We start from the raw sequence: 136,663 nt of genomic DNA on the forward strand, positions 1-136,663 counted from the left end.
AAAGTAGCCTAAAGCCACATTATAGAGGGCATTAAATGACAGACTGAGGTGGGTGAATGTTATCCTAGTGGAAAAACAAAAACCTTGAAGATTTTTGAATAGGAGGGTGATGGTCACCATCAGCTAGGGTGATTGGTGTTGTTGAACTGAGTAATAAAACGGACAAACCAAATGCATTTTAGTCCTGGTCTTGTCATTTTCTAGCTGTGTGACACTGGCTCAGTTCACTTCTCTGAGACTTAGTTTCCTCACCTTTAAAATGGTAGTAATGATACTTATGGAGCAGAAATCATCCCATGTGGTTCAGATGCCTTGACTAGGAGCAAACAATTTTTTTAAATTGAATCCAACAATCAGGATTGAATTCGAAGAAGGCCTGTTCTCCCTTTTGAATGAAAGCCATTAGATGAGAGACTGCCTTAAGCGATCTCCGAATTAGGAAAGATTTTCTGAGTGTTGAGATTTAAGAGGTTAGAGCATACATGGAGCAGAGGGGATTCTGTGTTCTGGCAGAGAAGAGAGATTTTAAGGAGAGTCCCTTGGATCTACAGTCATCATGGAGAGGTGGAAAAGAGGATCCAGGCTGATGGAAGTCCTGAGAAAAGTTTTGCTCTTTCTCCAGCTTTCCTTCCCATTGCTGGTCTATCTCCCTACACTATAATTCAATCTACTGTCTCTTTACCCAAATGCTTCCAGTAATCTGAATTTTGCCTCAACTACAAAGAAGCCATCCTTGACCTAGAGATATTTATAAGCACAAGGTTTAGCAGAGAATTCAACTTCTGGCTAGGTTTTAGGAATTTGTCCTAATTGGGGACCACTGAGGTATTGTGACTGAGCTCCAAACTTTTCATCTAAAAAAACCTCCCTGAAGTCAAAGAGGAGGAATGAATGGATGTTGGGGGCCATTATATAGCCTCCTAGGCTCTAAATGAGCCAATTATCATAACAGGGGTATTAAACTTGTACTACTTGGATAACTGGAAAAGTCAGTGGATCACGTAAGGAGAGATGACTGAGGGACAGCTCAAATCCTGCACTGGTCAATGTTCTGTTGTGTATATGAAAATGAACTGTTTTGGAGGGTGTTTAAATTTTTCGGAATTTTAAAACATTAAAAAAAACACACCTAGAAGAAGGCCTCTCTCAGGTTGCGTAGATCCCCTACAGATTTAAGGGAAGATTTGGACAGGAGCCATACAAGGTGAGAATGTGTAGCTGTGTTTCAAGCCGTATCATTTTGGAGAGAGTTCATTTCTACAAGCATTTATTAAGCACCTACTATGTGCCAGTTTACATTCTATCACGAGAAATAATATGCAGCCATATAAGGAAATCCAAAGCTCAAAGTAATTCGAGGAGGGGGGAGTTGGAGGTACAGCTGAATGGAAGCGAAACTAACAGCTGAAGAAGGGCTCAGGGAAGGCGTCCTCTATAGAGCTGGTGCTTTGCTGAGCTTCAAAGGAAGCTAGGGATTCTAAGAGACATCAGTGAGGAAGGAATATATTCCAGATGTGGGGGACAGCCCCAGAAATGGGAGATGTAATGTCATGAATGAGGAACTATAAGAAAAGCAGCTTGGCTGGACCATTAATTGTGTGGAAGGGGATAATGTACAATAAGCTTGGAAAGGTAGGCTGGAGTCACATTGTAAAGGGCTTTAAATGCCTAACAACAGAGAAGTTTGTATCATTGTATTTTATCCCAGAGACACTAGAGAGCCTTGGAGATTTTTGAGCAAGGGAATGACATGATTACACAGTGTGATTACAAATGTATTTAAGTACTACCTAACAACAAAGGGTGTAAACCTTGAAGGGCCAGGGCTACTGATTGGACCTAGGATTTCATAGGAGCAGAGTTTCTGGATTGGAAATGCAGGCTCCTTATCTGCAACCTATACTGTTGCCCAGGGTCATGTAGTCAGAGTGTGTCAGAGAGAGAACCTTGAATTGATATAGAAATGTGAGTTGGTATTAATAGCCTTGGAGGAAAAAGGGGGGATACTAGAGACAGGTGCATAGCACAGAACCTGAGATAAGAATAAGGCAGAAAAGACGGTATAGTAGAAAGTGCATTGAATTGGAAGTCAAAAGACCTGGCTGTAGCTCTCTATAGCTGTGAAGTGAACATGAGTGAGTTGTTTCCCCTTTCTAAGCCTCAGTTTTCTGATCTGTAAAATAAGGGGGAGTGGACTAGGTGAGGAACCTTCCCCGTCTGATATTCTGTGAATCAAAGAAGGGAGGAAAACAGGGAGTTTGAAGCCAGAAAAACAGTCATTATAATCTCTCAAATATGACATAAAATGTAACAAGTAGAAAGTTACAATATTACCAGTGGAAAGAGGCAAAAAAAAACCCACACAAAAAAAATGCTTTTATGCGGGGCTCTGAGAAAAGATCTACGAAACAGAAGAAAAGGAGAGTTTTAGTTTGTAGTTCACAAAAGATCTAATATCAGCCTTTTCCAATTACAAAATCCATTTCCAGCCATGCTTTTGTCGGAGCCTCACAAAAGTAAACAAAATATCGCCACAACAAATCTGTGGCTTTGGTAGGCCTATGATGATTAACTCCATTTTACAGATGAGGAAACCAAGTCTCAGAGAGGTAAACTTATTTGCCCTGGGTCACACCGATAATTAGCAAAGCTGGTACTAGAACCTTTTTCTTCTGGCTCCTATTCCAATATAATTTCTACTCCACTAGGCTGCCAGCCAGCAACATTGCTATCCCTGAGGGGAAATGAGATGTGATTGAGTGTGGAAATATTTTAATTGTAAATACATATTTACAATTCTTCCTTAATCTACCAAGCAAGTAAAAAAAATATTAGTTTTCTGCCCTGTGGATATAGTAATACATGAAGAGATTTAGCAAAGGAGACCCCATCCATATTCATTCATTCATTTCAGCAAACATTTATTAAGCACTTTTGTGTAGAACACTGGGTTAGGTGCTGGGGTGGGGGAAGGAGAGGGGAGAGAAAAGCTAGAGTAGATAGGGTCGTGCCTTCATGTAGTTTAGAGTTCTAGTAAGGGGTTAAGATACAAATTCATACACGTAATAACTGTGATCCATAATGCAAATATTAGAGAGGTAGAAACAAAGTACTACATTAGGTCTGAGAAAGGTAGTAATTTATTGACCAGGGGCCTAGGGAAAACTTCCTGGAGGAGGTTGAATTCGAGTTGGTATTTAAAGGATGGACAGGAATTCAACATCAGGAGAAGACCGTCCAGGGATATTGAATAACGTGCAGGAATAGGCAGGAAGGTACCCTATCTATTGAGCATTTCTCTATTCCGGGGTCATCTCAGTAGCCTCACCAACAGTCTGGCCTTCTGAGACCTCACCCTATGTAGTTTCAACTACAGAACTTCTGCCTTGGGGCACTCTTGTCCCTACTGGCAACTACTTTAAGCAGCCAACTGTGATTGGCTAGTAGGTCATGCCTAGTAAGTATGATTGCCCCTTCTTTCTTTCTTCTCCAGTTCTGGAAATTAACTCTACCATTGTTCCTAGAAGGGATATGTCAGTCTACTTCTCTATGGATCTACTCACTATTCCTGTCACTTTCTGGGCCAAAGTTCTCTCTGGCCATTTCTCCCCTATATATGTTGTCTCCCCTTGTTAGAATGTAAGCTCTGTGAGGTTAGGAACTATCTTTGCTTTTGAATTTGTATCCCCAAGAGCTTAGTACATAGTAAATAAATGCTTTTTCATTCCTTAGTTCATTCATTCCATTCTTCAGGGGCCCCATGAGCTCAATATTGTCATGGTCAAGAACTACTATAGTAAGGCTCAGCCTGCTTTCAGATTTGGCTTTTCCATGCTGGGGTTGGATATTTGCCAATTCTTGTTCAAATGTTTTCATTTTGTCCTTTTTTCCAGGTCTATGGAATATTCAGTGAAATAGGAAAACACATAGAAAGAAATCTAATTAAAATAGGCTCTTGCCATTTGTAAACAACAACCCAAAAAACCCATTTATTTTTACAGTAATCAATGGAAAATAATAATGAATCTGGGGACATTTTGAACATTTATGGCCCTACTTTACATTACATTTTTTTAAAAAAATGTTGTTAATGATGTATTTTTTTTTACATTACCATAGTTTCTTCCAGTATCTCTCTTTCTCTCCTTTCCAGAGAGCCTTCCCATATAACAAACAATATTCTTAAATACTATTTAAAGATAGAAAGGCAGCTAGGTGGCATAGTGAATAGAATACCCTGCCTGGAGTCAGAAGATTCATCTTTATGAGTTCAAATCTGGCCTCAGACACTTACTAGCTGTGTGGCCCTGGGCAAGTCACTTAACCCTGTTTGCCTCAGTTCCTCATCTGTAAAATCTTTGCCAAGAAAACCCAAATGGGGTCATGAAGAATTGGACCCCATGGAAATGACTCAGCAAAAAACAAAGGTCTCCTACTCTCCTCATTCCCAGTCCTGGGGCTATTTCTACTGGAGAATGTATCAGAGGGCAATTTTATTGATTTTTATTTTACATTGCTATAACTTTCCAATTACTCCTTTTTTCCCTCCCTCCACACCTTGAATATAACCCTCCCTTGTAACAAGGTGTAGTTAAACAAATCACGTAAGCTGACTACACACATTCATTCATACCTCATTCTGAACCTATAGTCTCTTACTTTTCCACTGAAAAGAGGGGTGTGTGTGTGTGTGTGTGTGTGTGTGTGTTTAAGCAGTTAAGTCCTTACAAAGGTTGGACATCCTATAACTACCACATAGATTGGCCAAGGTCACCAGGCCTCAGGGAAACCACCTGTGGGCATCTCCATTTCCCCTGCCACTCTTCTAGCCAGAGGAGAAACTTAAATCAATTAGCATGAATTCATTGAGCACCTAGGATCATAGGAATTGAAAGCTGGAGAGAGCCTGCCTAAATCGATGTCGTGAAGACATCGTCCTAACACTTGCCGTACTAGGCAGTACAGAGGAGTCAAGACACCTGCACTTCGAGGTCCAGCTTTGGCCAGTGGCTGGCTATGTGACCTTGGACAAGTCCGTTGTTAAGCCTCGATTTTCTCGTCTGTAAAATAACAGATTGGACTAAGTTTTCTTCCAGGTCTATGGGGATGCCCAGGTGGTCAGTGCCGGGATGATAGCATTATAGGATTTAGCGCCTGGAAGGGTGCTTTAGAGGTCCTTAGCCCAACCTTCTCATTTTAAGGCAGAGGATACTTAACTAGGGAAGGTGTCACTGCCCAGCATGATACTGTTTGGACTCGGGTATTGGGTCTGTGTTAAGAGTGAACTGCAAATTTAATACTTAAAATTCAGGCAGGTTCAAAAGCTCACCAACCGGTGCCTACTGTTGCTTGAGGCCGCCCGTCTTTAAAACCCAACCACGCTGTCGGGCGGCCAGCAACTCCGGAGGCCCCAGAGTGGCCGGAGGCGCCTGCGCACTGCGCGGAGCCGGGGGTTGCGGACGCGGTAAGGAGCTCCTTCAATTCCTTGCCCTGTGCTGCCGGCGGGCTCTGGTTCCGAGAACAGGGTTGGGGAGGTGGGGGAGGAGAGCAGGAGAAGAAGTGCCAGGACACTGGGTGAGCAGGGGAAGGAGGAGTTCCTTATGCAAATCAGCTCCGCTCTGGGTGGAGTGGTTGGGGTTGTCTGGACGTGAGGCGTGGCTTGAGATGCAAATCAGAGCCAGCCATTCGAGTAGCGAGAGGCGGGTTCTCTCAGAGCTAAGCCAGTTTCCCTGAAGGCTGCTGGTTTTCTTCTTCTTCCTCCCTCCTACCGTACTCCCCCCACCTTCCTCCTGTTTCGCCCCCCCCGCCGGGTCCTGTTTAAAAGCGGCCGCGCAGGCGCAGTGGGAAGAAATGCGAACTTAGTCTGTTACACAACTCCTCGGAGCTTCATTCCCTCCCCAGTGTCTGCCGCTGCTGCTGCTGCCGCCGACGCCGCCATTCCCGCTGCTGTCGCTGATTCCTCGGCCTCGTTCGCCCGGCGCCGCCGCCGCCTTTGCTCCGGGGCCTGATCTCTTTACCTACGGCCGGGGTCCGAGCGGTCTGTGCCTCCTCTCCCCCGCCCCTTTCCCACTCCGCCGGTGCCGCGGCCACGTCCGACATGAGCGGGGATCAACTGCACAACGACTCCCAGGTAAGCCGGCCCTCGGATCTCCCCGATCCCGGGGCCCGGCTGCCCCCGACGCTCGGAGTCCCCCGGGCCCGGCTGCCCCCGGCTCCTCCGCCCCCGCCCCGGGGCCCGGTTTCCTGGCGCCCCCGGGCCGGGCTCCTCTTAGAGCCGGCTTCCCACTTCCCCCTTCCCCCAGAGCCGGGCCTGCCTCCCCCGGACGCTCCCTTGGCTTGCCCTCCCCTTCCATCTTTGACGTTTGGCAGCCGGGGGAGATGACAGGTTCTCGCTCCTCTCCACCCCGGGACGTGGAGGGTCTGGGCAGTGTGTGTTGGCGGGGAGGGGGTTCTTGCTTTGGGGGATCCGCGCTGGCAGGAGCAGGAGGGGGGGCGCCCTGGAGGCGGCGGGCTGGAAATGCCGGGAAGTTAAAGTTTGAAAGGGCGAGCCCCCTCCCCACCCTGCCCGGCTTCCTGCTCCCCCCCATGATGGGGGGGTCATAGCCCCTTGTGCCCCCCCACCCCCTCCAGAGTCTCCTCTCTCTACTCCCCCCCACCCCCACCCCGACCCCGTGTGTCTTATTTATTGGTGGCTTGATTTCCTCTCCTTTCCCTCCCCACAGATCGATGCGGATTTCCGAGTGAATGGTGAGTGTGCGCCCCGGGTCCGAGCCGGGCCCCCTGCCCCGGGGGGTGGGGAGAGGCCCGCCCGCGCCTCCCGGTTCTCCCCGGCTGCGGATGGGAAAGGACAGACATGGCGTCCCAGAGACTAAGTCCCGGCTCCTCGCTCACCGGCCCCATTGTTCCCATCGAGCCGCCCCGACCGCCCCTTTGCGAGGCTCCTGGGCCCCCGGGGACCCCGGCCCGCCCTAGAGGGGGCCGCCGAGGCCCCCGATCCCCGCCGAGCCGGCGCCTGGGAGCCTTTCAGGGCCCGGATTCCCCCCTGGAAAGTCGCCTTGTCGACAGTCAGGACTTAGTCTCTGCGCCATTTTCTTTTTCTCTCTCCTCTTCTTTCTGTGTCTGTGTCTCTTTCTCTCCCTCCCTCGGCTCCTTCCTAGAGCTGCCCAGGAGGAGCTTTCTGCAGAGAAAAGCCCTATAAATCACCGTCCTTACTAGAAAGGAGAGAGAGAGAGAGGGGGGAGTTTGATTTTTTTTCTTCCTTTCTTTTTTTAAGAAGCTTAGATTATTTTTTCATTCTCCTTCTGCATCTGGTTTGTTTCCATTCCTCTAAAATGAAAGGTCAGTTTTGCAACTGTTGCTTTGTCTTTTCTATAAGATCTGTATTACCTTTTTACCTTGCATAGAGATTGTGATAAAAAATCTAAAACTAAATATATCATCTGTGGAGCATCATTTTTTGAGAGCTCTGAACAAAGAAGGGGAAGAAAACGTGCTCTAATAATATAGTCCCCTTCCAAAAAGTTTGTAAGTTGCTTGCCCTGGGAATTGGGATAAGTAAGCTTAGAAATTGTGTTATTCTAGTAACTACTTATAGACAATTAGCGCGTGTGGGTAGAGCTTGTCTTTGTGGATTAGGGCACCTAGAAAGAGATGCTTTGAAAAGTATTTTAAAGTCCAGCCTCAAAATCATGAGAGGTTCTCCAGGACCTGTCTTTGGAATTGTGTGAGAGAGAGAAAGAGGATTTTGTTTCTCTGTAGTCTGATGTGGCAAATACTTTTGCTTCAGCCCTAAGCATATGTAGGCATATTTATCCATTTCTTTTTCTTTGGGACTAGATACCAACCACAGACTTTCAGGAGCTGAGGGCTATCTTGCTTTCTCTTTATGTTAGTTGCTTTCCTTTTCTGAAAAGTTATTGCATTAGTTTATTAAACCTTCCACCAGTTCCACATAAGAGGGAATTTTTCCTTCCCAATAAAAGAATGGTTCATTCTTGCACACTTTTATAAAGAAGAAAGTCAAATGGAAAAAGATGTGTACTATATAGCATTTTGTCAATTTCCACTGATTAGCCTTGGCCCTATGCATATGTTCAATAAGTACAAAATCCTGCTCAATTTAGCCTGAGTTTAGCCACTTTAGTGGTAAGAGGCTTCTGCTGAGTTTTTGGATCTTGTAATAAGCAGTCCATCATGTTGGCCTGCTTAGTTTGAAACAGTCTTGTGCAGCAGTGAAATGGGGCATTGAGTAGAAGACTGTTCCCTACTGGGAGAGAATTATAAGAGAACTAAGAATTTCTTTACTATCCATTTAAGCCAGACCTGTAAGGGCTAGAGAGAAAAGCAGTCCGAAAAGGGAGACTAGCTTCCCAGAAAACAATAACCAAAAGCAAAATTTTAAGTTGTCTCTTTTTTTTTAAATTGGAGTGGGATAATAGAGAAACCTGGATGGGAACAGGACTTATGGAAATTCTAATCTTTCTCCTCTTTTGGAATCCTTGAGGTTCTTCTAGTGTGGAGAAAAATCCTGGGGCTGAGAAGCTGGGGGTGAGTAAGCATGGGTCTAGTATTTAGAACAATGTTTTCAGAAATAGTTTAAGACTCCTTCCACCGATATTTAAGTAGCTCCAAAGATTATACTAGACTGTACATGGGAAATAGTCTGTTTTTCTGAGGTAAATTGTGGGCTGGGTATACTGATTGTAGTCCTAGCAATTTCTAATTCAAGTCTGCATGCAGTCTTTGCTACCATGATTGCAAAAACCAAGCTCTGTCTCAGTGCAAACAGTTTTTATTAAGGAAAAGGACATACACATTTAGTTTCTGTATCAAGTGATATGAATACTTGAGGAGGTTTAGAAAAGGTTGTAGGGGAAGACTTGGTGACTTGACATTTTTATGTTTTCTGGTGTCTGCTTCTCTAGCAGAGGATTCTTTCTGGTTTTAGTTCCCAAACTCACTCCAAACTCCAAGCTTTCAACTCAGGGTATGTTCTTTTTGCCAGCATAGGCCAAAGGAAGGATGATAGTGTTAGCAACCTACTTTTAGCATTCTCAAGTGCTACCTAGGTAGCTAGGAGTTATCTGACTACCTGAGAGAGTTCTGTACTGTTTTGTTTTTCTGAGGGAAACATCAAAGTCCAATTACATGAATGTAATTGTCTTAATCCTGGTCTTTGAGTTAGACAAGTTTGTTTAAGTTGATCTTTATTAGGAATGGACTTAGCCCTATTTACAAATTAGACAGTGCAAGTTTATACATATAACTTGGATCACTCCCTTTCTTCCCCCTCACCTCTGTCAGGTATAAAAATGGATTCCTCCCTAATCTGCTTGTACATTAGGTTTATTGTTGTGGTTCTTGTTGAGTTGGGAACTCACATATTTTATTCTCTGTCCTGTTTTTCGCTGCTGAAAAGAATCTGTTGTCTCTGAAAAGCATTATTGTTCTTTTAAGAAGTTTACTGAGAAAGGAGACTTCAGGTGCTTAAGGTATTAGAACATCTTTCTCTCACTCTCTCCTACCTGCAAAGACTTCCTAAGTGCTAGGGAAGTATCCACATCTCCGTCATTGTATTATTTTGTCAAAATGATGTGAAGGGCATGTTGAGCTGAATAGTTCCAGGCTACTAATGATCTTATATTGCTTCAGGGGACCTACAGCTGTCACGTGGCTCCACCCCCCCAGCTGATCACTGATATTTAGATTCACTGTCATATAGCAAAGTAAAATATTTTGACATCATATTTATTGTAGGTAATGCTATATGTTCATGATTTGACATCCTGTGGTGTTGATCCCAGGTAGCTTAATGGATTAGATTTGGATGGAAGAATTAAATACAAATTGTACTTGATGCTAATAGTTACTTTTATTTCTGTGCTAGTGGTAGAGACTGGCTGTCGGGTGCAGCCTTCTATTCTGTGAGTTCGTTTTTCCCTTTGTTTCTAAATTCCTTGACCATGTTTTTAAGGTAAGGACCTGGCTTTTGCATCTCCTTAGGTGGTAGTTCCTAATGTGTTCTGGGGACCCTCAGTGATCCCTGAGACCTTTTCAAGGAGTCCATGAGGTCAAAACTATTTTCATAATAATGCTAAGATGTTTTAATTTAAATATGGTAAATATTGATAGATATAGCTCACATAAACAAAAGTTCTTTGCAGAGAGGTCCTCAATTTTTTAAGAATATAAAGAGGTCCTGAGAGTAAAAAGTTTGAAAACCACTATTAGGTATCAGGTAACAGTGCCATTTTCATTTCTACTGCCATAAGAGTTCTGCTGGGCCTTTAGGTATTAGGAAGTTGTTGGGGGTCTCTATGCTCTTCTTTGAAGGTACTTTATCGAATCTCCAGTCTATCAGTCTCACAAATTTAGACCTGTCTTGGATTTAATAATAATATAACAATAAATAACTGCTGACATTTAGATAGCATTGTAAGGTGTGTGTAAAGTACTTTATGTAGGTTGTCTTATTTGACTCATACAATAGTCCCTTTGAGGTAGGTGCTATTATTAATCTCTTTTTCCATATGAGGAAACTCAAAATCAGAGTAATTTAGTGCCTCCACATGGACATATTTTCTGAGTAGATGTCAGTCTAATTCAAACTCTGGGCTGGTCCAGTGCTTTATCTACTATGTCATACTACCTCAAGAAAATCCAGGAGATTTAAAACACTGGGTTTTCTTAAAAGGGGAAAACTAGTATAATTGCTCTTGGGCTAGTGCAGGTACATTTCTGAGTTTAGCCAACTTTTGAGTATCTGGGGTAAAGAGAGACAGCATAGATAATAGAAAATTTCATTCTAACGCACAGACCCAGGCTACATTTGGGTTTGACTTTTCCCTACAGCAGACAGGTTAGCAAACAATTAGCCAATATGAAGGCAGTATTTAGGGGCCTGTTCACTTGGTCCTTTGAATAACTTGGATTTGGCTGTATCTAAAAATCAGATGGCTTTTTAAATTTGTTTTTAGCCAATTCAACTTAAAAACCACTTTCTAGGCCACAGAATTTTACTCGTATTCTATTCCCTGACATAGTGTATGAGCAGTAAAATAAGTGAGACAGGACATTGTATTTTCCTGAAATAATCGTGATTAAACTGGGCAAGTAGGTATTTATATAGTTGCTTTAATAGGATAATTTCCACAGTTGAAGTAGAATTGTGAAGACTTGAGTTAAAAGATTCATTTATTTGCTTCAGGTCATATTGATTTAGTGCCCTTCCAGAGAAGGGTCAAGGACTCTTGACCTGCCCATCCAGAAGCTGGTCATCTAATGCTCAGGTCCTCTCCACTCTTGGGATATTATTCTTAACTTGATAGAATTTTGTTTCGAAAAACCTGGTGTTAGTTGGATGCCCTGACCACCTTACAATCTGTGTAATTATGGTCTTATGGCTTATGTTATGTGATCTTTATGGTGGCATATGTGATTTATTAACAGATGCCAGAGGTGCTTGTTTTCAAGTTTGGGGAGTGATTTCAGAGTATTGTGTGACACTGTTTGCTTTTTGGATTCTTCAGATTATAACGTGGTTGTACGTGTTAAATTCAAGGAGATTAATTGAACTCGTAAGAGGCTTGATATTGTGCATGTGTACATACATATGCATATAGTTTGGGTTCTGTTTAACAATTTGTTTGAGAGGAAAGAGCCTGAGTCAGGAGGCTTATAGATGCATGACCTCAGAAAATAATCTCTCTGAATTCTTTACCTGCCCTGGCCTCCTCACCTTCCTTATAGGGTTGTTGTTAATTAAGTGAGATAATAGATATACGGTGCTTACAGGTGCTATACAGATATAAAGGGATTTATTATCCTAAATGCAAAAGGGAAGTTGTTTTTGTCCCCAGATTTTTTTTGATTTTTATGAAGGACTGCATCTTTCACATGTGGAACTTTAATGACAACAATAAAGTTCTAAGTTTATTTGAAGAGCTTAGTTTCTTTTTGAAAGTAAGTTTTTAGTGATTTTTTTTTGCTTTACATCACTCAGTTTTCGCTCTGCATATATATAACCCTTCTCAAGAGCCTTCCCTTAATTTACTGTTAATTTTACTTCCAATTTAAATAAGCCAATGGAAATGTAAGATTTAGGAGGGGAAATCTGGGTATCTGAGGGGCTTGGTGATGAGTCATTCAAAAGACCAATGACATCCCAGTAAACTCTGTATTTAGGCTCCAAATAATCAGTTGTATTTATCCTTTGGTTCAAGTTCTATGTATTTCTAGCAGTCTCTTAGCTATATAGTCACTCATTGGCACATCCATCACAGGATGGTCTAGGGAAAGGGCAAAGGATAACAATTTTCACAGTATCCATTTCTAGGATTTTTTACTCGGAGTGTGACAAAATTGAGAGGGGAGAAGCCTGAATCAAGTGCATGTTAGGAAACTGTTTGAAATCTTAGCATCCTAGACTTAGAGGTGTGAGGGGTCTCAGGGATGGTGAAGTCCAACATGAAATCAGCATTTTACAGATGTGGAAACTGAGTTCTAGAGAGGTTAGAGGTTAAGTAACTTGCCTAGAGTAGTCACACAGTTAGGAAGTGGCTGAGAAACCTTTGAAGCACAGATTAGTCTTCTACCTCCAAGTCTTGCATATTTTCCTACTGTGCCAACAGTGTATATAAGGTGTCACTGGTAACTTGTGAACAAATACTTCTCCACCTTTTTGGTTCTTTGCAAAACCAGTCATCTTTATTTAATAGGCTATCTTTGACACATTTTCCAACCTGGGTCTCAGATATGAGGGTGACAAGTAACAGTAGAATGAAATTTAAATTTCATTTGTCCTAAATAAGTAGCACAGGTGGCAGCATTGTACCCACCCCCTTTTGGTATTTGAAGGGGAGAGGAGGAAGGAAGGAGAAGCATGTTCTGTGCCGATAGACTGGCAAGTGAAAAATGGAATTAAATGGGACAGGGGGAATTTAATTAAGGGGGAAAAGCTTTTGGCTCTCTTACCATTTAGGTGCTATGTTACTGTAGTTGTGACCCTTTTTTGGGTAGAGATTGCTCATCTTTGCAAATATGTACATTTTTGAATTGCTTTTCATTTGTATATTTGTGAAAGATAGAAAAGAAAACTTTAATCAAGATCTGCTTTATCAGAGTAGTTTTCAAACACTCAGGAACAAAGCTAAAGGAGGAGAAAGTAATAGTATAGCTGAGGTTTATTGAATAAATAGATCAGATGAAGGTTGTCAAGCTGGATTACCCTATCAAAGGGTGAAAGAGATGTCATTATCTGAATGGCTGTGACATTCAAGAATGTCAGTGTTTTGTGTGTATAGTTTTTAAGTGAAGAGGTTTAAGTTTTCCCCTCTAGTTTCTTTATTTAAAGATAAAAGACTGTGTTTCTGGCCTGGGTTTCCGTCTTTTGTTCCTAAAATTTTTTTTTATAGATTCTTATTTTCATGTTGTTGCCATAAAGAGCTTATCACTGATCTGTCCGACACTTTTTTATGTATGTATTAATAGTTGTCACTTGGTTCTTATGTAGAACTATTCAAAATAGTTTGCAACTTTGACAATTCCCTTCCTTTGTTGAAAAGAAGTTTGATTCTGGTACCAAACCCAAATCGGTGTGAGGGTGATTGTACTAGGTTAGTAATTTCTTTCTGAGCTCCTAAAGTTGTTTATGGTATGTCTTCTTTGGGAAAGAAAGAAAATTAATTCATAAACATTCTAGAGGAATACCTAGATACTAAAGAGTGTCTGATTAGAGTTAGTGGAGATGGGAATTCTCATTTTTGGTTCTCTGACATGGAACTACTCTGAAAATACTATGGTACCAGAACTAGTCTAAAAATACTATGGTACCATATTTTCCACACCTCATGAGGAAATCTTTGCCTATGGCTATGTAGACCAATTTTCCTAGATGTGTACTTTTCCATAACATAGACATTCTTATTTCTGTCTTAACCCCCCCAGATGATGGATGACCCCAGTAACTGTGGACCAGCTCCTTGTGAACTAGGGAAGCTATTGAGTACAGAACTAGAATTTTTAAGTGCTTTTTCAATTTTACTGTATTAGAGTCCAAATATATTCCAAACCATACTTTGCCAATAATAGTATAGGGGAAAGGTAAAATCTTAGTGCTGCTATTTATTATAAACATCTTGGCTACAAATGTCATTTGAGCATTTTGTACCCACGTGACAAGACATTAATATTGGGAAGAATAGGCCTTAGACCAAATCAAAACCCCAGTTCACTGCAAAGTAATGTTTTTTTTTGGTTGGAGTACTGCTTTGATTCAGACCAATTATGTCTCCCAAGTTTCGTGGGGAAACAAACAGCTCCAGCTTGTTTTTACTCTGAGCTTCTTGAGCTGTGACACTTCACGAAAGGGAACTAGGAAGAGTTTGCCGAGTAGAGGTGGATGAAGAGGCCTTGCACACCGGTATGTGTTGGAGAGAAAGATTCATGTGTCACAGCAGTTGTGCAATAGAAAGAACTCTAGCTTTGGGGTCAGAAAAACTAGATTTTAGGGCTCTCTTAGCTGCTAACTAGCTCTATGTCCTTGAGTTCATTCCTAGGGTTTCAGTTTCTGCACGATTTAGAGACTGGACTAAATGATCAAAGGTCCATTACAGCTTTTAATATTCCATGGTCTATAATATTTCCTTGAGCAAAACTTCATGGTACTTCTTCCTTCAGGCTCACTTTAGGTCAGAGACTTCTCAGCCAACCTTCAGTTCATTAGGGATTAGTGTTTTCATCATGAATATGCCAGAAGAAATAGTGTCCTTACTCTCTCAGCTCCTGTGTTGACTAATAATTACCTCATCTAGGCATGCCATGCCATTCTTGGCTCATCTGTTGATACACCTGAAGTATTTGGAGTACATAGATCACATCTGGAGAACAATTTCTTGGAGTAAGCTCCTAAACATCTCAAGTGACTTAAGCTCTACACATACCCTTCTCAACCTTGCTTGACCTTTGGAGAATGACAGTGCAAAAGTGAAGTGTTTCAAGATAGTAGTGAAAGAATTTGAAATAACAAAAAACTCAGTTACAGGAACCAGTTTCTCGTCTGGAGGGAATGGCCTCTTTTCTCAGCTGTCTTCTGGCTCAGGAACTATGGGACTATCATTATTAGGCTCGTTTTTTGAAGCTAAAGCTTCATTGACCCTCACCCTTTCATTGATCTTCCATGTACCTGCTACTTCATGCCTCAGATCTTAGTAGAAGTTATTCTAGCTGTCACTTAAATTAGTGACTGACTGTAATACTATTCTTTATTGGTCCTAACATCTAAAGGTTATAGGATCTTAGCTCTTGAGTTAGAAGGGTCCTCAGAGGCCTTCTGGTCCAAGCCTTCATTTTGCAAATGAAGGAACCAAAACCCAGGCCTGTTGAGTGACTTGCCCAAGATCATCCGGGTAGTGTCAGAGGTAGAATTTGAATCCATGTTTTTTGACTCTAGAATCAATGCTGTTCCCATACTTCCTCCTCGAGATGATGCTCTTGTGAAATAGGTAGAAAAGTCCGACAGAGTTAAATGCATCTTAAAATCACTATTGGTATAGTGATTCCTTTTCAAATCTTTATGCTATTGAGAAGCAAACTGAGTGAAGTGTTTTAACTTTACCTGTTTCTGCACAGGGCTAGAATGTGAACCTCATTTCCCTATCTTTCTACATGAATGTGAATTTTTGTTGTAATAAAAGATGCCCAGTGGTGTTATAGGAGCACAGAAGTGCCTTCAGAAGGCTTCATTAAAATCCTGGCACTACTGCTTTATTGGCCTAGTGACCTTGGGGGACCATTCCTTCCTCTGTAAAATGAAAATAATATTTATACTACCCACCCCACCACTTGGTTAGGAGTAAAGCACTTTGTGAACTCCAAAGCACCATACACAAAGGTGAGCTACTCTTGTTCAGTTCAAGTAGAATTGTGTCTTTAGTGCACAGAAAACCAACTCGTGGTACAGTTGGAAATACTGTATTTGGAGTTAGAAAGCCAGGAATCCCAACCAGCTTAGCACCGAGAGGGGTGCCACCCCATCCCTGTTGCCCCCAAACCTGAATGACTTGGGTCACTATATCTCTCTGGGCTTTAGTTTTCTTTTTTATAAAAAGAGAAAAAATTGGATAAGGGGAATCTCCAAGATGCTCTTTCATAGAGGCAGCTTTTGAGGGCTACTGAAGAGTCACTTCATGAGACTACCCAATGGTAGAGAAGTTGCCCTAACCTGTTGCTAAGGAGATAGGTAAAAAATGAGGAAGATGAGGGAACTATATGACAAACTATATGTCTGGTAAAAAGGGGAGTTACTTAAAATAATATTACAGGTGCTGTTGGGTAGAGTCCATTTACAAAATTGTTCACTTAATTCCGTACTGGAGGCAATATGCCATGGAGACAGAGTGCTGGACCTGGAGTAAGGAAGACTGAATTTAGATCAGCCTTTGGCACTAAGCAATTTGGAATTTAGATTTTTATCCAAGGATAAAGATCCTGGAGCAGGAATTTCCCAGGCTAAATCAATTACAGGTTCTTTCCATAATCTTATGAGAGATAAATAAAATCCCACCCAAAACTTGAAGCTATATTTGCATTTAGATTTCAGATCTATTATTTTTTGCTGTGTTCTCATTTTCCATCTGTGTAGTTAATTTCCAGTCAAAGGTTATTGGGTTTTTGTTTGCTTATTTGTTTGTTTTGCTATTGACAATCAGTCATTAGTTACTGCTTTAAAGATCATTTGGTTTTTGGAGTAGACCCTCACAGGTGGCCAGAAAAACCCCGGAAACTTGCTCTTGTCTCCAGAATGACAAAAACCACTACCACCCACTTCTTGGAGAGGCAAGCATAACTGCTGTAGGAGACCTAAAGGTTAAGAAGGCTGGGTGCTTTTGGTAAAGGGGGTGTCAATTACTCTCTCTTGAAGCAAAGTTGTCCATTTGGAACAGAGTTAGGGAAGTCTTTTTTACAGCTAATTTACAGATTTTTTAATAGAACTCTATGGATTTTCTGCTAAGCCACCTAGAGCTTTGGGTTACAGATATCTTAGAAACGAAATGCCAAGTTCTCATTATTTGTGGTGTGAAGGAGACTTGTTTTTACCATGAAACTCTCTAAAGGTTTCTTTTTGACAGCAGAGGCCATATATGGAAAGACCTTATAAAAATTCTTAACTAGCAGGCTGAGAGCTTACTGTGTTGAGCACACCAAAAATTAACTCTTTTATTTATATGTTCAAATCTTAATGCAAATAGTTTTTTGATGGCCCAACTAATAACTTCTTGCGAATTAATTTTTAACACCCAAATGTCAGACCTTTAAAACAGATTTGAAGTGAGAGCTTAGATGGATATAGAAGAAGAGCTCCATATGATTTTCACCATTGAGGGAAATTAGTGTCTTAATTATCTTTATGTTCAGCCAAAGTTTCACTAATGGTTCAAAATTCTAGCTGCCCCTTAATAGCTAATTGACTTGAATTTAAGTTTTTCAGGAAGTTCTGCTTAAAGAGAGCCCAGAATAACCTGGGCTATGTGTCTTCAAAAGCCTCATTACTCCCTAGTTTGAGGGAGATTGGACTGAGCCTATGGTCTCTTACAAAGTAATTGATGAAAAAGGTTATCAATTTGAAACATGGCTAACAGATTTAAAAATTTACACAGAATTAGAGATAACTCTTACTGTGGAAATAGAGCTTACAAAGCAGCACTTAACTTAAAATGGAAAATCTTAAGGACCAGAAACAGCATTAAGAGATACTCTCAAGGGGAAATCTGTGGCAAAATTAGGGTTTGGAGACTGATCTGACATATTTAAGAACCTTCCTCAAATATGTTATGCTTACTGTTCTATGAACCAGAGGTGTCAAACAGCAGTGGTCCGAAACACTCCTGAATGCTGCCTGACAACCTAAATTAAAATGTAGTTGGGAAATAGTTAACAAAATAAAGTTTAACAATACAAGAAACATAGATAATGTCATCATGTGGTTTTCTAAGTCAATATGCGGCCTTCAGGGATCCTTATATATCGTAAAGTGGCCCTGCTTTATATTCTGTTTTGGTGCTGCTATCGTAAACACGAGTCAAGACTGCTATTTGATTGAAAACACCTCAGTTTTGTCTTGACTTATGCCATTTTTCAGTTGCTGAGACATTAAGACTTTGTCCTTTATGACTCTTCCTCAAAAACCCTTTTCAAATAGAATTAAACTGGAGTTGTAAAAGAATTGTTAAATTGTTAGTTTTAAACTGCTTGACACCTTTATAGTGATGCTTGCTTACATATTTGAGGTGACCACTGAGAAAAGTTGAAGTCTGGGCCTGCTACAGCTATCAAGTGTTTTATAGTGTTGGAATTTGTATAACTGACTTCCATAAGCCAAATGTAATTTATTTTTGTTGTCTTTCTGGTAAACAACTGCTTCTTTTCATTTTAGAGTGTAATGGATTAGTGTAGGAGACTTAGCAATCTATTTGGAAACCTTAAATTGATATTTCTATTTAAGTAGAAAAAAACAAGTTGCCTTTTTAGAGTAACTTCCTCCATTAGCAGCTTTTCACGGTTTTAGGATTAACAGAGGCTACAGTGTTTTTGCATTTCGTCAACTGTAGTATACCAATAATAAGCTGGGAGTCGACATTTATTTTAGGGTACTGTGTGTGTGTTTAAATTGGCCTCTCATTCTGGTAGCTCTAGCTGCTGTGCTAATAGAGAGTGGGTTCTTTGGTGGGAGGTACTTTCTAGCAGTTTCAGTTTAGGGCTAACAGTGTTGAAGAGAACATTTTTCAAGAGAAGAAAGGCTTCTCCAGCCTCTGGATTTTTAAGTTTCTTGTTCTTATTACTACAAAAGTTTCTTCTGAAGAACAGTCGGAACTGTATACTGTGTGATCTATTAGAGTTGGAAACAATTCTTTGCTAGGATGCCCAGGTCCCTTCTTATACACTGTTTTCTCGTGAATCTCCCATCCTTACTTCATACAAATTGGTATATTCAGAGGAGAGGGAAGACTAAAAGAAAGAGAGTGAGGGGGAAGTGTGCTACTGCTTAGCATCATCTGAACTTTTCCAAGTTGCAAGTACTAGGTTTTCTGTCATCTTTGCACATAAAAGACAAGCATCCTGGGACTTAGAGGGGCTTTAGTCAGTTCCCCCTTGAGTTTTAGCAGCCTGACCAGAAGTACCTACTGTTTACAGAGAGCTTCGGAACCAGATATCCCTTTATTAGGAAGAATGTGCTAAATTCCCAGACTGAAGTGTCTGAAATCTAGAATGGGTTACAGTAAAAATAGCATTCCACTGTGTTGACAGGTTGAGCCACAGAGACTATAAAAATTAAGATTAGAGTCACCACTTGAAAGTACTGGGAAACAGCTGTGTGGAATCATAAATTAGAAGTTTTAATATTTAAAGGTTAACCCTTCTTGGCCCACAGGGATCTAATGGATTAGTTAGATGGACCTGTGTAGATCAAAGTGCTGAGTGGTATAGAGATTGGGATTTTTGTTGATTTGATTTTCCTAATGCTTCAAGGATTAAGCTAGTCACATCCTATTTCTTCTTAGACAAGGCTTTTTATAGTAGTAGCCACAAAGTATTGGTGACATTTGCTAAGTTCAACTGAGAAACTTTGGCAGGACTTTTTCAGAAGCCTGGTTTGAAAACTTGTTCTGGTCAAACTCTGGAATTGCTACCACATTTAATGGAACTAGCCAGAAGAAGAAAATTGGTTTACCTTTGCAGTCACTAAGCTGTGTAGGTTTGCCTTGGGGCAGCCTGCTATTTACTGAGTTTGAAAAACTCAGTAAAAAAAAAAAGTTTGATTTCTTCTGGCCTGTGTAAAAGTACATATCTTTGTTGAGTGGGTACAAGCCAGGTACAAACAGGAATTGGGCAGGCTAGCCTGTGTGTCTCATATTTGTTTTTAATTTTTTTTTTGCATACTTACCCAAATCCCTTTGGAATGAATAATTTCTTCCATTTCCATAATACTTTCCTTATAACAGACCTATGAGTTGGGTAGTAGTAAAAATGTTATCCCCATTTTACAGAAACAGACACGCCGAGAAATAGACTTGCCCAAGGTCACTACCTTTTGTGTCAGAACCAGGATTCAAACCCAAATCTGACTCAAGTTTAGCCGTCCTTCCCACTATATTATGTTAAAGGGAAAAACATTAGGTCTCTTGCAGTAGAAATTCTCTAAAGACGCAGAGATCTCTTAATCTGGGATACTGGGGGATAGAGGGAACTGGATATTAGAGACACCATTCTTATTCAGAGAGGTCCTGACTCTTAAATTGCTTGAAGTTTTCTCTGGGTAAAGCTGAAGATCTGGTTTAACGATGTTTGTTTGGGTTTGTAACCTAGCATGCTTCAAATATCCCAGGTTGGAAAGTTGTCTTCCTTTGCCCTCCTCCCTCACCCCCCATATCCAGTTCTATTTCTGTAATCTTGCATCTGACTTGCCATACTCTATATTAAACCCTTATCACCTCGTACCTGTAGTATTATAATTAACTAGTTGGTCACCCTGCTTCTAGTATTTCCCATCTCCACCAATCCATCCTTCCCACAGCTGTCAAATTGATCTTGGTAATGCACAGGCTTGATTGTCACTTCCTTGCTAAAAAGCCTTTACTGGTGGTTGTTTCATATAGAATAAATTGTAAATCTTTAAATACCTTTTGCAGTCTGAGTCTAGATTGCATCTGAGTGCCCTTTCTAGCATTATTTCACATCATTCCCCTTCATGCATTCTTTATTCTGGCCAAACTGTACTATTAATTGTTCCATGATCAAACCCTACCTTCTGCTTTTTTAGTCATGTAGAACTGCAACACTTTCCCTTCCTTATCTTTGTCTGCTGAAATTCTTTTCAAGACCCAGCTTGCTGCTGCTCCTATGAAGCCTTCCCTGAATTCCTTCCTTTGCAAATTAGATTGTCTTTCCTTGAACTTTCTTAGAACTTGTCTGTATACCTCCTTTGCTGTTTTCACATTTTACTCAGTATAGTATTGTGGAAAGGCTACTGTAATGGACTTGGGAGGCCTATGTTTAAATTCTAGATCTGACAAGATGTGGCTGTAGGCCAGTCATTTGATCTCATAGACCCTCAGATTCCTTATCTACAAGATGGAAACAATATGTTCTATTTTTCAACTCTACTTCACATGGTTGAGGAAGAACTTTTAAAGTAAACCTTAAAATGCTATGGAAGGTTATATACTGTCATATCCCTCTAGAAGGCAGGGAACATTATTTTCATTGTTGTATCTCTAGTGCATCACATAAATACCTTGACCTCTGATAAGTGCTTAATAAAATGACTTGAATTGACAAGATTTGGGGAGAGATTGAGATGAATTCTAGACAAACATTTCAGGTTTACTTTAACTTTGTCTCTCAATTTGTATCTTTTTCACTACTTCTTTAAAAAAAAACCTGAACTAAAACAAGTTTCTGACTCTGCAGTAATATGTAAAATGAGAGTGATATACTCGATCTAAGATCCTTTCCCATGTTTATTCAAGTTGCCTACCATGTGCAAAGTGTTAATATACAAATGACCTGATGACCCTGATCTCCAGGAGGCAGGAGATGATGTGGAAAATAACTGGTACAAGAAAATGCAAAGTTCAGATAAAAATTATAGGCACTGTTGTGAGAAATTCAGTGAGGGAGAGACTTTCAGCTGGAAGAGTCAGGGAAGGAATTGTGGTAGTGATACCATCCTCTCCCAGAGTTGAGCCCAGGAGGAAGGCACTTAAAACAGGGAGGGGGTGGGGTAGGGTTTGAGACATAGGGTGGAGAGAGTGAGAAAAGAACCCGAAGGGGTTGTTAGGTGAAAAGTAGTATTGTGAAGGGAAAGTAGTATACTTAAGGCTATAAAGGAGAGTTGGAATCAGATTGAAAGGCCTTGAATGCCAGAGTCATTGTATTTGATTTGAGAGGCAATAGAGAGCCATTGACAGATTCAGGGACTGATGTGGAACATCAGTATGAAGGATGGATTAGAGATAGACTGAAGGGAAACAGACTAGTTAGTTTTTTTTAAAAAAACCTCATATTTTAAGCAAGAAGAGCTTGAAGTAGGATGGTTGCAGTGGGTGTGGAAGGGAAAGGACAGATTGGAGAAATGGTGAGGGTAGAATTAACAGGACTTGACATCTTATGAATCAAAGAGAGTGAGTTCTTCATCTCGGTGACTGGAAGGATGGTAATGTCATCAGTTTACAGTTACACAGGAGGATAGGATTTAGGGAGAGAGCAAGATGAATTCAGTTTTGAATATATTTAATTCAAGGTACCAGCTGGACATTTCATTGGTAGTCAGCAGATAGTTGGGAATCTGAGACTAGGACTCCAGGCAGAAATAGAGTGTGGAGACAAGAGATTTGGGAGCCATCTGCATAATGGGTGATAACTAAAGCTATGGAATCACCAAAGAAGAGAATGAAAAGAAAGGCTAGCCAGTGAGATAACCCTGGGAGAATACTCATATTTAAGGTACAGGAAAAAGATGAAGAGCCAGCAAAAATATTAGAATAGTGGTCAAAGAAGAGGAGACCCATAAGGATTTCCTTAGCCGAGAAAGAGGATGATCCATGTCAGAAGGCTAGGAAGAAAGAAATCAGAGAGGAAGCTGAGGACAGAAAGGGGAAAAAGTCCACTAGATTTACCAATCTAGGAAATCATTACTGACCTTGGCATGCTGACATTTTATGATTCTCCTTTCCACCTTATCTCCTCCTGCTACTCAATAGAAACCCTCTGGTTCCAGCTGTGTTGGTGTAATGCACCTGCATATTTGATTGGCTTACTGTTCTTACCTGAAATGTCCTTGGATTTGCCAATCACCATCCTACTCATCATTAAGATATGCTCATGTCCCACCATTGTTCTCATCTCCTCCATCCCTTAGTTGGTCTGTCCTCCAGAACTAATCTTTTCCTTGTTTGGGCCCTTTTAATTCAATGGGCATTTGTTAAGCACTTTCTGCTGTTTACAAGATAACTCAGCCATATTCTTCTTGGACCATCTTTCCCTCCAGGAAAGAAGCTTCTTTTGGGTAGGGCTAGTCTGTTACCTTTAGAAACTGGTGTAATATTTGTCTTGTAGTAATTAATCTAAATGTAGTATTTCTAGATATGTTGCATGGTTTTTTTTCTCCCCTCTGTTCCATTAGCTTGTAGTAGATACTCACAACAAAGTCCTGTGATGTACATGTTGCTGTGCTACTTCTCTCCTTTTGGTTGAGGTATCACATCGAGGGTTGTTTGTTTGTTTGTTTAAATCCAGGTTGCTAAACTCTTATAGGATTTAGGAAGTAGGCCAACAACTTCGTCATATTTGGGATACTCAGAGGAGCCTTTTACAAAGGTTTGTTTTTTTTCTCCTGGCACTTAAGTGGAAGTGTTTTCCAGTTCTCCCCTTCAGAGGCACATTTACCTAAATAATACCCAAGATGTTTATCTGCCTGTGTTGTTGTTTGACCCTGTGCCTCCCTAGAACTGTAATCTTTGTAATAATCACATTTAACTGGCCAATTAATTCTGATGTCACCTGAGGATTAGGCGATTTGGGGTGAGGACTGAACAAGTGTTTTCATGCAGATATCCCTAATAGGAGGCTGCTTGTCTTAGAGTAGTAGATAGAGGTTTTTCCTCTGACACATAATTACTGTGTGACTCTGGACAAGTCACTAACCCTCTCAGTGACCCAGACAACTCTTAAGATCACAAGTTTCAGATCTGCTTAGGTGGAGGGAGTTTTCTCACCAAGACTTCTTTAATCACAGGCCCAGACCAAAAAAAAAAATAAAAATAACCACCACAAGAGCCTAATAATAGAGCCAAGGAAAGACTGGAGAATGAAATATCCATCTATTGAAAAAATAAAGGAAAGGCTTTTTATATTTAGCTAAGGCTTGCCTTGAACCATTATTACAGTTTGAAGTAGGTACATTTGGATAGAAGCAGATGTCCAGATTCAGCTCTCTGTCCCATATTTCATGAGCCAGAAAGGGACCTCTGTCTGTTCTAATCTAATATCCTACCTCCTCACTTTATAGGTGAGGAAACTAAAATCCAAATAAAGGCAGTGACTTAACAAGAGTCACAACTTAAAAATGCTGAATGTATGTCAGCTGTTAAACATAGAGCTGGGATTTGAACCCAGGGCCTTTAACTCTAAACCAGACCAAGAGCTTGCACTTTACCATGTTGCCTGTATTTAGTCCTCACCTTTTAAAGAGTCTTACAACATAATGGAATATTTTGTCCTCCTTCCCCCTGGCCCTACCCCCTTTCACACTGAGGGTTGGCTGGTTTAATTGAGCTAATTTTCATTTAGTCGTTTCTGGACAGGTTTTGTATTTGCATGAGATTATAGCAGCTGTTCCGCCTAATGACTTGAATTGCTTCTTCCAGAAGAATGAGAGTTGTGTTGGGGACACATTTCTATAACACTTGGACTTTTGCTTGTTTTTTTATTGTAATAAGTGTTTCCAAATATGTAGTGTCTGAGTTATTCATTGTTCCATCTCAGGGATGGTAAAGAATTTCAGGAGACAGAATCTATTTTAATCATTAAAAGGGCTTCTGTGTTGTATTCTTATAGACAGGTTGAGTTAGCAGCTCTTGTTACATGTCTAATCCCATACAAGTCAAATAGTGAAGAATGGGATACTATGCTGCTGCTTCGGCCCCCCCCCCCAGCCTCTCAAAACACATACATGTCCCTTTATGTCTGAAGTATTCATCTCCTTTTTGTGATAGGCTTTCAGAGAACTTTTGATGATGAAATTATGGGGGAGAAAATGCCTTAATATGCAGCTTATTGAGGTGGGACCAAGGGTTGATGGCAGAATCCCGTTGTAGTAGTTTGTCATGTTTCGAATTTCTTTTCCTGGCCACGAAAAGATGCTAACCTAAATCTTAGAGACTGTGCTGAGTTAGGGAAATAGGCCTAGATGATAATGAGCTATAGATTCCTATTAAGTCCAAACAGGAAGTTTCCAGCTCTCTATTACTAGCACAAGTCTGTGAAAATATGTGAATGGGCTCACTTTCACAGCTGCAGGAAAGGGCCTGCTCTAATTTTGCTTGCCTAAGAAGGCTCATTTTCAGGTTAGACAAGTCCTCTTTTCTTTTTAAGTTCGACCTCCAGGGAAAGGAGGTTTTGCAGGATGGAGAGGTCCTTGTGAAAGTGTGATTCATTGCAGAAAGGAAATACATGAAATAGAAGTGCCCACCTCATAGAGCTTTGTCCTGGTTAACTACTATCAAATAATGGACTAAAGGAAATCCTCAGGTTTGGTTGAAGGTTTTGAACATTGAACTCATATTTTAAACTTTTTATTTTGGCTTGCTGTAAACTCCAAGGGACTCTTCTATAAATTACGTAGGGTAGTATATCTGCCCTAAATCTGCACTGGTTTACTCTGGGCGAAGAGAAGGAGACAGAAGGGTACTGGAGCCTGACTTCTTTATGGCCCCCCGCAAAATAGGCCAATCTCATGTGGTGTGGAAGAAAGGACCCCACACTTTGGAGTCAGAAGACCTGGCTCTAAGACCTCACTCATGTGACCTTGGGCAAGCAGTGACTTCTCTGAGCCTCAGGTTTCTTCATCTGTAAAGTAGACAGTACCAGTATTATCAATGTCTCTCAGGTTTGGGCAGAAAGTACTTTGTAATCTATGAAGAGCCATATAAACATGAGCTATTCCCAAAGTTGAGGTCGATTGCTATTCTTAAAATAACTTCCTATGTAAGTAATTACCTTTTAAATTTCAGATTTACTGGGCTTTTTGCTTGGCATGGTGGTGCATACCAGTAATCCCTGCTACTGGGGAGGCTGAAGCTGGTGAATCAGTTGAGCTCAGGAGTTCTGGCTGTAGTAGGGCTAAGTTGAAAGGATATTTGCACTATGTCTGAAACCAGTGGTGCACTCCTTGGATCTGGGAGCCACCAGGCTACCTGGGTAAGTTATGAAGACCTAGTCTCCAAAAAACAAACAGAAACCCAAAATGAAACACTTCAGATTTGTCTTCATCTAATAGGCCATTAATAAATGGTTGTGGAATTGAACTTGGGATCTGTTCATGAACTAGAGTAGAATAGAATTCAGGAGAATTAGGTTTTAGTCCTGCTTTGTTACTAAATTGGAACTCCCTTAGGTAAGTTATTCCCTTCCTGTTCCCACCAAGTGAAGGGGTTAAAACATAGGGGACTTTTCAAGGACCTTTCCAGCTCACTATAAGAACAAATTCCCACTTTTCCTCTCTCAAATATGAAAGAATTTGTTTTGCTTTTAAGTTTAGTTCTTGACTCCAGTATTTACTGTTTTGCAGGTGTCTTCAGCAGGGCTTAAACCTAAACCTTGTGTTGGGAAAGATTTCTTTGAAAGCCAAGTTTCCTTCTAAATTGTAACCAAATTTTGTCTGTTCTCTAGTCTACCGCACTAAAAGCCACAGGAAAAGGGTTATGAATGGTACATGAAGTCAAAACCAGTAGCTTTTGTAAAGCCTGCAATGTGACCCAAGAGTTTAAGTCACTGTTGTTAAGAGGGGACTCATGCTGCCGGCATAGGTTGGACTACACAGGTTTCCTTTCAACAGCATGATTTGGTGTTCGTGAAAGCCTTCCAAGTATGGCTTCTGAAATCAGAGCTATCTAATAGAAGAGACTGCCCCAATTCAATAAGCGTTTTAGGGCCTACTAAGAGCTAGGCACGGTGCCAGGGGCTGAGGATATAATGGTAAAAATTAATCAGTCCATGCCTTTAAGGAACTTACATTCTTCTTTACATTCAGATATTGTCAAATATGTTATAAGAGGAGATTCTGCCACCAGGTAGGGAATTAGACTAGATCACCTCTAAAGAACCTTCCAGTGCTTAAGATTCTAATTTGTTCCATGTGATCAGGTATTTTATGGAAACTTAAGGCTTTGTAACCATTCTGTTGGGAATGGCAAACTACAGGCTAAAGGCCATAGCTTATAGACAAGCTTTAGTGTTATTTTGACAATTTAATTCATCTGCTTAGACATGGAGCATTTTTTAGATTTGTTTTCATGGATGTGAGTACTCTCTCAGAAAGAGTGGATCACAACCCATTCATACCTTGTCATCGAGATCTTTGTCGGTGCCCTCCCATGGATCTTTAGCAAGCCGGTCCAATCTAAGAAACTGGAGACCTTCCTGTAAGTTTTAACATTTAGATGATTACCAATGGAACATATAGATTGTGGTCTGCTGTCCCTCATCTGCATTACATGAACGACCAATCTCTTGTTTTATGCTTTATTCTGCTTCTTGTATGTAATTTTTTTTTTTTTGTAACATAAGACAGCCTAGATAGTCTGACTTTCTGCTGCATGCCACCTGGTCTCCAGCCTCAGGTGAGAAGAGGAGCCAAACCTTCAGCCTTTGTGTGTCCCCTGAAGGCAGCGAGGGACCCAGCTGGGCCAACTTGGATCTGTGCCAGCAGAAGGCAACTTCCTTCTCCTCCTGCTGCCAGCCTAATCTCCCAGACATGATGTAGACAATTTCTGGTATGAAGAGGAGAAACCTTCCCTTTGACCTCAGGCCTTCTATCTCCTGCTCTGCCTGTCCCTTGAGGAAAGAGTAACATTTGTAGAGAGTGGGACTTCCATCTCCTGCTAGTGCCATTTCTTGCCCTTGGAGGGAAGAGGAGTAGTGAAATTGGGCCAGCCATCTGACTCTTGTGCCTTCCACCTTGTACAGTTACTTATCTTCAGCTTTCCTTGGGAAAAGAAGTGGTACCTTCTACTCACTGATGAACATTTTCACACCTGATCATACTCTACACATCTGAACCCTTGTAGGTCATAATCTAAACCCCATTCCTCATCTCACCACCTGATTCTTTATTCCCATCCTCCTCAGTCCTTCTACCCCAAACTCCCAACCACATACCCTCACCCTTCCACTGTGCCCTCTGGAATGCCTGTTCCATAGGAAACAAATTTCACTTCATCCTAAATCTTTTCCTTTCCCTCTCCTTCCATCTTCTAGCTATTACTGCAACCTGGCTTTCCTCTAATGACACAGCCTCCCTGACTCCCTAGGTACTGGTTGTACCTTTATTTATTTCCCTCAGCTCACTGGTTGAGGTGGGGGAATTAGAATAGTCATTGTTCTCAGTTGCCACTTCCAGATTCTCTCCCTTACCTCCATTATGTAGTGACTTCTTTCAGGTTCATGCTGTTCATCTCTACCACCCGCTCAAAATCTTGGTAGTTGTCTGTATATTGCCAGGTCACTCCCTTCCTCAAAGAGTTCAGTAACTGCTTTACAATTTTTTTCTCTCCTTCCCAACTCCTGCTTTTAAACTAGGAGACCTCAAAATAAGTATTAATTCTCCCTCAAAACACCCTAATAACTCAAATCCTCAATCTACTCACTTCCCCTGACCTATTCCTCCAACCTGCATGCAAAGATGGTCATACCTCTGATCTTGCCATTACCCACAAATATATTACCTCCATGCTCTCTAAGAGTTCTGAAATCCCCTTATTATCTGACTATAATCAATTGCTTTCCACCTCTCCTTTTGCCTTCCTTTACCAAACCCTGCTCTTTATCCATACTGTGACCTCCAGTCCCTTGACTTCTCAGTTCTTTCCCAGGCCATCTCCCCTGCATTGGCCACTCTCTCTCCTCTTTTCTCTGTCTTGACTCCTTGGTGAATGAATTCAGCTCTGCGCTGTATGTTCCTCTTCTCTCAATTCCCTGGCCCACTTATTTTACTGATTATATACTGCTAAGTCTCGACCTTGAATCGTTCCTGCCATCCACAGTCTTTGCTCCTATACACATGCTGCTAAATGAGAAAAATCACTCAACCATTCTGACTCAGTCCACTACAAACTTATGTTACATAACCTTAGTCCACTACAAATTTATGTAATATAAACTCTGCTGAGCCCTCACTTGCTAGGGAATATTACTGTACCTCCCTGATCAGCTCCCTATCCCATTCTCCACAGTAGCTTTTCTCAACCTTTTCATCCCCTTCAAGCCTCCCGTGACTTTTTCTCCCCACGCCCTCTTGGCTGAGAGCCTTGCCTCATATTTTACAGAAAAAATTGAGGCCATTCGCTGTGAACTCCCTCTTCGTTATCTCTTATCACTCAGGTGCCTTCTGCTGCTTCCTCCTCCTTCAACTCTGTTTCAGATGATAAAACAACCTTACTCCTTACCCAGGCTAACCCCTCTCTACTTATTCAAGTAATCCCTTTCCAGCCTGTCCTCCAACAGATCACCCCCTCTGTCATCTCCACTATCAGTTATTTTCAGTCTCTCCCAGTTTACTGGCTCCTTTTCTGCTGCCTACAAATGTATTTGCCCCATCCTCAAAAAGCTCTCACTTGATCCTGCCATCCTTGCTATCATCCATATATCTCTTTTGCCTTTTGTGACCAAACTCCTTGAAAAAAGATTATCTACAATAGGTACCTCCACTTTCTCTCCTTTCAACACCCCTTGCTCTCCAACTTCCAATCTCATCATTCCACCCAAACTCCCCTCTCCAAAGTTACCAGTGATCTCTTAATTGCCAAGTCCAGTGGCCCTTCCTTAATTCTCAGTCTCCTTGACCTCTCTGTAACCTTGGACGCTGTTGAACACCCTTTTGCTCCTTGATACTCTCCTCTAGGTTTTCAGGACACCACTCTCCCCGGTTCTCTTCCTTTCTTGACACCACCGACCTAGAGCACTTGAGAGGTTAAGTGACTTGCCCAGGGTCACACAGCCAGAGCACCAAGTTTTCCTTGTTGGTTTTGAGGTCAGTTCTATCCACTCCACCACTCTGTCAGCAGGCTCCTTAAAAGCACTCATTTTCTTAAATGCAGTTCATTCTACATTCTTCCTTAAAGGAAAGGTATGGGAGTTGGGGAGAGTCATAGATTTCAAGATGAGCATGCAAGTAAAAACCCTTTACTTGATCTATCTTGCTGTTTACAGGCTTTAGCACACATTCTCATCTGTTTTCTTTGACCTTTGAAATTCTGCTCACCTAGAGCTTTCCAATTTCTCTTTTTCCTGAAGGCTCCAGTCTGAATGGGATAGTCTAATGCAGCAACCCGGGGTGGGGGTGGAGTTAGTCTCTACCTGACTGACCATAGAGCTGCCCAGAGCAATAGAACTCCAGGCCAAGAAGATGAGCTGTGGGCCTGTTGTATAAGTGGATTGAAGTATAATTCCACACTTCTTAACTGTTGAGAGAGTCAAACACTGCATTAACTTTTCCACTGAGGTATAGTATTTGATGCATTTTGACTAAATTTAGGTATGCAAACTTTTCTTGTTAAGGATGTTTTTGCATTTAGATATGTCATCGACCATTGAGTATTTTCCTGTTTGTGTTTTCAAAAAACCTTTCCTGACCTATGCTTAGGAGCCAGTGTCTTCAAAGAGCTAAGAAAGTCCAGGAATAATAAAAGCCGCAGGCTACCCTGTTGGAATATTCTATGTTAAACTGAAGATTAACTAGAAAGCCCTTGATGATTAAGTCTCTAAAATGTTCACTTTTCTTCTTGGTGCATCACTTGGAACTGTCTAGTCTTTTTCTTCAGAAGGCATTTCATAAGTGACTCCAAGTGCTACATGACAGGCATCCGTTTTCCATGTTTAGAGTGATGTAAAATAAAGGAGATTGGGTTGAATGTGTACAGAAATCCATATAATTGGGAGGTTGCCTTTTATCACTAGCTTTTGCTCATTTGCCTATCTTCGAGAAGGTGAGGGAAAGCCTGGGTATTTGGGTTTTATTGCACTTCATGCCTCTTATCCATGTTCTCAGCAGTGGTGAGCCAGTATACTATTAGCACCACTTAATTAGGAAAAAGAAAGCGATAAACTAACTTGGTGACTCAGTAAAACAGCTGCAGCAGCAGCAATGAGAATAACATTTGAGGCTCACAGTAGATTACTGCATAGTCTCACCTTGATGTGGTGGATGGCCCCTTTTCAGAATCTGCCAGCCCAAATCTTGCATTTTCTATTTAGGAAAAAGCCAGGAGGAATTGGCCACATTTCCCAAGTGGTATTGGATTAACTGGAATTTAAGGGACTGTTTTAATGGTAGAGGTTATAGGAGACAAGTTTAAGGTGTTGTCTAAGAGGGCTCAAAGGAGGAAAAAGACATGATGACTTGCCCTTGAAGTACTCAGGGAAACTCTAGAGGAGCAGAAGAAGGTGAAGGTCCACAGCAGGGGTGGGTAGTCTACACCCAGGGCCAAATTTGGCCTGCTTTGTTTTTACATAAAAACTGATCTATAAAAACTGGCAGCAGGCCAATTTGGCCCCCAGCTGTGGTTTGCTAACCCCTTGTTCTAGAAGGTAGACACTATAAAGCAGGGGAAGAAAATGTTTGGGGATTTGAGAGCATGGTGAACATACCTGTACCTGAGAAACATAGACTGGAACTGAGAAAAACCTATCACTACAACAGCCGTGGTTCATTTGTCCCTCTTGAAATAAGTAGTGCTAATTTGCTTGACTGATAAAGGCCCATTGGATTCATTTGAGAAAGCTTTAAAGTAGTTTTAGTAGCTTGCCTGGGCCCCTGGTGCAAGACAAAAAGAAAGCCTTCAGGCTGTGTCTATCTTTATGTTTTGAAAAAGACTGCACTAAGCTTTTTGCCTTATTCAGATTGGGACTGCCTTTATTCTAGATTCTTACTCTCTCCCCTCTGGGTCCACTGCTAGGGGTCACTTGCTTTACAGTGTAAACAAAAGATCATCTGGCTCTGTTCCAACGCCTGGCAGCTGGAATTGTTCCTTCCCATTCATCTTCCAACAGACTTATACCCGGGTTTCATTCTGAGTAAGGGGTGGTATCACTTTCTCCTCAGCTTCTCTCCCCAAAGTGCCTCCCTCCCCACAAGCTGATTTTTTTTTCAATGCACTCCCACTTACTCTACAATGGGAAATGCCTGCGTTTTTTTAGCTGAGGACTTTAAAATCTTCACCTGGGCCTGATTTAGTAGTCTCAACCTGCCTTTTTAGAAAAGTAGACTCTGCTGTATTGCACTAGGAATTGAAAATGCAATTTGCAGCACCTGTAGTGATTTGGCTGACTGATTTACTATCACCTGCTGAGTTGTTGCTGAGAGAATTTGGGGATGAGGCCCATTTCCCTGGGGCTCTGGTATTACCCTAAGATTTCCAGCACAATCACAGTTGGTGCATTGTTTCCTCTCATATGACTTTTATCAGTGTATTGTGATATACCCCAACTTTCTTCTAATCATGAGCCAAGCCAGCTAAATAACATCACAGACTGATAAAGCTGGAAAGGATCGTCATTGTCCCACCCTCTCTCTGTCTCAACTCCCCTTGTTTTACAGATAAGGAACCCTGACCTAGAAAGGTTAAGTGACCTTCCCAAATCCATGCCATGCAGTAGCAAAGGCAAGCCGGCACCTCAGGCAGGGCTTCTTACTTCCATTTCAGCAGTCATTCCATTTATACAGTGTTGTCACATTTATTTACGTGTGGTAAATGTGTATGTTCCTTGGGAAATCATGTTAAAAGCTAAGTGGATATGAAAAATTATGCGTTATTTCACTAGGTCCCCCAGCTTCCCCAGTTTCTGTTTTGCTGAAGAATTTGTGCACATTAAAAAGAAACAATTTACGTGGAACTTAAACACTAAATAAAATGAGCATTTCTGTGTATGTTGTAAAACAAAAGGAGGGGTTTGTACACAAAGCTGTTTTTCAGCATTTAACTTTTGAAAACTGTCTTGCTTGTCTGTGTTTCCTTCTGGCCTTCTGTTCTCTTCTTATTTGCATGGAAGGGGAATACTATCCCTAACTTAACCCGCCCCCCCTTTCTACTGTCACTCCCACTTGAAAAAAAGAAAAGCAAAATCTTTGTAACAAATATGTGTAGTCAAACAAAATTAATTCCCATATTGTTCAAGTCCTAAAATGTATGTTTCATTATGCATTCAGAGTCTGTCACCTCTCTGTCTTGAGGGGAGGGAAAGAGCAAGTTTGACTAGCATGCTTCCTCATTGGTATTTCGGAATTATGGATGGTCATTACATTGATGACAGTTGTTTTTTTGTTTGTTTTGTTTTCTGATGATGTAATCAGGGGTAAGTGACTTGCCCAGCGTCTCACACAATTAGTAAATGTCAAATGTCTGAGGCTGGATTTGAACTTGGGTCCTCTTGAGGCCAGGGCCAGTGCTCTCTCCACTGTGCCACCTAGCTGCCCCTGAAGCCATCCCTTTTGTGATTTCTTAGGACATAATTATTTATATACCATAATTTGTTCAGCCTTACCCCCAGTTGATGGGTATCTCCCTAACTTTCAGTTCTTTGCCACAAAAAAAAATAAATAAAAGAAAAAAGCTATTGTTATATATTTTTGTAGATTTTTGTATATTGCTTTTTTCTCTTTCTGAATCTTTTTAGGTAAAATAAAATAAAATGCTTTCAGTAAGCAGACTTGTTTGAGAAAGAATAAAATTTCTGTAGGGTATACGCCTGATAATGCTATCACTGGGTCAAACTTAGTGACTTTATTTATATACATCTTTAGGAAAACCAATGTAACTGGCCTTAGATATAGGAAAGAACTGTTCTCTCTAGATTTGCTAAATCACAACCCTCATTTCTAACAACAATTTTAGGATTTGCTAATAAAGCTTACTTAATATGGCATCAGAATTGTCCCTAGGCACAGTAGCAGTGAGGATGAAAGGTGTTATTTTCAGAATTCCTCTTTCCTCAATCTTAAAAAAAAAAAAAATCCAACCTCCCAGCAGTTGGGTGGGCATTCTTTTTGTAGGTAATTGATATCTGAATCATGTTGCCTGACTACAAACTATTGAAATGTTTTATCATCGGTGTGGTGGTACTTCTGGTGAGTAGAGAAATCTGAAAACAGTGTCTTAAGCCCTCTGAGAGATCATAATTTCTACAAAATTTATTGTCCCACTATATCTCATTGCAGCTACTGAATAAATTTACTTTTGGGGGATGGGGCCTTTAGCTCTTGGCACACAACTGAGCAGCCATCATCCAGCTTTAAATGTGTCTGCAGTCTTCAGAATGTAGTAACTATCCAGAATGTAGTAACTATCCTCTAAGTAACATTGAAACTTTGTTAATTGTGACTTGGTGACCATATCAGTTCTTTTTGCTTTATTATGTTACTCTTTAAAAAAGAAAAAAGAAATCATTTGAGGTAGAAAGAGAAACTTTTAGGGTTAGTGTTTAAAAGAATGGACTGTTGGCTAGGGTGAGAGTAAAGGCAGTGAAGTGAAGGGTAGAAAATAGACCATGGACAGGAAGGAACTGAAAAGACGGATTAAGGCAAGCCCAGGGTTATGACGGCGTAAAGAGAAAGCAGTCTCGAGTTAACCCTCTGATCTCTGAAACCGAAGTCCAGATCAGTCCATTACCAGTATGGCGCACTGGTTATTTTGGCAGGCCTTTCCCCTAAGCAGGATAGAGTAATAGATGTAAATATCCATTTGGTTAAGCCTGTACAAAGCCCTTGTGGATTAGCTGCCATAGTGTATGATAATACCCTTGTGGAGAGCATTTGGCATTGGGCTCCTTACCACCTCTATATCAGAACAAAGTTATGATCTCAAAGTGTTATGTTTTCTATAAGCCTTCAGACACTTCAAATAATAACTCGTAATAGAGTTTAACAGTTATAAAATGCTTTATAGCTTATTTGACCTTTACCGTAAACCCTGTGAGCCAAGTAGTAGATAAATTTTTGTCCTCACCTTGTAGATAAGGATAGTGTGGCTCCGAGAAGTAGAAATTCCCATCCGTTGCCAAGATTCCAAGTCCAGTGTTCTTGTACTGTACCATCCTGTCATATTTCTACAGCCTTTCAGACTATATTAATGGATAATTTTAAATGACTTATTTTTAAAGTTTTATTGATGCATTTTATTTTTCTATTAGCCATTTCATGATATACTTCCCATTGAGATTTCTCTTGTAATAAAGAAAAAAATGTGAAGAACATCAACTGACCCAGTTACCGTGTCTGACATTTTATGTGTTCTATACTCATCATCTCCCAGCTGCCTAATGAAAGGAGGGAGGTACATACCAACAAGCTGTTCTTCCAGATCAAGATTGTTTATTACAGTTTCTCAGAGTTCAGCTTGTTCGTTTTCTTTTTGTTTACAATATTGTAGTCGTTGTATATGTTATCCTCCTGGCTGTGCTCACTGTACCCTGAATCTGTTCATACAGGTCTTTCCAAATTTCTCTGAATTCTTCGTATTGGTAGTTTCTTAGAACATAAAACTTTCCATAACATCCATTTGTTACAATTTCTTCATCCATTCCCAGCTGATGGACTTTTAGTTTTTTGCTACAACATTTTATTTAGTTGCATAATTCATTTAGAACTTATTGTGATAACGGTATTAGATCCTGGTCTAGGATGAATAGATTTGAAAGATATGTTGAAGAAAACTGTTGTCTGTTATGATCAGTGAAGCTAAATGAGATGAAACGAGGGCTGCTTAGAAGATTTTAAAAGATTACTCTGCTATCCATATGCAAATCTATTGCATTTAAGAGTTCTGGGTTTCCATCTTCCAAAGATTTCTTCTAAGGAAAACCTGATAAATGAAAGGCTGAATTTTATGTATAGATACACACAAATTGATCTGTATGTGATTTTTAATTAGTTATGACCTTTAACCCAGTGGGGAGAGTCTGGGCTCTCAATTTCATTACCGTGAATGGAATGTCTAGTTTACTGAGCTACACATGGGTTTGATGTGAATAGAAGCTGCTGTTTGACTTCTTGAAAGCAAACTTTCTTAGAGACTGCATACTCCTTAGTGAATTTCTGTGTGCATGTGCAGTTGAGGCAGGGAGGACTGTGGGAGATTCTCAAAGCAGTTAAGAGAGAACAGTAGTTATAGGCTGAATAGTAAGAATCCAAGTTTGTTCAAAGAGGTTTCCCTTCTTATGAAAATATTACATGAAATTGTGTGTTGGTGGCGTCTTCCTCATTCAGATTATGCTGGTTATGGACCACTTGCACCCACCTTACCCCGCCACCTCCACCTTGGTTCTTAGTAGTATAGCTTGTCATGTGCAAAGCACAGTACGCAATAAATATTTGTTGGACTAATTGAATAGATATCTAGTTGATTATTTAAAACTCTGAAATGCTCTCATCTTCTCAAGGGTGCTTCCAAATTGGAGTTCTAAGCCAGAAGCAAAATTCTACCTGTTCTCAAAAAAAATCCCAGGTAAACAAAAGGTCGTTTTCACCAGAAACAGTGTTCAGATCTCTAGTAACTCTAGAAGTCATGGGCCTAGTCTCAAGAAACTAACCAAATCTTGAATTCTATCGATTTTTTCACTTGGAAACATTATAAAATATTGTTGGGGAATCTTACAGGCAATGGGAAACAGATTTAAGTTTGGAACCAAGAAGGATGTCAGTCTAGCTTTCTGATAGTCTGCCTTAGCTCTAGTAGGTATGGAAAGGAAGTGGGGGAAAACTCTTTTCCCGTTAAAAGTCAGGTTAGGGTTCTCCTGAAGCCCAGATTCAGATGGGTCAAGGTAGGAATAGCCAACCAGAGACACGGTACGCTTTGTTCTTTGGGTTGTCCTTTTTTGAGGACAAAATAAATGCTCTTATTTTGCTGACCACAACTGCTGCTAGCCTTTATCAAATAAGACCAGCTCTTTATCTGCCTTGGAATGAGCTTCCTTAGTTTTAAAACATACCAGGCATAGTCTACTTCTTTGGTAGCAATGTGGCCTTTGTTAAACTAATGCTGAACTTATTTGATAGCAAAGAACTGGAAACAAAGTGGGTGTTCATCAATTGGGCAATGACTAAACAAATTGTAGTACACGAATATAATGCAATATTATTGCACCATAAGAACAATGAATATGAAGAATTTGGGAAGACTTGAGGCAGGGATGCCAATTAGAAGACTACTGTAATTGTCTTGACAAGAAATAATGAGGGCCTGAACTAGGGCGGTAGCCATGGAAGTGATGAGAAGAGAGAAGAATATACAGGAGGTGTTGTAGAGGCAGAAAAGAGAAAATTTAGAAATTGATTAAATGTGGGATTAGTTAGTAAGATGTCAAGGATAGTACTGAGTGACCGGAAGGGTGGTGGTGCCTTCTGACAGTAATAGGGGTATTTGGAAGAGAAGTAGATTTGAGGGGAAAGATAATCAGTTTAGATTTGGATGTGTTGTTGAGATGTCCAAAGGACATCCAGTGCAAAAGATCAGTAGGCCGTTGATGAGGCAGGACTGGAGCCCAAGAGAGAAGCTAGGGCTATGTATATCGATCTGAGAATCATCAGTGTTGTAACAATAATAGACCTTATGGGAGTTGATGAGATCACCAAATGTGAGAATATAAAGAGAAAGGAGAAGGCCCTGGACAGATTTGAGGAACACCTGTGACTGAAGATCTGTCAAAGGTAATTTGATAGAAGAATTGAGAGCACCCAGGAGGAGGTCATCAACAACGTCAGATGCTGCAAAGGGGTCAAGAAGAATGGAGGATTTTTTTAAAAGGCTGTTAAATTTGGCATTTAAGGAATCATTGGTAACTTTGGAGAGAACAGGATCAGTTAAAAGGTCACAAGCCAGATTGCAAAGGGTTTAGAAATGAGTGCGAGGAGAATTGGAGGCACCCAGTGTAGATGGCTTTTTCAAGGAGTTCAGCCAGAAAGGGGAGGAGAAAAATAGGAGGCTAGCAAGCAGGAATGGAAGGGTCTTAGGGGTTTTTTTAAGGGTGAGGGAGACCTGTGTGTGTTCATAGGCATCTAGGGAGGAATCCCTAGCAGAGGAGAGATTGAAAATTTGAGATTTCCAGGGCTTCATCTATTTGAGCACAAACTGTAACCCCTCTATGCCTTAGAAAGTATTCACGAGTTACTTCTGTTGATGGCTGTCTCCACATTTAGTTAGGCCAAGCCCCCAAGGGGTGGGGAACCTGTGGCCTGCAGGCCACATGTGGCCCTCTAGGTCCTCAAGTGTGGCTCTTTGACCCTGTGAAGTTTGGATTACATCAAAGGCCTCATTTGAGGACCTAGAGGGCCACATGTGATCTCGAGCCTGAAGGTTCCCCACCCCTGTTGAAAACCTTTCTACCTTGGAAGGACCTGCCAGAGCTTTTTCACTCCACTAATAATAGCCTTTAAAAAATCAGAAGAAGGGTAGTTGGGCACATCACTTAGCCTTTCTGGGCTGGCCTCAGTTTCTTCTGTAAAATGAAGGGTTTAAATTCAGTAACCTCTGAAATGCTTTCCAGTCCTAGATCTTCTGAAGTCCAAATCCAGCTCTCTTTCTGTTACACGATTCTGTTCATTATTACTAATAATTATTATTATTACTATTACTAATACTACCTATTCAAGAATGTTGGCTTATGCTTTAATAATGTTCTGTATTCAGCCCAGTTGTTTTACTTGAATTGCACACAACAGGCCTAATGGCTAGGTTTGAGAAAGCTCATCCTGTTACATAGAAGCACGTAAGTGTTGAAACATTTGGGAGGGGCAAGTAAGTGACTCGGTGGATAGAGCACCAGCCCTGGAATCAGGACTTGAGTTCAGATTTGGCCTTAGACGCTTGACACTTACTAGATGTTGTGACCCTGGGCGAGTCATTTAACTCTAATTGTCTGACAAACAAACAAACCAAAAACCATTTGGAACTTGAGAAGGTCCGAGTTGGAAGGGCTGGCCAGAACCAGCGTGGTTTAATTGATCTAGAGTCAGATCCAAATACCACCTCTGCCACTTACTTACCTGTGTGAACTTGGGGAAATCCCTTAACTTGTCTGGGCCTCTCAATTCTTCATGATTGGATTAGACTGAAATGATCTCTTAAGGTCCCTTGAAGAACTTAATCCTATGAATGCTCTCACAACCTTTTCCTTTTTTTTTTGGCCAGAGAATAGTGTGTATTTGTTTACAAGGAAGCAAAGGGCACACTCCTGTACATGGCTGTAATCACTCTTGAGTTCCAACAACTTTTGCATCACAGAGTGAGCTTTGGAAGATGAGGAAGTGAATTGATTTCTGTGCCATGGGTGTGACTCAGTTCCTTATAGTTTTCCTCCTTAATAGCATGTTACAAATTCCTGCTTGGGGCCGACTTGACCTTAGTCCCAATCCAAGATGGAATAAACTTGGCAACAGCATTAGCCAGCTCCTAGCTGAAATCAAACTGCTCACCAGGATATTGGCTGGTGCTGTTTATACACTGGAAAAGACTTGTAGGTTCTTTGGCTCCCAAGCTGAAGGGAACTGCTAAGTTCAATGGAGGGTAGAGTTTTATGTGCTTTTTTCAAAAATGGATACTCTTCTCCTTCATACCAACCCTGGATATAGATACAAGAGAAGGAAACCTCATGTGAGTTAGGTCAGGTGGAAAGACATGGCTGTTGCATAATAGCCCATATGTCAACCCAAGAATACATTCCACTGTTGATGCTTATAGAGCTTGTGGTCAACAAATAGTCCCAAGTCTTTTTCATGTGAATTGCTATTATTATCCTCCTCTCACGGCCCCCTTTCCTTGTGTACGGTCGATTGATTGTTTTAAGAATCTAAATGTAGTACCTTACATGTATCCCTATTAAAATTCATCTTGTTAGTTTGGACCCAAGGTTCCTAGCCTTTTGAAGATAATTTTGAATCCTAATTTGGCTGTCATATGTATTCGCTACACAGTGACAAAACAGCATTTATTGAACATCTGCTCTGTGGTAGGCCCTGATGGAGACACACACTTTGCATAAAACATGATCCCTGCCTTAAAGGATATTACAGTTCAGTAGGGGGATGAGATCCCAATGTAGATAGTTATAATATACAATGATGTATATTACATGACGAATGCACTACTAGAAAATTAGAAATCAAAGTGCTCTGTGAAGTCTAGGTGGGAAAGGTCATTACCAACGAGGTGGCATCAGAGAAAATGGCTTTGAATTATGTTTTAAGTATGGTGTAGTATAAAGGGCAAAGCCTTGGACTGGAAGTTTGGAGGCCTGGATTATTCTAGATTTCACTCTGCCATTTAGTAGGTGGCTTTGAGTGAGTCACAATATCTCACTCAGTTTCTTCTAAGCAATGGGGTTAGACTGTCTGATCTTTCAGCTCCAAAATTTTAAAACGCTTTTCTTTTCAGCCAACAAACAGCTAGTAAACAACTGCTTAGGACCTCGATAAACATTGGTCTGAGCAACTGTGGTTCTGAAGCTTGTCAGACTTAGTCATTTTTGGTTTTGTGTACCTGCTTGGAGGCTTTCACTTTGTGCCCGGTTGTGTGGGGCAGTGGACCAGCAAGGCTGCAGGGCATTTTCAGAAGTATGGGTGGACATAGGCAGTGCACATGCAAAAGAGTACCCCATAGTAGCTCAGTGAGTTAATAGTTACTCCTGCTGAGCAATGCAAGCGTCTTTCTCTCCCCTCTTCCTCCACCCCCTGCATTCTCTTCCTCCCTGTTACCGATTCTTGTGTGCCTTGCACCCTGGCCTGAGTTTCCCCGGTGATGATTCCTGGATTTCCTTTACTGGCAGCCTCTCCTTAGTTACTCCTTTGTTGCTCTTGACAGATCACCATGGTGATGACCCAGCTTTAAACTTAAGATCATAGGCTCATAGGACTGGAGGTGGAAGGGACCCCAGAGGCCATCTTGGCTAACCCCCATATTTTATGGCTATTTATGTCTATAGATAACTATCTATAGATGTAACTAGGTAACTGTCTGTATCTGTCTACAGAGATGGAAATATAGGAAATAGGCCCAGGAAGTTAAGTGACTTGTCCAAGATCGTACTGGTAGTAAACATTAGAAATGGGATTTGAACCCAAGTCCTCTACTCCAACCCTGGCACAGCTATTGCCCCTTACATAAGTTCCTGGCTGTGGTCATGCTACTGTTTGACCTGCCTAACTTACAGAACCATATGTGCTTCTCCCCCACCCCGCCTCCTTTTCTTGACCCCCCCAAGACATTCCTAAAGACCTGAGAATTTTGCAGCTCCCATCACCATAGCCACAGAGATTATGACCAGCCACTGATTGTGGTAACTATACTACCTAGACAGGGGTGGGGAACCTGTGGCCTCGGGGCCAGATATGGCCTTCTAGGTCATTGGGTGCAGCCTTTTGACTGAGTCTAAGTTTTACAGAACAAATGCTTTTATTAAGGGAATTTGTTCTGTGAAACTTGGATTCAATCAAAGGGGAACACTTGAGGACCTAGAGGGCCACATGTGGCTTGGAGGCTATAGGATCCCCACCCCTGACTAGGGTTTGGGGAAAAGCTGTGGGCCAGAGAGGTTCATGTGGGAACCTTCCTAGAATCTCTTGCCTCACAGGCTTTCAACCTGTGTTATGTGTGTAAGCGCTGACCCCAATGGACCAGGGAGGAAACATGCTATCCATCTCCTGACAGAGGTGACAGACTTAGGGCGGAGAATTTTTGTAGACAACCAATGAGGGAATTTATTTTGTTTGACTACACATGTTTGTTATAAGGATTGTTTTTCTTTTCTCTTTTTAATGGGGTGGGAGGGAAAGAAAATAGATTTGTTCATTAAAATTTATTTTTAAAAATTCGGAGATGGAGGGTGCTACAGATGTAAAATGTTGCATGCACTTTCAGATGAGGCCACTACATTGTTTCGCTTAGTTGTTTTACTTTGTTACAAGAGACCTCTTAAACAAAAAACATCAATAAAACTTTTTTAAAACGGAGTAGCCTGTGGAGTAGTGCAGGGACTAAAACAATGACCACATATTGACCATTGCAAGCTTCTTCACATTGTTACTGCCTATTGCTGATTCCTCCATGGCTAGTATCCTGCCTTGAGTTTCCCTAGTTTCCTGGAGTTCCCCTTTTGGCAGTCTTGCCTTTGGCTCCCTCTGAATGAATCTCCATGGTGACGGCCTGGCTCTGAACTTGCCCCAAGCTCCTCCCCTCAGCCTTTCTCTAGGCTCAGCTGCTATAACAGTACCACACTATTTGGCATGCAGCAAGCAAGGGGAGGTAGTATTTGGGTCAGAGGACTAGGTATGTTTTACTGAGTGAAAATGGGTGATAATTCTGTGTATAGATTGGGCAGATCTGTGAGCCCCATGTAAGTTATATGCAGATATGTTTCATTTGAACTTGAGTAAGAAGCCCAAAGGCAAGATTTCTTCCCTTCTTGCTCAGTAAATAGCATTGGTCACCATCCAAGTGCCCTGCGTAGACAATAGGGAGTGGTAGACAAAATGTATCAAAACTAGAGTCAAAAGACCTCATTTTGAATCCTAAATCCTCCACTTACTTCCTTTTGACCTTTGGCACATTGCTTTACTTTTGGCTTTAGCTTCTTTCATCTGTGAAATGATGGATTTGGACTAGACAATTTTTGATGTCTCTTCCAATTCTGTGTTCCAAAATTCTGTGTTTCTTTGTCTTGAAGTCCAGCCCTGATGATAGATTTGCCCCTGGGCAAATCGTCTAACCTCCCTGATCCTGTTTCCCCATTTGCAAAATGGAGATGCTGATAACGTGAAGTCCATCTCAAAGGATTGTTGTGAGGAAAGTGCTCTGTAAACCTTAACACACTATACACGTGATAATTGCGTTGTGTCATTAATAACCATTAGTATGGTTATCATTAGGATGATTGCTAGCAATCTAATGCAAAAAGGAGGCTAATTGAGCCACACACTACATCCCAGTACTTTTTTAGCTTCAGGGATATACAGATTTCCATTTCTGATGCTGTCCGACAACTTCGGTCTTTGACTTTTTTGTCATCTCTGTGACTTCTACAATTTTCTCTTGTTCTCTTGCCCTCACCTCTGAGTGTCATGAGAATAAAATGCCCAAATGACTGGCTCCCTTCAAGACTCAGCTAAAACCTTTCCTTGGCAAGAAGTATTTCCCAGTCCCACTGAATGAATGCAAGTGCTTTCCTCTGAGATTATTTTCAATTGATCTTGCACATATCTCATTTATATGTAGTTGTATGTTATCTTCCCCTTGAGAGCAGGTGTTCTTTTTTCCTTTCTTTGTATCTCCTGGCTTAGTACAGTGCCCGGCACATAGTAGGCCCTTCATAAGTACTTTTTAGGGGCAGCTAGGTGGCGAAGTGGATAGAGCTCTGGCCTTGGAGTCAGGAGGACATGAGTTCAAATCCAGTCTCAGACACGTGACACTTACTAGCTGTGTGACCCTGGGCAAGTCACTTAACCCCGATTGCCTCATCTAAATAAAAAAGCAAATAAATAAATAAATACTTTTTGATCTTTGTTCAGTTGCCTTTGTGTTGCTCCATTTCTCTGACTCTTCCTTTTGTTTCAGTCTACGAAAGATACTGAACCTAGTAGGACTCAGTGATTATTTGATTAATTTGAGAAATTGATACAGTTTGTACCTGTACAGAGTTTATCTATCTTTTAAATATCATTAGCAATAAGCCACAGAAATGGATTCATTCTCTCTCTGTCTCTGACGTGTGTACGCGCATGTGTGTGTGTGTGTGTGTGTGTGTGTCTCTCTCTCTCTCTCTCTCTCTCTTTCTGTCTCTATCACACACACATATATTGACTAGCTAGTGAATGTTATCTTGACTTTCTCACTGATAGCAGTTATATTTCGTCAAGTCTCTGCTTGGTTATATAGTCCTTTTCACCTTGTGTTTTAAGTCAAAATGGTCTTAATCCTTTTAAGATTGGTATTGCATTTGGTTTCTAAACTTGCAGAAGCTGAATTACCATCTATGGATTGGGTGGGTGTTCAGGGCCTTTATAGCATAGCAGTTGAACCAAATTTTACTAAAACTGGAATGACTTTTCAAATGTTCTGTGTTTCCCTTTTTACCTTGACAGAGAATTATAAATAACTGACATTTACATAATGCTTTAAAGTTTGCATAGTACTTTATACATAGGATCTCATTTGAGCCAATGGCATTGTAAAGTAGGAATTGCAAAACTCATTTTGCCGGTGAGGAAATTGAGGCTCGAAGGTAAAATGACTTTTCTAGAGTCACAAAAGTATTGTCATAAGTGGAATATGATGAACCCTGCCCTTGCATTACTCTATCTACCGTGCTCCACTCTGCCTCTCTTCATAATAGCTGATATTTATATAGGCCTTTAGGTAAACAGATCTATCCAGTTATTTCTGAAATTTCTTTTGGAAGCCATAATTGATTGACTTCAAAAGCAAATCCAATCTAGTGGAAATGTTGCCTTGTATTTGAGTGCCTGTTTATGTCTTAGATGCCAGCCTGACCATCTGGGCAAGAACCAAATCTACAATTTTTGTCAATCACCAGAAAGCTCATTTAATGCTGTCCAGTCAGGAGAGGATGAACTTTGACTCTATTGACTTGCGTGATTGACTAGGTGCATGTCTTGTTTAAGCTATGCAGATAGGCAAAAATGGTGGGACTTTGTGCTTAGCTTAGCTGCCTTTTAACTACTAGCAGTGCTAGGACTAGAATTAGGCTGTATAAAAGCAAAATACAGTGTTGGGGAAAGGGGTAGTATGTGATGTCTTTTAACATGTCTTTATTTTAGTGGCGGCTAGGTGGCGCAGTGGATAGAGCACCAGCCCTGAAGTCAGGAGGACCTGAGTTCAAATCTGGCCTCAGACCAAACACTTGACACTTACTAGCTGTGTGACCCTGGGCAAGTCACTTAACCCCAATTGCCTAAAAAGAAAAAAAACCCCAAAACGTGTCTTTATTTTAAAGGCACATTTTTAATGGCTGAAAATTTTGTTCTTCTTGAGAGGCTGGAATTTATTTTGTGCTAAGTCCCAGGGAAGGTTCACAAAACCTTGGGGTGACCAGGGCAAGGGTGGGAGGGTGGGTGGGGGAACACTAAGAGTGGGATTTATTGAATTCTTTTTGTCTATCAAGTGCCAGTCTATACATATGAAGATTGAAATAGAGTCTGTTAAGAGGCAAAATTATGCGCAACCTGAGGTCAGGAGAGACCTGGCCTCAGACCCTGCCTCTGAAACCTTTTCCAGGTCATTTAACTACCCTAAACCTCAGTTCCTCATCTGTGAAATGGGGATAAATAATTCTTGCAGTCACAAGTTTATTGTGAAGATCTAAGGAAGTGATTGTATGTGAAATGCTTTGCAGATCTTCAATAGCTATATAGGTTTTTTCTATTATCATCATTATCAGGAAGAGGTGGTGGAAGTTCAACATGGAGAACTTTGTTTAGGGTGTGAAAAAATCTTGTTCTGGCTGTCTTCCCCAGGCAAGAAGTTCAACAGATCTAAAGTAACTCAAGTTTTGATGAATTGGACTAGAGTCTCCTAGGATAAAGTTTGCCTCCTCTATTCAATTTTATTATGCTCCTCTCCATTTTGCTATAATGTACAGTGGTGGCAGTAGTGCGTTTTGAAGGAGTTAGTGGTAAATCTGGAATGGAGCACTTTATTATTTGCTTCCCAGTTTCCTCGGGTTGAAGGATAGTGCTAACATTTATTTCTGCCCCTGTCATCTCCTCTGACAGTTTTGCATGGTGTCCTGTAGGTCACAACACAGGGACTTGGCAAGGCAGCAGCTTAGCCAGCAAGCCTGAAGTGTCAAGGGATCTTACACTAGCTCCCTGATCCACCATCAGATAAGGTCAGCATGCCGTTTCATTCTAATGTGTGCCACCTTTCACTTGAAAACCAAAAGGACCTTGCTGTAGAAACTTTAAGACTTCCCTTCCAACATTCTTATAAAAGATGGCCACTGAATTGTAGCAGTTGGCCAAGGAGGCAGAAATATTTTCCAGGGTAAGAGGCCAGGGTGCTGGCACCAATCTGTTAGTTTAATATAGACACATGCATCTTTGGAAAAATCCGTGCCACATTTTTAAAAAAGGTCACACAATTCTAAATATAACAGCATTGTGATACATTTTTTAAAATCTCATTCATCAATTGTAGTTGAGTAGTCATTCATTTCATATTTAGCTTGAGATTCTCAAGGATAGAAACAGATACAGACTATAGGATTCACGTCTTTATAGAATCACCCATTGGAGCCATATCAAAATACAGTGTTTCTGTATATGCATGTGCCTAGCTGCACATATACACACATATATGTATGTATATGTAGGTATGCATATATTTCTATCTCCATGTATGTATACACACACACACACTTCTTCAAAAGACAATTTCAGAGTCACATAATCTGAGTTGGAAGAGATCTCCGAGACCACATTGTCCACCTCCTTCTTGAAGAATGCTCTCTGTAGGGGCAGCTAGATGGCGCAGTAGATAGAGCAGTGGCTCTGGACTCAGGAGGACCTGAGTTCAAATGTGGCCTCAGGCATATACCACTTACTAGCTCTGTGACCCTAGGCAAGTCACTTAACCCCATTGCCTAACCACAAACAAACAAACAAACAAACAAAAAGAATGCTCGCTGTAACTTACCTGACAAGTTTTTTATCCTTTGCGGTAGGATAGACTTGCAATGAGTAGGAACCTAACACCTCCGAGGACAGCCTGTTCTACTTTTGGAGAACTAATTGTTAGGAAGATTTTCAAATCTAGACCTCTTTGAGTCTCCAGCTCATTGTTCCTAGTTTTGTGTCTGGGGCTGAGCAGAACAGATCTAATGCCTCTGTCATGTAGCAACCCTTCAAATACAGCCCTTGCTCACAGTTAGCATGTTCGCTCTAAGTCTTGTGGTTTCCATTTTCCTTCACCGCCCTGGATGCCTTTGTGGAGGGACAGTCTCCCCCTTATCAGTGTTCTCCCTAAAATGTGGTGTCCAGAACTGAACCCAGCATATGATATGACCTGACCAGGACAGAGTAGAGTGGACCTCTTGCCTCCCTCTGTCCTGTACATTATCTCTCTCTTAATGCAGCCTAATTGCATTAGCTTTGGGGGGATATTGATTCATTGAGGTTATAGTCCACTAACCTCTCATCCCCAGATCTTTTTTTAGATAAGCTGCTTCCTAACCTCACCTCACCTATCTTGTCCTCTGCAATTGATTTTTTTGTGCCCCAGTGTAAGCCTTGACATATGTCCCCATTAAATGCCATGCTATTAGACTTAGCCCACATTGTAGGTTGTCAAGATCTTTTTGGATCTGGATTGTCATTTGCTTTGTTAATTATCTCTCCTAGCTTTCTGTCATCTGAAAATCTGGTAAGCTTTGGCAGCCATGCCCCTAGCCAATCCTGAATAAAATACAACACAAGAGTCAGCCATCTCTAGGGCATGCCACGAGATACCACCTTCCAAATCTGTGTCAGACCATTAATGCCTCCTCTTTGAGTCCAGCCATTCAACCAGTTCTAAATCTGCTTAATTAGATTATTGTCCAGCTCACATCTTTCTGTTTTTCCCCCCACATCTCTCCATTTTCCACAGTTCCATGGGCTTTGAAGACAAACTCTTTAGGATTAATTTCTCTTTACCTTTGACACTGACTTATTACATTTTTTTAATATAAAGTCACAGGTTCCCCTCCCTAAAATGAAAGGTAGTCTCTACTCCCCTTCTTCTTTAGTTTTGTTCATTTAATAATCAATGACTAATTCTCCATGTCTATTCTAGTTCTGTCTGTTTAATTAAGTACTCATTGGACCTAAGTCTGTTTTCCTTGAGTGCCTTGTTAGTGCTGCCAACCCCCGCACCCCCAAAAAACACTTTCTTCTCTTTCCCTTCATCCTTTTGGAATTGTCATAGTATTGCAGTGAATGGGAGTCAGCAAACTTCTCTGTTCTTTAACATAAAATATTATTCACCTTAGGTGCATAGGCAAATAGCTATTTTCAAGATTGCATATTTGACCCTGCTGCTTCATCAGAGGCTACATTGGCTTCATCTAGAATTTCTGAATGCTTAAGAAATGAGAAGTTTATTACCATGACCTATTTGTCAGCTGGGTTTCTTATTGATCTAAAGTGCAGTGGATTAGAGCTTTTTATTTCTAATCATTTCTCTTAACCAATGACATTGAATATAATGATGTCTTTTAAAAATACCTGGAGGTAAATGACTAATTTTTAAAGATCTGTTGCTTCCAATGTATTTGGTAATTTACTGAATGAATTTCACTCTAAGGGATAAATATGTACTCTACAAGGATGTTTTTTAAATGTGTGTTTTATACATAACCCTGTTAAATTTGATCTTGTTAGTTTCTCTATTCATTTGTCCCCCACTTCAGTTATTCCTACTAACTTGGTGTCATCTTTTTAATAAATCTGTCCATCCATAGGCTTATGGGACTTAAAACTAAAGGATCTTTAGATGGCCTAGTCCAATCCCTTTACCTTATAGATGAAGTCCAGAGAAGTAAAGTGAAATTCAAGATTACAAAAGTGGTATCATCTACATCTTCATCTGAACTATTAAGGAACACGATGAACAGGGCAAGTAGAGAGCTTCTCTGAGTGCTCTGAGGAATCACATTCTATTTGTATTTTGCTCTTTGCAGCTAGGTCTAATATCTCATACTAAATGATAAACTCCATGATAGCAGGAAATCTGTCACACTCATCTTTTTATCTCTCCTAGCACAGAACACTGGGCCTCCTGATAGTGGGCACTTAAAAATATTTTTGAATAAATGAATTTGAAGTTCGTATCCAGTACCTGGATGGATTCATACCAACAGAGCTAACCAGATGCAACCATAAATATTTCTACATAAATACATTATTAGTAAGAGACATGTTGTAGAAGGTGGTTCTGCATGTTTAGAATAGTCATTCCATGGGGAGAAGAAGGAGAAATAGGGCTGTGCCTCTGAAACTTGTAGCATTATGAGAAATTTCAAAATAATTTTTCCTAGGGAAGCTGGTTACTTCAGACATACTTGGAGTTGGTCTATTGTCATGCCTTTAGCTTCCTTTTCATTTTGAGTTTAATGTTTTTTAGTTACTTAGAACACTTTTCTCCTATAATTAAGCTATCTTTTGTCGGATTAATCTTCTTAAAAGCTTGGCAATATCTTCTTAACAGTGTGTCCCTGCTTTGCTGTAATCCCTGTGTTATCATAGCATGGCCGAGTGATGTGATCTGCGTTCTAGATCCAACCCCCAATCAAGGCCAAACATTGCTTGTCAGATTTAAGCTGTGGTGCTTAATTTGCTCTGGCTCTGATGCCAAGCTTTATTTGGGGGGCACCAGAGGGGTAGGCTTCCCTAGCAACATGGGCCCATACTCTGATTGCTAACTGATCTTATGATGACTAGAAGGTATGCCAGATGGCCAGACTTGCTCTCCCAAATCACCGTGTCCATACATAGGTTTGGTGGGCCACTGTACTCTAGGACCTTCTGGCTCGTTACCCACCTAGACTTAGAGCTGAACAGGGTTCGATTTGCCATAGCCTGGACCACAAAGCTCTGTATCCTAAACGTTGCTCATTCCAGTGCTGGGTGATGTGGCATTTTTATTAATTCCCAAGAGTGTATGAAAAAGCACATATTTGCTAAGAAAGGTTTTGACTGAAAAGACTTTAAAAGCTGAAACACAATGTGAGTTATTCGTAAAGGGGAATGTCAGCTCTAGTGCATCTTCCACATAGCTGCCACAGTTCCGACCTTGCCATTTCACTACTCACAAATTTTCAGTGATTTCCTATTACTTCTTGGATAGAACACAAACATCTCTATTTGACTGAATGGATAGAGGGGTGAAACCAGAGTCAGGAAGACCTGAGTTCAAATTCAGCCTCAGACACTAGCTATATAACCTTAGGCAAGTCACTTAACTTCTGTCTGCTTCTGTTTTCTCAAGTGTAAAATGGGAGTGATAATAGCACTTGGCTGCCAGGGTGGTTGTGAAGATCAAATGAGATATTTTAAAGCACTTAGAATAGTACCTGGCACACAGTTGACACTTAAATGTTTGTTTCTTTCCTTCCTGGCATTTAAAGTCTTGCCCATGATCTGGTTTTTCCCAGACTTCATTCATATTACTCCCCCTTACACGCTCTGGCCCCAAGTCCCCTGTACACTGTATGCCCACTTCCCTCTCCATGCATTTGTGCAGGCTGCCCCCCATGCCTGGAATTCCCTCATTCACTTCTGTCTCTTAGACTCTCTTGTTTCCTTCAAAGTTCAGTTCATCTACTACCTTCTATTTGGCTCTGTGTACAGGGAATATACTGACTGTGAATCAATCTTTTACTATCTTAGAGTATTACAGGTCTAAAGCTGGAAGGGGACTCTGAGGCCTTCTAGCCCAATCCCCTCATTTTACCGAGGAGGACACTGTTAAGTGACTTGCCCAAGGCCACATGGGTGAGTGTTGTAGACTTCTTGGAATGAGGCAAAGGAGCTGTCACCAAATGGTGAGTTCCAGTCAGACCTCTGTGAACCTCATTATCAGGTACTTACTAGTTACCTGACCAAATCTCTCATCTTCCCTGATGTTTGAGTGAAAACAAATCTATTCTACCTTCTGCCACCACAGGAACTTGCAAGCCTAGTCAAATGGTTCTATGTCCACATCCAGTGGCTAGCAAGTTTCCACCTTTTTCTTTTCTAATCCCTATAAACACAGAGTTGTCACTTACCTAGGCAAAACCCCCTTTCTCCTTTCTCTTGCCTCTCACTACTTGTTCATACCCATCAATTTAAGTGTTATCCTTCCTTATCCCTGCTCTCTTTTGCCCTTGGTTTCCATTGTGTCCTCCCAGTTCCATTATTAACAAACTTCTTTTCATCTTAAGCTGCTTCTTCTCACTCTTTCTGTCTAACTGCACAGAAACCTGGCTCCCTCAGAAAACACTGTTCTTAGCTCTCTCATCTCCTCTCCCTCTGCTGCACTGAGCCAGGAGGAAGAGTAGGCCTGCTCCTTGCTATTCTTTGCCACTTACAGCTTCTCTCTGCTCTTATCACTCATCCATATTTCCTCCTTTGAGGTTCACTCCATCCATCTCTTTCACCCTAGCTAGATCCTTGTTGTTATCTACTAGCCACAAGAGGATTTTCCTTCCTCTCTCAAGGAGTTCAGCATTCTCTTTACTACATATTTATATTACATTTATTACATTACATATTACATATTTACTACATATTTATTTACCCTTACCCATCCTGGCCCATCTCCATTTGTCCTGATCCATATCTGTCTGCCCGACCCACAGAAGAAAGTGAGGCTGATGACTTTGCACAGCCCTCCCTTACTTAAATCCAACTCACTTACATGTCGTGGCATCACCTCTCTGATGTCATGGTTCTCTTCCGAGAACGAGGGACAAACAGCAGCCCTTATGCTTGACAACTTCAGATAGACGTGTTGATGTCTCCTCAAGCATCCTGGACTCCCAGTTTGTTAACCTCTTCAGCTTCCATGACCTTTACCTTCAGTTTCTCTCCATAAAGTGTTTTATCCATATAGAACTCTGAAATTTATTCTCTCTGATCACAGCCTACTCAACTTCTTCCATTTCTCCCGAGTCTTCTGATCTTTTTTAAGCTTGTCCTTTGTCAGACACTTTTTGGCCATCTGACTTCGGGCAAGTTATTTAACCTCTTTCAGCCTCAGTTTACTCTTCCGTAAAGTGGGAGTTGATACTAATAGCACCTACCTCAGGTTTGTCATGAGAATCAAATGATAATATTTGTAAAACTCTTTACAGTGCCTTTAAAGCACTGTATAGATGCTAGCTATTATTATTATTTTTAAATGTCTTATAATAATAGCTAACATTTATGTAGCACTTTACATATGCCTATTGTTTGTAACCCTGGGAGGGAGGTGCTATTATTATCCCCATTTTGCAAATTAGAAAATACACTGATAGAGGCAAAGCAACTAGTCTAGGGTCACATAGCCGGTAAATGTCAGAGGTAGGATTTGAACTCAAGTCCTTCTATCTCTGTGCCCTTTAGTCAAACAGTAAAGATTTATTAAGTACCTACTATGTAGCAAGCACTAGAGATACAAAAAGATGTGAAGGATGGTCCCTGCCCCCAAGATGCTTGCGATGTAATGGTGCTATACCACCTAACTCTCTGTGCTAGCTGTTATTATTAATGTCATCCACTCAACACTGTCTTTCCCTTTTGGTCAGGCCGTCATTTCCCCCTTTTGCAGTCTTGATCCTCTTGTTAACCATACTGTATATGTTCAACTTACACTGCCTTCTGCTTTCAAATACCTTGCTCTTGTTCTTTTGCTGCCTGTGTTTTGGTAAACTCCCAAATATGTTACTTCTCCTGCCTTCACTCCTATACTCGAGCTGCTAAACTCTGATAGACAGATTCACACAACTGTGCTGACTGAGGCCACAAAAAATTTGATATCTAACCTCGACTCACAGCTCCACAGTGATCTTTTTATTCTTCACTAATTAACTCTATCATACTACCCTCTGCGGTTGATCTAAACCTTGGCTTTGTTTGTGCAAAAATTTTTCAATTTAATGTAATCAAAATTATCCATTTTGCATTTCATAATGTTCTCTATCTCTTGTTTGGTCATAAATTCTTCTGTTCTCCATAAATCTGACAGGTAAACCATTCCTTGCGCTCTCAGTTTGCTTATGCTACCAGCCTGTGTACCCATTTTGACTTTATTGTTGGCCTTTTCTCAGTGCTTATCCTACTTCCTATGCCTGCCTCATTTGACACTCTTGACCATCCTCTCTTCCTGGGTACTCTCTTTGACTTTTCTTGACATTGCTGTTGTGATTCTCTTCCTACCTGATTGCTCCTTTCCAGGCTTTTTTGCTTATCGTCACCCATGTTCTTTCTCCTCTCTGTAATTTCTCCCAAGTCTCTGTCCTGGGCCTATCTCTCAATTTTCTTTATGCCTTCTCTGTTGGTAATCTCATCAGCTCCTGTGAGTTAAACAGGTTCTGTCTATGCAGATGACTCCCAGATCTCCCTAACTCTGAGGCTCCCTCCAGTCCCCACATTGGCCAACTGCTTTTTGGACCTAGGTTCAAATCCCGCTTCTAATTCATACTTACCTGTGTGACTTTGGACAAATCACATAGTCTTTCTGGGTCTCAATTTCTTCATCTGTAAAATGAGGGGATTGGACACCTCTGAGGTCCCTTCCAGCCCTAGATCCAAAGTTGTGGATTGTCCCATAGACACCTCAAACTCAGTATATTCATATTAGAGCTTATTATCTTCCCTGCTTTTTGAAGGCATCATCATCTTTCCAGTAAACACAGATCCACAGCCTTGGAGTCATCCTCAATTTTCTCCTTAACTCCCTATACCCAGTCTATCCCCATGACATAGTTCAAATTTCTTTCTTCTCTGTTCACACAGCCACCAGCTTAGTTCAAGCCGTCATCATCTCTCACCTGGACTCTTGCAACAGTGTGCTAACTGGACTCCCAGCTTCTCCTCTCACCTGTCCATCAGCTGCCTTGCTGCCCCCAAAACGTGTGCATTGAATTTTACAAGGAAGTAACAGTTGCCTTTTGTGTTCTCTTCTTGGTTTTTTGTTTTCTTCTGAGTATTTAAAAATGTTTTATTGATATTCTTTTGTCTTTTTGTATCACTGTCACTAACCACTAACACTGCCCCCCCACAAAAAAATTTTTTCTCTTGGAACAAATAAGTATAGGCAAGCAAAACTAATTTACTCTTTGACTATGCCTGAAAACGTGCGTGTCACTTTGCACCTCTGCTCCATCACCTCCCTGCCAAGAGGTGGGAAGCATGCTTCAACAGTATTTTAAAGTCATGATTAGTCATTGCATGGATCACATTTCAGTCTTTCAGACTTGCTTTCCTGCATACATTGTTGTAGTCATTGTATAAGTTATTCTCCTGGTTCTGCTGTCTTCAGTCTGCATCAGTTCATGATGTCTTTCCAGGTTTTCTCTGAATCTGACAGTTTACTTTTCCAGGGTTATTTCACTGTTCTTTGATATACTCTGTGTTCTAGCCAAACTTGGGTATTTGCTGTTCCCCAAATGGTACATTCTACCTCCTGCCTTAGACACTCTTAGCCCAGGAGCCACATCCTCTGCAAAGCCTTGCCTTAGAGCCCTCCTCAGATAATTGTATACATACTTACCTGTTGTTTTCCCTTTGGGGAGAGTATCTAAGTTCCTTGAGGGCTGTAACAAATTTTCATTTAATGTTTTTGTCTCTGGAGGCCAGCTTTGTGCCTTCCTTGAGTTTAGTAAGTGCTTCATTGCTTTGGAGTAATCCCTCCAGTTAGCACTTTCCCTTTCAAGAGAAAAAAAAACCAAGCAAACAAATAAAAAAAAAACCCTTGGTATTTACTCTTGTCTCCAACCTCCATTGACTGCGTACTGCTGCCCTTCAGGGTGGGAAACTGTTTCACCTTTGTGTTTTGTTTTGTTTTGTTTTGTTTTTTCTTCCACCACCATCATCCCTTATTCTTCATTAAAAGTGCTTAATAGATGTTTATTGAATTCTTGATCTGCAATAGTGTGAGTTAAATGTAGCCATCCGCATCTTTAAATCTTGGATTGCAAACTGTCTGGTGCCATTCATTCTGATGGCAAGTCAGCACAGGACTTAAAAAAGCTGTTCAGTAAATGCTGTAGCAAGCATTGCTCCACCTTCTCCATGCATTAAGAAGTGTGTCATTGTTTCTGTCATTGATTTATTTCCTACTTTTTCTAATACTTTATTAACTTTTTGGCTTTTGTTTTCATTTATTTTATTTTGTTGGTTTTTCTTTTATGTTTATATTAAATTTTTAGTGATGCCTTTTGGATTTTGGTTTGGTTTTTTTGTTTTTGGGTTTTTTGGGGGGGCTATCTCAGTTATATGTGTTATTGATACCTCATATATAGTTATATATGCTACTGACACCTCAAGCTGAACCCTCTTTGTAACAAAGGGGAACACTAAGATTACTTTTGAGCAAAGCTTACTTACCTGATTTTGGGGAAAATAGGCAACCCCAGAGGTTTGGATTCTCAAGAGACACAGCTGAGCCATCTGTCATTAAATCGTTCTCCTTCTGGATTTTAATGGGGTAAATAACAAAGTAAGCTAGGTATAAAAGAAGAATTGAAGGACCAATGCCACATTCCATAGAGGCTTGCTTCTTACCCGATGTGTGGGTTGCATGCCACAGATAGAGCAAGCCCATGTCTTGTTGAGCTTCTTGGGAAATTATGCATAAACACTGTCCGGCAAACTTAATGCTGTCTTTGTGATTGTTAAGCTGATCTGGGTAACAATCCAGCCAGTATAAGTAAGGCAGGCAAGCAGGCCAGAGCTAATGACTTCCCTTGACTGACTCATCTCCTCCTCTGCTTGCAGATTCTCACAAACACAAAGATAAACACAAAGATCGAGAACACCGACACAAAGAGCACAAGAAGGACAAGGAAAAAGACCGGGAAAAGTCCAAGCACAGTAATAGGTAAGAGTATCTTTGTCAGTAAGTGCAACACTGTTTAGATAATTGGTCGACAAGATCTTAGCTCACAGGAGTGCTAATTTCATGAGAATTTTAGGTAGGGCTGTTGTAAAAATAAACAGAGTTCTGTTTTATTCTCAGCTATCCCTTTACTCTAGAGTGGCTGATTAAGATGACCAGGATAGGAGTTCTGCTTTGTTAGCACATAGTAAGCCCTGAATAAGTGCTGTTGACTGACTACTCGGAACAGCCAGTGTTCTATATCTTAACTGTACCAAACCATTGCTTATGATGTCAGTTTCCTTGAACTATGGACATATATGCTATGAAGTCTTTACCTTTCTCAGTGAAAGAACATACATTCATTGTAATGTTCAAGATGAATAGCTCTTTGAAAATAGCAGATCTAACTGGTATTCCAGGAACCCTGAATATTTTACCTTTAAAATATCCTTTGATTTGGGGCCGTGGAAGGATTGGATCTTTCCGGGCCCAGCACTCTCTGGAATAGAGGGAATTAAACATCAAAAAGAATATTGCTTAATCTGACTACAACTTGGCATACTGATAGGGAAATTGAGGTTCAGCTAGAGCTTTGGAATCAAATTCCCACCAATAATAGGAAGACATTAGACCAGAAGCTAAGGGACTCGGGTTCTGGTCCCTGCTTTGGCACTCTTTTTCGTTATGTTTTGTTTGTGGTTTTTTTTTTTTAGCATAGTAGACTCTTAGTAAATTCCTTGAGCAGTGAAAGATTGTTTTCCCTCTCTTAAAATCCCCCAAATTTACTTAAATGTGATGGAGATGTCTTGAGGGCAGGAACAGTTTTACTTTTCTGGTGACTTCTCTGTGTTCTCAAGTGATTGTTACATCCATTTGTTATATAACATAAGATCTGAACTAAAACTGCTTCAGGGTAAAGGTCTGGTTGTTAGAAAGAGAGACTGATGGTTTTAAAATTGGATTTACGGGCTAATGAAAAGAAAACCTAGTGATCTTTTCTCTGTCTTCATCCTTCTTGACTTCTCTAAAGGGCTTTTGCTCTGTTGGTTACACTCCTCTCCTCGATATTCTTTTCTCTCTAGGTTTTAATAACATTGTTCTTTCCCCTCTCTCTTTATATCCTTTACTGGATTTTTATCCAGGCCACACCCACTAACCATGAGTGTCCAACACTCTGTCCTGGACCTTCTCCTTTCCCTTTATTGTATTATTTCACTTGGCAACCACATCAGCTCCCGTGAGTTCAGTTATCATCCCTGTGTGGATGATTCCCAGGTCTATATATCCAGCCCTAACCTCTCTCCTAAGCTCCAATCTCAACTCACCAATTGCCTTTTGTACATCTCAAACTATACATCCCTTAGGTATTTCAATTTCAACATATCTAAAATAGAATTCAATTATCTTTCCCCCAAAATTCTTCTCTTCTGAAATTTCTTATTACTTCCTCTCAATTACCACTTCGATATCTTCCTCAGCCTCATTCATACTCACTGCACATATCCAAACTGTCTACCAATTCTTGGAGTTTCTACTTTTACAGCATCTCCCATATGAAGTCCCCTTCTCTGTACTCACACAGAAGCCACCTTGATGTAGGCCATCATCATTTCATACCTGGACCGTTGTAATAGCTTTTGGTTGATCTCTCTGTCTCAAGTCTTTGTACACACCAGTTCGTTCTCTGACTGCCAAAGTGATTTCCTTTTTTCTTTTTTGGGGGGGAGGGAGGAGTCACAGTTTAACAGTAATCAACAGAAACATTTCAAAATACAAAGAAGAGGATCATAGAGTAAACTTTGAGTACATACAGTTTTCAAAGTGTATATTAAATTTAGGGATGTTGCTTGTTCTTAACAAACCTTGTGGTAACAAACTTGTCCTATTGGTCACTTTAATGGTTTTATTTTTTCCTGTGGATTTTTAATGTTTTATTGATACTCCTTTATTTTATTTTTTTGCATGTCTGTCACAATCTGCTGACTCACCCGCTGCTCCCCATAGAAGCCCTCCCTTGAAACAAATAAGTATAAACTAAATCAATGACCTGGCCATGTCTAGAAATGGGAAGCGTGCTTCATCATTGTCTTCTGAAGTCATGATTGGTCTTTGATTTGATCAGAGTTTGGACATCTTTCAGAGTTGTTTTCTTTTATATTACTCTGGTCAGCATGTAAATTGTTTTGCTAGTTCTGCTTATTTCATTGCATCAGTTTATTCAGGTCTTCCCAGTTTCTCCTAATCTGTCATTGTGATCATTTTTAGAATGTAGTAGTAGTAATTTTTTATTCTGTTCATGTGCCACGTTTTGGTTATCTGTTCCCTCAGGTTGATGGGTGTACCCTTTTCATTTCCAATTCCTTAATATAACAAAAAGTCCTTTCCACATCTCATTCCTTTCTCTCAATCTTTGATATCTTTGGGATATGTCTGTAATAGTAGGAATTCCGCATATACTCTTCTGCTGACAGATTCCCTTCCAGTAGCTTTTGGAAGTCAGAAGCACAATACGTGGAGAGGTAACAGGGTTCTTTTTTAAATTCAGTTTTATTTTATTTTCAAGTCCACATTATTTTCCCCCCCCACTCCACCAGTGAGAAAACAAGAAAAACAAAACCCATCACAAACATATATATTGAAGTAAAATAAACCCTCCTCCCCCTCACCCCCCCAATATGTCTCATCCAAACTCTGAGTCCGTCACTCCTCTGTCTAAAAGGTAGTGGCGCGTCTCATCACGAGTCCCCTGGAATCGTAGTTAGTGGTTATATTGATCAGAGTTCCTAAGTCTTACAAAGCGGTTTGTCTCTACAGTATTGTTATTGTGTAAATTGTTGTAGTTCTGCTTATTTCACTTTGCGTAAGTTCATACCAGTCTCCCCGAGTTTCTCTGAAATAATCACCTTCATCATTTTTCACAGCACAGTAGTATTCCTTTACATTCACATACTTTAACTTGTTCAGCTATTCATCAGTTGATAGATAACCTCCTCATTTTCTAATTCTTTGCTATTGCAAAAAGAGGTGCTCTACATAGCTTTGTTTATATTGGGTCCTTTTCCTCTTCATTTAGTCTCTTTGGGGTATAGACCTAGTAGGGATATTGCTGGGTCAAAAGGTAGGCACAGTCTAATAGGTTTTGGGGCATAGTTCTAAATCACTTTCCAGAATGATTGTTCAAAGTCATTTTTAAAGTACAGGTCTGACCAAGTCACTCCCCTATTCAGGAAACTCCCAGGGACTCTCTAGTACTTCTAGGATCTAATATAAAGTCCTCTGTCTGAGCTTAAAGAACTTTTTCAACCTTTCCAAGATTATACTCCACTCCATGCACTGTAAAGATCCAAAAACATTGGCCTTCTTGCTGTTCCTTATACACAGCACTCCATCTTGCAACTCTGGGCCTTTTAGTGGCTGTCCCTTGTGCCTGGAATGCTCCGTCTGCTTGCTAGCTTAGCCTCCTTCAATACTTAGCTCAGCTGAGGTTACGCCTTCTGTTTACATACATCTGTATCTGTGTCTGTATCTGTATAGATGTATCTTGTATACACATGGTTGTTTGCATATTGTCTTCCCCATTAGAATGCCGCTCTTTGAGAGCTGGGATCATGTTTTTGCCCTTCTTTGAATCCCCAGTGCTTAGCACACAGTAACTACTCAGTAAATACTTGGTAATTCATAGTGAAAAGGCCTATTGGCAGTTGCAGTGGCAGTCAGGGGTATGTTTAGAATACATATGGAAACCTGAAGCAAGGGGTGCCCAATAGTAGCAGCAGTCATGTTTTTCCCATCTCCCACCCCTGGGCATTCTAGCAAGGTGCTGGATCTTGCCTTAGAACCACTGTGTAGACCTAGCTTATTTGTCATGGGTGATTTCAAATGAAAATTTGATATCTTAATCCATTCTTGATTCTATGACTGATCCAGAGGGACATCTTTACTCTTTTACCTTTTTTGTATCATTGATTAGAAATTGTTCTTTTTTCTTCTCATTATGGGTGTCTGTGAAGTCATGTACTGTTAAATGACCACTGTGCTCATATCACACCCAGGAAATCATCCCCACTTCATAGATGGTTCTAGACCTTGAAAGTCATTGTAACCCTCATTTTGCTTTTAGCTACTACCAACTACCACTTCTCATTAATTGAAATTCTTGACTATCTGGGATCCAAGTCCACTCTTGACTTCAGGTCCCTTTGACATTATGACTACCGCTTCTAGTGGTATGTCTGCCTAAGAAATATTGGTCTCCTACTCTCACCTCTGTCTAGTGGCCCTAGAGGCCCTGCTTCTCTGCATACCCCATTCTGCCACCATTTGTTCTTTACTATCTCACCTCATGTTTTGTGGCCTTTAATTGTCTTGTCTCCCTCTGTCTATTTCTCCAGACCCTTACCCTTTGAGATTCTTATGTTATTCTAATGCCTAGACATCCCTGGTTTCTACCTGCATTGTTGACAGTTCCCAGATAGCACGTCTTAGAGAGTCTTAAATTTATTTAAATATTTCCTTCACAGTTCAACAGTACATACCTGCATCTTCTCAAGCTTAGGCCCGAGCAAGGTTAAGTGACTTAATGACTTAATCACATAATGACCTAGTTAGGGCAGAATTGGGATTTGAACCCTAGTCTTCTCCTTACTCCTTGCCCCGTGCTCTTTCCAGTGCTTCACAGTCTCTGCTGTCCATACCAAGAAACTCTTCCACTTTACAATGTGTGGTGTGCTTTGGGACTGAGTACCTTCAGTTTCATTCTACTGAGAAGACTGTAGTCTATACAAGTATCGTATCAGTGTGTCATAGGTACATCACAGTTGGCAGGCTACCTTCAAAAACAACTCCCATTCTCGTCAGAAACACCATGTTTCCAAAGTGCCTCCGGCTCAAAACTGGAGTCATCTTTGACTCCTTTCTCTCGTACCTTTTGTACATAAATTTCTCCAGTAAGTGGTTACTCCTGCTACCTTCATTTCCCTCATCAGCCACTCCCTCCTTATCTGGCACGATCTGTCTTTCATCCTCACTGTTCTACTGAAACTGCTCTCATTAAGATCACCAGTCACTGCCCTCTAGGCAAAATTTGTCATCTTTTCTCTCTCATCTTCCTTGACTTTTGCACCCTCCCCTTACCTCTGCCTTCCTTTCGTTTCTGTGACTGTCTTCATCCTCTATCTAGCCTGGGCATCCTGTAAGGCTCAGCGACTGACCCCTTTATTCTTTCTTCTTTTATGCTTTGTTCCCCCAGAATTAAATCTATACTATATCTATGTGATTGACTTCCAAATCTATATGTCTAGCCCTGATGTCATTCCCTCCTCAGTCTCATATTCCTCATTGCCCATGCCTCTTCACTTGAACCATGGGATTTCAGAGCTGAAAAGGAATGTAATTCAGTGCCTTCATTTAGTAGATAAGGAAAACTGAATCACAGCGTGGTGTGACTTGCCCAGTGTTCTATATCTTGCTGGGGGACTAAAACTAGCACCCAGGTTGCTTAGGACCTAAACCATTATACTTTCTTCTACAGTGGTGTTGCCTTATGTCCCCAACAATCGACAAAATTTGTGTTGAGGCACATTGGATATCCATACCGTGTTGCATGTGAAAGTTTAAGATACAGTCTATCTGCAAGGTGCTTACAGATCAGGTGGGAAGTGGACAAATACTTACATGAAATAATGAATAAAAGAGATAAGATCATGTATGATAAAATGCTAATTATTGTGGTTCCTACAACAAATATAAAATGAGGAGAAGGAAACATGTAAAGTATACTATTGTTAAATATTGAACTGCAATGTGCTATCATCCTCTTATAACTTATTCCACTATGGGGCAATGTAGATGTGACTTCTGAGCTAAAAGTTTAATTGCACTCTGATTTTATCTACCCCGTTAGCACAATTCTAGTGCCTTCCCCCTTCCCCTCTCCTTCCAGATAGCAAGGTTACAAGTTTCAACATTAGTGTCCTTTATACCATTCCTTGTTTGTATCCGATTTCGTTTTCAGACAGATTCAGGGCTATGACCTACTCAGAGTTTTAGTGCCTTTAAATTGCTAGGAGTTATAACCAGAGGGTTCCATCAAGTAAAAGTTAAAGGGTTGTTGGAATTGGAGCATTTAGCTTGTTTACCTGGAAGCACTGGGAAAATTTAGCCCCATGTCTTTTCACTCGTGCGTAAATTTGGTGAGCAAGTAAGCTCTCTCTCTCTCTCTCTCTGTCTCTCTCTTCACATGAGAAAGCTTGAGCTTGCTGAACAAAATGATGTGGGTTGAAGAAAAAAAAATTTTTTTTCCAAAATTCCTAATGTTTTTACCTCCTCTAGCAAAGCACCTTTTTGCCACAAAGCAAATGTGTTATTTCGTGTGCCAGTGAAATTAATTTTATTTCTCTTAGCAAAATGATTGGCCAGGTTGATTCTTATAAGAGTTTTGGGTTTCTTAAAGTTCACTTTTGTTTTGGATAAGGGAAACAATAGGAACTTTTTAGTCACCCCTGACAACATCTATCATCACTTAGTTTCCTTCTAAGATTTAGTATGTTCACTAGCAGAATGTGAAAACTAAATCCAGTCTTGTCCATCTCCTTATTCGGCTCCTTTGGCTGGTGTGCAGTTACGTGGTTAACAAGAGGAAGAGTCTCGCACTGGAGTGTTGGCCACATTGGTGCTTGTTTCTGTAGCTAAACCCCTTTTGTGGCCCTAGGCTTTCTGTCCTTGTTGGCTTTCACTAAGGAGCCACACAAAAAGAGACACCTTTCTTTCCACTAGGGAGCAGCAACGTGTTATATTTAATACCCAGAACAATAAGGTAGCAAAAAAAACAAAAACAAAAAACCGACAGAATGGGCTTCATAGGACCCCCGATTCAGAAGTCTCTTCTCTCCCTTTCTGCTGCTGAACTCCATTACTGATACAGAGCTAAAAGTACCAAACAGTTCTCTAGTTACCACCTTCTACCACTCCTTCGTAATTGAAGTTCTTGATTATTTGGGCTCCGAGTCTGCTCCTGGCTCCTTGCTCAGGTTTGACATCATGATTACCATCCCCAGTGGTATCCCTAAGAAATCTTGACCTCCTACTCTCACCCCAGTCTAGTGGATGTTAGAAGCCCTGCTCCCAGGCCCTATTTGACCTCTGCATATCCCAGTCACTCTGCCACTGACCCTTGTCCTATTCCACCTCACCTTTTGTGGCCTTTGATTGTCTTGTCTCCTTCTGTTTCTCCAGACTTTTTCCTTGAGATTCTTATGCTGCTCTGCCACCCAGACATCGCACCTGCACTGTTGACACTTCCCAGATCCCACCTCTTAAGCGATCTAAAATTTACTTAAAATATCCCCTTCACAATTGAATAGTACATACCTGTACTTTCTCAAAACAAATCCAGTGGGCTCCCATTATATTTTTAAATGCTGAAGACTTCACATTTATATGAATATTGGGACGTGGACAGTTTTTAAATGTTCTGTCTGAGGTGTTTCTCCAAAAATTCACTTTCTGGGAGGATGAGATATTATTCTTCAACATGTGCTTTCAGTCTTCTTATGTTGAACATGTCCAGAAGAGACTTAGAGGTCATCTGGTTCCACTTCTTCATTTGCAGAGGAGCCCAGAAAGGTTCAAACATTTCCCAAAGTTGTATAGGTAGTGAGTAGCAGATAGAGGCTTTGAACCTACCTATTCTTATGCCAGAACTAGTGTTGTTCCTGCTATATCAGTGATGCCTCAAGACATCAAATACTTAAAAGTGTCATGTTCCCTGTCCTGGCTGTACACAGTAGAGTGTGCTAGCATCTCACTCATTCACGAGGGAGTCCAGCAACAACTGGACCCCCAAACTGCCTTCCTTTGGTAATTCTGCCCACTATCAAGATGGTTTCCAAAGATACAACTCATTTTCATAGCCTAAGTAAAACAGAATTAGGAAGGCAGAGCTACAGCTGGACGAATAATGAACCCTAAGGACAATTAGGAAAAAAACAAACCCAAAATGATCATTATGCTTGACACTGCTGCCTCCTTCCTAATTGCCATTGTATATTCATTTATTTATTTGAACAACTCAGAAACATTAATTTCCCTTGTGATTTGACCTAGCAAAACTCTAAGAAACAAAATATAGAGACCCTTTCCCAGATTGTGGTCATTACCAAGCCAAAGTGGTTTGTGACAAATGACCCCCAAGTTGTTTCATGAGTTTTCAGAATAGCTTTGGTATACTGTTCTTCCTTCCTCCCTGAGGAGGGCCATTTTATGTACATCTTTTGATAAGAAATATAAGCAATAAACTGGTTACTGGACCAAAACTCAATGAGGAAAAGGCACCTGATAAAATAACTATCTTAAAGAGCTGCTTTTCTCATATGCTAAATCAAAAAATTTTTTATTTGGGGGAAAATGTTGCTAAATGTAAGGGAAATGTTTTGTTTTCCATCCTTTCCCCCTCTTTTTTTGAAAGAGAGAGGTGCGGTGGTCACAAAAGGACTAACACACGAGAGAGATTTTGTTTTGGCCTGGCTTTAGTTCATGTTGCTCATGCTGCTTGTGCACCAGCTCCCAGGCACCAAGTCTTGAACTTGTCACAGATGACAAGTCAGTGGGGAGCTAAGAAGAGAAGAAAGCTGGTCCTTTGAGGTAGTGAGGGCTGAACTTTTTGGTTACTTTGGCAGTACGTAGCTGTACTTTCAGAGTGAGAAATGTGGGCATGTTGGGAGACAAGGTCCCCTTTTGAAGTCTGCGTTGTAAGGATGAGGGGAGGAATATTTTATGAGCTGAGATTAAATATTTGTTCCTTGGATTTGGGAAATGTTTCTGAAAGTAATAACACTTAAGAGGATGTAAGTGTAATTTCCTATTCTGATCCCTGTGTTTTAGACCATAAGAGAATAGATTTAGCATTGGAAGAGACCTTAGGGGTCATCTGATCCTATTCCCTTGTTTTATAGATGAGCAGACTGAGGCTCAGAGGTGTGATTACTACCAAGTCAATGACAGGTAGTGGGGAGCAAAGCTGGAGCTGAACCTAGATCCTCTGCCTTTAAATCCAACACTGCCCACTCTACCAACTATGCCTCTTCCCTCTGTACCTTGCTCTAGACCCTTGGGAAGGAAATCCATAATTTCACCTGTTCTTCCCTGTCATATTCCTTTAAGTATTTGGTACAACTAGTGGCAGTGGGAAATATCCTGGGGATATGGAAAATTACTGAGGCTCATTAAACTCATCAATCATTTCTCATTTCTGTTGACATGTGTGGGACCCTAGAAAAGGTCTCAAGGGACTATGAAGTCCTAAACAGGGAACAAAAGGATTGGGGGATACTGGTGGCGTTTTCATCACTTTTCCAATTGAAGTTTAAGATCTTGGGTGAAAAAGGAGGCTATGGTAGGTTGAGTAGGAATAATACTTCAGATGTTTATATACTAATGTATAGAACGCAGGCAATAAATAAGTGAGTGTGAGGTTTTAACCATAAGGTAAATGCAGATAGGACTTACTTAGATTTGGCGAGATAGCATTAATGACCATAATATATCTTGCTATAGTAGATACAAATGCCTTATTCAGAAGAAGCATATCTGATTAACACAGTGAAAAATTAACTTGTTTGCCAAAAAAAAAAATTTTCCATTTGTGTGAAAATCCATAACTCTACTAAGCAAGGAGGACCAATAGAGAGTATTTTGGTCACCATAAAAAGAGAGAGGGAGAAGTTATATAATCTTACATTGGTACCTTGTGACTTGGTAGTAAATCTGGGTTCCTGAAGGCTATTCTGGAAGGTTCTAATAAGCTGTAAAATCTTTGAGTGTAAACTAAAGACAGATTGTGTGTTATCTGAAGATCACTCTCGCTAAATTGGAGGGGCCTGGGGCAGGTAGGTGGTGCGGTGGAGAAAATGCTGGGTCTGGAGTCCAGAAGACTCTTCATGAGTTCAGATCTGCCCTCAGACACTTAACTAGCTGTGTGACCCTGCGCAAGTCACACAACCCTGTTTGCTTTAGTTCCTCGATCTGTAAAATGAGTTGGAGAAGGAAATGGCAAACCACTCCATCTCTATAAAATGAGATTGGACTTTTAAGATCCCTTCTGCCTCTAGATCTATGACTTCCTGTGACTATGAGCTGATAAAAATGTGACTTGGTTTGGTAAAAGTTTGAAATTGCAGAAGGCAGAAGAAGCAACGAGAGGAACTGCTACTACTCTGGCCCTAATTCTGACCTAGAAGATGGAACTAACCAGTTGTATTGTAGAATTGACAGGAAGCTGGGATGGGGCAGGAGGTAGGGGAAGACTGACAATGTCATTATGTTAAAATTAAAGGATGTGTTACCTTTCTGTTGGTGACCAACAGACTAACTTTTGATTTAATTACATTTTCTTTTTTATTATGAACTTAATTATCAACAAACGTTTAGAATCAAAACAAAACCAAAAAAATGCCATGTATGAAAATGTGAACTTCTGTTACATATAGTTTGTTTTAAAAGCGCATATTCTGGGGCAGCTAGGTGGCGCAGTGGATAGAGTACTGGTCTTGGAGTCAGGAGGACCTGAGTTCAAGTCTAGCCTCAGACACATAACACTTACTAGCTGTGTGACTCAGTTGCCTCACCAAAAAAAAAAAAAAGGAAGTGCATATTCAGCTTTAAATGGTAATTGCTGTTTCTGTGACTCTGAATGTTTTTTCTTTTGTATATTTAATGTTTTATTAATGTACCTTTTTTTTTTAACATCCATCATTTCCCACTAACTTCCCTCCCTTGTAACAAATAAAGTAGTCAAGCAAAACAAATCAGTACATTGGCCATGTCCAGAAATGTGTCTCATTCCAAATCTCTGTTTTATTTCCCCCTCTCCCAAGAGGTGGAAAGTATGTTTCATCATGCGTCTTCTGAAGTCATTATTGGTCGCTGTGTCAGCCATTCTGAAGCCTTTCAAAGTTATGGCTCTTTGCATTATTGTGTTCATCACGTAAAAGTTCTCTGGATCTTGCTTAGTTTGCTTAATAACAACTCCTAGAATCCTTCCCAGGTTTCTCTCAATTCTTCATTATTGGTCATTTCTTTAACAATACAGGTATCTATTACCTTCATATTCCACAATTTGTTCAGCCATTCTCGGGGAATGTGTTTTTGTAATAGGGTTTGTATTTAGTTGTGGCAAAATCTGTAATTTTTTTTTTGAATAACCTTGTCAGCCAAGTATGAATGGCTAAGAAGGGAGACACTAGGCAGGATCAGACACGTATGCATTTAATTGGGGAATTGATTTCTAAAATGAGTGCATGATCAGCTGCAACTCGAGAGGGATTAGAGCCTCTCAGATGAAATTCTGAGGACACATAGCAAACAAGTCCGTTGAGGGCAAAAAGGGGTTGAAACCGATGTGTCTTAACAGGGAGTTCTCTTTTTTGCTCAAATTCAAAAAGGAATTTGATGAAAGTGGAGGTTAAGTAACAAAAGAGGAATACAAAAAAGTATGACAAGCGCATAAGATGGCATGTAGAAGGCTCAAGCATAGTATGATCTGAGACTTGTAGAAAGTGCTACCGATGGCAAGAAAGCCTTTGGGGGAAAATGTCTGAGGCATGAAGAAGAACGAGGAAGAGAGGCCCACAGCCTGGGGTAGAGAAGCAATGTTAATTGACAACAAGCAGATTCAGCCTCGTAGATGTAACTGAGACTTGCTGGAATTTGAATATGGCAGTATCAGACAGATATGATCTTTCAAAAAGGAATAAATTTGCTAAACAAGGCTCTGGAGTAGTGTTTGTGCATTAAGATGGTGTACCCCTGCGAGGAAATTAAACTGGAGAAGGGAGTATAGTGAAACACAGTTAGGTAAGGATCAGTGGAGAGAGAAACAGAAGGGATATTATATTACAGGGGCAGTATAGTGCAGCGTGCTGGGGTAGAAGGGATAAATAGATATTGAGATGAAAAGCAAATCACAAAGCTGATACAGAGGGTTGATATAGTAGCATTGGGGCATGTCAGTTATTGAAACATCTTTTGGAACACTCTGCTAAAAAATCAGACAAAAAGCAACTGATTATATATCCTTAGAAATAATTTTTCCCTCAAAATATGAAGGAAACAATGAAGGGATTTGATTCTGATGAAGAAGAGGAAAATAATTGCTGGAGTAGAAATGATAGGAATTATAAGAGGAAGTGGCTATCTTATTTTAAGTAAGGATAGGCCAGTTGAACCTCATCTGATAATGTATATTCTACGTTTGAGGGAATGGATTTCAAAGATTTCAGAGAAAGAATAGGTAGGCTTACATGACTTAAGCGTCACTAAAGGAAGCTGACTTAAAAGGAACGTCACATTCTCAAGCACAGATTTCTGATGATATAGCACAGATTTTCCCGATCAGGATGAAATGGGATGCCATCTACAGAAACCAATGTGGAATGCATTGGGAACTCATCAGTTCAGTCCACTTTTAAAGACTAAAAGGTAGATGCCAGGACGGCTACTTTAGATGAATACAGAAGAAGGGAATGGTTCTGGAAGAATTATGTCAGAAGAGCTGATCCTGGCCAGATTCCATGTAGAATAACTTCCTTGTGTTACCTTACTTTCCATTGATTCTGCATATGTTCATATATGCTCTTCTTGTCTCCCTCATTAGACTGTAAACTCCTTGGGAGTATGAATTGTTTCATTCATTGTACTTACACCCCCAACACTTTAGTGCAGTGCCTGGCCCTTAGTAGGTATTTAATACATACTTGTTGATTTGATTGATTGATTCAGTTCTGAGGGTGGCATTTAGGAAGAACACTGACAAGGTAAAGCAGGTCCAGAGAAAGCCCTTGAAACCATGTCATATGAGAAAGTTGTCAAAGTGGAAGAGACATTCAGCCTTGAGAAGAGAAGATTTGGCAGGAGAAGAAGAGAGCTATCTTCATGTATTTAAAGAGGATGAAAGTTCCAGTTTTGCAAAAGTGTTCTCAGAGATTTTGTTTATGATATTGAAAAACTACAGATTACGTCCAATAGAAATGTGTACCGTAATGATTGGGGAACAACCAAATGAGCTATAGCATGTCGGTGGTATGGAATACTATTGGTTCATAAAAAGACAGATATGAAGAACACAGAGAAATGTGGGAAGTCACGCAAAATGATGAGTGAAGAAGGAATGAGGACTGGAATTGAATTAAATAATAGCAAAATCGGATGAGTACACAGATGAAAGAGATGTTGGAAAAGATTGCAAACAAAAAAGATGTTATTTTGTTCAATTTATATTTATGTAGCTTCCTTTTAATTAACTGTAAATAGATTCTATTTTATGGCTCATGTATGACTTCACTGTTTTTAATTTGTTGGTGGTTATGATAGTTTTAAAACCTTTTTCAAAAAATATTTGAAAGGCTGTCATGAGGAAGAGGATGTAAATTTATCTTGTCTGCAAAGGGAGATTGTGGCTTAATATGAGGAAAAACTGAAATGAACTGCCTCAGGGGGTAGCTCTTCATCCCTACAGGTCTGCAAGTGGCCGCTGGATAACCACTTGACGGTAAAAACAGTAAAGGATATTCCTGCTCAAATACAGATTGGATTCTGAGCTCCCTTCCAACTCAGAGCTTCTTTGATAAGTAGAACTATTTAACTTCAGTTTTACATTCATCTTTTCTCTTAAGAAGAGTAAACTTTAGACAGGAAATGGTAGGGCAAAGATAATTGAACTAAATTGGAGCCCAAGATAGGCAAAGAAACAGAGTAAACAGTAATTCTAAATGAGGTCCATTCTCCTTGCCCAGTGTCTTGAAAGAACTTAGGAATGTGACTATTAATAATAATAGCATATTATTTAGAAATTCATATATTGCTTATAATTTAAAAATTTGCATGTTGCTTACATATATCATAAGGTATATACATATATCCCTTAGAGTTTATCCCCATTTTTCAGATAAGGAAACTGAGGCTGAGAGATGTTTAAGGACTTGCCCAAGGTCACATAATGTCTGAGGCAGGATTTGAAGACAGTCTTTACTGACTTCGAGTTCGATATTCTGGCCTACTGTACCATGCATGCTGCCAGGATTTGGTGACCCGTGAGTAATTTCGGATAACAGGACCTTCTTTCTCATTTTGGCACAGTTTCAGGTTGTTTCAGGCTGAGCAGTACAGTGTGTACAGCAGTGCACTAACAGTGTGACCCTGGACAAATCACTTAACCTTTATCTGCCTCAATTTTTTTATCTCTAGAAGCTCTGTCCAAGGGGGTTTCACTAGGTGACCTCTAAGGTCCTTTCTAGCTCTAAACAGATGATCTTTACTATTTTCCTTTCTAAAGTGCTCAGAAACGGTCTTTTAGTAATATGGTATATACTTTTGCTGGAGAGCCACTTTAAGCCCAGAGTAATTTACATCTTTCCCCTTCAAGCAAACTTTTTTTTTTTTAATTTTACCTGGTTCCAGTCTTATGTTCTTAGCATTTCGGTTCTAATCCCTCTCTAGTGCGGCCCCCCCCCCCCCCCGCCCCGCCATGACATTTACATAATAGGTGCTCACATAACGTTTACTGAATGAATGAATGCTTGCTCTCCAATAGGGTTGGTAGAAAACAATATCTGGGGTTTGCAACTGGCCTTCCAAAAAGAGTTCTGTGATATCCCTATACCAACTTAGACTTCTTCAGACTGTTGTTAAGGTGAGGGATTATGATGTCTCACATTTATGTAAAAGTTCAGCTTACAAAAACTCTGTAGGTAAAACAAGTTGGACAGAATAACAAGAACTTGCTTGTGTCTTTCTGTGTGCTAGCTCACCTTTAGGTTTGTCTAGTCATTCAAATCAGGGTCTGTAGAAATTGTCACTTAGTCCACAAACTCTTATTAAGCTCTTACTGTCCACCAGGCACTGTGCTAATCTCTGGACGCAGAGGAAGGCAGAAGATAGTCTTTGCTCTCAAAGGAGTGCAGTCTAATGGAGACAGCGTGCAAACAGCTATGTCCCAAGAAGCTATATTTGGGATACATGGAGATAATTAACAGAGGGAAAGCACTAAAATTAAGGGGAATTGGGAAAGGCTTCCTGTAGAAGGTAGGGTTTTAGCTGGGGCTTGAAGAAAGCCAGGGGAACAAGGGTATCCAAGAGGTGGAAAATTCTGGGCATACAGAAGAGCCAGTGAACATGCCTAGAGTAGGGAGATGGAGTGTCTTGGGCTAGGAACAGCAAGGAGGCCTGGTTCAATGGATCACTGGATCACAGAGCATATGGAAGAGTGTATGGTGTCAGAAGACTGGAAAGGCAAGTAAGAAGACTAGAAAAGTAGGGAAATTAGGAAGTAAAATGTCTTCATTTTTGTTTTTATAATATTATCAGTGCCTTGTATACAATTGGTGCTTAATAAATGTTGTATTGAAATGAACCCATAGATAAATTTCTCCTTTCCTTGCCCTTTTCTTATCACCATTTCTCTTTATTCCCTCCTTCTCACCCATCCTCAACTAACTAGAGAAGAAGTCATGGTCGTTTTTCTCCATTACTGATGCATTTGACCATCATAATTATAGAGCCATATTATGCTTTGTAGAATGGATTTGGGGGTTTATTTATTTCCCGGTGCTTCAATCTTGTAAACATGAACGTTTTAGGAGGGTGTCTTTTTCTCTTTCTCTATTTCAGAGTGTTGATTTCTCATTCTCTGCTAGTGCAGTGTATCTTGCCTCCAGGCAGAAATGAAATCTGAGCCAAGCATCCAGCATCTGTGCACAGCTGGTAGTCCAATGTTTTTTTTGGGGGGGGTTTCCCCTCTGGGTTTATAATACTGAGTAGGTGGGGTAATTTCAGATCCCATCAAAAAGTGAGACTAATAGGAAAGTTTGGGGAATACCATTATCTGCATTTAAACCTTTTTCAACTGTAGCAGGACCTGATTGGCATTCTGAAAATATGCTTGCCTTCCAAATCAATTTTATGTTTTATATATAAAATATTTTATATATTTTATATTTTTAAGCATTTCCAACTAGAGTGGGAGGTTTTTTTGAGGGAAGGAAACAAGGTTCTAGATTTCCTGATGTTTCCTACTACATAGCCTCAAATATTTGTCCTCTGATATCTATAGTGAGCCTATGTTTCAGAATGGCCGTAGATGACCTTACATTCCATTTGAATCTATTTCAGGTGTGTGGCATCTAGTAAACTCAAGTGGTAGAATTAGCATAAAGAAAAGGGTGACATCTCCCCAACTATTCATGACTCCCCAGATGTCCTGAATTTGTATTCTGATTCTGCTCTGTACTGATCAGAAATTCCTTGATACTTTGGAAGTTAAGGGGATTGCTTATTCAACTTTCTTGAAAATTAGATCCATTTTAAAGCTTTTACCTGACTTTGTAGTTAATTCCCTGTCTTCTGGCATCAACTTTGACCGTACAATTCCCCACCAAGGGTCAATTCCTGGCTTCATCTCTTGTAGGCAAAGCCTGGACCAAAGGAGACACATTACCAAAACTACATGAACATGCTTCTCACTGGGGTGCAGTTTTCTATCTCACATGAAGTGTTGGGGGAGGAAGAAGCATTGTTATTCCACATTACTGCCAGCGCCACCCTTTTATCGCAAAATCAACTTTGGAAAGAACTATAGAAGTCATTGAATCCAATCCATGCTTCAAGTGGAATCATCCCCTACTCAATATCCTTGACAAGTGGTCATTCACGATTACGCCCTAACCCCAGCCTTAGTAAGTCAATGAAGCAAGTGTTTATTATGTACCTGCTGTGTGCCAGATAATGTGCTAAGTTCTGGGCGTATAAAGAAAGGAAAAACATGGTGCCTGCCCTCAAAAAAGAGCTCACCTCTTAACGGGGAGATGACATGCAAACAAATGTACTCGTAGGAGATGTATAAGGTGTGAATGGGAGAGAACTTCAGAGGGAAGGCAATGGCTGGGAGAGGACTGAGAACGGCCTTTTTATAGGAGGCAGGATTTGAGTTAAGTCTTGAAGAAGGCCAAGGAAACCAGGAGATGGAAGTGAGGCAGGAGAGCATTGCAGGGATGGGGAACAGGCAATGAAAAGGCTTGAAGTCTAGAATTTACTGCTCCTTTAGATAAGTCTGTTCCATTGTGTGGTCGCTATGCTTGTCAGAAGTTTTTTCTTTTATATTGCAACAAATTCCATCTTATCTACAGCTTCTCTTCATTGTTCCTAGCTCTGTCCTCGGGGGCCAAGTGTAAGGTCAGCCGGGTCACTACCAGTCTTGGGGAGAGTGGGAAAGGGAGGGATGGGCCACAGGACACCTCACGCCCTGATTACAGATTAGCCTAGATTGGGCTCTTCATGTTTTCTTTATTTCTCTTACTTGACCAATATCTGGTATAACTGGTGAACAAATGGAAACTTAAAAAAAAAAGCTTTGTGTCTTTTTTCAGTAGCCTGTTTGCACTCATGTGCTTATGCACACTTTGATTGCAATTGAATGTTAAATGGCTGTTGCCTATGTTCTAATAAAGCAGGCAAGCATTGGGAGAATTAGCTTCATTAAGTCAGAGGAGTAAGTGGAGTGGAACTTAAGGAAGAGGGAGTCTTATGGGATCTAGCGCCCATTTAGCAACCATTTGCAGTTCTGGTGGAAGGAGCAGGATGAAAACTGTCTCAGAGATCTTGAAATTTTATTTTCAGCAAAAAAATACAACTTTTAAGTGAGCTAACAAATCTTGGTTCCTTTGTTATCGGATCTCCCATTTCCCTCCCTCCACGGGAAATATTCTTGACTCTGAGAATGCTCTCAGAAGTAATGTGTGCAAGACCCACTTTTAAGCCTAATGTACATTATTAACATTTTCTCCCTCACTTTCTTAAATCTAGACAATCAACAAAATAATAAATCAAGCCCTGATTTGTAACGTTTGTTGTTTCTGAGATGTGAATGTTCCTACTGAAAATTTAACAAATGGTTCTCTGAGCTGGTTCAAGCTGGCTCTAGCACACCCTTGGGAAGAACCTGAAGATAAATGAAATGAAAGTATTTGAAAATCATAAAGTATCAACAAACGTGACTAGACATTTTCCTCTCTCTGTGCCATCTCTTAGATCTTCTACCACCAGCTTAACTTTATTCTTGGAACTTAGTTTGCTGACTGTTTTGGAGGCAGTGTGGCCTGGTAGAAAGAGCACCCTTGAGTTCAGGGGACTATGGTTTGAATCTCAGCCTTTCTGCTTACAAATGGTATGGTCTAGGCAAATCACTTAATCCCTCTGTACTTGTCTGAAAGGGGGACAATTATACTTGCACATTGCCATACAGCCTCTTCCACTGTTTACCTCCCAGAGTTGTGAGGAAGGCACTTTTTAAATTGTAAAGTATTTTGTATAAATACATGAGTTATTCATCTTACTGCAGTCTCAGTTTCCTTGGCTGGGGAATTCAGATTAGCTCTTCATTTATCACTATTCACAGCTTTGGGCTGGGGAGGTGAGGGGCAGAAAGGACCACATATAGGAAGGGTGGTATTTTTTTTTCTCCTTTATTAGAACAGGAGGAGTGACTGATACAAAGTCATATAGCAAGTTAGTGGAATATCCATGATTGAGCTTATCTTTCCACTTAGGTTATAATCTTCTCTGGGTCCCCAACATTCTCTTTACTGTATTATGATAATCTAATGCTATAGATGGATGAAGCCCTTAGTAAACGGTTAGTTCAGTTAAAAAATAGTTATTAAGTTGACAGTTTGAAGAGGCAAAAAAAGCCCATCCATCTTTCTATGGACTAAAGCTCGGGACCCTTAAAAACTGTGAAAGACCAACTCTTTAATCAGTGGGAAATGGTACAGCTTCTAGACCTGGGGGGCTAGAGTATCCTGGCCTGGCCACTAGCAGACTTGACATCTGGATCAGTGCTTCTAATCCATGGCACTTGAGTTTTCACTGAAGTTATTAGCTTGTGGAACCACTTGGCAGGCTCATCTAGGATGGGTTTTGCATTTTTGGACTGCATAATTTAGTATGTTTCAAAGTTTTATGTAAACCTTCTCACATGGCAGACCTAAGGAAGACCTATTGCTGGTGCAGGGGGTAGGGAAGTTTGGTTAGTAGAGCGCATTAGTGACTTTTTAAAAGAGAAAACTAGACAAGATTTCTGAGATCCATCCAGATCTTTTCCTGCCTGTCTTTCCTTGGAGCTCACTGGAAAGAGGCTGTTTCTTGCTGGTCACTGCTTTTTATACATGCTACATGTCAGTCTAAGCCTGGGATGAAATCCCTAGACATACTTTCCATGTATTTTTTTTAATGGATAATTTCAGGTTCGCATTGTTTTATCACATAAGGGGTAATCAAAATGCTCTAGTAGCATAGTGTCTTTGTAAATTCCAGATCGGTTTAAGTTTTCAAGCATGACATCATTAGTGGCTCTCTTTCTCTGTCTTGTTGCTTTGCTCGAGAAGGAAATGAAAAGATAATCAATTCAGACAAGGCTAAAAGCCCCTACTTGATCTTTGTGCTAAGGCTGTTTGTATAAAGCAGTTGTGAGTTTCCATGGTTTGTGTTATCTCAGTGTATCTTGTGAGATGATCCTGTGAAGTGAACCCCTGTGGTCCCTGCTTTAGGCTAACTCGGTGTGTCTTTTTCAGTGAGCACAAAGATTCCTCAGAGAAGAAACACAGAGAAAAGGAGAAAACCAAACACAAAGATGGCAGCTCAGAGAAACACAAAGACAAACACAAAGATAGAGACAAGGAGAAACGAAAGGAAGAAAAGGTACCTTATTTTTCAGTGGGAAAAGAAACGGAGGTTTAAGTTGGCCTTTAAGTTGCCAAACTACCCAGGAATTTTCTGTATTAATAGAGAATATGTTGATCCTTGAGCCGGGCAGTTTTGCCTGAGACTTAGAAGCAAATCATATGGTCTTAAGCCCCAAAAAGCAAATTCCTTTCACAGCACTCGAGGCGGATCAGTGTCTTACTGTTTTGTTTTGCTTCTTACCTGGAAACCCTTCAGCTAATCAGTGGAAAAACTAAGAATATGGGGATCCCTTGAAGTAAGTTATATTTAAATGATCTAAAACTCTTCGTCAGGCGAAGCATATTTTTGGGCAGAGGAGATGGTAGCCTACTTATATGAGAGGAATATGCTCAAAATTGTGGCCTAGGTGGTAGAATGGGTAAAGTGCTGGGTTTGGAGCCAAGAAGCAAATCAGTCCTTCACCAGACACCTACTGGCTGTGTGGTCCTGGGCAAGTCTCTCTGCCTCAGTTGCCTCATCTGTAAAATGAAGATGCTAGTAGCACTTATCCCACAGGATTATTGAAAGGATAAAATGAGATAATATTTATAAAATGCTTTGCAAGCTTTAAAGCAATATACATATATTAGTCATTGTTGTTAGCATTGCTATTACTTGTAGGTTGAAAGTTCTTGCTGGTTTTTTGGAGGGTTTTTTTTTGTTTGTTTTTGTTTTTGTTTTTCATTGTGATCAGTCAGAGGCTCACAGACCCAGCCTAGCCAATTAAAACATTTTCAGTGAGGTTCTGCCCATCTGGCTAGGGATAGAACACACTGTGCAGACTTTTTGAAAGATTCAACATGTCTGACAAGTCTTAGAAGATTGAGAGAGAGGAGGAATGTGGCTGTTTAGTTTGGCTAAGTTTAAAAATACAGGAAATAGTGGCTCATTCCCCATTTTTTCCTGCCCTTCATAGCAGATCATTGAGAGAGACAATAGTGTCTGTGAGGTGGGGGAAATAGTATACACTGAGGTTTAAAATCTCCGTTTAGAAGAGAAGGAAGCCCCCCTCTCATTAAATTGGACTTCAATTTAGCATGAAACACAACTTCCTTCCAAAGGGAGTTAGTAGGATATTAGCTTTGTGTTTCCCAACTACCTATACTGGTTCATGGGAAATTTTTACTAGTGTATAATACTTGGCTACCAAAGGTTATTATGTCTTTAAATCTATAAGTTTTTTTTTTAAAGTGCATCCTATTCCTGCTGCCCTCTGATCCTTGTTCCCACTTCCTTACCTACTCTGAACCTCTGAAACCATAATGAGGCTGTATTCTTAGGTAGCGAATTTAAGTGTTTCACCATTCTGAAAAATTGGAGGTCAGAAAGGGGTGTAGTGGAAATACCACAGTGTATTGGGTTCTAGTCTCAGCTCTGCCACTTTTGAAGTCCAGCTCAGTGAGCCTTAGTTTACTCATCAGTAAAATGAGGGGACTGGATTACTTGATCCCATAGATTCCTTCTAACTCTAAAATTCTGTCATTTTAAGATAACCTTGGAAGGTTCCTTATGAAAAGAAAAGCTGAAGCCTACCCTGTGCTAAAAAAGGATGTCTAAAGACTTAAAGTTGGTATTTGTGATTATGTGAGAGATTCATCCAAATGCAAATCATTTGAGCCGCTGATCAATTTATATTATTGTCCTTACAGGGAAGACCATCTGGGGATGCCAAAATAAAGAAGGAGAAAGAAAATGGTTTCTCTAGGTAAGGAATCTGTCTGTTCATTTATCTTTCAATATTGGTGTCCACTAGTTTAACTGCCATGTTAGCAGCATTGGGCCTACAGACAGACCGACCAGTATGTACTTGGTCTTCTTGACAATTGCAGCAGATAAAGAATTTGAATTAAATTTCAAGCCAACATTGACTCTTGTCCTATCAAATATTGGGAAGAGAGTAGCAATATGAGTAGGCCAATAATTTATTTTGAGGGGGAAAGGCTGGTAGGAAGTGATTGAAGCCTGGCTTTTTTCAGAAGTGAATAGGAGGGGGTGTGGCATAATTTGGATGTTCACAAACTGGAATAGCACAGCAAGGATACATTGAACTAAAGCCAATTATCAGCTTCCATTTTGTCCTACTTACTAATGGTAGCCATTCATTAAGAATTCTTCTGTCCTCTTTGCTAGCAGTGACAGGAGACACCACTACTAAGGTGTTCCACTTTCTTTCCAAGAATTTCATTGACAGATCTCATGCTCTCAGCTCTTTGTCACTTTCAGGCACTGAATCCACTATCTCTAATTTACTACATATTTAAGGGGAATGTGGTACAGAGAGATAATCTGTGGAGTACAGGAATTTTGTGAGTTTTATGGATAAGCACTCAATCTCTTCTCTCCCAAGACTCCAGTTTTTTCTCAAAGGCATAAATTCCCTAAAACAATCCTGTTGCTTTGTCCTCTTGGAAAGGGCTATAGATAATTCTTTTGCTGCTGCCAGCAAAGTGCTTTGAGTTTGCTTCTCGCAACTTTCAACTCTTAGTTTCACTTTTTGGAATGTATATCAAGTTTAGGACAATTTGTGGTCAGTCCTGAGCCCTTCTAAGTAGAAATGACAAGTGCCCCCCTCAGGCATAATTTGGAACTGTTTTGTGAGAAATGTAGAGTAATAGCTGAAGTCAAAAGCTCCCAGAGCCAATTAGTGCTAGCACATTCTTATCTTAGAAATATAACTGGCCTTCTCTGGGTTCAGTGCCTTGCTGTAGATTTTAACCTTTCTAATTAGTAGTAACAAGATTATTCAGTTCTAAAACATGGTCCTTTTTTGTCACTAGTAAATTAGTACACCCAGGGTTCCTTTTAAAAAACTGTAGTCTTCTGTACTTGTCTGTGAAAAAAATAACCTAGTCTCCTTCTGATGGAGTACTTCCTTCAGGGTAGTTTTGTATGTGCTACATATCTTTATTACCTGTGATTGTCCTGGAGTCCAATATTCATTGGACTGGTTGCTAAACATTGAGGTATCTCTTTCTGATAAGGAACAACTGGAACTTTCCAACATTCAGGGTTGTGGGTAGTGATTTCACAAACCGCAACTATAAAAGTTGACAAGGAGAATTTTGATAAGAAAGGAATCTGTTCTGTGTCATCTTCCTTTGTGTAAGTGGTGATTTTGCTTTTGAAAACTAATGGCAATGGGCAGCTAGGTGGTGCAGTGCAGAGAGCACCGGCCTTGGAATCAGGAAGATCTGAGTTCAAATTTGGCCTCAGACACATAACATTCATTAGCTGTGTGACTCTGGGCAAGTCACTTAACCCCAGTTGCCTCACCCAGAAAAAAGAAACAAAACAAAACAAAAAAAACCTAATGGCATTAAAGCTTAGAATTATAGTTGTTTACAAGGAGAAGCAATAGTTTGGAAAATTTTATCTACTTTGGACTACTGAAGACCTGAATTCAGATGCTAGTTCTGCTGCTTATATATGTGTGCCATCTTGGGAAAGTTACTTCATAGATGCAGAGACCTCATGGAGTGTGTCTCTGGAAGTGACCTAGCTGATCACTCACACCTTGTGACAGAAGGAGGCCACTGAATCCATCCACCCTGGTCTGGGTGGGGAAGGGGCTCCAGTTGTTTTTAGCTTGTCGCACCTCTACTGCAGAAGGAAAGAGAATAACAGGTCTAGAGCTCGAGTGAGATGATTCAGCCTTTCATTCTAGGAAGTGTAGATAAATTCAGATAACATGGAACATACAAAACAAGGGGAGAATTTCATCTGTTTTTGTGGTAGAACCAGAGAACATGAAGATCCAATTGTGCTCTGACAGTTTTCTCTTCATAAGATGATTTCTGCCTTTTGTTCAGAGATTTCCAGTATTCCTAATAGACTGTCAACTTTCTCTTCTTAGTCCACCTCGTATTAAAGATGAACCAGATGATGATGGTTATTTTGCTTCACCTAAAGAAGATATCAAGCCTTTAAAGAGACCTCGAGAGGACGATGAGTGAGTAATGCTCATTTTGATTCATTGGGCAGAGAAGGGGATTGCTTCTTTGTTTGGAGGATAGCTGTCCAGAAGAGTGAGTACAATACCAGCATAGTTACAGTTTGAAATTTCATTATTTTGACTAATTCAGAATTTTGATTCAATTGATAAAATTAGATAGTTTTCCTTCTTTGGGGTAAAGGTTTGTTGAGCATAAATGAACAGTGCAAAAGAGGAATAAGGTAGAGGATATTTAAGACTGCCGATCAGAAGAAACTCTCTTTGAGTACCTTTGAAATACTTATTATTTAAAAGTAGTTGATATGCTAATTATATGTGTCATTCCAAACTGTTTCTTAAAGCAGTTCCCCAAGAAACAAGTTACTTCGAGGGCAGCTAGATGGCACAGTGGATGGAGCGCTGGCCCTGGAGTCAGGAAGACCTGAGTTCAAATGCGGTCTCAGACACATGATACTGTGTGACCCTGGGCAAGTGACTTAACCCTGATTGCCTCGAGAAAAAAAAAAAAGAAACAGTTACTTTGAGGCACCACTTTGTAAGTCAGGTTTCAGTTAGCATAGATACTTGATATGTACAGATGTAATCAGAATTCCACTTATTCAAACATTCTGTACTTCAGACTAACTCATTCTCCTTTCCCTAAATTGTTGAACCTTAATTGCTCCTTTTTTTCATTTATGTATCTCTTGCTTACTGTCCTTCCACAAATTGAGCATGGAGTCACAGGATACAGGCAGGAAGAAATAGGTATAGGAGCTAACTATAGTGCTGAAGAAAATCTGGGGTCACAGTGAGTCATCCAGTTCCTTCAGCAAGCATTTATTAAGTGCCTACTATGTGCCAGGCACTGTGACAAGCACTGGGGATAGATACAAAGAATACTCCTTCCCTACACTCCCATCCCCCAACACACACCAAAGGCTCTGCTTTCAAGGAGCCCGTGGTGTGGTAAACAAAACAACACGCGAACAGCGTACAAAAGATAAATGGAAGGTAAGCAACAGAGGGAAGGCCCTAGCGTTAAGGGGGATCCAGAAGAGCTTCTTGTAGAAGGTGGGATTTTAGTTGGGTTTTGAAGGAAGCCAGGAATTAGAAAGGAGAGGGGAGTGGAGAGCATCCCAGGCACGGAGAGCAAAATTTTCCAAATCAGCTTTACAGCACTGGCACTTAGACCCCCAAATATCTGTTAAAGACAAGCCACGACGTTCAGACTTTAACTTTGGTACCTGTTTGTCACTGTCGTCTTGAATGGCTGGTGGAACGATTGAGTGAGAGAAGTAGTAGATGGATCTAAATTCAGTGCGTATTTCACAAGGGAACAGGTTGCTTTCCTTCTTACAGTGGGTTTTCACAGTGTGTTGAGTTATAACTTTAGTCTCTAAACTGGCATTTTACGACTTCTCACTCTTCTTGGACTAGAGGTAGCCAGGTGGCCTAATGGATAGAGCACTGGGCTTGGGACCAAGAAGACCTGATTTCAAATCCAGCTTTAGACACTTACTATGTGACTCTGAGCTAGTTACTTAACTTCTATTTGCCTCAGTTTCCTCAGCTGTAAAATGAGCTTCATTATAGTATCTACTTCACAGGGCTGTTGTGAGGATCAGATGAGATGATATTTGTAGACAGCACTTAGCACAGTGCCTGGCACTATATAAATGTTTATTTCCCTTCCCTTAGTCTAAAGGAGTTGATTTTAAACCACTCCTGCAAGCCCTCTTTTTTGCTATCTGTTTGGTCTTATATCTTCATCTTCATTGCATTTCCATCTGGTGGTCTTCTTTTGTTCCTTGGTTGAGAAAAAAAGACTTAAGTAATTGATTTATACCTAGGTACTCTTTTTTTTCCCCCTCCCATTCTCTAGGGCTGATTATAAACCCAAGAAAATAAAAACAGAAGATATCAAGAAGGTGAAGAAGCGGAAACCAGAAGAAGAGGAGGTTAGTAAGAAAATGGAATGGGGCTTCCAGTTTGGGATTGACTTTTTTTTTTTTTTTGCTGAGGCAAATTGGAGTTAAGTGACTTGCCCAGGGTCACACAGATAAGTGTCAAGTGTCTGAGGTCAGATTTGAACTCAGGTCCTCCTGACTCCAAGGCTGGAGCTCCATGCACTGTACCACCTAGCTGCCCCTGCTCATATGATTTTTAAAGAGCTTCTCAGCCTGATTGGGAGACAGCACAGTACAGTGGAGTGGGCCCAGGGTCTGATATGAGAGGCCCTAGCTTTGAGTCCTGGCTCTGCCATTTGCTGCCTTCTTTCCCTTTGGCAAATCTCTTTATCTCTGTGGTCCTCAGTTATTTCATTTGTAAATTGGCAGTGATGACCTTTAAAGATTCCTCCCAGCTCTTAAGTATATCATCCTATAATGTAGAAGCAACCTTGGAAAGAATTCTTTTTTGAACCTAAGTGATGACAGTGGAATTACAAGGTCTAAAACATCCCACATTATTGAGTAAATATACTAAATTGGCCACCTCCCCTAATTCTAAGAATGCTACTTAGTCCAAATGTACCCAATCAAACCCTACTAGTCTGCTGGCTAAATCATTCTGGGTTTATTTTTTCTGGGAAATCACTGCCTTTCTCTGAAATTGCTCTAGTCGTCTTGTCATATTCCCCTATTTGGTGGTATTGATAGATATGTTGGGCTACTCAGGCATAATGAGGTTTGCGCATAGTTCTGTGGAGGATAAAGAGGTGGCTAAAAACTGTTACTATTCTTGACCTTGCCTCTTCAGGCTACTGCTTCCCCCCACCTCTACTTCCTATCTCCCACCCCTACTTCCTATCTCCCACCCCAAATATTCAAGAAAATTAAGAAGTAATTCTTCCTCCAAAAAGTTAAGGACCTTTTAGAGCAAACCAACTGGATTGAATTGGTCTCGCCTTACTATTTTAGGTGTCTGAGGATCAGCCTGGCTAGCTGATACCTTCCGGTGCAACCTCTGTTCCTACAAGGCAGGGGTGGGGAACCTGCAGCCTCGAGGCCGCATGTGGCCCTCTGGGTCCTGAAGTGTGGCCCTTTGACTGAATCCAATCCAAACAAATGTTCTGTGGAGTTTGGATTACGTCAAAGGGACACACTTCAGGACCAAGAGGGCCACATGCGGCCTCGAGGCTGCAGGTTCCCCACTCCTGCTATGAGATGAATAGTCTATTTCTAGAGTATTAATGAGGGTACCTTCAATTTCTTATTCCATCCCAATCCCGCTAATCATTTTTTATCAGGCAGGATATTTTCTTGATCTTTATTCAGATCTGTGGAAATAGCAGGTAAAAGAAAGGAAAGAAAAGGTATAACATCATTTCCCTAGGAAATAGACGATAGACTTTCTTGTACTTCACAGTCTGTTAGTACATAAAGGAAAGAAAAGCATTAGCTGTGAATGTGTTGGACTTTTCTTTATGGAAGGGGGTGTAGGAGTTCACAATAACAGTGAGGTTAACCTTTGACTTTGAGAGATCCTGAGGGCCAACCAATGACTAGAAATCCTTAGAGGTAAAGGCATTAGATAACAATAAGTCTTATAGAACCATCAAAAAGACTGTTTGACTCTGGAAGGAAGAATGAGATCATAGGATCATAGATTAAAAGTTAGAAGGAATCTTAGGGGCCATTTCGTCCAACCCCCTGAAGCTGAATTTTTAATAAACCGTTCTAGGAACAGTAGTGAGTAGATAGGCACAGAAGGGTTATGAGAATACCTTTCTCCGTTCCCTGGTTCTCACAGTCTCCTTTTTGCTGACCGTTGTTCCTGGCAGTAGCGCAAGTTATGGCAGCCAAGTCCAAGGAATTCAGAATAGTGTTGAGTGGTGATTCATGGTGGCCAATCGCTGTGCTTTTATATGTAGGTAATTGGCACAAACCAGTCTAGAAGGGAATGTGCCACTTAAGCCCAAGACTTTGCTCTTGCTTTAGTGTTCTGTACTCTCGCTTTATATTACTAACCCTTCTACCAAGAGGATTGTATACCTGAGCCCTTTAAAGCAAGATAAGACCTTGTCTTTGAGATTGAAGGTAAGGTTGTGGATAATGAATACCTTAGTTAAACCCTTTGGAAAAGATATTAAGTTGCCTTTTTTGTTGTCCCATCCTATCTCTTTTCAGCCATTATCTACCCTTTCCTTGCTGCCCTCCCTTCCCCGTACAAATAAATACATAAGATATTAAGACAGAGGCACTGTATCAGACAAGGAATAGGCTCATTAAGGCAGGCAACTTAGTATATCTTTTTCTAGTGGTAAACTTAAGTATATATTTTTCTAGTCTGAAAATTACCCAGAAGTCCCTTAGTGCTGTTTTTTCCCATTTTGAGATCTGAAAGTTATACTGTAGCCACTAGTTTACTGATGTGAACATCTGCATGGTTTTCAGAAGCTATTAAGAGAATGGCTTAACTGAACCATATTTCCTTTTCTTTCATCTTGTTTTTGTTTAAATGGTAATAATCCTTGTCATCTAAATAAACTCAGGATTCTCATCCGTTCCCAGGAACCACATCTTCCTTTTCAAAAATTTCATACAGTTCATCTAAGTAGGGTTCAGATGCACATTATGGACATGAATAAATGCTGAAATGTTGCTGTCTGTGGGGTATGTAAAAAAAAATATGCAAAGATTTAATTTTCCTGAGGGCAAGGAAAGATCTTAAATATATTAATATGTAAAATATGCATGGCATATAATGTAATATCCTATATAAAATATTTTGTTTCACTCTATATATAAGAGCTCTTATTACTTTAAAGAAAATTATGTTTTTTGCATCGAGCATACATGCTGTATCTGGTTATGATATTTCTCACCAAAAGTTTCAGTGAGCTTCCATTATCTGTGTTTGATGCTAGATCACTACCATTCTAATCCTGTTGCCTAAGGTTGGTGGATTCATGAAAACCGGGACTTGGGAAAAAGCCAATGTAGAAATGAATAAGCTTTTTAGGGCTCTCTGGCTACATTATGTTGATTTTGCTCTATCATTTTGAATATGATTTTAAGTAATTACATTTTGATAGTGGTAATATATCACTTCCCACCAACTCAGTTGTGAGAACGTTGGACCACATGGGTACCTAGATATCGCTAGTGGTAAACGTGCTTGAGAACCAGGTATAGTTGAGGGAAAAAAAAGATATTCCCCTTACCTCTCTTCCTCTTGCAAGGAGCTAATATTTTCATTCTTCACCTTGACTTCCTCACACAACGAGGAGGACTGGATGATCTCTGAAGTTCCTTTTAACTGAAACATACTGTGAAGCCAATCTTTTAACATTCTGATCCCCAGCTCTCCAAGAAATTGTGTGTGTGAGCGTGGTTCCGTTTTATGCTGAGTGTAAGTAGTTTCCTTCCATGACTTAGCACTTTTTTTCTTACTGTTCTCTTAGGACAACAAAGGAAAAAAAATCCAGAACAAAGATAAGAAACTTCCTGAACCAGATAACAAGCGGAAGAAGCCGAAGAAAGAGGAGGAGCAAAAATGGAAATGGTAACATGGCCTCACTAGGTTACAAGTTTAGCTGTTTTCTCTTATTATGTAATTGAGTCTACAAGTTTGAGAACTCACCTTTGTAGCAATAATGTAGAAGGTGTGTTCTCCTCTAAAATAGTGTCTTCTGAAGTAAGGTTCCAGGTCCTCGTCTGTCTTTTTTCTTTTTCTAAACAGATCTCTTAGTTTGCCTTTTAGCAGCTTTAGATTAGATGTAGGTAGGAGAGGAAGAGGCTCCAGGTTGGAGCCTATGGCGTGGCAGTTCTCAGTGCCGTCATTGTCCAGACAGAAAGGAAGAACTCCCAGACAGTGGTGTGGAGCCTAGGTGACTATAGGGAATCATTGAGACGGGTGGCAACAACAGAGGCTACGGTGTGCAGTCTAGGAGAGGCTCCACTCAGGTTAGAAAGCACTAGAACTCGTCTGGCAGAGCAGAGGGGGAAAACTATGCAATCACAGGGAAAGGAGTTTCTCAAATGAGCTCAGAAAGAAAAGGAATCTCCCACCTCAAAGGAGGAAGCGCTAAACAAAAGGCTCTTGTGTTTATTTCCCTGTAGTTTTGATTTTTTTTAAAAATTTTGTTTCTTGCAAGTTGTCAGTTTTATTGTTTCTCAGAAGTAGATACATTTAGGATAGGGATATTTTTTATGGTCCTTTTCCTCCAAAAAAATCGTGAACTGTGATGTGAGTTAGTAAAGTTTTTGGTCTTGTAGCTTGCCAGTGGGGATGCTCCCCTCCTCCATCTGGTTGAATTCAGGGTATGTTCTAACTTGAGCATACTTCCAGTTTCTGGAAATTCACTTCGTTATGATTCAGGTTCATGATTCCTTTCTTTTCTTCCCATTGATATTTATGCATATTAGTTCCCAAAGACGTGGGGGACATTTCATAAGGATAACATTTCCTTGTACTGTGAAGCAATCTAACAATTAAACACTTAAATCTTTATTAAAAAATATCTGTTGCCTTTTTTAGATCTGTAGTGTTACTTCTAATTTATCACTTGTACTTTGGATTCACATGACAAATAATAGCCATAGTCTTTGAAGATTTTTTTTTTTTTAAGAAACTGTAGTTCTAGAATCCACCTTAACCAAAAGCTGCTTGATGTGTGGGTGAATGATCAGGAATCAAGACATGAATAGCTTTTACCATGTTGTTAATACATGTTTCCCTCTGAACCCCAACTTCTTAACTTCCCTGAACTGAACTGAAGCCTGAGTATCAAACTTACTGCATCCATATCGTGCAGTTTGTTTGAGAGATTTGATGAATTCACTCAGAGATAAGAAATACACACCTACCTATTTCCTTCTGTCACTGTAGGACTATTTACTCTATATTCAAGAATTCAGTTCAGCTTTTTGAAAAATATTTATTAATATATTTTATTTTGATATCACCTTTCAGTCTTGTTTTCATTTCCCTTGGCGTAGTATCGCTTGTTGGTAATGTCTAATCACGGAGCTTCGATGGCCAAGTCCTCCATTTTTTTCCACTGCTTTCCCTTACTTGCCACCTAAAATCATCTCCCTTCATCAGCTTCAAAAAACTCAGCTCTTAAAGTAGTCCTAACAAAAAAGCAGAACTGAATGGCTTGATGGGTTGATCTTAAGCCCCTTTCTAACTTGTGTCTTTGAAGAGGCTTTATCTAATCTGGATGAGCCAGACTGTCTTTCGACTTCCTTTCTCTTAAGTATGGGCTACTGTGGCTTCCAAAGCCCCTTAAAGTTGGCTGTCCCAGACATGAAGGAGATTGGCTATATTCTGAGTCTGACTTTTCAAGGGTTCTTTTTTTCTCCTTTAATCTTTATACTTTCCTTCCAGGCAATGGGAATCTCTCAATTTGAAGGTGCTTGCTATGTTCAAATTTGGGTCTGGTTCCTCTTCTAAGTTGACTTACATCTCATGATTTCTTTACAGGGCAGAACTTAAGAGTTCCCAGGGCATTTTGTATTCCTTTCAAGTCAGCTCTTGAAATGTCCCAGCCAGTTTTTGTTGCTCCTTCAAATGCTTGTCACTGAGATGCTTTGTTTGTCGTGCATAAATGCCAGTCTTCCCATTCCAGTGTATCTGTTGTACTGGCTGATTTCCCACAGTTCTGTCCAGAAACACCTCTAATTGTTCAAACTGCAGAAGGTGACAGTAGAGGAATATTGTTATTCTCTTCGGAATAATTAAAATGTTCAAAGATTGATTTTCTAATCTGGTTTATGTGCTTCTTTGTTAAACTCACATCCTTGAAAGGCCTCCAGCTGCTTTTCTGACTTCATCCTGGAGCTCAACAGGCAGGCCGTGACTTAGAAGACCAACCTCCCCACCCACTTTGAACTATGTGGGGCATCCAGATAAACTTCTTATGTTCCCTACATATGCTGACCATCCCCCTTTTGAGGCATTTGTCCCAATCTGTTGGACCTTCGTGAGCTTGGCATTCTAACTATTTCTCAGCTTGGCTGGAACACTGGACTGGTGGGCTGAAATAGAGCAGGAAATGTGGCCTGCTGTGTTCTTGTATGAGCTATTCCTGTGGATGATGTGAAAGAGGGTGGCCATCACAGCCCCAGCTACCTAGAGATACTCTGATGGAGTGAGTGTGCCTTGGGGTGGCAGGATCTTTTGTTAGGAAGTGAGGAAATCCAGCGATGGCAGAAATCTAGTCACCAGATGGAACTGACCTTTATGTTGGGGGGAGGGGGGGAGATGGGCCTTGGTCAGGATTATAGAGAGTAGTGTTCTGTGTTGGAGCAGGTGTTTTGGTTTGGGTGGGTAAAGTGATATTTGGAGCAGGGGAGTAGAGGAAGATTTTTGAAAAAACTTTAATTAGTCCCCACCTCTTCCTAACTGAAACTGCATGAAAGAGAAGGCTCTACATTTTGTTCTTTCCTGGCCAGCCACAGACTAAAAGCTGCTGGCAAAGTTGGTGTTGTAACTCATCTTCCTGAGTTAGGGGCCCTTCTAAAATGAGGTGCTGCAAGTGGGCCTCTCCAACCTACCCCCATGTGACTTTCTCCAATCTTTATTTAAAACCAAGGGCTGTGTAACTGATGTATCTGGGGGGTGTGGTGGTGGTGCTGGGGTGGGCTTGAAAAAAGTGGCTCACTATTCCAGGTAGTCAAGACTCATATAGAACAATTTATCATTTGGTATAGTAAAGCAAGTTTGCGCTTTATCAGTTTTATTTTGGATTCTTTCAAAACAGATGAGACTTTTTAGCATAAGGTAAAGGGCAGAATGCCTGCTATGGCGTTTTGATTTTCTTCTCACCAGGCAAAGAAACCTGGTTTGCCTGTGCAAACCCTCTCTTAACTGTTCCCACCTAGTAGGGGTGGGGAACCTGTGACCTCAAGGCTGAAGGTTTCACACCCCTGGTCCATACCATGGATGGACAGATTGTCGCTGGAGCCGCAGAGAGCAGAGCACCGTTCTGTATTTCTTTAGTGTTGCCAAAGGTGAGAGGCAGGAGGTAAGAGTATTCTCTTGCTGATGGTTAGGTTGTAGAGAAGGAAGAACAAGTGAGATGTCCTGCTTTGGGAGCAACGCCAAGATCCAAGTAAAACGTTGTGTTGTTTCCCCATGCTCCTCATGTGTACCTGCTTCTCCCACTTTCTTCTGACCCATTCTTCAGTACTCCAGTGATTTGTAGTTTAGTTAGTATGGGTACTCCCTTCATTAACACATTACAGCCCCACCTAAAACTTAGTAGCCATCCTCTGAGAACCACTGTGGCCAAAAACTTCATCACCATGTAGCCAACCTGGTGATGAGCCTCTTTGAACTTAGCTGTGCTGGTCCTTAGACAACAGCCTCATACTCTTGACTCTGAAGCTGCATTTTCCAACTTGGTAGGACCTGCTAGGCATTGCACTGCGCTCGTAAAAGTCTTTCAGAGCCCCGGGTCACCTCCACGCCATGAGAAAGCCTCACGGTAGAGCTTTATTTGTAATGTAGTGGAACTGTGGCCATCTATAGCAGGATTGTTTAACTATTTCACATTATAAATATACATTTCCAAATATATTATACATTAAACAAAAATAGGCCTCTGTGGGCTAACCTGTAAATATAACCACCATTTACGATAAATGTTACCAAAGGAGACTATGTTATATAAACAACCTAAAATTCTAAAATGAACTCCTGTAATTTGAGAGTTTACTATATTTTACTACTGATAGGCTGTCTAGAGAGAGCAGCAGACAAATTTTTGTTTTTAAAGACAGAGAAAGATTTAGTAACATTTGGAATTATTTCCAACTGTTCCTGCCAGGTATATGTGACTAGTTCAGGGCCCTGTTGAGAGAGTTTTGACCTTCTCTTAGTAAAAGACGACCATAATATTAGGGAGCAAAGAGTCCTAATTATTGAAATGGCTAGGATTCCATGGGTGCTGTAGAAGTGATTTGTTCAAAGATCCATTTAACTCTTGATATTCACATAAAATTGTAAGAACTGACTTACCTGCAGCTGATGAACCACTTTTCCTATTGTGTGCTTTCTTTCTTTAACCAAGCATTCTCCTAACCCCCCCTCCCCTATTCTTATCTCTTACCCTTTCTGATAATCGTCGCTATAAAATTTCATTAGGAATGACTTGGAACTGTTTTGTCAGGAAATTTAAAAGCAGACAGAGGCCTAGGATACCATCCCTGAATAATGATTTTATTTTCACAGCAGGAGGCATTGATCCTATAACAATAACCTATTATGGGGCTAAATTCTGTTCTGAAATCCTCCTGTTAAGACAGAACTGGTAGTGAGTAAGTGTCTGATGGCCCATAGTGACTCCATTACAATCAGAGGAGCTAGAGAGCCTCAGCTAGACAAGATGAAATAGGGAAAATTGTATTTGAATAAAACTGTAGGACTAGAGACAACAGGGCCCTATAGAAGCTGATGGGAAGTGGAAAACTAGATTTTTGGAAATGTTGTGTTTTGGAGAAGGGCGGGGAGGGAAGCATGCTTTTTCTCCTGCCATGTCTGTTCACCACCAGCGTGTAGCTATTTCTCTGATCTGATAATTGTGAATAGGTCAGGTAGGATATATTTGCTTATGGGTAGAAAACACTGCTTTGGCTTTCTAATGTTTTTTAGTGGAGAGATCACTGAACTTGGGAGTCAGGAGACCTGGCTTCTGCTCCCAGTCCTTCCGTTAGTTTACTCTTCTCTCCCCAACTATCCCAGGCTATAGTTTTCCTATCTATAAAATGCTAGGACTTGGAGTAAGATGAGGTGTAAAGTTCCTTTTATCTCTTAAGTCCTACAGTGCTGTGACCCTAATAGCACTATGATTATATGATTTGAATACTAATTGTATTTCTTTGGCTTGATATTAATGTTGCTGTTTTTGTGTAATATGTATTGTTTTATGTGTCCAAACTGGTTAGAATTTCAGAGTAGTAAGATGAAAATGGTATCCACGGATATGCTGACACAGCCTTTTGAGAGGCCTTTGTAATTAACTTTTTTTCCTTTGAAAAAGGGAAAAGTGAAAATAGCGTTGGAAAGCCTGAATATTCATTATGAGGTTTTACGGTTTTAAGTGGGGAGAGAAGTTGCCAAATCTTAATGGTTGTTTATTGGAGAGACAAAACTTTGCCTATTTTAATAGTACTTTAAAAGACCGAGCGAGTTGATGATGACAAGGGCATTTAATTTGCTGACTTTGCTAGATGCAACCTACATTTTGGAATTTAAGTTACAGATTGATACATCTTCATTCCCCAAACAAGCCATACTTTTGTACTGAGCTCCTTATACTTACTGTCATGAATACCTGGTTTTTCAGGTTGAGGAACAAGCTTTGGCTACACAATTGGAATTTCAGAGCTGTCCTAGTCAACCAAGTAGACGATAGGTTCCTTGACATTTGATGGGTGATGTTACGCAAGGTGATTGCTAATATAGGTTGCCCCCCTCTCTTATAAAGGTGGGAAGAAGAGCGCTATCCTGAAGGCATCAAGTGGAAATTCCTGGAACATAAAGGCCCTGTGTTTGCTCCACCTTACGAGCCTCTGCCAGAAAATGTCAAGTTCTACTATGATGGTGAGTTGTTCAGGATTTGTCTGGGTTGTGGTCATGAAGAAGGATGATTGGTGACCACCCCTCCACAGAGGGGCAGAGTTGGAGGTAGGATCTAATAAAATACATCTAGTATTAAAACAGTGCTGTGAAGAAAGATCTAGTTTAGTTTGTTTTCATTTTCAAACTCAGAAGTTGATCTAAAGATTATGTTAATGTGAATAGTATTTCTAGGGATCCTTTTGATAATGTTCTGTTCCATTGTGATCTCTCTGTGAATGAATTAGTTGGGAAAGCCAAACTCATGGCAACATATTTTTAGTAAACACAAATGCAAAAGTAAATTGACATGATACATGTTGCAGGAAATGGACCTAGAATTGTACTGTCCTTTGGGTGCATGAGGGAATACCAGATTGAGCAAAGCACACGTATGTATCTGCTTCTGAGTTCGTATATCTCAGAAGTGGCCTTTAAGGTCTAAACTGTAGAATTTGACCATCTTTGTCATAGACCTCTGTGACCTTGGTGCCCTGGAAACAGTCTGAATTGCCTTTTAGTGGTAGTTACAGTAGCTGTGTTTGCTCTCAGGCCGTAGTATTTGAGGTCCCAAGAAAGGGGGGCCATTAACATGTTCTCCTCATTTACAAAGGTGGATTCTCCATGTTGCAGTAGAAACATACTGACTTGGGAGACACTTAGTTTGGGCTCAGATTTTGACTCTGCTGCCTCTGTGACCTTGGGCAAGTCTTTAAGCTCTCTAGGTGTCAGTGAGCTTATCTGTTGAAATGGGGGAGTTGGATTAGATAGCCACTGAAAGCATTTCCCACTTCAGATCTAGGGTCCCATGAAGGTTGGTCCTCGTTATCTGGTTCCCCTGCTGTCCTCTCATCTCTTTAAGGAAGAGAGGGTCTCAGATAATTGATCATGACAAGAGGCTGTGAGTCAAGCTGCATCCCAGGCCACTGGTTCCAGTAATACAAGATGGCCCCCACTCCCAATAAGATACCTAGATCAAAGTCCCCTAACGTTACCCTCCTCCCAGCCATTTGGGAGAACACCTATGAGAAGATACCCTAAGTCGTAAAGGCCTTGAACCACCCCGTGTACCCCCCATCCCCGGGACATGAAGTTTTGACATCACAAGAAGAAGCAAGATTTGTTGACATTTATGTTGTGTTTTCAAGTTTATAAAATGTCTCATATACATGACTTCATTTGATCCTTTCAGCCATCCCGGGAGGTAGGTGTTAACGGTTGTACTTATGGTACCTGTGGTTTAGCAATGTCCCTTGGGACTGATGGTCCTATCAAAACCACAGTACAGTCAGATTCAAGTTTCTGTGCCAGCACACTAGTAATTTCATAATTACTATTTATCAGCAAAACAGAGGTGACTGTATAATCTGAGACAATAATCAGCAATGGATGAGATCCGTCTTCTGGTTCTTCTAGTCTCTGCTTTGGCTTGAGTAGGCAGGTGCTGTGCTTTGAGCTCATCATCTTTACTCCTAAACTGGCTCCTCCTTTTGACTGAACAGTCATTCACCCAGTCTCCCATGTTTGTAACACTGATGTTATCTTTACCTTTCACCTCTGCAGCATATTTCAAATCAGTCCCCTCTTCTTTCTACTTACCACTGCCACCACCCACCTGAGCTATAGTAATAGCTTTCTTACACGTTCTGCCTCCCCTCTCTTTTTGGTCCAGTCCATCCAGACCACTGCCAGATTTCTTAAACATAGACCCAGTCATGTTCTCTGCTCAAAAATCTTCAGTGTCTCTTGTCTATGGAAGAAAGTTCATACTCTTCAGCCTGGTGTTAAAAGCTTTGATAATCTGCCTTTTCAGCCTTATCTCATGTTCCTCCCCTCCACTCTTTCTAACTGCCAGCCAAACTCTAGTCCTTTCCTTAGACACACCCTGCCCTTTCAGAAACCTTGTACCTCGGCTTTTGCCCATCCTTTTCCTCACGCCTGTAATAGCTCATTTATTTCTGCACCGTCACTGTGCAGTGGTGTGTAGTATATTATTTGGTGTTTGTATCTTATCTCCCATTAGCCTGTGAGCTCCAAGAGGGCAGTTTCTATATCTTATCTAAACTTTGACTCTCCTCTAGGTCAGGATAGTGCTCTGTACTGAGTGGGTGCTTAATAAATGTTTGTTGTAGCTGGCGGCCCCACCTGTGGGGCATTGTAGCTGCAAGGATACTACTCTCTGTTCCCTGAATGGCCTTGGCCCATTGGCTGCAGCAGTGGATGCAAACCCATGGAGCTGAGTACATGCTCAAAGGTACTACTGGCATCTCGCAGGATGATGATCTCAAGTTTTCCCTTTTTCCATGAGTTACATCCATATTGTTTAAATCTCAAAGTGAACTAGTAATTAATAACTGGAGAATTGGGATGGATCTCAGTTCTTAGTTATGTGATAAGTAGCATGTATAGTTGGGATCATAATACCTCATAGGGGTGTTGTGAGGCAAGGACTTGGCAAACCTGTTCACATGCCATGTACGTGTGTGTTTTTATCGTTTTTACCATAAAGTTATAAGGGTTTCCCGCGGAGGAGGAAGCAGTGGTGGGGAGCTCCAGTTAGATCCCCAGAGTTGCCTCAGATAGCAATTAAGTGCCTCCTTCTAGGGCTATATCCCAAAGAGATCAAACAAATGGGAAAAGGACCCACATGTACAAAAATATTCATAGCAGGTCTTTTTGTGGTGGCACAGAATTGGAAATTGAGAGGATGCCCATCCACTGGGGCATGGCTGAGCAAGTTGTGGTATGTGAATGTAATGGAATACTATTGTGCTATAAGAAATGATGAACAGGCTGACTTCACAATTAAGTGCCTCATTGCTCATATGCAACATCCTAGGAGTCACTCTTCTGTGTTTTCATGTGATGAAGTACTAGTTTGGACACAAGGGCTAGGTCTGCCTACATTTGGTAAATAGGAGTAGTACCCAACTTAATGAATTGGCATTGTGTAAAGACTGTCAGTATATAAATGTAAACATTTGGCATAGAATTATTTTTTCATCTGTGCTCCTTAGGAAGCAAGGTAATGTTTTGGGGGTCAACTCCTACAATGTGTCATTCCCTAGAAACCCTTAAAGAAGAGGTGGCCTTCAAAGCACAACCTCCTGTTGTTTGGGTAAAGAATCGTGGCCAAAGACGTGACTTTGAACAGATAGAGAGTCCTAGGTGTGCTGGACTGTGGTTGTGGGCTGGGAGTTGCCTTTGAATGTTCTCGTTTTTTAGGAAGAGAGAAGGCTAGGTCCCCAGCTCAGGGCTTTTTTTTTTCCTGCCCTAGACTGAATTGCAGGCTTAGGCTTTGTCTATGTTGATTGTGTTAGTCAATTTTGGAATCATTTTCTTTTGGCATTTGATCATTAGTATTGGTCTTTCTGATTTGTAATCATCATTGATATCTCTTTTCCACATGCTCCCCCTCTCCTGGCTCCATGTCCTATGTGAGTGTCTCGGGATATTCTCAGCCCTTTTGACTAACTAGTGCCTTGTTCTGCTACCTCTGATTTGAATTTACACGTTTGTGTGAGCTCCACCTTGGGAATAAGTCAAAATTGGTCCTACAAGTATTCTTGGGAAGAGAACTCTGAGTCACCTGTCAGATTCCCATTCCCATAGAAACCTGCCGGGGAGGTAAGGCCCTGCTGTGACTGAGCGTGAGCTTCTCTTCCTGAAGGGGCATCAGGTTTTCAGCTCTGACTCAGCGGTTTTTTCTTCTTGCTCTCAGTGCTTATCCTGTTCCATAAAGTGAGATCATTGCCAGGAACAGCCGTATCACATTCTCACCACCGTGCTACAAGGGACTGTCATCAGCTCTGGGCAGCTCATTTAAAACTCACTAACATTCCAGAGGCTGGAGGAGTTAGCATGTTCTCTTGTGGCCACTTGGCCCTTTGGCCTCTTCTCGTAGCAAAGCTTTCAGGTCAAGGCTGGCCATCCTGACCGAGAGCACAAGCTTCGGTCCACTCAGCAGTGTCAGAGATGAAGGGCTGCGAGCATTTTTTTTCCCCTCAGCCAGAATGTTAGTGTCCTGGCATATGTTTACATTACCAAACGTATTCATTTGTATGTGAAATTTAATTGCTGTATTATTGCTTTGTTTGCTTGTGAATTTTTGCTTTATTTGCAGTCTCTTCTTACGTCTAATCATGTGTCCCCCACATCTGTGTCAAGGGTTCTGTGGAGTTCTAGGCTTTTGGTTTGCCACCTTGGGTTAGAGTATCTAAAAGTGGATCTTCTGTTTGTGTGGAAAAGAGCGCCATCTTTTGGCTAGTTGTGGAGGGATGACTAATAATGTGACTTTTAAATAGGCTCATGTTTCTTCACTATGACCTTGGCAAGTTGCTTCCCCTCTCTGGGCCTGTTTTGTTCTCTGTAAATTGATGAGCTGGGTGATCTCTAAGGTTCTTTCTAGGTCTGACAATTTGTTATTTCAGACAGAGAGGATAGCCATAGTCCACTGAGGCTACAACTGTATCCTGAAATGACATCCTTATTTTCTGACTGAACTTTGGCTATCTCCTTGACTGAACTTTGACTCAGTTATAGCTAAATCCTATTTTCACAGAAAAGGTCTGGACCAAAATAAGGGGATTGAAGCAGAGCATTCATGAATATAAGGTCGTTCTATAAAAACATATTTCCCAGGAAATTAAAGTTGACCTTAAAAATGTTTCAGAGATAGACAATAAATAAATAAAACATCTTTCTACTAAGTATAAATAAAAGCTCAGTGTATATAAAACTCACAGTTATTAAACTTTGCCTGTCAGTCATTTAGTAAAATTGGTATTGCTTCAAAACAGAAATGGAATGAGGTAGGAAACCTGAGAAACCTGGCTCTGTAATTCATTGCTTGGCCTTTGGCAAGTCTTGTGGGCCTTCCTGTAACTGTATAGAAAGTGAAAGGCTTGGACTGGATGACTTAAGGTCCGTTTCAGCTCTAACCTTCTGTAATACTGTTTACTGCTGAAAGCCCCAAGACAGTTCTTCGACTTATGAAGCACCTCTTTTGTACAGAACCCTGGGGAAGACACAGTTCCTGTCCTCAGGACGCTCAGTCTGAATGTTCAGTTGCACAATGAGGGAACTATATGTAAATGGGAAGAGGATCTGACTTCATAGTACTCATATTGGTAAAGACACTTCTGTCATTTCACAGAAGGAGCTGAGCTTTTCTCATGTGAATCTGCTGAGTTTTTAGTCTCTCCCTAGGGGCTATGTTGCCTGAATCAGCAGCATCAGAAGCCCGTTTCAGGGCTTTTTAAGAAGAACTACTGAGGAAATGTGTTTGGCTGTAGTGATGTGGTCTCAAGAAAAGCCGTCTGAGTCCCACAGATCTTGGGAAAAGGGGTGGACTTCTGCATACTGTGGCTTTAGTTCTTAGCTAACTCTTGTTGGGGACACCTTTTCTCTAGGTAAAGTCATGAAGCTGAGTCCCAAAGCAGAAGAAGTGGCTACATTCTTTGCAAAAATGCTTGACCATGAATACACTACTAAGGATATCTTTAGGAAAAATTTCTTCAAGGATTGGAGAAAGGTATGTCTCCCATAGATTTTAGTAAAATGAAACTTTTAAAATCTTGAATATAGAATGATACTAGAGAGGTGAGAAGAAACAGAGAAAAATGATTCTCCATTAGAGTTACAACTACTGAAAGTCTTTCTAAGCTGTGCCATGTGGTCACAGCAAGTCATGAAAACCTAAAGTTTGGAAGAATTGATTTTTGTATCAGAGGGAGAACATGCCCATGCCAGTGAAATCACAGGTCTCTTGAAGTATACTGATAACTGATAAAACAGTTCCCTGAAATTAGAATGATATTTGATTAGACAAGCAGCAAGGTACAGTGGAAAGAGCCCTGTCTCTGGAGTGAGAGGATCTGAGTTCCAATCTCACCTCCTGTACTACCTGTGTAACCTTGGGGCAGGTTACTTCACCTCATTGAGCCTTAGTTTCCTCATCTGTAAAAGGAGGAGGTTGGATTAGATGGCCTTTGGAGGTTTCTTCCAGCTCTAGATAATGTTTGATTGAATTTAATAACTATTGAATGAGCTACTAATACACAAGGTAAGGTCCTGGCTTTGCCTTCCCAGAGTACCTTTCTATAGTTTATAACCTAACAGGAATAATTACATGTATACAAAAGTAATTCTAATGCAAGATAGAATGTCTTATCTTAGGATTATTTGAAAGCAATGGGTAGATAATGGTTACATTGACAAAAATAGGTAAGTTAGCAGAGGGAATGAGTGGGATTTGAAGGGAGAAGGAGGATGAGTTCATTTGAGGGCATGTTCAGTTTGAAGTGCTTCTGACAGGATATCCAGAGGGAGGTGTGGCATGAGCTTGGAAGTCGAGATAAAGATTTGGGAGTTTTTTATGTAAAGCTTGACAGTTGAACCTCTGAGAGCGGATGGCATTGCTGCGGAAGAGTGAAAAGTGAAGTGCTGATCTTCGGTTGATGACTGTATTTAAAGATGGGTAGTAGGAAAAAGAGATTCCAGGAGTTTATAGGAGAACTAAAATGGCATAGTGCCTCAGTAGCAAAGAGAGTACATACAGGTTTTTATATCATCTGAACAAAGTAAGGCTCTCCAACAACAGCTAAATGAGGTTTTGAGAGTTACTGGCAGGTAGTATAGGGAGAAAACTAAAATTCTCTTTATTAGGCTGTAGAGAAGGGATGGATATCTTGGAAGGATATGTATATCCATTCAGTTTCCTCTTTATTCTTCCTTATTTGGTTTTGCTACTTATGCAGCTCAACCTTCATTCATATCTGACTGGGACTTTCAGATGATGGTGGCCAGGTAGTTAGATGATAATGATAACAATTAAACTTCACTAATTCTGGAATCCCTTAGAAGCAGCCTCATTTAACTGGCATGTGAGCAGAGGACAGCTCTGCTCGGATTGATGCTTGGTGTGCTAATCTCATACCGTTCTTGTTCTCAGAAACCAGACCTATACCAGAAAACTTAATTATTGTGTGAATGTTATTAAACTGCATTTTTTAAACTCAACTTTTCATTAATTCAGACTGGCTACCTCCCACAGCACCTCAGTCTGAATTAGTGAAATTTTTCTAAGTAAGATGGAAGAAAATGAGAATATAATGTTTTTCTATCTTTCCTTGTTCCTTTTTAACTTACCCCACATTTTCTTCCCACCAGGAAATGACAAATGAAGAGAAAAATAATATCACCAGTCTTAGCAAGTGTGACTTCAACCAGATGAGCCAGTATTTCAAAGCTCAAACAGAAGCGAGGAAACAAATGAGCAAGGAAGAGAAACTGGTACTGTGTCTATATTTTTAAAGCCTTTCCACGACAACACTAATAATCACAATCCTCATCTCCATAGTGCTTTATGATTCTGAAAAGGTCTTTGCATACACGTTCATTTGACCTTTATCACAATCCTCTGCAAATGTTGGTTGTTGTCAAGTTGGGTTATTTACTAAAGGCCGCGCAGTGAGGAAATGAGAAAGCTGGGTTTCATACCCAAGCTTGTAATTTTCTATCAATCTTCTTTATGTAATTTCAGGCTGCACTTAATTATGATGGTCGATCGGTCCATCTACCCTCCTTCTCATTCTTCATCGCCATTCAGTAGACTGGATTTATTTATCAGCAGGCCAGTATTCTTGCCCCACAGAAATCTAGTTTGAGTTTTGCTACCTTCGAACAAGAGTTCATGAACAAGTACAAGTTCATGAACAGTAGCCCGAAGATTTTGGTTTCATTTTGTTTTGTTTTTTCTTTTTGGTGAGGCAATCGGGGTTAGGTGATTTGCCCAGGGTCACACAGCTAGTAAGTGTCATATGCCTGAAACTGAATTTGAACTCAGGTCCTCCTGACTGCAAGGCCAGACCTCTATCCACTGCACCCCCTAGCTGCCCTTAGAATTGACTTATAATGACATTTAGCTCAGGGTAAGCATCTAAGCCAAGGCCATTCAATCTTACTTTGATTTTTAACTGATACATCTTTTTCTCAGTTTGTGTTGCTGATTTCTACCAAAGGCTGATGATGTTCCTGGAGTGTGCTGGTTAGAACAGTTTATAGGGTTTTCCAAAAGTCTTAGTGCAGTTGTAAGCTATTAAAACTTTTGGGACACCCTGTTTACCTGAGGACTTCATTTTGACCGAATCTTTCTATATCATAGGCATAAATAAATCCTGAACATCACATTCTTGGAGAATTATTTTTGACAAGGAAATTATCCTAATCTTCCTTGCCTTTGGAAAAGATAGCACTTATATTTTTCTTTTAAAATTGTTTTGATTTCGAGGGCAGCTAGGTGGCACAGTGGATAGAGCACTGGCCCTGAAGTCAGGAGGATCTGAGTTCAAATTTGGCCTCAGACCAAACACTTGGCACTTACTAGCTGTGTGACCTGGGCAAGTCACTTAACCCCAATTGCCTAAAAATTTTTAAAAAAATTCTTTGATTTCTGTCTTTTGTTTTTACACCATCTCCATTGACCAATATATCCTTGTCTCAAAGAGCTGTCCCTTAAAACAAAGAATTTTACAAGGGGGAGAAACAGTCTAGTGAAGACTTAGACCCACCTCAGCCAAGTCTGACATTATATGCAGCATTCTACACCCTCTACTTCTGCAAGAAAATGGGGGAGATGTAGTCTTTTTTTTTTTTATTAAGTTTTCTTTTTTGTTGTGAAGTTAACAAATAATAAACAAATATGAATATTTCCATAAACAAAAAAAAACACAGAAAAAAGGTTTATGTGTAAAATTGTGAATCTTTATTACATCATACAGTTAGGTTTCTTAAAGTAGATATTAAATCTAACTAATGTGGTATTATTACTAATACTGCCCTATTTGTCTCATAATGGACTTCCTTTTTTTTCCTCATCTGTGTATTTTCAAAATGTTTTGTTGATGTTCTTTTCTTTCTGGCATCACTATCACCATACTTCCTACCCCCCTTTCATTAAGACCTCCCCCGTGTGTCCCCCTAAAAAAATCACCTCCTTTATAACAAGTAAGTATAATCAAACAAAGCCAATCTATATCTTGGTTGTGTCTGAAAATGTATAACTCATTTTCTCCTTCTAGACCAATACCTCTCTGGGAAAGAGATGAGCAATAAGATTCATCATTAGTCTTCTGGAGTTGTGATTGACTGATCATTACATTGATTCAGAGTTCTTTCTTTCAAAGTTATTTTCCTTTACAGTATAGTAGTAATTATATGATTTGTTCTCCTGATTCTGCTTACTTAACTTTGTATCAGTTCCTATAAGTCTTCTCATATTTCTGTGTATGAATATTCATCGTTGAAACAATTCTGATAGTCCCTGTGGACAGCTTACTAGAGATTTCTTTACTTTTTTATTGTTTTAAAAATAGAAGTGTTTTATTCTTTTTTTTTTAAACCTGACTTCCTAATAGCTCCTTCCTCCCATCCTTAATTGGCTAATAGAATTTTCCCTTGTAACAAAGAAGTACAGTTAAACAAAATGGATTAATCCATCCACAGTTTCTGTCACAGAAGCCCAGACATCGCATGATATAAATATATTAATCTATACTTAGAAAGGGAAAGGACTTTTGGCAATGCAAGCACACAAGCTGGGCAATTTAATGAGACATAAGGTACTTGATCATTCCTGAGTTTGACAGTATGTAGTAAGACTTTACTAATTTACAAATACTAAGCAAGACTGATATGACAGTGGAAAGTTGGAAGTACATTTGGCTTCCTTCCTATAGTCAGGCCCTTAAGTAGAGCCGTAGGGCAGAGCAGAGCAACCCAAAATTTGTCCAAGGGTGGAAAATATAGAGGTCTGCTAACTACATTTGTACTGCCTTTCTGAGGGAGAGAGGTGTGGGAAATCAAGCCTGGTCCTGGGGCAGGGGCAGGAATATAAGAAGGAAGAGCTGATTGCCGTTTGGTGAGAGGAGGGACTTCTGATGGAACAGAACAGCAGGACTATATCCTGAGATTGATCAGGCAGGAGTAAAGAGGGAAGAGAGGACACGAATGAGAAGGCCTGAGCTCTGACCTAGCCTGAGGGGTAGAAAGGGAGGTCAAGTGCTTGTCTAAAAGCAGTAGTACATTAGGGAGCATCATATAGCACATCTCACTGTCCAGGGAGCAGGAGCAATCCAGAAAAGAGCAGTGGACCACAATTGGACCAAAGAGAGATGGGGTTTAAAGTGGGTAAAGGAAAACTGTTCCTCAGCCCCTCGTTAGAGGCCCACACCTTCCTGGGAACACCTTTGTCTTCCATTTCAGGGATTTTTTTCTTTCCCTCAAGAGATTTGCCCTCCCCCGTGGCTCATGCTTTCCTGAGGTACATGAACATTTATTTTTATATTTTGACAACTTTATTTCAAGGTGATTGGTTTCTTTTGTAATCCCATGTATTTTATTTTATGCATTTAAAAATATTATTCTGAGAAGGGATCCATAGGCTTTACTAGACCATCAAAGAAGTCCAGTCACAAAACATGTCAAGAACTTCTGACCTGAAAGACTAGTGGTCCTGTCTCTGTGAATGGCTGCTTGGCCTGAATCATGCTGTCAAGTGCCACTGCTTTGGAAAGGCAGTGTCTCTGCCTCTGAGGGAGGACACATTTTAGCAGTCTTGTTGAAAGAGCACTAAAGTGGCTGAAATCTGTTTTAGCCTCTAATAACACCAATTCTAGGTACCTCTTATCTTCTCTGCAGTTGGGCAGTCCATGAATCTGAAATTTAAACTCTATTTGCCTCCACTCTCAACTCACCTCCTTGATCTTGACCAAGTCACTTCCCTGATTGAGGACATCATTTTTTTCCTCTGTAAAATCCAGAAATTACACTAAGTGGTCGCTCTGACATGTTACGCATTTATCATTCCATCCCCATCCCCATCTCCCAATAATCAGACTTCTAGAATGCCAAGTGGAAAGAAACCATTGGTTTTAGCATCCAGTTATCAGCATTATTAAATAACATAGGAAGCTCCCCAATAGCCCTCTTCCTCTGAGGGGGCAGGTTAGGCTTCCCATGAATAAGCTTATGGTATCCCAGGGTCTCTGCCCCCTCCCTTGGAGTAGGTACACTCCATCCCCCAACTCAGATCCCCTTTTGTACAGCTTGCTCTGGGAATGCTTTGTGGTGCTCATCCCAGATGTAAAAATTCCTTAGTAGTGGCTCTGCCTCCAGTGTTACATGAACATCAGCATGTATCACTGACTGAAATATAAATGGATATCACTGAAGAAAAAAGAGTTTGATCAATGGAAAGGGAGACAGCTATGGTGTGGCAGAGTGCTAGATTTAGAGCCAGGAAGTCCTAGACGATGTTTAGCTATGTAACTGGGGCAGTTTTCTCATCTGAAAAATGAGATTCATAATATTTAGACATCTTATTTCACAAATTGCACTTTGTAAACCTCAGAGCATTATATACATTTTTATAATAGTACTCTATGTACGTATTAAAATAATATCAATAATATTAATTTTAAATTATCATCAAATTATTGTTAAAAAAATAAAATAATTAATTCTTGTGCTAGAAATTCAAAACAGTCCCATTAGAAGAATCTGTGTTTTCTTTAATCCTGGTTTGAGGGTGGCTGTGGGGGGGAGGATGTAATCTTTATTCTAGATTCCCTTATGCCTTTTGGTTAAGACTCTGGCTATTCATAGGAATAAATCATTTCAAACTTCAGTCATTAAAAATCACTTGTGTCATGTGATAATTCTGAATTCAGAATGATTGGGGTTCAAATTAATGTTTTAGTTGAATTAATTTTTTAATTGCTTTCAAAATCTATATGGGCTTTGGGCCTGTAGGCCAGTAGATAAAATATCCTAATACATGACTGAAATCTGAATTTGTTTTTACTATTTTGTTTCTTTCTTTTCTTAGAAAATCAAAGAGGAAAATGAAAGGCTATTGAAAGAGTATGGTTTCTGTGTGATGGACAATCACAGAGAGAGAATTGCCAACTTCAAGATTGAGCCTCCAGGTCTTTTCCGGGGCCGTGGCAACCATCCCAAGATGGGAATGTTGAAAAGGCGGATTATGCCTGAAGATATAATTATCAACTGTAGCAAGTGAGCACAGTCATCTTTGGCTTTCTTCTTAAGTGCCTAAAGTAGTTAAGGGGCTGGGGCAGGAGAGTAAATGGGAAGATTTGCTTTGTTGGGGTAGCATGTAACTCTTTGAAATTGCCCAACATAGCGAGAGTCTAATTGGAAATGTGTGAATTACATAACTAAATGTTTCAACTATTTGAGGGATTTTTTATTAGGAGTAGGGAAGAGGTAAACTTGGTAATTTGTGCAAATAAGACAAACTCACAAATATACCTATATATGTATACATATTTTTTCCCTTCACTTTTTAGGATGCAGTAGCCAGCTTCGTAGATTTGGAAAAGAAATTACTATTGATTACTTCTCTTCACTTAAATACTTTCTTGTCTTATTGCCCTCTGTAGAGATTCCAAGGTTCCTCCTCCTCCCCCTGGACATAAATGGAAAGAAGTTCGACACGATAACAAGGTTACCTGGCTGGTATCCTGGACTGAGAATATCCAAGGATCCATTAAGTACATTATGCTGAATCCCAGCTCACGAATCAAGGTAACAGAGCAACTGGAAATAATCGTCCCAGCCAATGTGTGTGTTTGTGTGTTGGGAGGGAGGCCTGAGTACATGGGAATCTGCCCTTTGTTTTTGAAAAAAAGAATCTCACACAAAAAAACCATAATAGCCCAAAAAAATCTCACAGGTGTACTTTAGCACAATCTAAACGATGGACTCTATTGCAGTGAACACCCCTGGGCATGTAGATGTTTGACTGTAGTATAATCTTTTAAGAAACTCATATAAGGGGCAGCTAGGTGGCACAGTGGATAGAGCACAGGCCCTGGACTCAGGAGGACCTAGTCAAATCCGGCCTCAGACATTTGATACATATTAGCTGTGTGACCCTGGGCAAGTCACTTAACCCCAATTGCCTCACCAAAAAAAAGCAAAACACACACACACACAGAGAAACCCATAGTTAGAAATCAGATACTCCATTTATCTGACTTTAAGGAAGGGAAATGTCAAATGAAAAGAAGGTACTTAGAGAGTTTCAGAATTAGAAGGAGTATTAGAGATCATTTAGTTCAAATAAATGAGGACACTAAGGTCCAGTTAGTGAGTATTACGCACCTCCTATGTGCTAAGCACTATGCTAGACACTGGGAGTACAAATAGAAAGAATAAGACAATCTTTGCTCTCAAACAGCTTACATCTGAATAGGGAGTCTATCAGCATGTATAATATACATGTTAAGGGAGTAATTAAATACAGATAGTTAGAAATGGAAGAGGTTCTCAGTTGAAGGAGGTCAGGAAAGTCTTCATGTAGAAGATAGAGCTTTATCTACATTTTGGAGGGAGAGAGGGGTTCTCTGAGGTAAGAGGGACTACATTCTAGGCAGAGGGAAGGATGAGAACGGAGATTGGAGATGGAGTGTTATGTGTGAGGGACAAAGAGAAATTCACTTTGGTTGATCACAGAGTACAGGAAGGAGAGTAATGTCCAATGAGAACTGACAAGATAGATTGGCATAGATTTATGAAGAGTTTTGTAATCTTAATAGAGGAGTTTATGTTTTATCCTAGAGGCAATAGGGAACCACTGGAATTGATTGAGTTAGGGAGAAATATGGTCAGATCTGTGTTCAAGGAAATTCATTTTGGCTGCTGTATGGAGAATAGAGGTGTCTAGCCAAGAGGTTGTGGTGGCTTTGTTAGTAGAGGAAGTGAGTCAGATGTAGGATGTATATGACGGAGGTAGAAAAGGCAAGATTTGGCAACTGATTGGATAAATGGAGAAAGAAGAGCTAAGGATGATGTAAAGGTTACAAATCTGAGAGACTCGAGGAATAATGGTACTGTTACCAGAAATAGAGAAGTTTAGAAGAGGGGTGGATTTTAGGGGAAAGGTTAATGAGATTCGTTTTTAAAATGTTGAATTTGAGCAACCTGTGGAACATCCAGTTTTTGTCCAATTGGCAATTGGTGGTATAAAACTGAAGCTCAGGACAGAGACTGGGACTGGACATGTATAGATCTGTTAGATAACTGCACAGAGATAATAATTAAGCACATGAAAGCTAACAAGATCCCAAGAGAGAGTAGAGAGGGAAAAGAAAATAGGGCCCAAGACAGAACAAATGAAGTGATTTGTTCAATTTCATTTAGGAGGTAAGGTGCTAAATGAAGACTAGAAAGAAGTATGTTGATTTCCAATCCTATTCTTTTCCCACTGAACCACATTGCCTGTATACTTTGTACTGAAAGAAAAGAGAATATAAATTGCAGCTCACATTCAGGAAGCTGTCGTGCATGTACCTTCTCTCATGGTCTTTGAGAGTCTGAATGGGTTGAGTTGAAAACAAAAAGGGCATTGTAGAAGGATAACTGATGTTTGTCATCCAGACAAGCCACAGGATCTTTGAAGAGCATGGTTCTCCTTTCCTTCTCAGACCTTCTATTTATGGTTTTTCTAGGTTTCGTCTCACAACTAGAAATTTGGCAAAATAACAAAAGATGGAAATAGTCAATGTTGGACAGGCTGGAGGAAGATAGGAACATTAATATACTTTTAGTAGAGCTGTAAATTGGCCCAACTCTTCTGGAAGGCAATTGAAAATTAATGCTTTTTAAAAGTGCTTTTAATTAAAATTAAATTAATTTGAAATTAATACTTTTTAAAATATTTTAAAATATTCCATACTTTTTGATATCCCACAGCTAGTCATGCTAACCCAACAAGAAAAGTCCCTCATGGGCCAGTATATTCATAGCAGCACTTTTTGAGGTATTAATGTGCTAGAAACAAAGTTGACATCCATCAGTTAAGAATTGGCTAAGGGGCAGCTAGGTGACTCAGTGGATAGAGCACCGGCCCTGGATTCAAGAGGACCTGAGTTCAAATCCGGCCTCAGACACATAACATAGGTGCGTGACCCTGGGCAAGTTACTTAATCCCATTGCCTAGCCAAAAAAAAAAAAAACAAAAGAAAAACAAGAATTTGCTAAACAAGTTCCCTTCATTGTAGGGCATGATAAACATGAATGATTCATAGAGGGATTAATGGAACACTTTTATGCACTGATATAGAAAGAAGTAAGCAGAACTAAAAAAACAATATATATAATGACTATAATGTAAATGTAACAAAAGAAGAAAGAATACCCCTAACTTGGATCAAGACAAACAATGAATGACAACCCTTCCAGGTACTTCTGTTGGATTCCTATGCAGGGGAGACTGGATCAGGAATAGTAAACTGAATAGTGACTTCAGAATTAGGGTTTGAGTCGGTGGAGGCCTGTTGTTGAGGAGCATACTGAATGAAATGCCCTCTAAACCAGGAGTTCTAACCTAGAGTCCTTGAACGTTGTTGTTTTTTGTTTTTTAAATAAATTTGTTTTGATTTTTTGTTTGTTTTTACGTTGTCTAAATTTCCCCCATATCCCTTCCCCAACCTTTCCCAGATAGCCAGCCTGTTTAACAAAGAATATTTTTATTTCTCTTTATTGTTTTATGGAAAGACATTGATAAAACTTAATTTAAAAATATATAATCATATCCTCCATTTTTTTAATGAATGAAAAAGCATTTATTTGGGAAGTACTGTGCTAAATAAGACAATATTTTTAAAAGAAAAAAAGAAGAGGGAAAACAGCTGGCAAAACCAATCAAAACATTGAAAAAAAATCTGAAAATATATGTAGTGTTGCACACCCATAGACCTCCCTTTACAGAGCAATTGGGTGTGGGGTGTCTTTCCATATCTTCTTTGGAGTCATGCTTGTTCTTTGTGGTTTTGCAATGTTCGCTTTCAGTTGTTTTGTGGTTATTGTGTCTGTTTATATTGTTATAGTCTTTGTGTATTTTCTTGGTTCTGTTCACTTCATTTCATCAGTTCATCAGTCTTTCCATCCTTCTCTGTATTCATCATGTTGATAATTTCTCATTAGCTTTTAAAAAATATTTTTATTACTGTATTTCAAGACAGTTGGTTTTCCTTCGTATTTCAAGGTAATAGACTTCACCAACTACCAGAGGAGTCCATCATGCAAACAGGATTCAGAATCCCTGCTGTAAACTAAAGCCATTCTCTACACTCCTTCCTACACCTAACTTTTATCATTCATTTGACATTTAGCTGGTACAACTGTCTTACTTTTATTTATTTATTTTTTTTGGTACGACTGTTTTATTAAAGTGCCCTAGCTCCCTGACTAGACTGAGTTCCTTGAGAGCAGGAAGAATGTGTTTGTTTCCTTGTCTCCAAGTCCTCAACCCAGGCCTTCACATAGTAAGCGCTCGGTCATGTGTAAGGAGGAAGAACTGAGAAGTCACCTTTCCATCAACAGTTGTACTAATTAAATTTTTTATTTAGGGCTGAGTGCCTGATTTAAGACTTGGAAAGCTGGGATGGGGTCCAGAGAAGAGTCAGGAAGATGATTTTAGGATTGGAAAATGAGAAGGAAAACTTATTTCCTTCCTAATATAAATTGAACACTTAGAATAATCAAGGTTGGTCTCAAAGAAGAGAGGAGAAAATGTTCTCCTTTCCCTTCTTTATAGAGGTGAGGGAATCACTGGATATAGAACATTGAACATACTGTCAGCTTTGGCAAATGTGTTGGCTAATTTTGCCAAGCTCCTGTTTGAAAAACTCTCTTTTTATCTTTTGTTACAAAGGATGGCTCTCTGGGAAGGGGTCAAGGAAGGCAGATATATATGGTGGAATATTACTGTACCATAAAAAAAAATAACAAATATAAAGAGTTCAGAAAAAAATGAGTAGACAGACTTAATGAACTGATGCAAAATGAAGTAAACTAAACCAGGAAGGCAATATACACAGGGACTACCACAGCATAAAGAGAAAGAACAAAAAGGTGAAACTAAACATTGGATAATTATAAAAAGCTTGGCCTAGAATACAAGAGAAGACAGTGTGCACCCTCTCTTTTTTTTGCAGAGGCATGGGGCTGTGAATATTGCCCATACTGTCAGACACAGTTGGAGGCTTGTTTAGTTTTTCTTTTCTTCTCTCTCTCTCTCTCTCTCTCTCTCTCTCTCTCTCTCTCTCTCTCTCTCCTTAGGCAATTGGGGTTAAGTGACTTGCCCAGGGTCACACAGCTAGTAAGTGTCAACTATTTGGTCTGAGGTCAGATTTGAACTGAGGTCCTCCTGACTCCAGGGCCGGTGCTCTATCCACTGTGCCACCTAGCTGCCCCTCTTCTCTCTTTTTTTCAAATAATATTTGTTACAAGGGAGAGTTTTCTGGGGAGGAAAATGGTGAGGAAAATATATTCAGAAATAAAGGTGACATAAAACAAAAAGCAACCAAAATAAGGTTTAAAAAGCAAATGAAGGCATGAATTCCTATTAATAACCTCAAAATTGTACTACAGAACACCTCTAAATAAGGAGGTCCTAAAATGATGAGCTCTAGTAAGTGTTCGTGGGAGTTGTTTTTGCACCTTAACCATCTCATGCTGTCATTGGTTCAAGCTTCTTTAAGCCTTCTTGATTATACTATATCAGAATTTCATGGAATCTGATTCCTGACATGAAGTTACTGCAGGGACTCTGGCCGTATGGCACATTTATATAATGCTATTGTCTGTAACAGGTGAATTGGGAATGTTGGGGTACTTGGTGCCTTTTGTGGTAACGGCAGTGTTCCACTTAGATGGGCACTTTTTCCAAAATATGAGGCAGTTTACAGAGTTAAAGTCAGAGACATGGTTGATGGAAGAGGGAGGGCTAGGTTTGACAATCCCTCTGTGACAGTCTGAGCTCTCCTCAGTCTGAATATGCCAGTTGCCTTTTGATTCAGTTGTATTCACTTACCGACTCAAAGAATCTTCTTGATTGGAGCCCAAATGTGGTGCAGCCCAAGACCCTTTACTTGGGTATTAATTCCTCAGGAGCTTGGCTTGAACTTTATTCAGAATTATTTTTTATTCCTCTGGCTCTTGGCAGTAAACTTCTGGGATTGGGTCTCTGCAGGGGGAGAAGGATTGGCAGAAGTATGAGACAGCCCGCAGATTGAAGAAGTGTGTAGACAAGATCCGGAACCAATACCGAGAAGACTGGAAGTCCAAGGAAATGAAAGTCCGACAGAGGGCTGTAGCATTATATTTCATTGACAAGGTAAGGGGTATACTGACATGGAGACTAGTGAATGAATTTTCCCCCTTTTCCTTTTTTTTTTTTAACATGCCCTAGGTAAAGGGCAACTGTCAGCCCCATGGCCAAGTCTTTCCAGCCAAGATTAGAAGATATAGCCCATATAAAATAATGAGGATAAATGGAGAATTAGGTAATTACTATCTCGAAGAAGCCAGTTCTTACTGTAGCATCTTCTGGTGAAAGGCAAAATCATTTTTGTAGTTATCTAATTACTCTGCTGCTTTGTATTCCCATACTGGGTATAGGCATACTCTGCCCCAATCAAAATTGTTTTTTAATAATGTCACAGTAATCAAGCCTCATGATACAGTTGTGAAACCCTGCTTAATACTGTCCATTTATAGCATTTTTCCTATGGAACATTTTCCTATGGAACTAATTGCCCCGATAACGTAATTTTGCATAATATCATGTTTAGACAGGGTTTACCTATAGCAAACCATTTCAAGACTGAGCATGGTTGTTTGCTCAGAACTCCAGTCTTCTCAAGTCTTAATATCCAGCACAAGGCAACATCTTATTTGCAGCTCTATTTTAAAAAGCCAGATTCATTCTGTCCCTTTTTTGAAATAACAAGTATTAGTGACAAAAAGCAGTAGCCAGGTTGTCTGAACTAGAAGTTATGAATCTCCAGCCTCCAGTTTTCTACCTCAAAGTAGAACAAGGGTTCTTAACCTGGAGTTACATTTCAGGGGATTCGTGAATTTGTTTTTGGTTTTTTTTTTTTAACATATTGGTAACTGTCTCTCAGTACAGTTTTTTCCTTTGTAATCTGTATTTTGTGCCTTTAAAAACACAATTCTGAAAAGAGGTCTATAGGCCTCCACAGACTGCTGAGGGTCGTGTCCATGACACAAAAAAGTTAAGTCCCCTGAGGCAGTAGTGATACCCTGCTGGGAATATTGGAGTATTCTCAACTGAGAAATGGATGTACATGGCCTCAAGGCCTCAGGCTCCCCATCCCTGGACTCAGTAGTGGCATATGAGAATTCCTAATACTACCCAAAGAGGAGTAAAGGACTTCCTTTTTAATCTCATGAAATCTTAATCTAGCCTCCGTTTTAACTCATATTTTTCATCTATTTTCTTCTCTTTCTGCCATCTCTTCTTCCCCTTCTTCTGTCTCCCCTAACTCCCACTGCCAAATCTGCAGCTTGCTCTGAGAGCTGGTAATGAGAAGGAAGAAGGAGAGACAGCTGATACCGTGGGCTGCTGTTCCCTCCGAGTAGAGCACATTAACTTACATCCAGAGATGGATGGCCAAGAATACGTGGTTGAGTTTGATTTCCTGGGGAAGGATTCCATCCGATACTACAACAAGGTTCCTGTTGAAAAGAGGGTAAGCAATCCTGGTTGGTGTTTATGGCTTCAGAAAGGGGTGGCTTGAAAGGCATAGAGTATCCCTTATTTTGTTACTTTAATTTAAGCCTTGTTTTATCCCTGTTTCCTCATTTGTGTCCCCAAGGATAAGGCAAGAAACTCTTAGCATCATTAATATGCAGCAGAATGTGCTTCAGAGGCTTTGGTATTGCAATAATTGTTCAAAGCTTTCAAACATGAAGCTTAAACCCTTATAGACCCCAGCCATTCTTATATATTTGCCCTTCAAGAAGTTTCCCAATTTCCCTCTCAAAGCCTGACCTATAGTCACTAGAGAAAGCCATTTAGGGCCCCCATTGTGTGATTGTACATCATGAAGAAGGTTTTCTGACGTGTCTCAGAGCTGAAGGTACCAAAGAGCTTCGTTTCAAACTGTTCCAGGTCCGGATGTAATGAATATTGAGCTTTTTTAGTATATGTTTTTATACTTGTTGTTTTCTTCTAGGTTTTTAAGAACCTTCAGCTATTTATGGAGAACAAGCAGCCTGAGGATGATCTTTTTGACAGACTAAATGTAAGTATACTTGAGAGTTAAGTTGTGTTTTGAGGACTCAGGTCAGCCCCTTTAGGGCTACAGAATCAACCCACTTAACCCCTCCCCACAGCTGGAGGACCCTTTCCTTGTGTGAGCCAGCTAGGAGGGCTCAGAGACTGCCTAAGTGAGCAGCTTGCCTCTACACCACAGGCAGCATTGTGTGGTTCACCCTCTTTCTTCAGAGTTTCCCTGACTCTGTTGTCAGTGCAGTCTTTTGCTGCTGGTCTTAATCCTTTTGTAGACCTGTTCTTGAAATTCTAGGCCTGCCTTTAGTTTGTCTAAACCTGAGATGCTCGAGTTTCTAGGGTTTTGTGGAGAAAAGAAGACACTGCTTTTTCAGCCTGGCTCTCTTGAAAGACACTGCTAGCCCCTAACTTTCCATCTACCCCTGCCAGTGTTTGGTCTCTTTGGGCCCCAAGTGGGAGTGAAGTTGTATTGATATGTGAAAAGATCTAGTGACTTGGAAGTAAGCAAGTGGTATTTCAGGGCCAGGGCTTCAACTGAAATTCTCAGTTCCTCTCCTAGACCAGTATCCTCAACAAACACCTTCAAGATCTCATGGAGGGCTTGACGGCCAAGGTCTTCCGTACATACAACGCCTCCATCACGCTACAGCAGCAGCTAAAGGAGCTCACTGCCCGTAAGTGTTCCCCTCCTGAGGTAGAATGAACACAGTGTGGGATATGAAGCACACTCAGCCCATCAAATCCCAGGCATGTGGGGGTACATATGTGCAGTGTGTGTGTGTGTGTGGATATGTGTGGATGTGTACGGATGTGTCTCCATTCTGCGAGAAGCTTAGAGGCCAATATCCCCAACATTGGCTTCCAGCATCATTCCCTAAAATGCTAACAAGTGCGTTCAAGCACAGCTCTGAAAAGGCTTTTGTTTTTTATGTATGTTATTTCAAAGCTCACTCTGGTGAAGACATTGTGATATGATGTCCTTTTGAAATTGGCAAGCAAGTAGGGTTGTCATGGTTACTAGATGGAGAAGGTGGCAGTGAACCTGTTCCCTGAGGTATATGCTATTTTCCCCTCATAGTTGGTTGTATTTTCCAAAAACTAGCTCCAGAGGGTATTTGCCAATACCCCAAAGCAATTGGTGGAGCCAAATTACTGCCAAGTTTTCATTACTCTCCATCATATGTAGAGTGGCTTTAGTGCTTTGCAGTATATAAGGGGGTTCAAAAAGTGTGTGCTGTGATGAGGTCCGGTGAGTTGTCACATGGGGAACAGAGGATAGTAGAGAGCATTGTTTCAGGACCAGAGTTTCAACAGCTTTTCAGGTATTGAGGAGGCTTATAGAGAGACATGATGCTATTGCCTTCAAAAAAGGTTCACTGGATGCAGCCTGGTTTTCTATTTCACATAACTTTCTTTTCAAAGCAAGACAGAGTTGTGGCTTGAATAAAAAAAAATCTGTTGTCCCCTCATTGTAACTGAGATTCTTCTCTTGTTTTTCCTGGCCTTTTTCTGGCTCACCTGCAGATTTTCCACCGATCCTTTAAGGAGTGGGGAAGAGTAATGTCGGTGTGGAATTGATGGGTTTTCATTTGGTTATAATGAAAGTGAAGGTATAGACAGTGAGGTATCCACTATCTAGAAGCCATCTTCTCAGGCCCTTCCCTCTCACCCTGGTTCACCCCCCAGTAAAAGGCCAACCCAGAATGAGCTGGCATGTGAAATTCCAGGTGCTATTTTGATTTCTTATTATCAGGCTTTGTGACCTTGACTCTGAGGTGGTTGCCTCTCAATCTTTGGAATTAAATAAAAGTCAGTAAAACGAGTGGGATAGAGACAGGCTGGGATTTCAAAATCAAGTTCTCCCACTTACAACAGTGCTTGTTCTTTTATAGCGGATGAAAATATCCCAGCAAAGATCCTTTCTTATAACCGTGCCAATAGAGCTGTTGCAATTCTGTGTAACCATCAGAGGGCACCACCAAAGACTTTTGAGAAGTCCATGATGAACCTGCAGACTAAGGTAAATGGCTTCAAACATCTTGTCATAAGTGGCAATGCCCCAGGGGGGCAGCTGGAGGATGCTTACAGTCCAGCTTAGTACATTTGCATTGCCGAGATCATTTCATTGCTGAAATGAAAACTGTTCTAGAAGAAAACGGCAAATGCTATTATCTGAAAATACTCAAAATGCAAAAATTCTTCTATGTACGACTAGGGGAACTCAGGATTCCTGCCATAGATTGAAAAGAAATTACATCTTGGACAACTATTCTCTGTTAGGCACTACAGATTTCCCCTTCTTTATGTAGCTGTTGTGAGAAGATAGCGTCAGTAGCCTGTTGGGGAAGTGGTGTGTTATATTCTTTAGAACTTTTGGAGATGAATGGGCCCAGAGGAAGAAGAAATGGCTTCCTCACTGCTGCCTCCTATACTCTTGGGCAGGAGCTCTCCACCTTCTATTTGGGGCTAGCTTTTCCTGGACTGCTTGGGCAGGTTGGCCTTTCTTTGGAAGAGACTTCAGCTTTCTAGTTTGGCCTCTACGGTCAGTTCTTTGTTCACACCAGGAGCAAGGCAAGATTACTGTTACTAACAAAATTAACGTTAAGCTGGGACACAGGCTTTGTAAAGCCCACTTGGAGTATGCAGCCATGTTGCACACTCTTGGTTTAATTACTTACAGAATCCCAGAATATGAGAGTTGGAAGGGACCTCTTGGCCACCTAGTCCAACCTTTCCCCAAAAGAAGCCTCACTATGAGACAGCTGACTCATGGCCATCTTCCAAGACCTCCAAGCAGCCCTCTTAACTTTCTGACAGCTTAAAATATTAGGAAGTTACTCAGAATCATCAGTTTAGAATAGTGGGAGAAATAACAATTAGGTATATCAGGATATGCTTCACAGAGGAGGGGAGACTTGAGCTAAGTCTTGAAAAAACAAGGATTTTAAGGGGCAAAAATTTGAAAAAGAATACATTGCAGACATTAGGGACAGATTGTACAAAAGTGGTGCCGGTGAAAGCTGGAACATCACATTCAGGGAATAGAAAGTGGGCTAGTTTGACTAGAATGCCCCGTGTATAGAGGGGAGTAATAGAAAATTAAAAAGTCTGGAAAAGCAAGTTGGAGCTGGAGCACAGATGTTTTTAAATGCAGCCTAGAGAGATTGTGCTTTGTCATAAAGTTAGTTGGAAACCAGTGAAGATTCTTGAGCTAGAGAGTGACCTGGTCAGACTTGGTCAAGAGTTAAAAGTGACAGCCTTTGTGAAGCTGGGAAGGATGGTGGTGCCTTCAGCACAAACCTCTCTGGGCCTCCATTTCCTCCTCTAAATAGGAGGGGTGGGGCTGAGTGGTCTCTGAAGCCTGGGATTCCCTGGGCTGCACTGCAGGTGTGGCTTTTTTCCGGCAGTAATGTTCAGTGAGCAATGTTCCTAGTCCCCTGCTTCCTGCTCTTTCCCTCCCCCGATTTTGCCTTCTCTTAAAGTGGGTGACAATTCCTGTGGTTTGCTGCATTTAGAGCCCCAAAATGATCTCAGCCAGTGGGATGAGGGTTTCTTTTGTGTGCAGCCTTCAGTTATCCTAGCTTGGCCTCGGCCAACATATATGTTAGGGCAAAAGCCATTGGTAGTCCAATGTACTTGATGATTCCATTTAAAATGCCCTTCACAATACCGGGCTCTGTTTTCACCCTTGAGTATTCTGTGTGTGTCTGGAGGGAGACAATGAGAGGCTTCAGCAAGCTGCCTCCCCAGGCTCCTGAGTGATGCCTTGCTCTGTTCTCTGGAGGTTACAGCTGGTGAAGAAATCAGCAGGCTCTCTAAGGGAATGTGCATTTTTCATTCCAAGGCGAAGGTGATCTGTGTTTGATACCATTTTTGTGCCGCTCGCCCAATGCTTGGCTTTAACTTGCCTGCCAGTTTCCTTCGAGAGCCCTTTTGAACCTTGAATCACTTAAATAACCTGGCATGTCCATCAGATTATTCTGGGATCATCTTGCATTTGCCCTAGTCCTGGAAAAAGGGTACACCAGTCCTTTGAGAACATCAGTGCTGAGAGTTCCAGGAGAGACTTGGAAGTAGTAGCACGTCAATGATGTAGAGATCTGGTCAGAGTTACTGGGCTGTGGGTTAATTATAGCCAGGAAAGCTGAGGCCAAGGTTTTGTCCTTGACTACTCTCTTTTTCCTGTCCCCTCCCTGACCCTTTTCTACCTCTACCCTCTGCCCCCCAGCCCCCTTTCTGTCCATCCAGTGCTTTCCCTCTCTTTCCCTTGTCCCAGGGTAGGAACAAAGCATTAATCACACCTTGGCCGTACTCGTTGGGTCCCTTCGTAAAGCATCTCAGCCCAGACAGAGGGGAGCAGGATATTGACCAGCCGTGGAAATGGAGCAGCAGGAGCTTGGAATTGTCTGACCCTGGGGGGAGAGGCAGGGTGGCCCTTCTCACTCCATCCCTACACCAGTACTGCTCCCTTCATCAGGCAGTTGTCCAGAGGGTCACAAACCGAACAAAATTCTGGGTGTTTTCTGCACAAGAACTGCCCATTTTTCTAGTCGTTACTCATTCCCCTCCTGCTGCTTGAAGAGTCTTTGCACTGCTGGGACTCTGGAGTCTCGTGTCTTGGTGCCTGGCGTGCTTTTGTGCTGGATGCTCCTCTGTGTGAGGAGCTGTTTGCCATCTTCCCAGGGCCCTGGACATTTCAGAGGAACAGGCTTGTCCTGGCTCTGTTTCTGAAGGCCCTGGGGCATTCTTTAGGGTTTGTCCTTTGGCCTGCTAGGGGCCTGTGACAATCATTGTCTGAGCAACTCATGTTCCTTGTTGCTGAAAGGTTTTGTGTTTCTCGTTCTCAAGGTGAAAAACTCTCGTCCAGATTAATAATGAAGGAAAAAAGTAATAGGGAACATTTACATCATGCTTACTGTATGCTAGGTATTGTGCAAAGCGCATCACAGTTATCTCATTTGATCCTCACAACAACCCCAGGAGTTAGATGCTGTTGTCATCCTCATTTTACAGATGAGGAAAATGAGGCAAATAGAGGTTGAGAGACTTACCCAAGGTCACACAAGTAGTAAGTGTCTGAGGTCAGATTTAAGCTCAGGTCTTCTAACTCCAAGAATTTTGTATGACAAGGAACTTCAAATTTTTGGTTTTCTTCAAGGCTCGGCTCAAGTGCTGCCTTCTTCACAAGGCCTTTCTTGAGCCCCATAGTTGCTATTGTCTTCTCCCCACAAATTACCTTTTAAGTACATTGTTTTTTATTAATTTATTTTACAAGCATTTTTATCTTTCTTACTGCCTCCCCCAGCTCCACACACAAAAAAACAAAACTGTCGCAACAAATATACATAGTCCTGCCTGACAAATTCCCACATTGACCATGGCCCCAAAATGTGTGCTTCGCTCTGTTTTTTTTAAGTCCATCCCCTCGGGCAGCGTGTGGGCGGCATAGCTCATCGTCAGTCCTCTGGCCTTGTGGTTTATCATGGCGCTCATCAGAGTTCTGAAGTCTTTCAAAGTTGTTTGGCTTTATAATAATGTTGTCATCGTATGAATTGTTCCCCCAGCACCACTCGCTTCACTCTACATCAGTTCATCAGGCTTCCCTCTTTCCTCTGAAACTGTTGATTTTGTCATGATTTGTTCATCCATTCCCCAATATGAGAGCATCTTGTAGTCTCCATTTTTGACTGCCACATAAAGAGCTGCTGTAATTTGGGGAGGTGGGGTAGGGCATAGATCTTTTTCCTCATTCTTTAATTCATCATTCATTGGGGGATAGGCTTAGTAGTTGTATCACTGGGTCAGGATATATATCATCTTTGTGTGTATGTGTGTAAAAAGGCAGTGTTTCATGGCAGCTGTTCCTGGCCCCAGAGCCTGGAAGCCAGTAACACACAAGCTTTGTGACCCTGGGCAAGCCATTGAACCTGTTGGCACTCTGGGCAGTCGTCTAAGGCATAAGGTACAGGGCAGGTGCATTGGCAGAGGGAATTCCTCATCTAGGAATCCTTTAAAAGCCAATGAAACACTAGGTCCAGTGTGTGTGTGTGTGTGAGAGAGAGAGAGAGAGAGAGAGAGAGAGAGATGAGAAAAAGGGCTATTTCATTTTGTCTTTATATACCCAGCACACTACTGTGTGCACTTAATATATACTTGTGTCTCAGTTGCGTGGTTTTGTGATATACTGTTGCCAGCCTGTTGTTTAACAAGGGCTTTTGTTTCCTTAAATCTCCCTTTCATCATTTTCCTGTGGCACTTCAGAAAACAGGTATTGAGAATTAATAATCTATCTAGGGTCATGGCAGCCTTGTAAAATTAGAGACTAGGTTATAAAAATAAGAGCCATTCCCCAATTGATAAATGATCAAAAGATATAATCAGTTTTTAGATGAAGTAATCAAAGCTATCTATAGCCATGTGAAAAATTCTCTAACTCACTATTAATTGGAGAAATGCAAATTAAAACAATTCTGGGGTACTACCTCATACCTGTTACATTGGCTAATAGGACATAAAGGGTAAATGACAAACGTTGGAGGGGATGTGGTAAAATTGAGACATTAATGCACTGTTGGTGGAGTTGTGAACTGACTTAACCATTCTGTAGAACAATTTGGGACTGTACCCAAAAGGCTATAAAACCATGCATACCCTTTGACCTAGCAATACTATTCTAGTCTGTATCTCAAAAGAGATTTTAAAAAAAAAAGGACCTTTATATAGAAAAATACTTATAACAGCTCTTTTCTGGTGGCAGAGAACTGGAAATTGAGGGGATTTCCATCAATTTCAGAATGGCTGAACAAGTTGTGGTATGTGATTGTGATGGAATACTATTGTGCTATAAGAAATTATAAGCAAAATGCTCTCAGAAAAACCTGGAAAGATTTACATGAAGTGGTGCAAAGTGGAATGAATAGAACCAAGGGAACATTGTACACAGTAACAGCAATACTGTAAAATAATCAGCTGTGAATGATTTAACCTTTCTCAGCAATATAATGGTCCAAGACAACTCTGACAGACTTAGGATGAAAAATGCTACCCATCACCAGAGAAAGAACTTCTGGTGTCCGAATAAAGGTCAAAGCATATTTTTTTTAAATTTTCTTTATTTTTCTTGTCTATGTTTTTGTCATGTTTTACATGACTACGTGTATATAGCTTTTATCAAATTGCTTGCCTTCTCAATGGGAGAAGGGGTAAGGATGGAGGAAGGGAGAGAATTTGGGACTCAAAATTTAAAAAACAAATGTTAAAAATTGTTTTTACATGTAACTGGGGGAAAATGAAATATTAAATACTTTTTTTTTTAAGAATTAGAGCCTAGAAGCAAAGGCCCTGGAGTTTCCTAAGGTTCTTCTAGCCCAGTGAGTCTGCTTTCCTTCTCCTCTGGAATACCAGGGAGGGGCCCATCCTCTTGCAGGAGCTTTGTCTAACCCAAATCCCTGCTATTGTGTTTTTTTCTGACCCAGATTGATGCCAAGAAGGACCAGCTAGCTGATGCCCGAAGAGATCTGAAAAGTGCCAAAGCCGAAGCCAAGGTCCGAAAGGATGTCAAGTCTAAAAAGTATGTCCTGACATTGAGATCCCATGCAGGGGTAAGGGGTTCACAGCAGTGAGCCCAGAGGCACAGGGAAAAGCAGGAGGTTCTGCTTTCTAAGAGCCTATCATTGAATTCTTTTGGCATCTAAGACTTTGAGCTGTTGAAGTTAGTGACTGAGCTGTGAACAGAGTGTGTCTGTTGGATATCATGAGAGTTGGGTGACTCTGAGGTCTACCTCTGGGTAATGTTTCTGCCCCGTTCTTACAGGGTGGTAGAGACTAAGAAGAAAGCTGTACAGAGGCTAGAGGAGCAGTTGATGAAATTGGAGGTTCAGGCCACAGACAGAGAGGAGAACAAACAAATTGCCTTGGGAACCTCCAAACTCAACTATTTAGATCCCAGGATCTCAGTTGCTTGGTAAGCCCCTGCCTCTGCCCTCTATGTGGAGGAAGTAGAGCCCTTTATGCCCCTTTTTAAGGGTACTGACTGGTGTGCAGGCTTCCTTCTTGCTTCCCTAACATTCCCTCCCCTCCTAGGAGATGGTAATGATGACTTTCCTAAAACTCTGGAACTCCTGAGAGCAAAACTCTATCATAGGAACTCTTTTGTTTTCCAACAAGTTGCGTAAGTTTGGGTTTGGTTGCTTTTTTTTTTCTAAGCAACAAAATTTTTTTTAATATGTATTTTATTTTATCTATTTATTTATTTTTTGGTGAGGGCAATTGGGGTTAAGTGACTTGCCCAGAGTCACACAGCTAGTGAGTGTTGTGTGTCTGAGGCCGGATTTGAACTCAGGTCCTCCTGACTCCAGGGCCAGTGCTCTATCCACTGTGCCACCTAGCTGCCCCCTATTTTTTTTTTTCAAAGACAAGCTTTATTAGAACATCTGTCATATTGCGAAGACACTTAAAGAGTCTGAATGTAAGTGAGCTAGTGGCTAGATTATTTTTAAGAATCTGAGCCTAAGCAACAAATTTTAAAATAACAGAACATAAAATGTTCAACTTCTCTACTTTCTTTTTTAGACCAAACCTGGGATTTCATAAGTATAGGAAACTGCTGGTAACAAAACTCCCTATACCAATGCAGACCAGTACCTGCTCGGTAACTAAAGTTGCTGGGGTCAAAGAGAGAGGTCTCGAGGCCACATGTGGCTGCCTAGGTCTTCAAGTGCGGCCTTTTGACTGAGTCCAAGTTTTACAGAACAGATTCTTTTATTAAGAGGATTTGTTCTGTGCAGTTTGGATTCAGTCAAAGGGATGCACTTGAGGACCTAGAGGGCCACAGGTGGGCTCGAGACCACAGGTTCCCCACCCTGCTGGACCATGCTTCCTCTTCAATCCATCCATTTCGAAAATAAAAATCATAATGCTATCTAATAAATATAAAAAATATATGTTTCAGCATCATGGCCATTTGAGGGAAAGTTAGTGGGGAGACGAAAAGAAGAAACAGACACAGACAAAGAAACTCAGAAATATACCCAGATACTTCTGTGAATGACATTCCGAAGACACTGACAATCTGAAGCTGTTCTTCATAGCATATTATGTTTTTGCAACTTTGGCTTGGTGGAGCGAAGTTATGTTCCCTACCCTAAAACAACACCCATTTTTAAAAATCTGTTTTAGTCTTTGGAATAAAGACTCTTAAAGAACCCTTGGATTCTAATGGAACCTTAATTTGAAATGGGCACCAGCTCTGGGCTTGTGTCTTCTCCCTCCAGGGGATCTATTTACCTACTAATAAACAACTAATGTTTGTCTCCTTTTTATTTCTAGGTGTAAGAAGTGGGGGATCCCGATTGAGAAAATCTATAACAAAACCCAGCGAGAGAAGTTTGCCTGGGCCATTGACATGGCCGATAAAGACTATGAATTTTAGCTGTTTTTAACAGGGTGAGGTTTTATGGGAAGGAAACAGGTTTGAGGAATACTAAGAAACTGTGAGCCTTACTTGCCCTTGTACTTGAGGGGGTGGGGACAGAGGGACAGCAAGTGGGCAACGAAGAGTTAACAAGCCAACATCTTTGAGAAGAGAAAAACCTGGAAATATTCTAACAGAGAGCTGAGCCAGTTGTCCTATGGACAACTTATTTAAAAATATTTCAAATATCAAAATTCTAGCTGTATGATTTTTTTTTTCATTTTTGTTTTGTTTTGTTTTGTTTTTTTAAGAGGGCGAGTGGATGGGAATTTGTCAACCTTCCGCCAGACAAATTCACTATTTCACTGAAGAGTTTGGGTTCTTTAGCTACTGTATACGAAGTCCGATTATATTGGTGCGTTTTTACAGTTAGGGTTTTGCAATAACTTCTATATTTTAATAGAAAATGAACTCCTAACCCTTCCCCGCCTCCTGCTCCTCCTTAAGTAAAACAGAAACCCAGCGCACCTGTTAGAGCTGTCAGTTTTCATTTAGCTTGCAGCAGTTGTGACACCGGCAGCGTTTCAGTGCAGACATCTGTTCACAGCAAAGCATGATGGGAAGATGCTTCCTGACTTGAGTGTTCCTTTTTAAATGTGAATTTTTATTTCTTTTAATTATTTTAAAATATTTAAACCTTTTTCTTGATCTTAAAGATCGTGTAGATTGGGGTTGGGAGGGATGAGGGATGAGTGAGTTTGAGAATAATGAAATAATCAGTGACTGAAACCATTTTCCCATCATTCTTTGTTCTGAGCATGTTCTGTACACTTCGAAAATACCCACCTCTCTCTTTTTTTTTTCTTTTTAAACCCCAATGTTTTTACTTGAAAGAGTCTATTGTGTAAAAAGTTCCACAGGTCAATAAATTTCGAGGAAAATGAGTATTTGGTCCCAAAAGGAAAAATAATCAAGATTTTAGGGCTTTTATTTTTTCTTTTGTAATTGTGTAAAATATTTTAAAAAAAACAAAAAGCAGAATTTTAATGTGAAGACTTTTTTTTTTGCTATAATCATTAGTTTTAGAGGCATTGTTAGCTTAGAGTGTGTGCAAAGACCATTTCCCACATCTTTCCTCAAGTATCTTCTATTTTTATCATGAATTCCCTTTTAATCAACTGTAGGTTATTTAAAATAAATTCCTACAACTTAACGGAATCTTGGTGTCTGTGTCTTCCTTGGTCAGCAGGTTGGCATGGCTGGGCCTGGGTGTGGGACCTCCAGCTGCAGCTGACCTCACCACACTTCACTGCCCTGAGTCAGGGGCAAAGTGAAGTCTCTGCTATGTCTTGTCTCGTACGTTCCACAACAAAATTATTGTGCTTGGCCACATACACAAAACCACCAGTTTGGTTTTTTTCCCCGTGAGTTCAGTTGAGCCACACCAATCCATGTATCTTTTTTTTGCCTTTTTTTTTTTTTGGTGAGGCAGTCGAGGTTAAGTGACTTGCCCAGGGTCACACAGCTAGTAAGTGACATGTGTCTGAGACTGGATTTGAACTCATGTACTCCTGACTCCAAGGCCAGAGCTCTATCCACTGCGCCACCTAGCTGCCCCCACACCAATCCATGTATCCCCAGTACTTTGGGGAACCACTCTTGTACTGGGGCGTGAGGAAGACAGTCCTTGATAACCATGAGGGGTTCCATTGAAGAGCAGGGTTTGAGTTGTAAGCTGAGGTGAGGGTTATACCTGTGGGATGTTGGGGTTTGAGGTTCATCTACAGCTATGGAACAGAGAGAAAACTGATGCAAAGAACAGATGTTTGTCCTTGGTGTTTTAAGGTCTGTGCTGTCATCACTTGTCCCATTGGGTACGAAAGTGGACTTTGTTCAGGATCTAGACAGAGCTTACATTTCTTTTTTCATTCCTTTTAGAAATGCAGGTCACACTGTTTGTGCTTCCCTGAGGCAGGACACCTGTATTGCCTACTCAGAGGTTCCCAAACTATTGGTGGTAGTTATAGGTAACCGGAGGAGTAGCACCTTATAGTTCATAAAGGACTAGGGAAGAAGTACTGGCCAGTGGGGAAAGTTATAGGGAGTCATTTCAGCTCTGTATAAGGAAGAACTTCCCAACAGCTTTTCAGGAATGGGATGGGCTATGCAAGAGTTAGCAAGATCCCTGTGAATAGATTGGCAAAGGTTAGATGACCATTTGCTAGCAATGTTTAGGAGTTGGAAGTCCCCCTCCAGATTGAAGGTTCCCTAAGCAGATCCCAGACACCCCCCACACTAGGACTTATGGCCGGGCAAGGAACATGCAGTGGCCATTGTAGGAGGAGGGTACTCAGTGGTCCAAATATGGAGCCCATATCCCAGAGCTCTTAGCATCAGGCTGGCTCTGGGAGTCCCTGTCACGGAGTGTTTCTAAAAGACTCCTATCATGTGAGTAAGGCCAACATGGAAGCCAAAAAAGTTAGAGATGGAATGTAACTGATGGTCTTGGTTTAATGTCTGACCTATAACCAACCAAAGTTAAAACTTTCCTCTGCCATCTACAGCCACTTGGGATTGTGCTTCGTTTTTTGCTGCCTTTACGTATGATGCCACTGTCACTTAGAATGTCTCTTCTCCCTCCTCTTTCCCATCCTTCAAGGCTTAGCTCAAATGCCACGTCTCCCATGAAGCTTTCCTTGGCCGTTCCACTTTGTCTTCCTTCTCTGAGCTTAGTGCCATTCGCTTGGCATTTAGGGTACATATGCTGCCTTATATTCTTAATTAACTTCTCCTCTGGATGTACATCTGATCTCTCCAGACGAGAGCACAGGGACCTCAAGTATTTCCTCTCTATGCCTCCCCCACAGTGCTCAGGAAATGTTCCTTGATATTTGAGATTCGCATAAGACATGTGATATTGAAAGCATTCAGAGATAGTCGTTGTCACTGACTCACTCTGACATCAGTCTCCAAAGCTCAAGCTGTCCTTAGACTTCCCTCCCCCTCTGGCAGGGCTTTGTCATGCCAGAATTGATGGCTGATCTTCTGAGTTGTTGAAGCCCCCTCTATACTTTCCACCCGTACAACCTCACTGGGCTAGATAATAACTTCTGGTCATTTTCTCCCTGCTGGATGAAATATGACTTCCTTTGATCACGAGGCTACCTTGCTCACTCTTTTAAGGATCATCCTAAACAGTTACACACGCACATGCACACACATGCACACCCCACTGCCACCACCACTATCATCAGCAGATTTGATAAATAAGACTGTGGACTCCTTCCTCGTCTTCTCAGGCATCTTAAATGTGCTGCTATCTCTGCTTGTGGGTATGTTACCAACCAAGAAGAATGGGGGTTGGAGAACCTTGATCCCATTTAAGGGAAAATGGGGGCTAATTCTGCTTAACTCCAACCTGTACCATCTCCTTTGTCCCCAGCAACATTAATCCATAATGAAGTGTTGTGCTTCGTACAGTTTCATTCTTTGTCTTTGCATCCCTACTGCCTGGCACACTAAATAATTGTCAATTGATCGATAGGCTTTTCATAAGTGTTTATTGAGTTGGATTGGAGCTGCATTAGTTTTTTGTTTTGTTTGTTTTATGGTAGAGAGGGGAGAGTGCCTGAACTGAACTCAAGGGACCTGGCTTTGAGTCCCCCACCTCCATGTCCAGCTGTAGAGCTGTGAGCATGTCACCACTTATCTGTTAAATGGAGACAATCCCAACAGTACCATCACCTATCTGGAAAGGTAGCTGTGAGGAAAGCCCTTTAAAAGTGTGAGTCGGTATCTTTTTCCTCCTTCCTGCTCTCCCAAGCTCTCTTTCCTCACCAATTTCTTTAATTGCCCTCCTCTCGCTCTATGTTGGCAGCCCCCTTCTTGTCCACCCAGCTGTGTGCTAAGCACTTAACATCAGATGTTCCTTAATCTCTCCTTCCTTTCCCCTCTAAGGACAGCATCCCTTTAGTAAGTTAGAGAGGGCTTTACCTGGACACATAGCTCTACCAGAGGTATTAGATATGCTGTTAGATCTAGGTCAGGAATGAGGAGCCTTGATATTGCCAGTTGTTTATAATGAAGAATCAGGTCCTGGATCAGACAGTTTTGACCATTAAGGAAGGAGAAAAAAGAAAGGATTTGAGGCAGGGAGTACAAAGTTACAAATGAGAAAGGAACAGAAAGGTATTTAGGGTAGCTATGGGAAAGAACATTAGAGAGGTAAATTGAGAACAGATTGCAGAAGGCCTTGAATGCCAGCATTTTCAATGAATAAGCATTTATTAAGCACCTATTTTGTGCCAGGCGCTGTGCTAAGTGCTGGGAATATATGTGCGTGTATGTGTATGTGGGGGGGGGTGAGTGTGTGTATGCCCACATACATATACATAAAAATGTTTTAGGTGTAAATATGTGTATGTATGTGTAGCTCCCCTGGCCTCAAGAAGCTGACATTTTGTTGAGAGAAACAACACGTACGCATATCGTTCAAATTCAAAACAAAATCAGAGAATTAGAAGAGATCTCAGATGCTGCTTTGTCCGACCCCCTTTATTCTGTAGTATTGGGGGCATAGTGAATAGAATTCTGGACCTAGACTCAGGAAGACGAGTTCAAATTCAGCCTCAAACATTTACAAGCTGCATGACTAGGGTCAAGTCATTTAACCTCTGTCTGCCTCCATTTCCTCATCTGCCAAATGGGGATGTCAATAGCACATACCTTTCTGTTTTGTTGTGAGGATAAAAATCAGATATATTTGTAATATTTTCCATGTTTTAAAGTGCTATGTAAATATTGTAATCATTATTACTATTACAAAGAATAAAACTGAGGCCCAAGATGGTAAGTAACTTGTCCAAGGTCATATAGCAATGCCTAATAATCAGAAGTGGAATTTTAACCTAGGCCTTCTAAATCCTAAATCAGGGCTCTTTCTGCTGTCCTCCATTGCCTCCAATGGGAAGTAATTTGGGGACAGGAGCGGAGGGAGATTCCAGCAGCTTGGGGGAGAGGATCAGGAAAGGTTTCATGTAGGATGTGGCACTTGAGTTTTAAAGGATGCTAGAGATTCTGAGACAGAAGTGAGGAAGGAGAAGAGTGTTCCAGGCCTGGGGGCAGCCTGTAGAAAGGCAGATTCTATGGAGTGGGATGTGTGAGGAATAGCAAAGATGTCAAAGTTTGGCTGGACTGGCCACTGAATGGAGTAATGTATCAATTCGGGAAAGCTGGCTGGAGCTAGACTGTTTGAAGGGCCTAAAATGCCAAACGGAGGACTTCCTGTTTGATCCTAGATTCAATAGGAAGCCATTGGAGTTTCTTGATGAGGGGGTTGCATGTTCAGACCAGTGCTTGAGGAATACCACTGGATAGAAAAAAGAGAAGCAATGCAAGGAGACCAGTTAGAAGGCTAGTGTGGGCAAGGGGTGATGAGGCACTAAACTGGGGAGGGGGGGGAGCATGTGAGTAGAGAGGAAATAAGTTCAAGAGATGTAGAGATAAAATCAGCAAGCCTTGGTGACTGACTGGATAGGTGTGGGGGGAAATGGGGGGGAAGTCAGACATGACTGAGGTTGCCAGTCTGGGTGACTTAGAGGATGGTAGTGCCTTGAACAGAATTCAGAAAGTTAGGAAGAGAGGTAGATTTGGAAGGAAAGGGGATGAATTCTGTTTCATACACAAGGCAATGATGTGGGACTACAGCTCAGATACATACCTATATATGTATATGCATATGCATATTTACACATATATCTGGGAGTCATCTGCATAGAAATAATATTTGAACCCAAGGGGATTTATGAGATATCCAGATTTGAGAGAGAGAAGAAGAAAGTCTAGCGACAGAATGCTGAATAACACCCACAGTGGGGGCAGAATTTGGAAGATAATTCAGCGAAGGAAAGAGCAGCCAGCTAGGTAGGAGAACCAAGGGAAAGTAGTATCACAGAAACCAAGAGAAGAGACAGTGGGCAGGAGAGGCATTGCTAGGTGTGATGTCAAAAGACTGCCGAGAAGCCAAGAGAGATAAAGACCAAGAAAAAGCCGTTGTATCTGGGATTAAGAGGTCACTGGTCACTTTGGAGAGGGCAGTTTTAATGGTCACTGGGGAGTAAGGGAAAGTTTTTAAGCATGGACATTACATGATCAAGGGTTAACTCAATAGCATCTGTCAGTTAGACTGGGGAAGGGGATAGTGAAAAGGTAGGGAGTCCAAAAAGGAGTCTGTCGTTGTAGTTAAGTCTAGAAGTGATGAAAGCCTTAATCATCATGTGAATATAAAGGAGGAAGATGAAAGCAAGATATTTTTGAGGTAGAATACACAGAATTTATCACCTGATCAAATGGAGGGGGGGGATGGGGGAGAGGCTCATGCAGGGAATATGTTAGGAATCAGAGAAGGAAATAGGAAGGGAGAACTAGCAGTACCAGATCTCAAACTGTTCAACAAAGCAGTCATCACTAAACCAGATTGGTGTTGGTTAAAAGGCAGTTAGGAGTTACAGTAGACCCAGAATCAGGAAGATCTGAATTCACATCCGGCCTCAGATACTTGCTGTGTAACCTTGGGTAAGTCACTTACCCTGTATATCCCAGTTTGATCATCTGTAATGGGGATAATAATAGCACCTATCTTCCAGCTTTGTTCTAAGGATATTTGTAAAGGGCTTTGCAAACCTTAAAGTGCTATTATCATTATTTTTGAAAAGACGTTGATCAGTAGAACAGAGTAGATATACAACATACAGAAGCAAGCATAGTAACATGGTATTCAGTAAACCCCAAAACCTCAAATACCCGGGGAAGGAATTAAGTACTGAGACCTGTTAAAGATCCTAGCTTGAAAAGGCCAAGGTCCCCCACTGCATCCTGGGCCATCTCCTGCTGTCCTGACCCATATCTGGCCACTGGACCCAGACTTTGCACAGCCCTCCCTCACTTAAATCCAAGTCACTTGCAAGTCAAGGCATCATCTTCCTGCTGTTGTACTCCTCTCCCGAGAAAAAAGCAGCAGCAGGTACAGACCAACATCTCACACTGTAAAACCACAATAAACCCGAAATGACCCAGACATAAAAAGGTGATATTACAAGTAAATTCGAAAAGTGAGGAAGAAATTACTTTTCAGATCTATGATTAGAAGAAGAGTTCATGACCAAACAAAAATCGGAGAGGATCACAGAAGATAAAACAGACAATTTTGGTAAAGTTTTTGCACAAACCTAATGCAATTAGAAAGGAAACAGGTAACTGAGGCGAGGAGACTTCAAAGTAAGTTTCTCTGATAAAGGTTTCATGTACAAGATATATAAAGAACTAATTCAAATGCATAAGACTAAAAGCCATTCCCTAATAGATAAATGGTCAAAGAATATGAATAGGTGGTTTTCAAAGGAAGAAATCCAAGCTACCAATAACCATATGAAAAAATTAGAGAAATGCATATTAAAGTAATTCCGCAGTTTCACCTAATTTTACCCATCAGATTGGCAAATATGACAGAAGGAGAAAATGACATGTTAAAAAGACAGCTGGAAAACATGCCTACTGAAGAATCTGTTGGTAGAGCTGTAAATTGGTACACCTATCCTGAAAGGCAATTTGGAATTATGCTTCCCCATCACCACAGTCACTAAAGTGTGCATATCTTTGACCCAACTATAGCACTTGGCCTTTACCCCGAAGAGATCAAAAAAAGAGAAAAAGGATATGTATATATAATAACTTTTTTGTAGTACTCCACAACTGAAAAGTAAGGAGGTACCTACCTATTGGGAAATGACAAAAGAAATTATAGTATAGGAATTAATGGAATATTATAAGAATTATCAAAATTAACAGTTTCAGAGGAAACCAGGAAGGTCTCTATGAACTGATTCAAAGTGAAATGACCAGAAGGAGAACAATTTACAAAATAACGGCAACTTTTTGGAGCAAAATAACTTTGAAAGACATTCAAGCCTTGATCAATGCAGCGATAAATCTCAAGTCCAGAGGATTGAAGATGAAACACACCACCCACCTGAGGCCAGAAGCGATGAACTTAAAATGCAGAGTGAAGCATGCATTTGGGGACAGAGCTGATGCAGAAATTAGTTCTGCTGGATTATGTATGTATATTTGTTATGGAGGTTTCTTTTTTTCTTTGGTTGTTGTGCAATGGAAGGGGTGGTGGCAGTGGGGAGGGAGAGATGGTAAATGCTTGTAAACTTAAATTAAAAAAACAAAAGGAATCAGAGATGGGATTTTGAACGTGAGAGAATGATAATGGCAAGGATCTCAAAAATAAAATATGAGGGGGGGCAGGTAAAGGGGGCTCAGTAGAAGAAAGCAGTTCAGGGCCTGTTTGTGTATTATAGTAGAATGAAGAAAAACAAAGGCAAATCCTTTAGAAAGACTACAGAGGAGACAGGATCCCTTCGTCCTCAAAACCAATAGCTTCTTCAAAGGATCCAGCTGTAAATACTTTTCTGTCCAGTCTTCTCTACACCTGTCCCTCACTTTCCTCCTCCTTAACCCCTCTCACTTTCCTTAGTGACTGCCTCTCCTGAGGGCCATGCTTGTCCTAAAACCAAGCTCTGCTCCCTACCCAGCCCTTAGCACAGTGTCTGGCCACATAGTAGGAGCTTAATAAATGTTTATTTGTTGACTTCCTAGCCTCCACCTATCTACATCATAGCCTAGACCACTGTCTTTCCTCCACTCCCCACTTTCTCTAGTCCTGGAGACACAATCAGATCTACTGTGTCACATTTCAAGAAAGGGATATGGCAGTCTATTCTTGAATAGCCCCATTCACCATCCCTTTAACTGCCCCTCCCTGACTACCGCTACCCTATGTGTGTTATCTTTACCTACTAGAATGGAAGCTTCTTGAGACTGTTTTTGATTTTGAATTTGTACCCATTGGGCATAGCACAATAGTAAGGCTTAATAAGTAATTTTTCATTCATTGATTTGTTCATTCCTTAAGACAAATTCTGAAATTCTATTGCTCTATTTTATCCTATTTAGCTAAGGTCCCAGATAAACTCCAGCTCTGTCCTGGGAAAAAGAGGATTCACTTAAGGGACACCCAGAGAATGGATTGAGGATGGCTTTGATGTTTTCCCTTTGGAAAAAGCACAGATGCAGCCTGGGCATAACTAAGGGAACACACCACCACCACCACCACCACCCACCCAGGTCTGCTCTCTCATTTGCCTTCTCTGAAAGGTGAACAGATGGATTCTCGATCAATCATTCAACCAATCAGTCAACAACCATTAAACACCAGCTGTTGTCGGGCACTACACTGGATGCTGGCAATAGAATAACAAGTGGGAAAATCCCCTTCCTCAAAGGGCTTACTGTCTCTGACTGGGATACAGCTCTTTCACAGAGAAGTAAATATAGGATAGACACAAATTAATAAAAGTGAGTACCAATCACTGGGAGAAGCAGCAAAGGCCTCCAGTAAGCTCCTTGAGGTCAGGAGATTGTTTACAGTGCTTTTCACATACATAGTCAATACTTTAAAAATGCCTGAATTGAACTAAACAGAAATGAAATGAATGAGTTTAATTGACAGGTTACAGTGCTTTCATGATCAGGCTAGGAAACCAAATTCCAACTGGGACTCCCCACCTCTCTCAAGAATCCAGGTCCTCCTTTGCTAATATTTATTTATTTTGAGGCAATTGAGGTTAAGTGACTTGTCCAGGGTCACACAATTAATAAGTGTGGAGGCTGGCTTTGAACTCAGGTCCTCCTGACTCCAGGGCTGGTGCTGTATTCACTGTGCACCTAGCTGCCTGCTTTGCTAACATTTTGTTGACTTCCCTACAACTTAAAATAATCTCTCCTTCAAATAATCTCAGGGCACTTTGCAGTTAACACATTTTAATCTATGTTATAAAGACAATAGTCTTTGTACATCATATTTCTTTCAGTGGCCTGGGAGTTCTTTTATTTCTCTTTATTTCTCTTGGCGCCTCTGCTAGCTCCCAGAACAGCATCCTGCCTGGGCTCTGGAGTCTGAGGACCTGGGTTTAGGTTCGCTGAGGCTTATTTACTGACCTCAGACAAGTTACTTCACCTTCCTGGACATCATCTGTAAAATGAAGAGGTTGGAGTAGTAGATGGCCTCTGAAGGCCCAGATTCCAGAAATAGGATCCCATGAAGTGGTTATGAAATAGTTGGTTAGTGAATGGCTATTTGGTAGTTAGTTATACTCTCACCCCGTTGTACCTCCTGCTCTAATAGGGATCCTGAAGAATGGTACAGAGATAAGGATTGTTCTCTCTAAAGTCAACCTTCTGTCCTTCTTTCCTTCAATATTTATTATGTCTCCCTCCTGCCTCCCACACACACACACCAGGTACAGAATGCTATGCTAGGCACTGTAATAGAAGTTGAGTCAAGACACTTTCCCTGCCTTCAGATATTTTACAGAGAGATAAGACACAAGATAATCAAGCAATCAGTTATTAAGGACCCACTACGTGTCAGGTGCTATGCTAAATGCTGGGGATGCAAAAAGAGGCAAAAGACTTTTCCTGTCCTCAAGGAGCTTACTAACCAATGGAAGAGACAACATGCAAACAAATATATACACAAAGCAAGCTAAATCGGGGATAAATGGGAAATAATTAACAAAGAGAAGGCATTGGAATTAAGAAGGATTGGGGAAGGCTTCTTGTAGAAGATGGGATTTTAATCCGAACAGATAGCCATGATGTAGACTATTGCATAGTGCATTAGAGAGAAATAAACAAAATTCCTTCAAGATTGAGGACATCTAATGAGGAATATGAGGAATTAATTGATGGATTGATTCTGAGAAACACGGGAAGATTTGTATGAATTGATGCAAAGTGAAATACCAAAAGAATGGTATACATAATGACTACAACAGCATTATTGTAAAGACAACTAGAAGGAGACCAAATTGAGTTACAAAAAAAACAAAAACAAAGACACTAATGGTCCTAGAGGAGAGAGAATGAAATAGAACACTGTATACATTATCAGACAGGTCTTTGTGGTTAATTGTTTTTTCTTTGTTACTAGGAAGGGTTCCATGTTTAAGTGGCAGGAAGTGGGTGAGGACAACTGTTTCCAGATGTGATTATGATGTAAAAAAAATGCATCAATGAAAGTGTAAAAAAAAACAAATTAGTGGCATCTGCAAACCCCCTTGACTTCCCTAAATGTGCAAGCCATGTATACATCTAAATCCTCCTGCTCCGTTTCCATCCTGAGTCCGTTCCTGGGAGTGGAGAGGGGAAGGAGGGCTCAGCTGCATACACTCATTCACTTCCCTCTGTGCGAGGTAGATGTTTTATCTGTAGGGAAACAGACTCTTCTAGGCTTCAAGGGGCCCCTTTCATCCTACTATCCCTAGAGTTGGCAAGCAGGTCCATGAGCCCCTCCCCATCCATCCTATAACTTTCTTGACTTTGTGTCCTTCTTCCCCTTCTGTCCTTCCACACTGAAGATCAGGCCTCATTTCCCTAAAATCAATTTGGCCAATTTGCATGGGCAGTGACTCTGGGACAAGATAGATACATATACCTCAGAAAGCAAAGCCCTGGGGTTAGTGGTCTGCTTGGAAAGGGTCAAAACAGTGGGTAGGGTAAGTCCCCTTCATCTCTGGCTCAGCTCTGACTTTGAGATCCTACTCAATGTGTCCTGTCCAGCTATTCGGCATTTACCTGTTTCCCCCCTACATTTGCCTAATCTTTAGGCAACCCTGGCTCTGAGGCCCCATCTGATGAAAGACTGTCTGAGGAATAGCCCTTTTGGCTGTAGGAGTTAACAAAATTACCTCTCAGGCCCCTCCTAACTTTGTAATTCTATGAGACAGGTATGGCATTTGGGAGACATCCTCTCAAATGTCTGTGTACCTCTGCCTCAATCCCATTCCTGTGCAGATAAAGTGGGAGATGTGAAAGGGACAGAGCTAAAGGCACTGTGCCGGGGATAGAGAAAAAGCAAACCAGAATCCAAGCAGGATCAGGTAAAGGCTGAACTGTCTGTTGAGAGAACAGCTGCACCTCGGATTTAGGGCACAAGAACCAGAAATAGGGAGCAACCACCCTGGGTGCTGGCAAAGAGAGGGTAGCAACTTCACTCTGAGGCTGGGAGTTGGGCCTGGCTTTGTAAGAAAGGGCTACCTGGCCTGGACAGAATAAATCAGTCTAATAATTCGTGAAGTCTGAATTTTGTAACAAAACTGTGTACCTGTAATTTGATGGTTCAAAGAAGTGGTCCCTAACTTTATACTTCATGGGCTTCCAAATACTATGTGCCTCTCCTTCATCAGTGGTTCCTTCCCATCTGCCTCAAAACATGCTCAGATGTTCCTAATCCTAAAAAGTCATTCCTCTGACCTTCCCATTTCACTCAGGTACCATCCCATCTCTTTCCTCCCCTTTACTCCTAAACTTCTTGAAGAAATTTTCTGTCTCAGTGCTGGAGAGACTGTGGGAAGACAGGCATGCAGCCAGTAACCCTGTTGGTGGAAAAGCAAATTGGTCCAGTCATTCTGGAAGCCAATTTGTAATGATGCTATAATGGAGTTCGGGAAGTGCTAGATGGGTTGCTAAAAAGGTGCACTTAGTGACAAATGCAATCAATCACCTCTGGCTGATTTCCTTGCTCTCTGCAGAGGGAGACATGGGTCTGGGGGGGGGAGGGGGTAGGAGGTTGACCAAGTGGGGGAAAGGTATGTTGTGATCTGTCAATTACTTAGCCAACTGAGGTAAGTACGCTGTTTGGCCACCAGATGGTACTCGAGCTACCTGTGAGTAGCCTATTCACTACCTACCTCCCACTCCCACTCATCCCAGATTCAATTGCAATACAGCAGATCTGGTCCAAAATATACTTGAAAATCACCCAAATACAAAATCTCTCATCCACTAACTAAAGCCCCTATTTTAAACCCCCCCCCAACAAAGGACTAGGTTTACTCCCCCACCTTAATCATAAAACTCCAAACTCATAGGATTCAACCATTTGCCATTTGTGTGTCCATGTATTTTATTAAATAAGTAGCATAAGAAACTCAAATCAACAATAAAACCATGTTCCATGTATCAGGCCATAATAACATTGCAGCATGCGCTGATTTCTTTCTTTTCCTCCTAACCCCCTTCCTTGCCAGGGGAATGGAAATAAACAGGTTTTGAAAACAACAGGAGCTTCCTTATAATGCTTTGAGGAAGCAGGGAAAGAAAGAAACTATAGGACAGAATTCTGTTTCATCTCATCTTTGGCAGCTTCTAGTTTCACCCCAATCCATTCCCCATAACCTCTCTGGGTTCAGTTGTTCTTCACTTCCTCTGGTGGTCATTCATAGACATACATACTTACCTACACACACATACATATATGTGTGTACATGTATATAGATATTGATATAGATTCTATACATCTCCACTTGTGAGCCCACCTCCATGAATAGTTCTACAAAAAGATCACTTCACACTTGGTTTTTCTGCAGTTGCAGTCACAGGGATAAGGTGCCCTCTTCCTTTTTTGTCTTAGCCCGTGAAAAATCTGGGTTGAATTTTCTCTGAGGGCAAACAAGATGGAAACCCAAGAACTCTAGGAAATGTATGTGAACATGCATTTCCCATCTCTATGATCCTTTTTTTTAACCCTTGGGTAGCATCCTGGGAAGTCTACAATGTACCTGGGCTACCATACAAAAAATAGTGATTAAAATGCCCATATCTCTGTTTGATTTGTCAACAAGAATACTAAAATTAGAATGGCACAGAGAAGGTTGCCCTTGTGCAAAGATGACACTCAAAATTGTAAAGTATTCTGTATTTTTTGTGGCACATGAACATAATGGAATATTACTATACTCTAAGAAATGATGAACATGAAAACATAGAGATACATGGGAAGATATATGAACTGAGGCAAAGTGAAACAAACAGAACTAGGAAAAGAATATAGACAATGCCTTCAACAATGTAATTGGAAAGAAAAAAAATAATCCAAACGGAGTGCTCTATCACTATGACCATGCTTGGCCCTGAAGAAGAGATGGGAAAATATACAGCTTTTCCTTATTTGCAAGAGGAGGAGACCACATGGAACACAGAATACAATGCCAGGTGTGTTTGATTTGTTGGCTACTTTTACGAACGTGTTTTTTCCCATTTCTTTTTTAGTCCTTATATTAATCAATCAAAGGCAGTTAAGTGGTGCAGTGCACCTAGAGTCAGAAAGACTCATCTTCCCAAATTCAAATTTGGCCTCAGACACTTACTAGTTGGGTGACCCTTGGCAAGTCATTTAACTCTTTTGCCTCAGTTTCCTCATCTGTAAAATGAGCTGAGGAAGAAAAAAGGCAAACCATTCCAGTATCTTTGCCAAGAAAATCTCAAATGGGGTCACAAAGAGTTGGACACAAATGAAATGACTGAAAACAACATTAATCACTACTAGTCAATAAGAATTAATTAAATACTCTCAATATAACAGGCACTGTGCTAGGCACTAGGGATAAAAGGGGAGAGGGGAATGAACCTACCTGCCCTCAAGGAGTTTACATCCAACAGGAGGCAGCTAGGTGATGAAGGGGATAGAATGCTGGAACTGAAGTCTGGATAGATCTGAGCTCAAATCCTACCTCTGGTACTCAGTAGTTGTATGACCCTGGCCAAGTCCTTTAAGCTCTCTCAGGTTCAATTTTCTCATCTCTAAAAGGGGATAATAGTAGCACCCACCTCACAGAGTTGTTATATGGAAAGCTCTTCCCAAATTTTAAAGCACAATATGTGTGTGCTATTGTCATATATGGTGGATTTATGTCTTCTGTATAGTGGACTTTTGTCTCAGGTACAGTATATGTATAGTGGACTTATGTCTTATTGGATATCAGAATTATCAATGCCAGTCTTATCTCCTGACTAAAACGTCCTCCTCCATTACAGCTGGATGGATATCTTATTTCAATTCTGTATTTCCTTCAATGCCAAGAATTAGGTACCACACACAACAGACACTTAACAAAACTTTGTCTTACTGTTATCATCATTGTTGTTGTTTGTTTTATTTTGTTGTACTCGGACCCATGATTTCAAGTGTGGCCCCTTGACTGAATCCAAACTTCACGGAACAAATCCCCTTAATAAAAGGATTTGTTCTGTAGAACTTGGACTCAGTCAAAAGGCTGCACCCAAGGACCTAGAAGGCCACATGTGGCCTCGAGACCACGGGTTCCTCACCCCTGGTGTAGAAAGCTATCTGGAGCCCTGAAAGGTTATGACTTTCCCAGAGTCACACAGCAGGCAAGTCACCGTGACACCACGGACAGCTCCCTATACAGTACTCCATGAAGCAGCCTCTTTGTTGTTGTTCTGCTACAAAACATATTGCCTGGGGTGGTAGAAGGAGTCCTGGATTTGGAGTCAGAGCATCTTTTCCTGTGATGTGCTATGATGATCCTATGATGTGCGCTGACCAGTGGGCTACAGGGTCAGTCTAAGGCTGTGAGATCAAATCCTACTTCTGCCTCAGTTTTATCTGGGTAAGTCACTGTTGAAATGACTTTTGAAATACTAGATTTCCAAGTTTGTTCTCAAAGAAAAGATGAGAAAACATACCCTCCTTTCTTTACTGTGGGAGTAGTGGCATTATGAGCGTGGACATTAAATTGAATTGATACTCTGCTATTTCCTGCCTGTGTGAGTTTAGACAAAACGTTTTACCTCCTCAGGCTTCTCTCCAATCCCTCCTCTGTAAAATGGGAGGGGGGGGAGGAGAGGAAAGAAATAGTACTAGATGGTCTCTAAGGTTCATCATTTCCAACATTCGATCCCTTAGTCCCAGTGATGCTGCTGTTACAACCTTTATGTATTGAAACTGTCCAAAGACCAGGCAACATTAGTGTGGGGGGGGGGGCACCAAAAAGCAACAAGAAATGTGGACTGTGGGTCTTTTGTCTGTATCCTTTGAGACTTCATAGGTAGAAAAGTGATGCTGGCACTCTGGCTGGCTGGCTGAGCCAGGGACAACCAGATGCTGATCCACAATCAGTAAGTCAGTCAGTGAGCGCTTACTGTGTTCTCAGGCCCTGTGCTCAGCACCTAGGGGGAGAAAAAGGATATGATATGGTCCCTGCCTTCCTGGAGCTCAGAATGTAGTAGGGCTGGGGCAAAAGGCATAGATACAAATAGCCAAAACATAGAGTGTCCAAGAGGTCCCTATTGGGTCATAGACTTAAAGCTAGAAAGGACCTTAGGGACCATTTGTTCCAAACCTCATTCTACAGAAGAGGAAATTAAGACTCAGGTGAAGCAATCTGTCAAGGTCACACAGAAAGTAAACGTCAGACTGGGGAGAATGAATGTAGGCAGACTCTCTGAAGGCAAATCCTTCCACAGTAATCCTTCCTCTTTCCACTCTAACACTGTAATAAATACTCTAGATCTAGGAGATGTACAAAGGGCCAAGTGGGAGAGGCTGAAGGGGATCAGCT

At 40.8% G+C, this 136,663-nt stretch overlaps 1 protein-coding gene and 1 pseudogene across 3 annotated transcripts; both read left to right on the top strand.

The window, feature by feature from the left end:
- Positions 1-5,725: 5,725 nt before the first annotated feature.
- TOP1 (DNA topoisomerase I) lies at positions 5,726-121,394 on the top strand. Of its 3 annotated transcripts, none has more exons than XM_020998614.2 (22): positions 5,726-6,130; positions 6,723-6,747; positions 53,291-53,407; positions 55,274-55,376; positions 74,993-75,119; positions 76,793-76,848; positions 78,997-79,092; positions 80,960-81,035; positions 84,482-84,582; positions 90,512-90,627; positions 96,054-96,175; positions 97,813-97,935; positions 102,530-102,717; positions 103,104-103,248; positions 108,701-108,844; positions 110,037-110,222; positions 110,709-110,777; positions 111,324-111,438; positions 112,657-112,784; positions 118,240-118,334; positions 118,578-118,727; positions 119,715-119,967. In XM_020998614.2, exons 1-22 carry the CDS (start codon positions 6,098-6,100, stop codon positions 119,728-119,730), a joined length of 2,331 nt encoding a protein of 776 aa, XP_020854273.1. In that variant the 5' UTR covers positions 5,726-6,097; the 3' UTR covers positions 119,731-119,967. The 3 variants fall into 3 exon arrangements, with proteins under 3 accessions (XP_020854273.1, XP_020854272.1, XP_078006355.1); XM_020998613.2 differs by lacking the exon at positions 119,715-119,967 and adding an exon at positions 120,092-121,394 and having other exon boundaries at positions 5,727-6,130; XM_078150229.1 differs by lacking the exons at positions 5,726-6,130; positions 6,723-6,747; positions 53,291-53,407; ... (5 more) ...; positions 90,512-90,627; positions 119,715-119,967 and adding an exon at positions 120,092-121,394 and having other exon boundaries at positions 84,504-84,582.
- Positions 121,395-133,904: 12,510 nt separating this feature from the next.
- LOC144456031 (U6 spliceosomal RNA) lies at positions 133,905-134,005 on the top strand (annotated as a pseudogene).
- The last annotated feature ends 2,658 nt before the right edge of the window (positions 134,006-136,663 follow it).

The sequence above is a fragment of the Phascolarctos cinereus genome, unplaced genomic scaffold (assembly GCF_003287225.1).
Source record: "Phascolarctos cinereus isolate Bilbo 61053 unplaced genomic scaffold, phaCin_HiC Scaffold_2;HRSCAF=192, whole genome shotgun sequence".
In the NCBI taxonomy this organism is placed as follows: domain Eukaryota; kingdom Metazoa; phylum Chordata; class Mammalia; order Diprotodontia; family Phascolarctidae; genus Phascolarctos; species Phascolarctos cinereus.

Excerpts from the sequence above, each read along its gene's own strand:
- TOP1 (XM_020998613.2), top strand. The coding sequence starts at position 6,098 with ATGAGCGGGGATCAACTGCACAACGACTCCCAG. Across the intron at positions 75,120-76,792 it reads AGAAACGAAAGGAAGAAAAG|GGAAGACCATCTGGGGATGC; the intron begins GTACCTTATTTT and ends TTGTCCTTACAG. Across the intron at positions 102,718-103,103 it reads ATAATTATCAACTGTAGCAA|AGATTCCAAGGTTCCTCCTC; the intron begins GTGAGCACAGTC and ends TGCCCTCTGTAG.